Source organism: Astatotilapia calliptera, chromosome 15 (assembly GCF_964374335.1).
Source record: "Astatotilapia calliptera chromosome 15, fAstCal68.1, whole genome shotgun sequence".
In the NCBI taxonomy this organism is placed as follows: Eukaryota; Metazoa; Chordata; class Actinopteri; order Cichliformes; family Cichlidae; genus Astatotilapia; species Astatotilapia calliptera.
This window is the reverse complement of record NC_137436.1, coordinates 6,340,686-6,450,758: the sequence shown is the minus strand read 5'-3', so window position 1 is coordinate 6,450,758 and position 110,073 is coordinate 6,340,686. Positions and strand designations below refer to the sequence as shown.

Genomic DNA, 110,073 nt, shown 5'->3' with positions numbered 1-110,073 from the left:
AGAGGATCAGCAGTATCTGTACTTTAAACAACAAGTCGCATGTGGATGGGCCTTCAGCAGTAGATGTTGCTTTTCCCAGATTGTTTTGTTGTCATTGTTTTTAATCAGGGGTTGAGATCCTGATAACAAGCAGCTTGGCAGTTTCATCGGGAGTCCTGCTCTGATTGTGAATTTCATCAATACTGACACACCTCTACAAAACTATGTACTGCATATAGCCATCAGTATAAAGGCTCAGTAGCTGTAGTATTTCAATAGCTCATTAGTTTGTTGCCAGTTTTTCCAGTTACAGTTTAACCTTGTCTTAGTTGGAATATGCAGGGCGAGGTGGAAAATGCTGTGCTGTGTTTTTATCTTCTTTGCTATAATTTGGCCTTGAGCTTGAACCAAGTGAAAACAAAGCTCTATATTAGCTTCCTAAGATGTTTATCAACACATAGATTTCAATCAGTACAATCAGATGTCAGGTACCAGAATTTTAAACATTTTTTCTTATCACAGGGGCGTAGTATGAAAACATTAATGTTGGTTAGGGTGTCATATGGAGATAATTGGTCACAGTATCAAACTGTGGTTAGACAGGTTTCTTATCCTAATCCTAGTCTTGTCCTGGTATGAAATGCTTGAAATATTTCAAATTTTTTGCAGGAAGGCTTAAGTGGGACTTTGTGTAGAGTGCAGAAGAATGAAAAACCCAAACAAGTCCAACGTGTTTCCATTTGAGGAAACAATGTGTCATCTTAGATAAATGCATTTAGTTAAGGACAGTAGTCATCTTTGCAAAACATGGCTATGTTTTTCAAGCTTTCACACTTGGCTAGCAATATTAAAAGAGCTTCTCTCATCCCACATGAAGTCAGAGGTGACACTGGTGATAAAAGAGTAGGTGCTGCCCTCTTGTGGTGTGTAAGTAATCTGCAAAATGGGAGCAGACTTAGGCTGTAAAGAGTACATACACTGCTCAAAAAGTAAAAAATACAAAATGAAAGGAACACTTTTTAATCAGAGTATAGCATCAGGTCAGTTAAACCTCTGAGATATTGATTTGATCAGTTAAGTAAGAAAGGGATTTTTAATCAGTTTCTGATGCTTTGGTATAAATTATATTTACAACAGGTGCACTAGAGTGGCAAAAATGAGACATTTTTCCCTGACTGTTTTTTTAATCACTAGTTTTGCATTTGGCTAGGGTCAGTGTCACTACTGGTAGCATAAGGTGATACCTGAACCCTACAGAGCTTCCACAGGTAGTCTAACCCCTCCAGGATGCCACATCAATACGTACCACTGCCAGAAGGTTTGCTGTGTCCCCCAGGATATTCTTAAGAGCGTGGAGGAGGTTCTAGGAGACAGGCAGTTACTCTAGGAGAGCTGGACAGGGCCATAGAACACCCTTAACCCATCAGCAGGACTGATATCTGCTCCTTTTGTGCAAGGATGAGTCGAAGAGTCCAGGTATTGTGTTTTGCGTGTTCTCTCGTGGATAAAATATGGGTTTGTGAGATTTACAAATCAATGCATTCTGTATTTATTTACATTTTACACAGTGCCACAGCTTTTTAATGATTGGGGTTGTAACAACTTTAAAATTGGGATAATGCAGGTGATATGACATGGAACATAGACCCACGAGAAACATGGCACTGCACAAGAGTATGACAATTGCTTTGTATAATCGTTCACTCTTGTAAATTTCTGTCTTTGAAAAAGTTTAGGACATTTCAAAAGTCAAGTAAAGCTGTCAGCAAAATGTGAAACAACGATTATGACTTTATGTTCAAAATGTCTATATTTTGTTGAAGAGATAACAGCTGTAGCATAACTAGGACTAGGCTGTACTTTTGTGTAATACCACTTTGTACCACAAGATGATGCAGTGAGACAGTGTAAGGTTTATTAAATGTAAATTGTGTAAAATCTTGCCTTGCAGTAAACTGAATTTTTTCATTTTTATTTTTTAACCTCTCACTGCTGTAGGACAAAATACTTCACCGCTGTCCATCTGTAGTGAGTGTAGGCTGTCCGCATTCTGTTAACCTCAGCGGGTGTCCATATCATTCTGTTTGGGAGGCTTTAAACTTTGTGAATTGAGTCCAGCACGAGTTGATGAGTCAGTGAAGCTCACTTCTCTCTAGTGATAGCGATACTGAGGTGAGTAATTAAGGATATCCTGAACTTTTCTGTCATTAAGCGCTGTTGCTAGCTGCTGTTAGCCGGCGTTAGCTAAACTTTCCTAACATTGTTGGACTTGGTGTATTACCTCTCACACGATGTGAGGGAAAGTTTGAGTTTTAGGACACTCAAGCCTAACATTAGCTGACAAGATGTTAGCTTATAGCCAAGTATTGTTGTTTAGGTCGCATGTCTGATCTGCTGACAGTAAGTAAATATGACAATAGCGGGAATAGTTTTCATGTTTTAGAGCCTTGACTTCACTTCAGGAAATTAGGCTTGAGGCGAGGAGGAAGAACGCATGAGTTTGTTGGGAGACGTAAATACAAGATGTATATTTGTTTGTTTGTATATTTATGAGTACAAACAAACAAATTTATGAGTACAATATTCTAGGTGATCGTGGCTCAAGAGTTGGCAGTTCGTCTTGTAATCAGAAGGTTGCTGGTTCGAGCCCCGGCTCCGACAGTCGGTCGTTGTGTCCTTGGGCAAGACACTTCACCCGTTGCCTACTGGTGGTAGTCAGAGGGCCCGGTGGCGCCAGTGTCTGGCAGCCTCGCCTCTGTCAGTGCGCCCCAGGGCAGTTGTGGCTCCAATGTAGCTTGCCATCACATGTGTGTGAATGGGTGGACTAAGTGAAGCGCTATACAAATACAGGCCATTTTCTATTAAATAAACTCAAAAAATGACTGTGTCATTAAGAACACTAAATTATTTACAACAGTGACTTGAGAAAAGGCAAAACCACAAGGAAATTAAAAGTGGGGTTAAAAATAAATACCAAAATAGCAGCAGGCATTTTTAAAAAATTCAGCACGTCCATTCATAACAAGCTGGTTAGCCCTCACGTGAAAAAGCTAAACATCACTTTAACGATCATTTGTAGATAATTTAAGTAGCTGATATTCTTCTGGGTAGCTTTATATATAATACTAAAGCATAATTTACTGGTAGATTCATATTTTATATTACCATTTACTTATGCAAAAGGATTAGTTGCTACAGCTTTAAGATAAATAAAGCAGAGTACAAAGTGCAAAAATATATAATTCGCTGCTGTGCTGTGGCACACCTGTGCCCAGATGTGAGGTATGTTTCCTCTATGTGATTAAACAAGTGCAAACACAGAGCTGAAACTATAGACTGTAGCTTGGTGACACTTGAAGAACAAGTTTCTAAATAAACAAGTGTTTTATTGCTGCTGATAAGCTAATGATGGGCGACTCTGCAGAGAAAGCTCTCTCTGTATGTTTCAGGCATTCCCATACTACTTCCCATCAATGTACATATATATTTTAACATAACTTTCTGTTTATGGCTTCCCGCTCTTTATTGATCTGTAGATGAAGTTGTTTGTCTTTTCGAAGTTTTTTTTTTCTCTCTCTTCCTTCCTCGACTGACACCTGATCCTGGAGTTTAGAGTTACCACACACAAACACAATAAGAGGCAGGGTGAGGGAGTGAGAGAGTTAAAGGCTGACTTTACATAACAGCAAATAGGTGTGAATGGATAAAGAAGTATTTGTTCAGTGTTAAGGTATTTGCTGAAGATAGAGCAAGAGAAGTAGACTTATTCAGGGAAGTCTGCAGTCCACTCAATCCTCGCCTATCAGCTGTTTGTCAGGTAAAATCCATCTCAGTGTTTTTGCCTAATGTGGGTGTACTGTCCTGTCTTAGCATGTGTTTAGCATAGAAGCTGTACATCTCTTCAGCTTGTAGACTGCAGGCAACAGAGGTGCATAGACAGCATACCACTTAGCTTAGAGAAGTTTCACTGACTGTGAAAACGAGAAATGGTTTGCAGTGAATCAGGGGTATTGTAGGGGGGTGTTTTAGTGTATTTCTGTTAAATGTGATTGTGTTTCCCCTTCTATGCTTGGCAATCTTCAGGACTGATACAGGTATTATATTCCCCTTGTGCATGTTTTATTTGCCATTTGTGTTGCCATGGATGAAACCTTTTAAAATTCGAAAAATCACCCCTGAGAAGTTTTCATAGACATTACAGAACAAAAGACACATTTGACAGCTTTTATAATATTTACATATCATAGTATCATAAACTAAGTGTTGTTCCTACTCTTCAACTGATGATTGAGAAGGATTTTTGAAATGATTAAAATATATGGCATCACATTCAGCAACGGTAGCATGCAATAGTCTTGAGCCACCCCTCATTTCTTTATATTTTGCTTCCAAGGAGCCGGTAATAGTTCTCCAGGCTTTCTGATGGTCTTTCAAAGGTTTTCATTGGTTGCTTTACTACTAATTTTTTAATTTTCTGTCTGGTCCTTGTACCTTACCATTATCAGAGGCTTGAGTTTTTTCTTTTGTTTGTTAAGCCACTTAACTCTGGCCTGTGAATCAAGCATAACATTCAATTCAAGTGTAAAAAAACATCTAACTTAGGGGATCAAACAGTTTTGCAGCATTACTCAAATCTTGGTATATCTACGCATGGTGTGCAGCGTGCCCTTAAAAAATCGGAGGAAATTGGCAGGCCTAAAAACTATCTGAAAGTCCTTTCCTTGGGAAATAGGAAAGAAATACAGCAAAGCCCTGACACAGAACCTGAGTGATGTAGCTGGCCCCTTAAATGATCCATCGACTGTTCACTGAAACCTGAAATGGTCCCAGTGGAAGGGTGGCTTTCAAGAACCCGTTTCTACGGAAGGCAACGGAGAGAAAAAGCTGGTATGGCAAATTAAACAAGAACTGGTGTGAAAGTTCTGATAGAGTGATGAATCTAAATTTCACATTTTTAGTTCAAACTGTTTTTCATATGTAGAGGAGGTTAGGAGAGAGGTATAGCAATGAGTGTCCCTAGCCAACTGTAGAATCCGGTGGAGTCTATATTGTAGTTTGGACTGCATTTTAGTCAGTGGTGTTGGGGATCTTGTCAAAACTGATGGAATTATAAACACAGAGAAGTACTTTTAGATTTTGGTGTGCCATACAAAACCATCTGTACAACGTCTGATTGTCCACAGCTTCATTTTCCAGCAGGACAGCTGAATCTCAAACACACTGCTAATGCAGTAAAAACATACCTGGATAGAAAAACACACATTGCAGCACTATCAGTTATGGATTGGCCTCCCCAGCACCCGGACATCAGCGTTATTGAAGCAGTCTGAAATCATCTGCATGGTGAACAGAACAAACAGCAGTCAACATCCAAAGAAGAGCTTTGAATTTCCTGTTGAAAACTATTCCAGAAAACTACTAAAAGAGATGAGAAAAAAGCTTGTCTAAGACCTACTGTTATGAAGAATAAAGCTGGTCATACAAAATATGGACTTTGGACATTTCAGGATTGTATAAGCTGTTTTTGATTTGTATACTGCATTTCCATTTGTTTTTGCACTTTTCCATAAATTGTAGCAAAATTTCAAGTAAAGTATAAAGAAATGAGATGTGGCATCTCAAATGAGATGAAAACATCTCAGGATGTTTTAACTAGTGTAAACTGATATTAGATCATAAAGATCTTGTATTTAAAAAAAATCTTGGACTGAATTTCATGGGGGGTGGATTAAAAGAAAAAGCAAGCTTTTTTTGTCTTTACAGTTGTTGCTGATGATAATTACATGAACATCATTAGTCTGAAAGGATGCACCAATCATTAAATAATACTTAGCAAGCTTTTTTCCCCTAATAAAGATAGGGGGCTGATTAGTTTCTAAAGGTTACAGAGATAAATGTTTCTCAGTTTAGGATTTGAGGATGACAGGCTCATAGCTGGCTCGTCCTCATATGAGGGTACAGACCTGCAGGGCAAAAGTTGATCTAGTGGGCAATGTTTTACTATCCAGATGGCTGTGTCAGAGTAATTCTCCTTAGAAGGGCTCGCCACTAATCCTCCAGAGAATCTGCACTGGCTTGATCTCGTGTTTGTATGTGAAACCAAACAGCTAGCCTACTGTAGCTCCCTGGCTGTGAAAATGCTGAAGTTCTCATTGTAAATGCCGTTGTATTGTGTAAATTGGAGCGCAAGTTATAGGTTTACTGGGAGGACACAGCTATCCACACTGTGAGCCTTTCTAAGGAGCAGAAAGCAAAGAGTCCACAGCTTTGCTGGGTGCTCACCATGCACTGAGAGGTTTCTGTAGGACAGAACAGGAAGGGATGAGATAATCAACAGAAGAGAGAGTGCTAGGAGAGAGAGAGAGAGAGAGAGAGAGAGAGAGAGATACAGGCACCATAGATTGAGTCAGGCTGATTAGGTGCAGATTCAAGTCATAAGATTGTCTTAATCTCAATGCTGGATCTATTTCTGCAACATGGGACCTTTGACAATCAGGTACACTTTTCAAGCTTTTAATATGCCTTCAGGGCTATAGAAAACCTAACTGCTGTTTACTGTAGTTTTTCTTATTGCGATCTTAGTCTTAATGGTGAGCCACACAAATTTGAATGTCTTAGAAGCAAGAAAAACGTTGACATTAAACTACACAGAGACAAAACCAGCCTTTTAGTAGTCTGTTACAGGGCCGTGAGATAAAAAAGGTTGAACACTTTAGGCACAAATGAAGGTGACTTTAACAGAGTGTGAGTAATTGTTGCGTTGTCGATGCTGTGAGGGGATGGGCTGTGTATGGTCTTTTTTCCCCATGGCTGGTCTGGATGACTCATAGGTGCAAAGGAATCAGCTGTGTCACCTTCACTGATGAGCAGACTCAATGAAACAGGGTTGTGTAAAAACCTAGTTTACCTATGCATATAAAAGCATGAACTCATTTTCTTTTTTTTTTAAGTGCATCCATGTGCAAATGTAGTGGATGTAGCTCATAAAATAAACATGTGGCTGTGATGTGAAATAATGCACGGGCTTTAAAGAAGTTTCTGATGCACTGAACTTCTCTGTGTTTCATCGTACATGCTCCTCTGGACTGCTTTGCTGCTGGATCAATGCTGCTTTGCCCATGGTGAGTCCACTGAAGCACACACTCCACTCGCCTCTCAGTTACCTAACTGGGAAATCCAGTCATCTTTTCCAGTTGAGAGAGTTTATGTCACACTATTTTCACCAGTTACTAATATTTCAATCATTCAGCTTTATCTTTTAGTTGTTTAAAATCTGCTATAAATCACTGCTGTCTTTGTGTGGCTGTTTACTCCTCTTTTTGTAGATGTCAAATCTGCATGCTGCCTTACTCTATAAGCCAATTACTTGAGCTTTGTTAATCTGGGTGTGCGCATTGGTGTTTATTTACGGGTGTGTTTAGCAGCAGCCGTGCTTCACATTATGCAATGACCCCCCCCCCCCCCCCTCCCCATGAATTGGAAATAAACTGCTTATGAAAGTGAAATGGAGGCTAAAAACTAATGCGCTTGATGTCACTTCTGTAGGATGGGTTAGAAATCACGAGGAACTGTAATTAGAAATAAACTAAGCAAACCCCAAGGCTAAGCATGTTAATAATAAATGCATAACTTAAAAATATAGTCTGTATAAATAGTTTGCCACAGAAAAACATGTCTTGACCAACTCACATGCAAAATTTTAGAAACAATATTGAACCCGTATTGCATCATCTTATTCTTTTGGCTGCTCCCTTCAGGGGTTGCCAAAGTGGATAGTCTCCCTCCATCATACCTCTCTCTAGCATCCTCTTCTGCCACACCAACCCTCTGCATGTCCTCTATCACTACTTCTATGAACCTACTCTGAGGTCTTCTTCTTTTTCTCCTGCCCGACAGCTCCATCATCGATATATTTTGTCCAACATATACCACCATCACCAAACTATACATCATAGCAGGTCACACTATTCCTTTGTAAACTTTCTCTTTTACTCTTGCTGCTATTCTTTTGTCACAAATCACCCCTGAGACTGATCTCCACCCACTCCACTCTCTTTCTCCCCTCTCGTGCACTGTCTTGTTGCTTTGCATGGTTGACTCAAGGTCTTTAAACTCATCTGCCTTCACTACCACTACTACTTGTATCTGCAGGTTTTTCCTGTGTCCTTGAGGTGTGACTACTCATATGTGCTCCACATGTAGTTAAGTCAAAAATATGCATTACTGGACTTTACAGAGGTCTGTGCATTTTCCTGTTACTTTATGGCATTTGGCAAAAAACAAAGTATATTTTCAACTCAAATAAATTAAACCACAATAAAAAAACAGTTAAAATCATTGGCTGACTAAATCTTTATTTACATTTTATTAACTGTTTAAAACTGTTTTATTTTCACATATTAAGCTAAAATTCGTCCACTCTTCAATGTCAAGTCTAAATAAAATTAAACCAGTCCCCAAAAAGAAGTAAAAAATATCATTAACATTTGCGTCCTCGAGAGGGCGCTACTCCGCTACATTTGTACTACCATATCCGCACTGAACGTCCCACTGACGCTAAAAGACAATACGTGCGACCAATCACATATCAAGATCTAATACAGTAATGGCTCTAAGCCAATGGGAGCTTGCGAAAAGATGTTTTTCACTGTATGGGGCGGGCCTTAGTGGATGATGGATACGTCTGCTTTGAGCCCTCGCCAAATCTTCGGTGTGGACTGTAGTTGAGATTTTTGGAGGCTGAGGTAGTGGGACATTCGCTATTTTTTGGAGGAGAACAGAGCACGAGTCCACATTTGGGAAAGTCTCCTCATACGCATCGTTGGAGATTAACAACAGGTAACGAATAATTTGGCCTCTTTTAAATCACGTGATTTCTACATCAGCTACTGCAGATGATTCATCGCGTTTTGGGGGTATTTTGTACGTAATATATCGGTAGCGTACTTAACCTGCGCAAGTACCTATTGTAACCAGACGTAGTTGTTCTAACAAGGCAGAACAAACACCGCGTTTGTTACTGAAAGGTGTTATTTAGAGTTCTGGTCATACCTTCGCTGTGAGGCGCTTCATGGCGCCTATCTCCTTCCATATTATCCCTGTTATCACCTAAGCTACCTTCATGCCCCTTGCTCCTCGCGCGCGGATGTGTTTAGGTAGTTAGCATCAAAGATTTTGTGAAGCAGGTAAAAACCTGCCTAGCTTACATTGATTATCTAAATGAATAGACCGAGTTTCCTTACTCGTGGTAGCTGCATTGGGTTTTAGTTAGGTGAATGCTACCGCTGAGGTAACGGTAACTTCACATTAACGGTTGGTTCGTCTAAACACGCCATGGTAATCGTTGACTATTCAAACATCCGGCTCCGTTTTTGCGGGACAATACGTGTAGCTCCTTCCTGCCGCTAAGTTAACAAGTAGTATACGGAGATTTAAAAACACCACGCTGTTCAGAGTGAGTATGCAATTACATTTTCTTTCTATTTTTCTCCAGTCATTTGGCTGTGCTGACATGTGCTTTTAAAACCGTTTTCAAATAACTGGTATTTGTTTGATATAGTTTCGTGTTCGTGACTGGTTCACAAAGCTGTCTGGGAAACGCAGTCCACGTTGTTTGTTTACTGCATTTCAAAGAGGTTTTTAACCAGGGGTTTTAAACATAAGGCCCGGGGCCAGAATTGGCGCGGCAACTACTCCAAGCCGGTCGTTTGGACAGCTTTGGAAAATGTGTAGGTGGGGATAAATTTTGAACTTCATCAGGCTAAATACCCTCCTAGTGGTCATTTAAACAACTTTAAAATACTTAAGTAAAAGATAAACAAAAAAAGTTCACGTTTTTTCACAATCCACTGTGGAATTTTTTTTTTTAAATAAATAATTAAATTATTTAAATTAATTACAGGACACTGGACATTTAGTTACCAGTTAACTTTTTGTGCAGTTTTACACATTTATTTCTTACAGTTTAGACTCAAAGAGATGTGTTGAAAGACTTCTTTCATTTACTACATGTAGAAAAACTGAGAGGTACTGTTGAAATTCCACTTTCATTACTTTTAATTTCAATAACCTTATATGGCCCAGTTAATATAAAGTGAGTATGTTGCACATGATGTAAAATGAGCTTGACGTCTCTGGTTTAGGCTATGTTGGCTTGACAAAATACAATTGTTGCTCTCATGACCAGGATATTAAAGAAGAAGTGCTATTGGTTTAGTAACATAAATCTGTCTACATGCAGAACAGTACTTGTGTTTCTTATTTGCTTTCTAGACAACACCGTAGAATCTGTGCTTTGACGTATGGGAAGGACGTAGCTACTTTACAGACAAATGCAGGCAGACTGGAAAGAGCCAAGATTGTGCTGACTTGTAAAAACTCGGTGGCAACTAGCAAACGTATCTGTTCATGTCTGTGTGTTCAGTGCCACTGTTAACATTAATGAAGTATGCTGCTTTTCTAGAAGTTATTCTTTAAATGTCTCCTTTTGATCATAAAACACATCCAATATATCCACGGCTATCTGTGTTTGATGTTTCGAAGTACCACAACTTTGAGCAATACACACTGACTAATATTAGGACATCTAGCCATGTACTTGGGTTCCTAAGTGTCACTCTTAAATCTAATCATACGCCATAGTATGTGATGTCAAGTACCCATGACCTTAATCAGCGCCACTCCGCTTGTGGTGTTCTGCTCTCTATGTGAAAGGAAGGTAGGTCAGATAGTAATGAAGGACATCAGGACAGAGATAAAGTCATGGACAGTAGATAGTCCCAGGCTGTGCCCCTAATGCATACACTGGGATCAAAGGCCTAACTATTGTTGTTTCTAAAAGTAAATCAGTTTATTTCCCAGGCTGCAACAGTTGTTGTACTTCCATGTAGCTGTGAAGTTTTTTTCATTCAGTGCAAAGATTTTTTGTAGGCTAGAGAAGACTTTGAGGACTTTAGAGCACAGCAGGCCAATTCTGCCCTTTCATAAATATTAGTGTGGTGACATACCACTTTAGATTCTCAATAGATTCAGGCCTGCCTAGTTGTAGCTGTTGTTGGCTAAACAGATGGATGCAGTGTCATTGCGCTCACAAGCTAACATAATGGTGGAGGTGGGAAGCTGTTGATGTGATTCTTATTTCTCAGTGTGGTGTAGGCCATAGTAAGTGTAGTCAGTGATAGCCCTGCTCGAGAGGTAGGTACATTCAAAACAACCAACCACTAACTTTTTCTTGTGGGTCTCTCAAACATCACTCGTTAGTTATTTATTTTGACACTCACCAAAGACATTTTGACCTTCCGCAAAATGAAATTTACCAGAATGGAGATAAATTTTTTTTTTTTACCAGTTTGTTTTAAAGTGCGTTGTAATTGAACAAAGCTTAAAATGCATTTTTGTTTATCAGACGTTTCTATAACTATTGATATGCAGATCAATCATTCTTTGTGCCTGTTTCCAGCCCCCAAAAAAACCTTGTGCAGGGCAGTATGAGGATCTTTTAATTTCATTTATTTATTTATTTTAATTTGGAAAAGGGGACCTGATTATACTTTAACATATTGATACATATCCATGTGGGTTGCGTGCAGAACAACCAGCATGTCTGGCTTTTCTTCGGTTATTTAAAAAAAACAAAAAACCCTATGTGTGGACTCTGATGATGCCGCACCTCATTTGACTTGGCATGAGTGTTTATTCTAATATCATGAACAGAACGTAGATTTTCCAGTAATGTCGTTTCCGTTGCTATGTATCTCTGTTTGAAAACAAAGAGCTTGTTCAGTCCTCATGCACACAGCTACTGTACATTAACAAGAAGAGTTTTTGGAGCTACCTATCAGCTGAAGATTTTCTTATGAGACAGCTGTGTTCTTAGAATTAAATGCAGTTTCTGAGCTTCTGTTCTCAAATTAAGAACGGACACCTATACAATTTAATCCAACCTAGTACAACATCAAAAAAGCAACTGAGGAAATAAAATATTATTGTATTTGGTGATGCATGTTGTTTTGCTTTGCAGGTGTTTAGGTTATTGTTGTGTAGCAGCACATGTTGCGCACTTAGAGGCAAGTATAACGTTTCAGTTTTTAAAGCTTTCATGATTAGCAGCCACAAAGCCACATTTTAATGGGATTGTGCAGTGGAACATATATTAGTCCACATTCAGTATAAATTTTGGTGCAGACAGGAAGGACAATGTTTTGTAAGCTGTAAAGGGAAGCCCAGAGGCAAGCGTGTCTGTTTCTGGGGTGTGTTTTTTCCTGTCAGGCTCCTCGCTGCGTGTATAGTTTTATCTATAATCATCGGTGCCATGTTCATTGTCAGGCTCTCAGGATGTGCAGAACAGTGGCAGCTCTGTCAAACCCACTAATGAGAAGCCTTAATTGGTTGTTCTGGTGGGAGAATCTGCTCATTAGATCTAGCTGGAACTTAACTCTGAGCTTGCTGGAGTGCAGAGTGCAGAAACCTTGCATTTCCTTTGGCTTTTGTTTTTGATTGTGTTTTTTTAGCTGCTTCCGCAACCCCTGTGAATATCTGTATTGTGCATTCTGTGTCAGTTTACACCCCTAAAACCTATTTAACTGACCCACATTGACATCAGTTAGTACTAGCCCACTTCAGTATTAGATGCATTAGATCTGGTAGCAAATATAATAAACTGTACACATTATCGATCCCCTACTGTTATCAGTTGCTTGCTAGCACCTCTCTAATAAGCAATCTTACTCTTCACTTAGGATGGGTGTACACAAGACTCAGGGGAAGTAAGCATTTTTTAGATAGTCACTGCAAGTTGAAAGGCGTAATGAAGGAACACTGACACATGTAGTGAGGAAGTAAGAGTCAAACACAAGAGGAGAAAGAGGGTGAGAGTGCCAGAGAGAGTGAAAGATATTGCTTAACCATTCGGAAAGGCTATGGGAACATCCATGTGTGTGTGTGTTTGTGTGCTTATGTGTGTTTTCATCCTGACCCTGTGGGTTCAACAGAACTCGTCACATCAACTCAGACGCACACAGATAATCCTGCTGTCCTTCATCAGTTTGAATGAGTTGTGCCGTGTTGTTTTTATAAAGTAGCATATATTGGGGGGGGGGCCTTCACACATCCAGGTGACTGCAATTTTCTTACCCATTTTCCAGTGAATGAAAGTAGTTACTATAACCACAAAGCACACTCTGAGGCTTTCATCTTCTTCATGAGTGTAATGACATTTGGGGCAGTCACAACAGTTATTAAGGTGAACATATTGTACAGTGTGGCAGTCAGCCTCCACAGGCAGGTATTATCCTCTGTAGCTTTCACAGCCAGCAGGCACCACAGGACTCCGATTCACACAGAGAAGATCACAGAGGCACGGATGAATGGAAACTGTAATGCAGTGTTCAGCTTATTACCGCCACGGAGACGGTGAGTAGAGCAGTGTGCGGAAGGGGAATGAGGGATGGAGAAGTAAAGGGCGTGTTTGAAGGAGAGGGCAAAATGGAAGAGGGTAAGGTGAAGTCGTTTTTTTGAGGTTTAGCCATCTAAATGTCAAAAACGTCACATTTTCTTTTCTTAAATGCAAGCGTCCCTTGTAGTAGAATGGGACGCCCTTGTGTTGAAGGGCAACATCAGAGAAGAAAAAAGAAAGGGCAAACTGCCTTCCCTGGCAAGTGTCAAGCTCTGAAAGAAATGATAAAATAAAAACAGAAAGAGAGCGTGGGCCTGTGGATCTGGCCCAGAGCCAGACATAGTTAAAAAGAGATTAATCAGCAGAGGGTCACATTCTCAGAGAGAGGCTGAACAGACCAGAGGCAGTGGCTTCATCTTTTGAAAGCCACAGTTTGGGTCACAACACAAGACCGTCTTGGCACTGAGAGTATCAGCTAGAAAAGGCTGGTAATATTATGTTCTTGATACTGATATCATATCTTGCGGCATATCCTCAGGATTGCTTCCTGAAACTTGACAGTTGAAACTTGAAGCTGTTTTCAGGTTAATCTTCTCAGGGATCACTTCCATCATCTGTAGTTAGGTACTCTAAAAATCTATTCAATGAAAAAGTATAAAAGGCAAGCAAAGTAGCATAATGCATGATGACCTAGGGCTGTGTAAATAATCTGAACATGGATTAAAGAGTACTGTTATATTAATCATCAAATGTTCATTTGTTTATTTCTGTGAGTGCAGCCACACTAACTTGTTCTCATTAGCAGCCACTGACATGCTCTGGAGTTTGTAAAACATTTTGGAAAGAGCGTATTGAACCCATTGACTGTGAATTTGTGGGAAACTAACAGAAAGTAGGGTCAGTAGTTTTTCTCATTAGCCAGAAGTATTTGTGACAGAGTGTGGTAGTAAGGAGCTCAGAAACTGGCAACGAACAAAAGTCAAACATAATACCCAGTTTGTACATAAATATTCAGGTAATGAGACTTCTAAAGTCTTAATCAAAGTTATTGATACTTTGCTGTTTAAATTGAATCTGCCATTTTTCTTTCGGGATCTTAATAATCAAGACTTATCTTGACGGATGTACATGGTGAGGACTAGTTGACAATGTCTGTTTGTGTGCATCTTTGTGACGTCAGCACCTACTTTTTCTGCTAGCTATGTGCCTGCAGTCAAGTTTCTGTATACAACTTCACTAACTTCAGCATGACTAACTTCACTAGCAAGTATCTCTGCTCTCATTAGTGATGTACCTGTCATATTTGCCATGTACGAAAGAGTCTTGTTTTAGTTGCCAGCCTTGACTCTAGTTGCCCCCACCCTATATGTTTAAAAGTGAAATAGTACTGGGTCCACTCTAGTAATACAGCCTAGTATATTTATACATGAACAGTATATTTATACATGAACCTGACCCATTCAGATGTTGTTAATGTGGGATCTGTGGTCCTATGCTGGTGTACATTTGTGTAGGTCTTTGGCTATGCAAACTGAAGGACTATGGGTATCCAGCCATGTGTGGTGGGAATGCTGATTGGTTGAAAAGTTTGTTTGAACAGGAAAGAATGATGTTGGAGTTCACCGCATAGAAGGGGGCGGAGACAGCATGAGAAGCACAGACAGTTGTTTTTACCATTTGAATTTGCATCACGACAAAGAAGTTCATTGACTTTTATGACTTCTTTGTTCTGTTTGGCAGGGGCTTCACCATGACTGTAGAAAATATGGATGACCTCATAGGTTACCAAAAGTGAAGCCAAAACATGTCAACTGCCTCTGGTTGTTTGGCTATAGTATCGGTCATGACCCCCGACTCCTACGTGTTAGCTAGCAGGTCCTGCAATTGTGTGGTTTCACTGTTGTACAGGAAAGGAAGTGGAGCCTTGTTGTCAATCATCTATACAGTCAGTGGGGCTAAGTTAAAGGACCAATAACAGTGCAAACACATGTTTAGAGTGTTTAGAATATCCCACTGTACTGGATGTTTTACACGATTTTGACACCGTCCCCCTGGTGACAGTACACTACTACAACATACAGATGATGGTCCACAAAGGAGGCTTAATGGAAAAGATGTCTGAAAGTGGCGTCAGAAATTCATAAATACATGTTGTTTCAAACTTTGTTGCACTTGCTTTTCTGCTAGCTACCTGCCTGAAGTGAAGTTTCTTTATACAAGACACCATCCATAAATTCTGGAAGACAGCTTATTACTATAGTCCTCAAATCTGACGCATGTAAATCCTAATGGAGTTTTAATCTTTAAATCTTCTTTAAAATGACATATTACCCACTTTTCATAGTCTTGGGGATAAGTGTTTTTTTTAAAGCCCATAATATGACCCTCTTATAAAGAAAGAAACAGAGGTCCTTTTTGACATGTAGCCTTTGTGTCATACTGTACTAGCAATGACTGCCAAAATATTACTGTAAGGGAAACAAACTTCTGTATGACATAACACAGACACACATGAATGTACGGATGTTTTGCTCTGAGTAATTTCCTGTTTTGTTTTTTTGTTTTTTGTAATTTTTTGTAGATTTGTGGCAGTTTCTGATGAAAGTAGGATACGTTAAACAGGTACTCAGGGAGATGTGTAACCAAAAATGCAAATTAAAAGATAGAGGTATGGGAGATTGGTTGGAGGGGGAATCGGGAAGAGAGTTACTTCCTGTTTCCTGGTTGGAGGTCAGAGGTCACTGATCTGAGATTTAGCTGAAATAAAATGACTAAATAATCTGCGGGGTTATGTCATTTGCTTGGACAATAAGAGATGGTCACATAAAGATGTGTGACTATGTGTCTTCACTTTAAAGGCAACACGGCCTTGCAGTAATTGAGAAAATGGCACAATGTTCTGAAATTGAGGACATCTTGCAGTGTTCACAAAAGGGATGGCTAATTTTAGATTTCAGGGTTAAGGTTAGTAGTTACGAAATGAATGGCAGGGAGCTGTGATGGTGGTGTGTGCTCATGTTGCAGTGGTCTGAATGCTCACTGTAGCATGAATGGAGAACATGCTGATTACTCCTGACGAGGGCTGCTGATTCTTTTACTTGTCGGTCACTCTGTGGATAATTGTCTTTCCTAATGCACACAATAGTCTTTTTAGTCTATAAGTGATCATAAAATACAAAAAACCCTCTCATCACAGTCCAAAAACTGCTTATTTTATCTGAGCAACTCAGTAAAACTATGCTCTTATTAGTATGTGAAGAATAAAAATCGGCAAACATATGTAACCAGTATGTGTGCCAAACAGACTAAATGGTTGAGGCATGGCATGTTTTGGTAGTTTTCTGACAGACTGCAAGGCTTTTAGAGTCTTTCTAATCAATACTTGATGAGCCGTGCATCCTCTTTAGGCTCTGGCAGAAGACTAGGATGTGTTTCGCTCCATCTAAATCAGCTTGCCACACAAGGCGACCGTAACAAAGAGCCTTGATGACCATGAAGTCATTTGTTTTGCCAGAGCACCTGTTGTCACCACCCTCTATGGGATATACATTGCCATAGCAACACCATACCCACAGCTTGTTGAGCCGCGCAGTTTCACCGTGGGTTTCGCTCTCTTCATCTTTCACTCATTCTTTATCACCTTCCAGCTAATGCCTACCTTTTTCCTCTCTCCCTTTCCGTCTTTTTCACCCACCCCCCCCCCCTCTCTTACACACACAGTAAATTGTATCTCCTCTCATGTGCACTTGTGTGACCCACCCATACTTTCTCCCTTTGTCTCTCATTCACACAGACTGGGCACTTGCGCCTGACTGCTTTAATCGCTGAATAGGGGAGTTTAGCATTTCACAATAGCAGTTATGAGCTGACCCATTATTCTCACCCCCACACAGAAAGAGAGGCTCAACCCGGGAAGAGTAGATGCATGAAAAATACCATATAATATGATTAATTTATTGCATCGTTAGTCTGTGTTATGGCATTATTGCATAATTTTTGATATGTCATGATAATAAAGCAATAAATGAGACAATATTTTCATTAGTTAGTAGTTAAATAATGCCAAAAATGACAGCACAAAAGCCTTATATTCACAGGTTGCAGTTTCTAAATTGCTTAGGCAATGCTGCTTCAACCCCCGTATAGTAAAAGCATATTCCTGGTGTTTCTAAGCATTGTATAAAGAAAATATAATTTATACGTATGTAAATGAAACCCTCAAGTAAGTATTATTTGCAGGGGCATATAACATCCATAGACAGAGGTAATGGACTGAGAACTAGCACCTGTTGAAGAGTAGAGTTTAGTACATGAGACTTGACAGTAATGATATAGTGACTAAAGTAATGACATAGTATTGGTCACTTAAGAATTACCCAGGAGGTGAATTTTCATTTGTTAAGCTCAAACCAAAAGCAAAAAGGCATCAAGGAACAATTGTGTCAATGCCTGTGTTTATTTCAAGCCAGTGAGGTTGACATCAGGTGTAGTTGAAGAGAAAGAGAGTTGGGTGAAGGGATGACTGACAGACCGGCAGGGAGACTGACAGACACACAAACATAAACAGGGATTATCCTCTGTGTAATCCCCAGTTTGAGGGTCAGAGTGCAGTGTACAGAAACAGGCATGTTCTGAATTTTCACACCAGCAGTATGTGTGTACATCTGTGTGAGGGTGTGTCAGAGCGCAGTAGTCATCACACACTCAAAGCTCGTGTATCTATTAGAGATGCTGAGAGTATGTTTTTACATATGTGTAAGAATCTGCTTTGTGTGTTTGTGTATGCATGTGTCACTGGATGGCAGATTGACAAATCATACAAGAGAACGGCAGAGATTAGAATTGTGTATCTGCTTGGTTATTTCAAAACAGGGCTCTGTAACTATCAGCTGTTCGGCTGTGGCGGAATAGTTTGGAAAGCTTTTAGCTTGTTTGGATGACTCGGAGCGATCTGCAACTTTTTAATTCAATAGGCACAACTGCATGCAGTTCCGTTGATTTCCAGCACTGTGTGTTTTGGACTCCATTTGACTCTGTCAGAAACAAGCTTCGCTGCTCAGTGAAATGCTTGAAAACATTTCTCAGTGCACAGCAAGACAACGGAGTGAACCACTCATTGACTCAAACAATGAAACAATGCAGCTTTGACATGAAGGTAGTCATTTTGCATCTATGTAAACAAGTTTTACATGTAGATAACACCTCTGAAGAGTTTGTAGGTTTTGTAGCAGCATTGTGTCTAGAAAAACCCAGCTCAGCATTTGAATGATTGTTCTGATATTTTTTTTATTGACATTCATGGTGCCAGTGTGATGTATCCCACCTACTAACAGGCCACCAACAGGCCAAATTAAAAAATTATTCACTGAATTATCTCTACTTAATTATCTTATGAAGCAGCTAGAATATATGGTGCACTCACCATATTTTAATATACGTTGTTGCTCTCATAAAAGCTCCTCCTTGGTATAATTTGCAGTGTTTCTGAGTTCAAATAGACATAAGAAGAATGTTTTTGCCCCTTTCGCCTGGCAGCTGTGACAATCATTCAGCTGGTACACATGAAATGGACATTGTAGTATTCAAGAATTCAGTGTGAGAACAAATCAAGAAACGGGCCCTTTGTTCATCCAGCACTACAGCAGCTGATAAGGGGAAAGCTGGAGGTTTGTCCTCTGTGCTGTGACAAAGTCCTCTGCAGTAGAAAAAAACCTTTGACGGTCAACAGATGCTGCAGACTTCAAGGTAGTATTTAGCTAGCTAGTTTTGGCTAAATGAGGAATCTGGTTCTCACTGACGTTCCACTATATGTGCGTATTTGGGTCCGCTGCCCAATAGTGCTGCACCCCTGCTTCCACCTCTAGAGACCAAATCTTTGAAGGTACTATCTGTGCTGCAGAAAATAAGTTTTCAAACACTTCAGGGATTTGCGCTCTTATGGGTGAAGGATCACCACTCTGGCAGCTTTTTCTGATTTCAGCTTTTAGGGTTTGTTTAATTCTGTTCAATAGGAAAAAAACTAAAACTTTTTGTCATCATAGTGACAGAAAGTTTATGGTTCTCAGGACCTCAAAACTAAACAGCTGTGATTATTATTTTCATTTTAAATTAAGTTTAGATTGATACCTTGATGAAACAGTAGGTCTCAGGGCAGTTATCCAGAATATTCAGTCAGCATGTTGAAGATCCTGCCAGGAGTGTTCTAGTAATCCAAAAAAGGATTAATAGGTATGAGTGGGGTTTTTTTTGTCTTTGCTTTTTTTAAAAATACAGAACTTTGTAACTTCCTGACATTCACCGAAATGAATGAAAATAATGCTAAGGATGCTATCAGGGCCTAGAAATGAGTTTGTGGAAAAACAGTATTTACTATTATCATTATTATTATTAGTGCCATGTATGGATTTTAACCTGCATGGGTAGAAGTTGGCTGCTGGTACTCCCTTTGCTAGCATTAGCTGACTTCTACCCTTTTAAGTTTTACTTTTACTTTTTAAATTTAAGTTAGTTAGATTGATAGCGAAATTGTGAACAACGACATCCCGATGTTCTATGTTCCCTATGTTAGATGCTTGCTGGATGACCCAATGACATTTGCTACCACTGGAGAGATGTTCATATCAGCAAATTGATCTAAAGTGAAGGCTTACTCTCTTTACTCATAGCTTTTTAGAAGCGTCGTGCACAGAGCTTCGTTCGCGTTGGCTGACTAAACCCGAAACACTCGCAACCATTTTACTTACTACATTTTCGTGTACTGCTTGCCGTCTTTCGTAGGTCACCGAGCTCGCTTGAATGTTCATTTTTGTACCATGCACGACAATATATGACCTCAGTTTCATGGTGGTATTAAAAATTATACGATCAAAAATTTTAAAGTCTGTAATTCAGTAATATTGCCTGACCATATAAGTCAAGTACAGTAATCACATGAAGAGGTGGAAAAGTCTTAAGTCAGTGTGTCAGTGTATCTGTTGCAAGTTGCAGTCTTCCTCATCTTTCAGAATCTGCCGAATCTGAGTAACTCTGCTTCATAGATGCATGCTTTGTGTTTTTCAGTGGTAGTATCATTGGAGGGTTGCTGTTGGTTCAGCGATGGTGGGAGTAGGGGGAGAAAAGTAGCTGTTGCGGTTGTTGTAGGTCCAGCATGAAATATCAGCTGCTAGTCTGATGTGCTATGAAACGGGTTTAGACACGGTCATAATCTCTATTGTCACGTAAGCTCCGTCCACTAATCTGTATTTTTGCTGTGGTAATCTCTTGTCTCCATGGGGATTTATTGTTGTAGAGCATGAATGCGGTTTCCATGGAAACCAGTTTGTCCTCTTTATTCTTTCAATTATGGCCCATAGAATCAGGAAGCGGGGTATGTTTTTATATTAGATTGAGGCTTGTCATATCTACTTTAGCAGATGAAAGTTAACAGAAATGTGTAGGCACTAGGTCGACGCTCTCTTTTCTCTCTTGTTGTACAGTTTAGCACCCACGCCTGTTTCAGCCTGTTGTAAATTTTTATCTCTTGGCCACAGTCCAGGCCAGGAAGTTGTCGTTACTATGATGACAACCCTAAAACCCAGTCAGACAGCAATAAAGTTGTAAGTGGAGAAGAATGTGTGTGTGTGTGAGTGTGTGAGACTCATGTGACAGCAGTCTAGTGTTTAAAAAGTGAGAACACTAACTCCCTACATGTGCGCATGGGTAATTTGGTAGAAGCAGGTAACGTAGGAGCATTTTCCTTGGAGATGTCGCCAGCATTAACTACTCTTTTTTTTTTTTCCTTTTTCTTTGTATTGTATATAAAATGAAGCTGGAAGGTTTGGCATTCTAAGCACACAAAGTAAAGGCTTAGTGTTTTAGTGTTTCAACAAAAGATTTTCAATATGAAAGCGAGAGAAAGACATTTTTTTTTCATGGTTTTTAAAATGTCATTGTTGGAAAGGAAGATGCTTAATTTCCTTTAGTGATAAACACTGTGAAGGAAGGAAGTGAAAGATTGTGAATTGATTGAAAGTACAACTTTGTATGAGCTTTTAGGCATGGTTTTCATGCCAAAAGATGTGAACAACAGTGTTGTGAAAATGCAGTTTTCATGCTAATGTCCATTAGTAATCCAGCATAGTAGGCATGTCTGTGAGATTGTTCGCTCTCCCTCTCTCTTTCCTTTTTGGATCCTTCTTCAGCCTATCTCCATTGCTGCTCTTTTCTCACACACTTTTCTTGACTATCTCCACCCCCTACCTTCCCATGCTCTCTCATTTTCTGCCCTCATTTCTCTGAGCAATCGTCCCGGGGGAAGCAGAGCTCTGAGGGAAAGAGAGGAGAGGATGTAGGAGAGAAAATGGCAATGACATTTTGTAGGGCAGGCATTTGCTAAGAGGTGGGAAGGGAAAGGAAAACGAATAGAAGAACAGAGGCAGAAAAAGTAAAAGAAAGTGCAAACAGAGGGTAAACAGAACGTCAGAAGAAGGAAGAGAGTTGCAGGGGGGGAAAGAAGGCAACAGAAACAACAGTAGGTAAGGTCATTAGTTCGTCAGTTAATTCAGCCATTCAGTCAACCGTTCATCTGTAAAATGAGAGGTGTAACAAGCTGAGTGAGGATTTTTATTATTGGCAGATTTCTACTGCTTTGATGGTCTTGTGCAGATCAATTAATTGAAGGAAGGTCACATTAAAGAGATGAGGCTGAATAAAATCAGAAAACCATATTTCTCTCAAGTGTGCAGCTGGCAGTGCTGTGTCTGAGTTTGTGTTTACAATGAATCTGCAGGCTATTTGTGCCTTTTTAGACATCTGGGTTATTTGAACGCTACTAATTGGCTGTGAAATAGGATGAAATGTACCACAGCACCCAAGCATTACAGTACATGCCTCTAGACAAATTCTGCATGAAAATCTCCTTGATGAAGCAACAAAACACATCTTCTGATGATTGCTTATACAGGAGTTTATGACTCAGAGTGTTTAACCCATATTTGACCCCGTTTATAAGAAACTTGGTCACAGTTTCCTGCCATAAACTGTCAAGTGCGTATATATGTCTGTGTATTTGAAGCGAGATTGTAATGTCACTGGTGTTTTTATATGGACTGTGGGAAGAGGAGAGAAACAGGAGGAGTGTAGAGGGAGATAATACGAGTGGGTGATTTTGGGGGGGGGGGGGGATTGAAAGGGGCCCCAGGAAGAGAGGAGAGAGATGAGTGCAGAGATTTAGTGAAAAAGAGAAAGAGGCACCCTGGACTGGAGAGCAGAAGAGAGAGTTGTGAAGAGGGTGAGTTAGATAGTTGTGAGAGAGGTAGAACAAGGTTGCTGGTGTTAAACAGTTGCGGATAAGGAGGGCAAGTTTAAAGCAGGCCTAAGTGGCCGTGACGAAGCTCCACTCTAATGCCAGCTCACACAAACGCACACTTAGAGCTGGCCCATTGAGAAACAATGTTTCAAATGAGTATGAACTGCAGTTGGTCTGTAGTAACAGAGCTGTTGTGATGACTGACATAGTGGAAAAAATAGATCTGTTGCCTCTCAAAATTGGTTTAAAGTCTCTTCGTGTCTGTGTGGTACAGAGTTATTTGGTTGTTTGGTTTGCATTGTACGCTGGTCGTATTTTTTTTTTCTTTTCTGCCGTCATAGTTTAGTCTAGTGAGACTGACCATGTTATTTTAAATGACGACCGACTCTAAAATAGACTTTTCCAGTAGATGCTACTCGTTGCATCTGAAACTACATCCAAATAAATGTTATAAGTAATACTTAATGTTATAACTCAATGCGAGTCTTAGAATCCAAGTCTTGTCACTTTAGTCGTCTTAGCACAAAGCCCAGGCAGTTATTTTAGATTGAAAATTTCCTGAATCTCCGGCTCCCTCATATCCCAAAATTGCTCTGTTGGAATAATATCTGGTGACTGTGGAGGCCATGTGAGTACAGAGAACTCAATGTCATGTTCATGAAACCAGTGTGAAATTGGTGATGATAGCAATTATTATTATTATTAGCGAGATTGTTGGTTTGTGTGGAGCTATTATCCTGGTTGCTAGGTTTAAAAATGGTGGTTGAGATTTTGTTTGTGTAGGAGCGTCTTTCGTGACTCATCAAGTAATCCCACTGACGGGCCAGTTAGTGGCTCAGATCACATGGTGCTCCGGTGGAGTAGGTACTAAAAAGCACCTGGTACCAGGAACTTCCACCTAATGGAAAATCTAAAAGTCAAGTCAAACCAATTAGGTGCTTGTAAAATATTCCCCACAACACTATATCATCACTGCCAGTCTGAACCGACGCAAAGATGGGATGGATCCATACTTTCATGTTGTTTGCGCCAGTTTCTGAACCTACAACTCAAATAGTGCAGTAGAGATGGAGACTGAACAGACAGGAAACATTATATGTTGTCCAATTTTGGTGAGCCCATGTGAGTTGTAGCGCAAATTTCCTGTTATTCCTTGACAGGAGTCGCACCTGGTGTGTTCTTCTGCTGCTCTATCCCATCTGCTTCGAAGTTCGATGTGTTGTGTATTCAGAGATGCTTGTTTGCATACCCTGGTGGTAATTTAAGTGGTAATTGGAGTTACCGTTGCCTTCCTATCAGCTTGAAGCAGATGTAACATTCTCCTCTGACCTCTGATATCAACATGACCTTTTCACCTACAATACCACCCCCCCTTCTTTTTTTAAATCTATGACAATTCTCTGTAAACCATAGAAATAGTTGTGTGAGAAAGTCCCAGTAGATTAGCAGTTTGTGAAATATTTAAACCACTTCAATCACCGTTCTTACCCATTCTGATGCTCCTGATGCTCACCTTGAACTTCAGCTGATAGTGTCTGTATGCCTAAATTTACTGCCATGTGAGTAGCTGATTAGAAATTTGTGTTTATCAGCGCTTAAACTGACTTATCTTATTGTGTACTTGTTAGAGTTAGTTTTTTTTTTTAAATAAAACAAATAGTCAAAATTTAGTAAGTTATCTGTCTAAAAAATAAAACAGCTTTGTGAGAGGATTGGAAGAAAACATCAAAGCATAACTTGTTCATTAGGTCATCTGTGTATTATTTTTGTGTAAAATCCATCTCATAAATGTACTTCACCACTGGAGAAGTCAAACACATGGATGTGGAGATGAGTCCCACTTATCAACAAATGATAATATAAAAAAAAAATCACTTTTGTTGTGTAATGTCAGCATTTTAAAAGAACATTTTTTTTAAAAAATCTTTTGTTCACCTGTCTGCACAGGAACATAGTGTCTATATCCTTTCTGATGTTTGCATGCTACACATACACCTCCTTCTCCCTTCCCTACCTCATTAGCCGATCATGCGTAAGGAGACCTGTTCTATTTTTACTCCCGCCCCCTCCCTACACACCACTGGTGCTGGGTGGGTGGGTGTGCGTGTATGCACGTCCTCTCTTATTGAAGGTGGCAAGGCAGAAAAAAGAAAGACGGAGAGCGGGTAAGATGGTCACAAAATAAAATGCAGACGATGTAATGAATAATAGAATCATAGGAATGAGGCCAGGAAAGCCTAGTCTGGGTGATGGAGAAAATAGGCTGGGAAAGATTCGAACAACTGAAAGCACAGTGAATGATGATGACTTTGTAGTGCTTGATTTATGGTTAGCTTTTAGCCTGAAGCTACTAGATTAAAGGAAGCTGTGTGTGCAGCCAGGTAGGCACCCTGTGTGGATGGATTTCCACATTCCTGACCTTAACATGTCCTTACTGTTTGTGTCATCGCCACATAGTGTTATTAACAAAATTTGCGTCACCGCAAATGAAAGTGTCTGTTTTGTGATAGGGTGTGTGTGGACAGGCTGCCAAAGATATTTGGGTTGACGAGTGTGTGTGCTGACTAGGGCTGCCACAAACGATTATTTTGATAGTCGACTAGTCACCGATTATTTTTGCGATTAGTCGACTAATCAGATCATCATCCATTAGCTTACAGCTTTAAGTGTTTAAGGTCTGTGCTAACTAAAAATAAAGACAAGATGATAGTTTATTAAATTTTAATGAAATTTGCAGATTGTTTCGGTGAAGTTTAATAAACTCCTTGCTTTCTAAAATATAACAGGACACTGGAGTATATTCTGGAGCATCTCACACTTCTGATAATCAGCTGTCTGCTTGACGTTTATTCAGCTGTGTAAAAACTATAACTTTAATCTCAGCCAAACCGATTTACTCAGGAACAAATAAAATACTAAAAAAAAAAAGCCAAACAATAACATTTTAAGTTATCTAAGTGACTCATATATATTTAACCTGAGTAGCGAAAGATGGCGGTGGGTTTGAAAACGATTTGCGGGGAGTCCGGTGTTCTCACGGCGCTAGTGAGCCTAGCCCCCGGCTCGCTAACGAGCTAGTGGGTAACAGATGTCTCCGAAAACGTCGGAGCGCTTTTGAAAATATGTGGTGTCCTGATAAACTGAGCCGATATTTGAGGTTTACACAGCTACATTCTCGGCTGAAAACATGTTAAACGTTTATTTTGTGACCCAGAAAGAATAATAAGAGTAACATTAAAACTAACTAGCTGCTGCCATTGTTGGAAACTGCGCTGGGCCGCGCTATGAATTCTGGGACACAGCTGCTTCTTCTTCTTCTTCGGGGTTTAACGGTAGCTGACATCCTTGTACATGCAATGCTGCCATCTTCTGTTTCAGTCCGTTATTACACTCTTAAATCCTGCCACTTATTCCTGCGTCTTTTGTGATCGTACAAAGTTTCAAACGACGCGTCGACTATTAAATCAGTCGTCGACGATTTTGATAGTCGACGTAATCGTGACTAGTCGACAAATCGTGGCAGCCCTAGTGCTGACCACAGCTGCAGGGTAAAACCAGTGATTCACATTACAAGCGATTGAGAAATTCGTCCTCTTTCTCTTTCTGTGTGTGTGTGTGTGCGTGTGTTTGTGTGATTGTTTGTAACCAGCTGTTGACCCAGATGAAACTTATTGTGTTGCATAATGACTTCCCAAACCTTCGTGTTTTTCTTTACTTGTGTAAAAACACAGTTGATGTCATTCATTAGCAGCTGTGAGCCAAAATTGGCTAACTTATACGAGCCTTTTTATTTCCTATGACATGTTTACAGACATAAGAGCTTTCTATTTTGTTTTATAGTCTGTTTTACCTCCAGTGTAGAAGAAGCACAGATCCCTCTCAAAGGAAAAAGAAACACAGAACCATGTGGCTCATTTATAAATGACGAAAATGTTGCATGCCATGAAAAATTGATATTCTTGCCCAAATAAGTGGTTGAATTCGGTCAGGTTATTCAGAATTTTTCAGTAATGTACAAAATTTGTATAATGCAAGGCATAACCAGTAAGCTAAAACTAAAGATCTATTTATTGTGTAAGTATCTGTTTAATGTGTTGCTTTTAAAACTTTAACTCAACGCTCTTTCATCGTTGTCACTTTTGCTGCAGGTTGATTTGTCACCATGACAACAGAAGCGGGCTCTGAGACGGAGGTGAAGGAGAAAGCTGAGGAGTCAGCCGCTGAGCCCGACCAATCGGAGAAGGCCACGGAAGATTCCCAGGAAGTAGCAAACGCTGAAGTAGAGGAGAAGGAAAGAGCAAAGGTGAAGGAAAAAGAGGGGAAGGAAGGCAAAGGAATATCTCGATACCTGCCAACATGGCTTAAGAAGCAGAAGTCTCAAAGCCAGGTGAAACTGGGTTCACACTGTTGTTATGTTATATTGTCACAACTCTGTAGGGAATTTTACTTAAATTATTTAGCAACAATCGTTTTTCAGGCTCATTTTAACTGCTGGTGCATTAATGAACTTTTATGTTAGATTTAAATTTTATTTGGATTTATTTGGGTTTTTTGCTAAGACCTCCCCAACGAAGGAGGACCCCCCTACAGAGGAACCTGTTAGCGAGGTGACACAGGAAGAGGAAGGGCCTACCCCAGAAGTGAACGGTCACGCTGAGGAAGTGGAAGAGAAGGAGGAAGTCAAGTCTGAGCAAGTGAAGGAAAAAGAAGCAGAAACTCATTCCAACGCCAGTGCAGACACTGAGGTACTGCTCACGGGTTCACTACAACACTACATAGCATATGCTTTAAAGTAGAGTCAGAAAACAAGATATCTAGTACTGTCAGGTTATAATGGTGATTTCAGAAAAAGAAATATAAACATCCCTTAAAAAATGGTTAAGCTTATTTTTACTTCTTTTTAAACTATGCCTGCTTCCTCCAAAATCTCATTCTGTCAGATGAAAAGCTCAATAACACTCAGATATCTATATAGCATGCAAACTGAAGAAAAGATGAAAAATCCTTGATTATGTCCAAAGGAACATAATCTGTCTGTCACCACTTCTACATCTGACTAATACGTGTTTTCTGCCAAGTCAGTAATGGTTTCAACACAGTTCCACCAGAGGTGGAAATAACCATGATACAATATTATCACAGCACTTCACTCGTGATATGATATTATTGTGATTTTTAACATTTTGATATATGGTTGATAGAGAGGTAGCTTTGTCAGGCCAAGTTTCCCCAGTGTCGGATGGTTTTTCAGTTGGACCGATTTAATGTCAGTTTGCTCGACTAATGTTATCTCAGGATGGTGATGCATGAGATGAGTATTACCAGAGTTTTTTACTTTATTTAATTAAATATTGATATTTGTTATTCCTGTATCGGTATTCTGTATGGATTTTTTCCACTAAAAAACAATGGTGCTAAAAATCTGGTATGAGCTCTCCGTTCTTTACAGCTCTACATCAGCTCATTGGCACAGTGTCAGTGGAAACAAAGTTTAGGTAACATATTATATTCAGACTTTTAGTATCAACCTTGTTTTATGTCAGAGAAGGAGACCTATGAAATGGGAGTAAAAGTATCCTGCAGCAGTTGCGTCGCTAATAACAGAATACATGTCTGTACCAGGGAATTGTGTGTACTTTACCTGATGGGCTGAGTGAATGGCTTTGCATTTCAGTCTCCTTATGCCTGTGGTAAATAAATTAAAAATCAGTATAGTCATTTACAAACCCTCATGGAAACACTAGACAGACTACAAGGCCAGTGTCAGTATTATTGTACCCTGTAACATATTCTTTAGCGGTCAGAGTGATTAAAGTTCCCCAACAGCATTCTGCTTTTGTTAACCAGCCACATATTGTGGTAAACACAGATGGTAAGAAACCCAACAATGAGATGTGATATTTTCTACAATGTTCAGACAGTGTTGATGTGTATTGACAGTTTACAGCAAACTGCTTAAAAATGCCGTTAAATTACCAGAGCAACAAAGAAACACTGGAGCATACACACACACACAAACTCCTTTCTCCCTTGTGCACATGCACACACATGGACTCTTGCATCCACTGATCACATTAAGCCACCCAGGCCCACCCAGTGACATCAACATTTCAGTGATCAAGCCAAAAGAAACGCCTGCCTTTTCTATGAGCAAATTCAGACTAGAGGGGGAATTACACACGGAAAGGAAAGTTTGGTCTCAACAAGTAATGAAGATATTCTTATGTTTTTAAGAAGATTGCAAGTTTATTTATTTATTTCTTGCAAACCCTGTTAGCCTGCCAAGGAAGAGAAGGTGGAAGAGAGTGCAGAGAAAAGTCCAGAAGAGACCAAGGAGACAACAGAGGGAGAAGGAGCAGAGGAGGAGACGAAGGAGAAGGAGGGAGCAGTGGAGGCTGAAGGGGAGGCAGGAGAAGGCCAGACCTCCATTTTCCAGTCTCCTCTTCGTCTGGTGAGAAAGAACAAGATGAAGTTGGTGGTGTGTCACGTGACCCTGCTGGATGGGACTGACTTCACCTGCGAGGTGGAGGTAAGACTGTGATAAAATTCATAGAGCAATACAACCACAGTGTAAAACATGGCTAGTGTAACCATGTGAGATCAAGATAGTATGTTATGGCTCCAAATATAGTGTTTCCACTTTAATATTCTAAAGGTTTGCCTGTCATGGTACAAGAGTTCTCACACTTTTCTATATCTATCAGCAGTTTCTTGCTTCCTTTGAATACTGTCCTTCGAAATGTAGTTTGTTTCTGTGATGTAAGGAGGTTCCTCCAGTTGTTGACAGAGCAGGTCGACACATTGTCCATCTCATGTTCTTATGCGCGTCACGTGAGTGCCAGTTTGTCAATGATGTAATCGCTAATAGGATGTAAGATCTAGTGTGTGTGCACGTCAGTGTGTGCCTGTGCATTTGAGTATTTAACTTCCTTACTCAGTGTGCAGTAATGGCAGAAGCACCAACTCACATTGTTCAGGGCGTAGTTCAGAAGGATAAATGCATCGCAAAGCAGAGCGAGCTGCAGGGGCTTGCCTGGGGACTAAAACACATGCACGTACGCACACACTCCCACCAGATTATGGGGTCTCACAGATTAGTTTTCGGCATCTGTTCCTTCCTAACAAGCACGTGTCTTAGACCCCCTACGCGCACAGTTGGACATATTCATTACAGATACATCACACGTGCATCAGCCTTATAGTGTTTCTGTTGGGTAAGAGAGGAGTTTTTTGTATTTTGCTAGTTTTTAATACTAAAAATGATGGTTAATAACATGTTCACCCAAAGACATGCACATTTTTTAGCTGTTCCTCTCCTCACATTCACACACTCTCTCACATTCAGCGGGAAGCTGCTCAGAATAGCCACTGTGCAGAACCACCGGAGCTGTTAACGCTTAAATCTTTGGTTCAACGACCCCTGAACAGAGCGCTGACCATTTCCCTTGCCAACATTTTCCCATTTGGCTTGAGGGCTTTTGTCGGTAGCCTCCGTGTGGCAAACCTGCATCCTAATCTACAGTATGGCAACGCCCAGCAGCGTGCCAGTGAGAGAGTGCGCTTGTTTGAATAGAAGCTGCTTTGTTTCACAAGAGATAACGCTGATATGGCAACTAACTGCTATTGTCCTATAATGCACGCGCACACACATACGCACTCACACACATATCCATCCATGCCTCCCTCTACATGCTGGCATAGTTAGGATCGCGAGAGGGAGAGATGCACAATGCATTCCAGAGATTAAATTTTCTGTTTTGCCCAGCAGGGCCTCCAACACACACACACACACACACACACACACACACACACACACACACACACACACACACACACACACACACTCTCTCTCCCTGTCCATTCTTCCATCATCCATCTGTCCTATTTATTAACCCCTGGCATCAAATTCATCCCTGAGTAATAACTTAATGCATATTTTATTGGTTGTAGACCACTGAATAAAAACTCTAGCGAGACATTTTCTGACTTTGTTGAGGGTTTCAAAGAGGGAGTCTTAGTGTCACGTGGGCTTAATGCCGATTCTAAGAATTTTACTTAATGTTGGTTTCAGCAGGATTTTAGCATCACGTGGTTTGTAGTGTTTCATAGCATTTCATTAGGTACAGATGTTTCAGTTTTTAACACTGAGTTAGAAATATGTTTGAGCAGCAAGAAACAAACAGGTAATTCATCTTCTTTTAAATGACTGTGGCTCTAATCCCATTTACATAAACTAAATACATAATCTATACGACTGCCTGTTGATATTTCAGTTGACCTCAGCCAGTGCCTTGCTTGAAGGCACTCTGGTGTAGACTCAGGGACTCTAAAAGGCCACGTTCTCAGATTTGCGTGTGCGTTGCGCATGTGTTTGACGGAGTCTAGGAAAATACCGCAGATGTTTTCAGCCGTCCCAGAACAAGAAGAAAAATGCACTCTTTCATCCCCTTCCTTTCACTCTCACCACGCTCCCTGCCCAGTCTATATGTCTCTCTGCTGAATAGCACTCAGTCTGTGCACCAGTGTTACACTGAGGCTGACTAACTGAAAAGAAACAAGCGTTATTTGATTATTTCATTCTTTCCCATCATTTTTCCCCAGCTGTCCACCCTCTTTCTGTCTGACCTTTTGTCTGCTTAAAGGTTGCGTGTGTGTGTGTGTGTGCGTGCATGCGTGCGTGCACGCTTGCGCATGCAAGCATGGATGTGTGCTAAATGTCATTGTCATAGCTGAGTCTGGAGGATTTTATCGCTAACAGTTTTTTTTTTTTAAAAACTTTTAAAGGAATGTGTGGTCCAGATGGCGAGACTGAGAGAGAGCGTGTAAACCAATAATGAAACAGAAGAAAATGAAACACAAGGAAAAGAGAGACTCTGAGAGTGAGAGAGCTGTGGACAGGAATTTTACAAGTGTCTCATTTTGCCATAGTGAAAAGGTTATGAACTTAATCAGGGGTCCCGTGTGGTTCCAGGAATATTTCATAAGCTTAAAGCTTGATGTTTGAAACATTTTGGGGAAGAAGCTGGAAATATTAGAGTGGTTTATAATATTGTTTTAATAACAGCAGTTATAATAATAAAATAAATATAATGTTTTGTTTCTTTGCAGAAACGTGCCAAGGGTCAGTACTTATTCTTTAAGGTGTGTGAGCACCTTAATCTACTGGAAAAAGACTACTTTGGCCTGACGTACAAGGATAACCATGACCAGAAGGTTTGTATCCATAGACACACATACTCAGGGTGTAACAAATAAGTTAATAATGTCCTCATGAAGAAACCGCAGACATGGATGCTTTGATATTGTGTAGTATATATGGCAGAAGGTAACAGTCTTCTTTTTCTCTTTCCTTGTTCCCTTCTCATTCTAGTGTTGGTTGGACCCCACTAAAGAAATTAAAAGACAGATACGCAGTAAGTAGAACTTTTTTTTTTTTTTCAGGACGCTGACATAAAGACACTTAAGTCCGTCCGTCCATCCGTGCATCTCTTTCGCTCTGCCTTAATGACACAAGATGGCTTTGGTTGTTAGAAAAACAAGCATCTTTGTTATCATGTCAGCCAAAAGGCAATGAATAAAATATTGAGCTAGTAAAATGGGACAAGTGTCCACATATCAAAAGAAAAACAAACTGCATCACAATTAAGTCAAACAAAGGCACCAGAGATATTTGAGACCAAACAGCAGCAGTCTGGCACCCTGGCAGAGGTTACCAGGGTGTGATCGCTCTACTTTATTATTTATTGACCTCTTTATTGACTGTTGTTCATTTATCAAAGGGGGCTGAGGTGTTGGATCTCATCTTTTGTTGACTGACAGCCATTAAGGGTGTGGTATGGAGCAGTGAAGGGTATAAAGCTTTGTTTTATAATTGCATGCATGCAGTATGTCTGTGATAGTGGACAATATGCCCTATTTGTGACAGCATCTATAGTTTAATGAGAAGCTTAACGACAAACTGGAGATGAGCTCATCAAGTCACAGCTTCTGTAGTTTGTCATTGCATTTTTTTTCAGTTAAAAGAACTTTCATTTGGTGTTATTTCCTTGTTAGTTAATTTTTTAGATACAGTTTTGTACTAGCATTTCTCTATCACAGTGGTTCTTAACCTGGGTTCGATCGAACCCTAGGGGTTCGGTGAGTCGGTCTCAGGGGTTCGGCAGAGCCTCCACCGTAACATGCACGGCTCATTTTGTGCACCAATAAAAAACATATCTATGTCTTGAATTTGAAAAAAATCACATTTTATTTTTCACTAAAGAGGGGTTCAGTGAATGCGCATATGAAACTGGTGGGGTTCGGTACCTCCAACAAGGTTAAGAACCACTGCTCTATCATATCCACCTAAATCTAACATTTAAAGTTGACATTGATTTGTAATTGGTTTTACTGGGGTGGTGGACAACGAAGTAATGCCAGGTCAACATTTTTCTTGGTCATTCAGTAGTAATGCCTTGGGGGTGATGAAAGCAACCAAGTAAAGGGCATATAAAATCTATTTATTGTGGCACATTGCTTGCCATAATTGAGTATTACTAAGTATTGCAGATTGAGTAATACTCAGTCCTCGTGCAGCATTTTAATGGACCTAGACACTGCTGTTTCATATTGTCATGCCGGTTGGATCAGTCGACACAGTCACATGGACTGATTCAGAGTGCGATTCTGTAATTCTGAAAGTCACAAATGTTTGAAAATCTTCACTTCTTTTTGGTTGCTGTCCATTTCTTACTTCTCCTTTTTACACTATAACCAAAACAGGCTTTAACACACTGTCGTAAACTTGAATTTGCACTTTTAAGAGTGAGAACATATCATTTAGGCACATAAAATGTTTTTAATTAGTGCATGTTAGGTAGTTATGTCTGGGTGTGTTCAAGTGTGTGTGGCTGTCGCTCGTGGATGAGCGCTGTGCATCTGGCTGTGTGCTCAGTTTCTCCCGCTGTCTACGGATGTTTATGGCCAGAGAGAGAGACCGTACATGTGGGCTGATGTTCATTTGAGTTACTCATATTGCCTGTGTGCGTACACAACACCACGCAAATGACAGGGTTGGCACAACTCTGCTCTAAACTGCTTGGAGTTTATACTCAGCTGTGACTCTGTTTCACTGCATGCTGGGGTGGGATCTAAACATTGTAACTGAACCCTTTTCTGTTTTGTTTTGTTTCTTAAACGTGTTCTTGAAATATTTTTAAATGTTGCTATCTCTGCAGTCCTTGTGACAAAAAGTTAAACTACATTCTTACAAATTTCTGAAGAATTAAATGGTCATCTCTTAATGCTTGTCAGTAACCCTAAATAGGAAGCTTGACGTTACACTCAACATATGAAGAGGGTGTTTCCTACGGTACAGGTTATTTTAACAATATGGGTGTTGTGTGGGTGTGCATGGTTTTTAGGGCTGACACTGTAGAGAGAGAAAATGAGATAGTATAAGGTTACTAGAGTAAAGTAAAACATGATACAGTGCATGTAATAGAAAATGCTACAGAAAGTGCAGATAGATTTACAAAGGAGAAAAAGGAAAAACAGGGAAATTCATTTTACTCCAAGTGGCTGAGGCATCGTGTGCATTAATGTGTCTCAGCCAATAAAAACACAGCTTCGTCCCCCCATAAATATGAAGCTGGCTAGAATCAGATGTCTAAAGTAAAAAGATTTCCATTGCAACAGATACCACAAATAGAAAACCAGAAGTAAAACTTTCAGTCCTTAAGTTTTGGATTAGGACTTTTGAGAATTAAACGGTTTCACTGTGAGAAATAATGAGAAGATTTCTTTTTTTCTTCTTTTCAGTTTTGACATCAGTGTTGCAAAATATCAAGCAGAGAGCGCTACTCTGGATAAAATCCAGTCAGTAAACTCGTCCCATTTGTGTGGCTGTTGATACTTGGCAGCTTTCAGATTTTGTCCAAAATCAAATATACAGTTTTGGATGCCTCAGTCTGGTGATATTGTTTGCCATCTTAGTACGTTTGGAGCCAGTTCAGTTAATGCAATGAGAATTGCATTAGCTTACACTAATAAATTGGCTGGTGAGTGTAGATGATAAGCAGGTGGCCTCAGGTAGATAAGAAAGTTAAAATCAATGTTCTGGTTCTCTTGTTACTCCCACATAAGCGTCACTGGAATTTAAGCAAAGGAAAAATTAGTTTTCCCTTTTATAATAATTTTAAAGAAATGGTTTGCATAAGAAAAACTGAGCACAAGTTGACTGCTGGAGGATAAAATGGTCAGAGAACACCTTTAAAGCGCTCAGTGCTGCCAAAAAAATTTCTCTTACGTCGATGGACCTTTGAGGAGGAAATGTTTTTACACTGATGTGCGACTTTTCCAGATGGCGCGATCTTTTCTAATCTGTAAAAATAAAAAGAGATGACTGGAGACAAATTAGAACTGAAATTAAATTTGTGTGCTTCAACAGAAAACCACAGTATGACAAGGTGATGGATGTGTTAGTGGTCGTGATTAGGTCTTTGTTTATGATCAGTGAATCAGCATTTCAGTTTGATATTTGGTGAAGCTAAGAAAATAGGTTATATAAAAAATTCTCATTTTCTAGCTTTACTACATAATGATCTCTCTGTCTGTCTTTCTACAGGTAACAACTGGCAGTTTGCATTCAACGTCAAGTTCTACCCTCCTGACCCATCCCTCCTCACTGAAGACATTACAAGGTATACACACACACACATCAGGGTCTAACACCCAGTGTTTCCTTTAAATTTATTACTTTTTATTTGTATTGAACATAAAAAAAAAAAAGTAGCATAATTATTACTGTTTCTGGGCTCAGAGTGGGTGCCAAAAATAATAATATTTTGGGTTGACCTTCAGACATTTAGGGGATGACTTATGTCTGTCCTTAGTTTTAGTTTGATTAACTCATGTTGGGATGCTTCTTGAGGGGCATGAACATGCAAAGTGAAATAGAAAGCACAGGATAGCAACTAGCACCAACACCACAATCCAGCACACTATCACACATAACTAAAATGACACATCACAAATGGGGGGAAAAGGCAGCTCTGGTATCAAAGCACTTATCTGGCCACATATCAAATAAGAGCAAAGTAGAAAATTGAACCAAAATACAAAAAATTTAGGCCCTACTATCAAGGCCAAAAAAAGTTGGCTTTGTGCATGTTATTTCTTTTTGCATTTATACATAGGCACACACGCACAGAGGCATGCTTCAAGCACACAGCATTTAGACAGAGGTTTGTGTCTAATGGAGCGGACCGCTTCTCTGATGGTTGCACTTAAAGGCTAAACAAGGACACACTCACACTGCTGTTGACCTGCTGCAAAAAAGTCCTAAATGTTCTTCGGCTCTGTAAGTCTGCAAATTTATAAGGAGCTCCTGTTAAGTTTTAACAGTCAGATTGCTAATCAGTGCAGTCCACTAGTTGTATTCCACAGGATTTTCCACAGACTGTATCCAATACCTATTTTCTATTCATTAATTATCTAATTAGCCATATTAGAATGGAAAAATGCAGTATTGTCCTGGGACATTATATTGACCTAGTTAACAGGGAACTGTGTAACTCAATGACTGAGCTTTAAGCCTCCCTGTCAGCAAGTGTCCATCCTGCTTAAAGTGACTTTGAAAGACATTTTCAATAGGCAGAATAACACCTTTGGGTCTTTGGGTTGTTTGAAGTGACGTTTCATTAGATAATGGATTCATGACCAGAGGGTTAATCCAGGGGACAGCTTACACTGTTTAAATCCACACGGCTGCTAGACAAGTCAGTAACTGCAAATATAAACATTATGATAGATAAGTATAACAGCAGTTGTGCAAACATCAAAGAAATTTAATCCATACCAGAGGATCTTATTCTCAGGCTTAAAAGAAGCACGGATGTCTTTAATATTTATTGTGAACAATAGAAGTGCTTCCACTTCAAAGGAAACTAAAGAAAAAGCTTTGAACAAGTTTTGTTCTTGTTTATACTTGACTTGGTTTCAACTTGTAATCCGTCCTTGTTTGCCCCCTTTCTTCTTTTGTAGGTACCTTTTGTGTCTGCAGCTCCGTGAAGATGTGGCTTCTGGACGGCTGCCTTGCTCATTTGTAACTCACGCTCTGCTGGGCTCATACACGTTGCAGGTACAGCATGTGTAATTATGTACTTGGATGCTGTGTATTTATTTATCTGCGTTTACATGCACAAGTGTGTGATGTGCAGCCGGTGGATACGTAACTGTCTTTTTTGGAAAAAGCCAATTCGTACATAAGTTCTTTTTCTTTTTTTGTTCTTCTTCTTTTTTTTTTTTTTTAACAGGCAGAAATTGGCGACTATGAACCTGACCAGCCTCGCCCTCTGGACTTCATTAGTCAGTTGACCTTCGCACCAAATCAGAACAAAGAAATGGAGGAGAAGATTCTTGAGCTCTACAAGTCCCACAGGTCAGTTAGGAAGTTCTTTTGAGTGTATTGTATATGAGTTTTATGTGTCTCCAGCTGTGCTTTAAAAAAAAAAAAAAAAAATTTCCTGTTTATATTTGCACAACTGGACATCACACCGATTTGTACAAGGGAGCTTCCGTTGCGTAGCGTAGAGCAGTTTTACAGTGTCTGTCATGTAAAAGTGATAATAATCCACTTGAGGGTAATCGAAATAAGACCTTATACCAGCTGATTAGAAACAGGGGTTATCTAAACCTAACAAGAGTAAGTAGCAGCAGTAGAAGTTTGATAACATAGTCAGATTGTAGGCTCATGTTATCTGTCCTCATTACATCACAACATTTTTAATAGAGTAGAAAGAGATGCGCAAAGCACTTTACCATTCCAACACAACACGCTGACTTTTAGGCAGCCTGTAGACGATTGACTGTTACTTCATTAGAAAGATTTCCAGCTTAAATTAAATTATCTTGTGGTTTGAAGTAGTGTTTTTTTTTTTCCTGTTTTACAATGTTAGAGTAAAATTTATGCTCAGTGTGTCTGAACTGCTACAGTGGAGGGCTGGTAAGGATAAGAACCGATTTTCATATTCAAACATTTCACATACGCAATAAAGAACTTTGTAGTGTAGCTATTGGAAGGCATTAAGAGACTATTTTCATGAACAAAGACTTCTACATTTGTACGTTCGATTTGAGCCTTAACGGTACATTTAAACGGTACAACGGTACATTTAAGTTAAAATTAGAATTAAAAAAAAAATACTTGCTATAATACCATTTAAGCAGAAAATGATCACTATATAGAAATATGAGCATTTTGAATTAACTGAGCCTTTTCTTTGCTTTTCAGGGGAATGACACCAGCACAGGCTGACACCCAGTTTCTTGAAAGTGCCAAGAAACTGTCCATGTATGGCGTGGACCTGCACCACGCTAAGGTATGAATAAATGAATGAACCCTGTCCTCTCCATTGTTGTCAACATCTGTGGCTGAGCAGATTCTTTGATGTAGGGAGAGGGTGTGTGTGTGTGTGTGTGTGTGTGTGTGTGTGTGTGTGTGTGTGTGTGTGTGTGTGTGTGTGTCAGCTGTGCAAACACTCGGGGAGGCCATTACCATGGGAACAGCCAGTGTTTCTCACTGGGATAGCAGGTCATCAGTGTACTGCGTGCATGTTTTCATGTTTGTCTCAGTATGTTTGTGTGTCTTTATGCAGTATAGGCAGAAAAATGAGAGTCTTATAGATAGAAAGGAAGGATGAGAGATTGAGAAGGGAAAATAAATGGAGAACAGAAATAAGGCCAGAGTGAGATGGGGACAAATACTTGAAAGGGGCATGCTCCACTTTTTGCAACACAGAGAACCAAGGCAAAGATAGAAAAGCAGAGAGAGCCTTTAAAATGCGGAAAATCTTTTTTCCTTTTTTATTTATTTTTTTTATGGCATACCAAAGATGTGGGAATTCAGGGAGTTGATCTATTTCTGTCCTGTGCCATTAATTTGTTGCACAAGTCTCAGAATCCCCAGGGCCCACAAAGGAACTGTTTCAAATACTGGATGTCAAAACATTTTAAAAGCACAAATGTAACACACACTGAGTAATAGTATTTCAGGGAATTCATTATTTTAGCTGCGAAAAGGAAAAGATGGACACTAAAGAGAGATGCATTTGATTCGATTCCACCTTGTTCAACTTTTTTTTTTTCATTACAAATTATTCTTTTCAGCAGAATTTTCAGCTTCTTGGCCTGTTTTCAGCGGAATTTTCAGTTTTTTCATCTCCTTTTTGCAGAAAGTTTAACAAGTTCACCTCTTTTCAGCACAATTTTCAGCTTTTTCACCTCTTTTCAGTTACCTGACAACCAGTTTGGCTCAGTGAGATGAGTAGCAGCCTTGAGACCAGGAGGCCCGAGTTCACCCAGCTCACGGCAACATTTCCTTTCAGCAGACAGTTCAACCTTTTCACCTCTTTTCAGCACAAATTTTAGCTTCTTCACCCCTTTACAGCAGAATTTATGGCTTTTCACCTCTTTTCAGCAAAAAATTCTGCTTCAACTGTTCTCAGCATGATTTTCAGTTTCTTCACCTCCTTTCAGCACATAGTTTTACTTCTGCTGTTTTCAGCAGATTCCACTACAAGGCATTCACACTGCATTTTCGCAGGAAATGCAACTTTTACTAGTTTTCTTTAACATTCCCTCTGTCAGTGTAACCAGCCAAAATATTTGAATGTAGCTGCAGCGCAAGGTCAGAGATCGATGAGCAGCTAATAGCATGGCAAGGCCATGTGATGTTTGTGTGCATGTGTCCTGATAAAACTGTCCATTATCCGCATATTGCATTCTCCATTAGTACAACAGATTTTTCCTGTGTTACTTCACTACTGTAATCAATACCATTAGCAGATGGTCTGGGAGCCTTAAAAGCTTTGTCAGTGTGTTAGTCTGCCAGCCAAATGCGTTACAGTTGTAATGAGTGTCACTGTTTGTGTGTGTGGTGATGGTGACCTTAAACAGTCTAATCAATCCATGCACAGTATGATCTGGCTTGGATAAATAGATGGTGTTTACAACAAATAATTAATCAAATTAATATATGTTATGCACATTTGTATCCTCACAGGATTCAGAGGGTGTGGACATCATGCTTGGTGTGTGTGCCAACGGACTCTTAGTCTATAAAGACAGGCTTCGGATAAATCGCTTTGCTTGGCCCAAAATACTCAAGATTTCATACAAGAGGAACAACTTCTACATTAAAATCAGACCAGGAGAGGTATGTATGCACACACGAATTAGGTTTACCTAAGCTATTTATTTTATCAATGTGCCCTTTTTACTGTTAAGAAAACGTTTTTTTTCTCACTGATATTGTGCTTGATAGACGGAGCAGTTTGAGAGTACAGTGGGATTCAAACTCGAGAATCACCGAGCTGCCAAAAGGCTGTGGAAAGTCTGTGTGGAGAATCACAGTTTCTTCAGGTAGACTGATGCATCCATACTGCCTCTGGAGTCACTTGTGTTATTTTTCTTGAAAAAAAGCTGTGCATCTTCCCAGGAAGTCTGTGAAGAAAGCGTATCTCAAAGTGCGTATTTGTTGCCTTAGACACAGCAGAAACATCCATATAGATAAGCCTGATGCCCGTGTTTGCTTTGCGTGTGTGCACATTTGTATGTTGTGTTTGTAGAGATGCCTGAGTATTTCTTTCATATCCTGTTCAAGGAGGAGTTGCCTGGAAGCATTTTGCTTTCCTTACCCATAGACTTATAAATGTGATGATCAGTGTTTCATTGCAAAATAAATTAATCTGAATAAGCTTTAAAAGTCATGTTTCTCTCCAGTACCACCTCATCTCTCTCCATCTCTCTTTTTGTCACTAGGTTAAATGCACCAGAGCCTCCTACCAAGGCCCGCTTTTTGACTCTGGGCTCAAAGTTTCGTTACAGCGGGCGAACTCAGGCCCAAACCCGCATGGCCAGTTCCCTCATAGACCGACCGGCGCCCAGCTTTGAACGCACGTCTTCAAAACGCATCAGCCGCAGTTTGGATGGAGGTAACAGACATGAATGCAACTGAAAGTGAGGCATATTTGATATTTCAGCTTCATTCTGAACTACGTCGAATGAATGGACAGATGGAAGGAATGAGGGGCAGATGGAAGTAGGGTCATGGATTTAGGCATTGCGCAGGGTCGTGTGCATGTCTGTGTTTGTACTGATGGTAAATGCTCGATGCCTGACCAGATACAGGAAATAGCTGGAGCATATGTTTCCTGTCACACAGTGAGAGACAGAGAGGGAGAAAGAAAGAGCTGAAAAGAATAAATGTTCTGTGGATCAAAAGTATGAAAACTTACAACAGAACAGCAGAGTGAAGAGAAAAACGCCAATTGTTCGCATTTTGTCAGCACAAAAGTTGTCATTAACATCAGATTTATAAATAACTGTAGTAGATCATCTCATGTAGAACGGTAATAAAACCAGCGTGTTCTCTATGTCTATAGAACTGTGATGTGGTTTTGGCTTTACCTTCTTTGCCTACACATTTGTTTTGTTCTGCTTTGTTATGGAGGGGTTCAAGATTCCCAGATTCCAATTCATGCAACTGTGCACCCCTGTTTAACATGTGGTTATACTGTTAGCTGATATCGCCCCCTGCTGGGTACATTATTCTACTGCAACTTGATGTTTTATACTTGAGTTTATTTTGGTGCATTTACTCTACTACACGTTTTTGATTTTATTAAATTTTTTTAATAAAAGAAAGCTTTTTAATAAAGCTTTTATTATTTTATTTTTTTAGCAATTATTTACTTGTTATAGTTATGCAAGTTTTCAATAAGTAAATAACTGTGATTGCCGTTTCTTTTGTTTCTGATCGCGTAGCACCAATGATCAGCATAACTGAGGCTGGCAGAGAATCAGCTGAGAATGGACGCGAGCCTCACCTGGAGCTCCACTCTGACTCAAAGGTGTGTTCATAAATCAGATGTAGCATTTGCAGGTACAAGAACAGAAATACGAGATAAAAATAGAATGTGTGTAGCTCAGTTCTATTTTTTTTTTTTTTTTTTTTGGTTGTTTTTTTTAATTTATACCAGTGAGTCTATGTTGTCCCATGGAAACGGTCTGTTATATCAAATAGAAATACAGTATGTACTGAGAGCTATAAATCCAGAGACAGTTTCTGCTGTTTCTTGTTACTGTTGTAAGATAGCAGTGTTTGCTTGCTTTATGTTTCTGTGAAACGATGAATATGTGTATTTTCTTTTCTGGGTTTGCAAAACTGTGACACTAGAAGTTAATCATGTGTAAACATAACCATTTACGCATCACTGTTGATAATTTGTGGCGAGTCTCCTCCACTCTGTATGTGTGTCTGATGACGATGACTTCTTAACCGTGGCAGGTGAACAAAGTCTGTTATTTCTACTCTACATGTCCCCCGCTACTCATTTCATATGCAAGTGGGTTCGATCAATTAAAGTCGAGAGTTGGGCCTTTTTCAACGGTTTTCACTGGAATCTACAGCTACAAATTCAAATAGATTTTTCTTTGTCCATTTAGTGATCAGGAATAAGTGACTACTGAGACACTGCGATATCAACCTTATCTAAGGCCAGAGGACAGCTATTAATTTGCCTCCACAAAATGTGAATGTATACAGGAGTGGTAGAGGTACATAAACCAACAAAACGAAGAAAGCCTCATGTCTTCAGTCTCATATTTTTAATGGTTTTCTTATCAACTACAACAAGTCTTAACAGAGCAGCTTTTCAAGTAGTCCAGCATTTTGCTCTATTGGCCTAACTGCTGTCCTCTACTGAGGAGCTGTGTCCCTCTTATTCATAGTGCTCACTACTAACTTGAGCCCGTCTCTGAACAATAGATGAGTATACACAGATTACTGCTGTGTGCTGCTGTGCATGCCTCCTGTTCCAGCTCCCTTTCCTCACTCCCTCCCGTCTCCTCCTTACCCTCGCTCACATCCCAGCACTCTGGACTTGGCACCTGTCTTGGCCCTTTTAGTGGTGACACACCCTGTTGATACTTTTTCTGCCAGCACCTGTGCCTACTGTTTTCTGCACCTATGCTCTACCCTGCTATGTTCACTTGTAAGCGATTGTGGCGTGTTGTTCACTGACTAATGTTTTGTCTCTTTCCCTCTCTCTTTTTTCTTTCACACACTCCCTTTTTAAAAATTTTATTTCTTTATTTTGCCGTTCTCACACCTCTCTTGCATGTTGCCACTTGTTGCTGCCATTTTATGAAATCTGAATAATTTTAATTTTTGCACTCGATTATTTTGATTTGTCATTTAATTTTCATTTCTTCATGGCTTGCTCCTTCACTTTGCGGGTGTGTGCATTCGCCGTTGTTTGATCTCACCCATCTATCCACTCTCTGGCTCTCTTGTCATATTGTGCCCTCTCTCATTTCCTGCTTTTTCTTCCTCTCCTCTTGTGTCTTCCTTTAATTCTTCCCTCTCCATCAGTCAATCTTCATGTTCCCCCTCTCCTTCTCCTCATCATCCTCACTCTCATCCATCCCACCCTCCCTCGACTCCATCTCCGAGCTTGACCACGTCCTTTCAGATATCTCCGAAGATGAAGATCGTATCGACGACGTGGACTCGGCACACACGCTGTGGACCCTCCCCTCAAACACCCTGTCCTTCTTCACTGATCAGCAGTTAGCAGATCTTGAGCAGCTCGCACAAAACCCATCATCCTCCCAAACATGCTCCTCAGAGATTTTGAAATCTGTGGAGAGCTGCCAGGCTCAAACCAGAGCAACAGCTGGACTGCTAAACTGGCGAAGCTGGTTCTCTCTGAAGGGTGTGGTTAAATACGTTTCTTTTGTGTTTGGCTTCCTCTCCGTTTCAGGAAATGGAAACATGTGTCTGGCCACAGGTGCATTTTCAAGATTAATGAAGAAACTGCACCTTTTTTCTCCTGCTTTGTTCATGATGATGTTTAAGTGGGTTCCAAAATTAAATATTTGCACCATCACTGCCTGGAATTATAGAGTCTCCAATATGATTATGTCCAAATTAGATCAAATCCTTAACATTTTGACATTTAGATGGACTCATTTGGTAGCATTTCTTATCCAGCATCTTCCTCCAAAGATCAGTAATACAGTTGCTGCTTTATGTTCTCGTCCAGCTCAATTGAGTTTACCCAACATATCTTCTCTCCATCCATCAATACTCTCAACCATTGCTTCCCTCTCCTCTCTCCCTGCTCGCCCCTTTTCTTTTCCATCTTGCGGCTCTCTCCCTGCCTTCTCTTGCTCTAACCTCATTGCATCTGTACACCGCTACCTCCTGAATCCCTCCCCTCTGTTTCTGCCTTGCCTGTTAGTCGTCTTCCTCCTGGCAGTGATGCTGACAGCAAGCCAGTCTGTAGTCTTAGCCCTGATTTTAGCCACACCCCTCGGTCTGACCCTGTGCTACTTGGAGAAAGTTGTCTCCAGTCAAAGAAAAACCGCTTTGCCAGTGTTTCTCGATGACGGGCCCGATGATCAGTCTGAGAATCAGTTGAGCTCTGTTTTCAACAGGCAGGCTTCTCCTCTCACACCAACACACACGCCTCCTCGCATCAGGCACCGCACTAATACAGAGGCCACCTGGATGCAAGAGATGTGTGATCCAGCTGCATAAAAGCAACATGTATACACCTCCTGGTCCATATTCCACTCCCTCACTTTGTGTTTGACCTCTTTTTGAATGCATATGATGTCTGTCACCTCCTTTTGTTCATTTCCCCCACCAGCACTTCCTCTAGCTGATATATTTTTTTTTCTACCTCTTAATTCCTTACCGTGCAAACCCCAGTGTATTGTTTGAAGAAACAGAGTAGAATAAGATTAAATTAAGAGTTAGAACAGTGAGAAGACATTAAAAATGTATAGCACAGAGACAAATATGTACATTGCCAATATAGAGAAAAGGTCACTTTATTAAGAGTTTAAAATAATGTACAGAAATTGAGAGGAGAGCAGAGAGACTAAAAAAAAGGCAATGGTAATGATTAGTGATGTTCAGATCATTGTCAGAGTAGTTGCAATTAGAGGTTATTAATTGTAGAGCTCTGTTGTGGTTGCTCTGTGTAATATAAAACTGCTTAATGTCCCTCTAATCAGATGTGGTGACGTAATTATATAAATTACATAAGTGCACTTTTAAGGCAGTATCGATTATTTTTAAAAGTTATTTTCAGTTGTGTAGTTCTGCATAGAAAGGGTGATGCTGAGTAACTAATAGTTGATCACATGTTAGAATTGTACATACAGTTGCCTCCAGATGCCTATAGCACCTGCAGCTTATTGCGTTTGTGTATAATATGTAATAAACATTAAGACTAAACAGTGTTACACCTGCCCTGATCCCTGACGTTCAGCACTCTGTCCTCTACCTCTCTGCACTGATCAAGTCATTTTAGACAAAACTCTTCTAGTGTTTCTGTAGTACCCATCCTGTAAACCTTTAACAGTTTCACTATTTTGGACTTTGAACTCATTATGCAGCTAAGTATAAACGTAAAGCTGTAAATATAAGGCTGCCTTTCAGTCATATGATAGAAGTATACACACACTGTAAGCAGTTAGTAGCACCTTCTGTCTCCAGATCTTGACCACCTCAGCATCCTTTCCTGTTACTGTTCCAATGGGTTTGGTGCTAAGGTCACATGACCAGCAGTACTCCCTAACACTAAAGGTTGCTGTGGAAGAAAATAGCTTTTCCCATCATCCATTTCACTCTTTTCTTTCTTCGTGCCCTTGCCTCCTTCATTTTGTCCTGACTACCATCACCATGACTACGACACTGAAGGTTACGGTGGTGGACGTAAGCCCTGGCGATGCAGAGGCCATGCCCTCCCAGGTCTGTAAGGCCTGTCTTTACCCAGCATGCTTTGCAAATATTAAAGAGATCAGAATAAATTGACATTATGCAGCTAAGAACTAGTGTGAAGTGTTTATAACATTGGTTTTATGTTGCAATGGAGCAAACCTGTCCTTATTGTCTCCTCGACTTTACCTCACCAGCACTCACCTGGATCCAGTGAACTTGGCCCCCCTCAGGTTCATTCATCTTATTGGTTATTTGGTTGTGCATTGGCCTGTGGCCCGTGTGGGTTGGTTTACTGGTTGGGTTTATTCTTTTCCCAGGGTGAAGTTGCCCTGACTTGAATCTATGGAGGTAGTTTGGGGTTTCTTTTTTAAACAAGAACCAAATCTGGAATTTTATAACCTTAAAAAAAAGTTATTGACTCATGTTGCAATAATTTAAATTTATACCTCATGCTCTACATTTGAATTCCAGATTGGGTTTGACTCTTAAAAATAGATCTGGGCACTTTCACCCAACTGTTTTCACTTTCAGATGCTCTGCTGTGGCTTACAGTTTCAGTCTGGTTTCTGGTTTGCACCTGAGGTTCTTTTCGTTATTTTTGAGTTTTCCTGAAAGCGCAGTGTGGTTTTGATGGTTTGTGTGAACATCTGTTGGTGTTTTGACTGCTTTGGATTTTGCATGTTTACCATGGGTACGAGTATCAACAACTGTGACATTCATGTGGAATACCAAAATGAAAACATTTGTGCTTGTACCCATCATCCAACGTTCACCCGAGACATTTGGGACATTTTTGGTGTCAACATCTCACTTTTTTTTGGTTATATGTAATTTTTTTTGTTGTTTTCATTCTGTTAGTTTTGTTTTATTTTATTTGTGCACTGAATTTTCACCATACATTTATTAATTTCTTTTGAATTAATTATTATTTTTTTCATTGTGTGCTGTATGTCTGCCTTCCAGAGTTCGTTGAGAGTGCATGGGGACAATATTTATGTGAGGCACAGTAATTTAATGTTGGAGGTTGGTACTGGTATTGTCCGATGGCTGATAATGAGACCTACATGTTTCTGTGTATTCTGACGCCATCAGATCTACAACTATACTGTACAAGACTGCTGCCCTCTCGCACTCTCAGGCTCTGCGTGCATGCCCGCATGTGTTTGTGTGTGTGTATGTTTGTTAATCAACTCTGTACTCAGGTCCAACATCAACAGTTATGATCTTGGAAAGTTGAAAACATTTCAGTGCTAGTTGTCCTCATTCACATGGCAGCTCCTTTGAACAGCTCAACTTGGAAATTTCACTGTTTTTGTGATAAAACACAAATGTCACCTAAACAAGAACCCAATCAACATTTCTACATGTGGAAAAACTCACAAGTCATCACCTAATTTGTCCCAATTCAACTCAGATATTTGGCATCTTTCAGCTTGATAATGTAGTTTCCACAGCTCTTGAGTTTGTGGGGTCTCTGTTTTACAAAAAAAGAGCTCGCTTTCTTTATCTGTCAGCAGTGGATGCTAAAACAAGCTACAAGAAACCGCATGACTGATCACACATTTCATACAATAGTTGTAGTTTTGTGCAGTTTTTGTCCTTTCATTTTCTCGTTGTTAGTTTCAGATTTGGTCTTTTAAATTTCTGTAATATTAGTCGGAATGTTAAAAATTATATTGCATTAGAAACAACACTTTGTGTTGGTAGTTAACTCAGTCTTAATAAAATATTTGGTCCTTATGATGTTTGAGTTGGAAACCTTTGCCACATGAAGAAAGACTTTTAAATAAATACATATTTTTAACATTTGTATTACATAATAAATTTTTTTGTTTTATTTCACTCACTTAGCTGTTGTAATGTAATGTTACTGTTGCAATGGCCAAATATTTAATTTTTTGTCTGGTCACTGAGTCCTGGGACAACACAATGAGAAAATGAGCTTTAAATGCACTACTGAGATTGTTTACAACATTTAGCCGTTATTTGATTCTCAGTAGTCCTCAACAGTTTGAATTAATCTAGCCAAGTATTATGTGATGGTTATGTTTGTAGCCAATGTTGTCTGAGGGATAGAGATGAGATTAAGGGTGTTCCTGACAGATATAATCCCCAACTAAACACTAAAAAGATTTGCGTATGTGCACAACAGCAACATCAGCCTCTTTAGACCTTTATTCTTCTCCTTGCTCCTTGGAATTAGTTGAAGTTGTGTCAGAAACCTCAGTTTTGTATCTGCACAACAGTACAGCAGAAATGGGCTCTTGCAGAAAATTTCCTTGACTGAGTGTTCACAATGGCTTCTCTGTGAATTGGACTAATGGTGACTTAAATGCATGCTCTGTGCATGTTGATTGCAGTTTTTTAAATTTTATCTTGTTGTATTCTGGATTCTCGATTGGTCAGAAGTTTGATTATTGCCAGGCAGCTGTGTCTAACCTGACTAATCCAGCCTCCCTAACACACATGAGGAGCTTTCTTCCTGTTTTCTGGTGATTGGCTGCCAAAAAGTCAAGTGATCTGTGGTGTGATAACATACTAAAACAACAAAACCTGTGTGTGAAGCATGGGGCTGATAGTGATCCGTTGCACTAGAGTAGTCTACACACTAATCAGTGTTAGCTGAAATGTTAAACGTGGTTAGAGCAGACTGAACAAGTATTTTTCTCCTCAGTATGTTGTGCCAGTGTCTCTGTGTTGGATTAAATCCTGCAGCCTTCTCAGTACATTAAGAAAATTTGTCTAATTTATCTCAATTTCATGAAATGTCTCCATGCTTGTGTGAATGAGATGAGGAACAGATGGAGGCAGACCTGGTGGAAAAGATACCTGATGTGTAACAAAACAACTATTACTAATGACATTAAAGTCAAATGGAAAAGTGAAAACTAATACTAAACTAAACAAATAAACTAATAATAAGTAAGCAGTCAGATAGGAATAAAGGGTAAGGGAGAGGCAGACTAGCACTACCAGCTCCATGCTCTGCAGATGCCATTCCTGGTCTGTTTTAAGGGAAAAGTCCTTACAAGATGGTGGGCCTTGTTTCACTGCAGCTTGCTGTAATTCATAAGTAATCAGCCGTCATGCACCAATTGTGAAACAACTCCCGTAAATCAGTATTTTCAGTGATTATCAAAAGACAACTTAGCTGTTTAAATGTCTTATAGGTCTTTTTTTACACTACATTTCAACCTGTCGCAGATTTGATGTGACAGAATTTGCTGATAGTGTGATACAGTCAAATGATCAAAATCACCGATATTGGCTGATATGTGGGTGCATCGCTAGTGATAAGTCATGTATATGATTTCAAGGCTTTTTAAACAATGCTGCAGTGAAGCACGGCGTCCATCTTGTTTCCCTTCATATTGACAGACTAATGTTCCTGTGACCACAATTTTTCCCTCCCCGTCCCTTTCTCCTTTTATCCTTCCCCATTTCTCCTTCACTATCCCCCTCCTTCTTTTCCTTCCTTCCTTTTCCCATCATTTTTCTGTCTCTTGATCTTGCTCTCCCTTTTTTTAAACTCTCCTTCTACTCTGGCTTTTACTTCCTCTTTTCCTCTTTACTTTACTCACATCTCTTACATCCCATGTTTCCCACCTTTCTGATCTTTCATCACTCACATTCATGTCATTCACTCTCTGCCTGCCTCCTACCTCCCCTTCCCCTTATACCTATCCTTTCCTCCCCCTCCCCATTAGGACCATGATAAGACCCAAGAAGAGGTTCTGAAACACCAAGCTAGCATTAGCCAGCTAAAACGCTCCTTTATGGAAGCTCCACCTTCCTCTCCTCCTCAGCCCAACCAGTGGGAGAAACGGCTCACCTCCTCTCCTGCTACGATACGTTTGCAACAGCAACAAGTGGTACGTCTGTCTGGATGTTTTTGTCACTGCAAGACACATGAACTGCAGATAGTTTAGTCTACAACAATAGTGCAGGCGATGGAGCGTTATGCAGAGGATTTCAGTTGTGTCTTTTGCTGTAGAAACACAACATTGCAGTCCCTGTAGTAAAAAAAATGTTTTGACCTTTTTTTCTAATTCAAAGTTTTCTTCTTTTTGTTTTGGAGTGCAGTCTGTATCACTACACCCACTGCTTTCTTTTTATCGCTTATATTTGAATGTTTTTTTTGGAGTGTGCCAACTTTATGGCAGCAGATTTTTAATCTGCACTCTGTTACTTGGTGCCGTGGTGGTGTTTCCACAGTGTGTTCATTATAGCTCATCCATCACTTAACAATAATTTCTGGGTTTTCCTTTGAAGAAAACTGACCAAACATCAATAACTGTTCATTCCCTCCCAGCAGGACTGATGTTACGTTGGAGTTTTGACAGCACATGGGTTTCTACTTCATTTCAGTTCTACTCAAAACCAATTTTCTGATTTCTGTCTGTTTCTAGTTTACTCTGTAATAGTGGTGTAACAATTCTTGAAATCCACAGATTTGTGCATACTTTGCACTTTTGGATCCCCATTAGCTGACATCATGAAAGAGTAGTAACTTCTTTCTCTTCTTTTGGCTTTTCTCAGGTTATCCTATTTAAGATCTTATCTTCTAATATACACTTTGAATAGGTCTTAGCATCCACAGGTTTACACACTTTACTAAGAGTGTTGCTCAACAGCTGTTTCCCATCCTATATTTACACATCCTTATAACAGCAATGCAAAAACTGCTGTTACACATGCCAAAACAGTCCTTTACTGTGAAGTTTGGCTAATATACACACAGGAAGCAGCTACTAGCTTAGCTACTCCTGTGGCTATCATAAGAAGTGACTTCTAGAACTGTTACACCTCTACTATGTAATCATAAAGCATTTCTTTGTACATCTGTATGCTTTTGAGGATGATTTCTCTTCTTTTGGCTTTTCTCCTATATAAGATCTTATCGTCTGTCTCATTTGTTCATGCTTCTGTGTGTCTTCTCTCTGTCCTTTTTATTGTGTGTTGCTATAGAGTCTTGCAGAGGAGATAGCGTCAGTTCTTTTCAGTAGACACACTGACATTGGACTTGATTCAACTGCTAAGGCTGCCTGCATTTTTCCTGAACCACCACTAGATGCTGTTAAAACTACAAGTTCAGCTGCTACTTCTTCTTCCGCTGCTGTCTGCAGTTTTTCTGCACCACAAAGGCCTCTTGCAACCCTATCTACCGCCCTCTCTGCCACTGAGGTGCTTTTGCTACTACCAAGCATTTAGGAGTCGCTTTACTTTAATTCAAAAACATAAACTACTCAGGATTGTTGGTTAAAGGGGAAGTTAATACCACAATCAAATATACATGTTTTTTCTAGGCTGTAGTGCTGTTTACTTCGTCTTGGCTGTGAAGATTTCTGCCCTCTTGAATATAATAGATCAACTGCACTTGGCTTGAGCTGCTCAACACACCAAAATTGTAATAATGACACATTTACTCACCTGGATGTGAACTCTATGAGCCATTTTCTTTGTACCAAACTACACCTGCCAACCAAAGCAAGGTAGATGCTTCCTTCTGCACAGTGATATGGCTAGATAAAACTACAATCTAGAAGAAATACATGTATTTTTGATTTTAGGGTCACCTGTACCTTTAACCAATCGTCTTTCTGTTTAACTTGAGAGTAAACTGACGTTTTGTAATTCTTCAGGTATCTAAGGATGCCTGCCAGATGCGTTTACAAACCAAAGGGGTTTAAGATGCCCATAATGCCTGCTGTAGATGCCGGATGAATGGTAGCGATAATTAGTTTGTGACGGCTCCATTCATCCCAAAAGAACGGGCACACAATGACCATAATGCATTTAATCTAAACCTACTCATCTATGAATGGGTGCATGGCTTTGTTTTTTAACATTTATTTTTCATATTTTATTTTGCTAGTGATTGTAAATATGTGTGAATTTAATGCTAATGTACTAATCTGCTCCGTTTTAGGATCTGTGCTTAAAAAATAAATATATTAAAAGCAGCAGGTATTGAAGCAGCAGCTTTCGTAATGTAAAAAGAAAAGCTGAAATGGCAGCCAAATAATGTGCTTGGTTAGTGGCTTTTTTAACAGGAGCTTTTAAAACTACACAAAAAGGTTTTCAAGTGAGGACTGAATCCATTATGATGTATTTTCGTGGTCGTCTCAAAGACACTGCTGACTTCAATACCACGCTTCTTTTGCCTTTTTATGTATTTGAAGATAACCTTTTTTATTTATTGATGTGGTATTCTCTTTAATCCATCTTTCATCTTTTTGTTTTACCTTTTCTTTTTGGTTCTTTTATCCCGTCTCTTTTCCCTGCTTCAGGGAACCTTATGCTTTATGGGGGTTGCATGAAAAAACAGTCCACCAGGCACAGAATAAGAGACAATAAAAGTGAGGGGGATTGGGCACAAATAACAAAGGCAGCCCATTCCCACATGCCGTGATAACAGACATCTTAATACTGCTAACATTGATGGTGTGTGATTAATAATGTCATGCTAACTTCTCTGTCACGCAGGTGAGTGTGCCCCAAACAGAAGCAGCAACAGCTGATAACACGATCTCTGATACCAAAGAACCCGCAAAGGTGGTCCTGACCTTCTTCTATTAATTCCTCCAACCCTACATTCATGACAATTTTTATCCATTACTTTCTTCATGCCTTCATTCATTTTCCACTTGCAGCTTAAATTTTCTGTTCCTGCTACACCCTTCATTATCTGTCCTCCCTTTCTTGTCTCTTTGTCAACAGTTCTTCATCTTCTTCTGTTGGTGTTACTTTATTATCTTTTAACTGAGCTTAATTTTTTCCCATTTGTGTTCAATGATCATTTTATTCTTTTGTTTTCTTGTCTCCATGCGTTTGTTGTTGTGGTGTGTGTGTGCGCATGTGTGTTTGCGCACTTCATTGTGTTTGTGTCTGTGAACCGGGTGTACATGCGTGCTTGTGTGTGTGTGTGTGTGTGTGTGTGTGTGTGTGTGTGTGTGTGTGTGTGTGTAGACAACCGAGGTTGAAATCGAGGAGACTGTTGTCATCCAAGAGATTTCCAGAGCTCCCAAACCTGGACTTGTCACGGTTGCAGCCAGTACCCCCGCTGCTCCTTCTGCAGAGCAGGAAATGAGGGAACAGGAAGTGGAAGTTCAAGAGGAAGCGGTGGTAGTTGAGGAAGCAAAGCCGAGGAAGGAAGAGAGCATTTCATCTGAGAGCGAGAGTGAAGAAGAAGCAGAGTACCATCCATATCTCCCTGTGTCCATCTCTCACACACAAATACCTGAGGAGAAGGAAGAGGAAGAAGAGCAGGAGAAGCAAGAGGAAGATAAGATGCCAGAGCTACAGGTGTTGGCTTCAGATGCTTCTTCTCTTCCAGCTGAAGTCATCCAGCCTGCAGAAGAAACCCGTCGAGAAGAAGTGGAGTCCAAGAAGGAGGACGACACAGAGACAGAGAAGACAACAAATGCCGAGGAAGAGAAAGAAGTTGAGCGTGAGACTGAGGAGAGCACAGATGATCCGATGGTGACGCCCGATGAAGCTCCTAACGGCCTCACCCTGCCTGAAGAGGGTGTGACTGTAATGGATGCTCGTGCAGAAGAAGAGGAGGAGCCTAAAATGAACGGAGAGCCCTCGCTCACTGAAGCAGAGCCGCTGCCACAGGTTATTTGTTGCTCTGAGGTAAAGTCTTCACTGGGCCGACTGCGGAGCTTCCCCGGGCTTTGATCCCTCTCCTGCCAACTATAGAAACACCCACTTTTTTCCTTCCCTGCTTTTGAGAGCGCCGGTTTCCTTCCTGCTTGTGTGAATATTTAAGCCCCATGTACATCCTCACACTCATCTTCATCCTATGAAAATTAAAGCTTTATATTAGTATGCTCAAAACTGCCGAAACCAAGGAGCAGTGCTTTAAAGTTACAATTCACCACCATTGTTTTGGTGTTCATATTAATTCACCTACATGAATATTTTCAGTCTTTATTTTAATTTACATAAACATACATTTGACTTTCTTTCATATCTGCTGTTGTCAGATACCATTCATACCATTATCATGTCCCACGCAGTGTGGTGTGTTGCTACTGTTTTTTTTAGTGTTGTGAAGTAAATGGGGCCTAAGTGGGAAATGCATGGTGCTGTTAGGTGTGTTTTTGTTTTGTTTTGTTTTTCTTTTTGCTTTGCATGCTGCATTTTGATATGTGCGTATCCTCCGCGTGTTTGGCAGTGATGCTCCTCTTTCTGTTTAATTGGCGTGTTGTGGTCATCACAGAGACAGTGTTGTGGAAATCATCATTGCCAACCACTCATCTTTGTACCTTGTTTACATTATAGTAGCTCTTTGAGTCCCGCTTGTCATATTGGCTCATTTTTTTATGCACGTTGGTACAGTGCTAGGCTGCATGTGAACGCCAAAGATATCTCCATAGTTGTCCTTTGCCATAGCTCTTTTTATTACATTGCATTGCAGATGTTGTCTTACTTGTGTTTCTCATGGTTTTGTCTGCATGGCTTTTGGAGCTCTTGCTTCTGTGCATGAGTTTTGCTGCAGTGGCTCACATGTGCTGTTTACATCTACATGTACTGGTGTTTCCTGCGCAAAAATATTTTCAAAATGATTATGATAGAAGATGATTTTGAAGACAGATTTGTCAACTGCATAGATAAAAATTAATTTTTTTCCCCATGTCTGCCTCAGGTTTAATATATTAACTCTCTTCCCTCCCCCCACTCCTCACTCCTCTCTCTGCTCCCTCCCCAGCCGCCTGTGGTAAAGACAGAAATGGTGACTATATCAGACACGTTTGCAGCCCAGAAAACCGAGATAGCCACTAAAGAAGTGCCCATCGTACATACGGAAACCAAGACCATCACATACGAGGCTGCGCAGGTGCAAACACGAGAGAGAAAAAAAACGGAGAAGCTTGTTTAGTTTTTCCCCATGTGTGTCACCATCCGTGGTTCATATTGTTTGTGTGAAATATTTAGGCCGATCGTTGCTACGTCAGCATTCTCCATGTTCCAAAGTGCTTCCTTTCTAGCTACAGTGCATGACGCCATCTTTTCATTCTGCTCCTACAGGAAACGTGTTTTATTTATTTATTTCTTTTAAACATCAGCTAATGATCTCTTTTTGTCTCTCTCAGTTGGATGGTAATGGTGATGGTGAGCCTGGAGTGTTGATGACTGCTCAGACAATCACCTCTGAATCTTTGTGTACTACAACAACCACACATATTACCAAGGTACGAACAGACACACACCCTAAAACACACACACGTTCATTTCTGTTGAGCCTGTGTCTTTGTGACATAGGGGACATAATTTCATTATGCTATCTTAATTTAAATGCTGTACTGCAGCCATTTGCAAACTTCCCAATTTGAAATGTGGTGATCTTTTGTTGCAGACGCTAAAGGGCGGTCTATCAGAGACGAGGATTGAAAAACGCATCGTCATTACTGGAGACTGTGACATCGACCACGACCAGGTCAGTTTTCAGGGATGCAGCCTTTCCCCTCTGCTTTGCCTCGTGTTCCAACAACTGGGCTCATGGGGTCTTTTCTTCCCACCAAACGTGGATGGTGTGAAAGTCTCTAAAAGAGTCATCTTAGATAAATAAACCACATCCAAGTCCAAACTTGGCAGCTTTAAATTTAAGATCCTTGTTCTGCAGATTGACTCATAAGGAAATAATTTTCTCTCATTTAGAAGATTTAAGAGAATAGATGGGTTTCTGGGACATGTCAATCATGTTACTTGCAGTCTTAATGCTACGTTTTATTTTTGAATCACTTATTTGACACACGCCATCAGATCCACCCATATTCCACTCATTGTTGGAATCTGCTGCTGTGACTTCTTCACCACATCTTTTCATGTATAAAATGTTGGCATACTGCTTTTTTTTTTCCTCCTGCAGTGACTAATTTCACATACTATGTTTTTCTGTGATTGTCACATTTCCTCAGTGACAATCAGAGTACAGTAAAATACACACTGCACAGAGGAGATCACATCTCAGTTAGTCCAGTCCAGATGTATGAAAATTAACCTTTGTAAATACTTTAAACTAGCTTCCTAAAGACCCCAGCAAAAATAATTGATCCATTCTGCCAGCCTTAATTTGAGCCATCTCTTAATTATCAATTATGCAATTTTTGTGCACTGTTTGCCAGATTCAGATACTTAAAAAGCAATACTAAAAAGTCTCATTGTCCATATTGGGGTGTAGCGATACAGGTACTTAGGCAGCGCAACATTTATTGAGAGTGGTTGCTAGCAGGTTGCCACAGTCTCCAGTAGATAACATGGAAAACTCCAGAGAGATCTTTTCACCTGTGTGAATAGCTTCATGGGAATTCATGTCAAACTGCATGTAGCCCTGAAATGTTTGGGACGGTAAATGTCTCTTTCATCTCTTTGCATGCTCGTCTTTTTGTTTAAGTTGCCTGTCTGGTTTAATTCGCTGGATTTACACAAAAACAACAGATTTGGATATCACTGAGATGGGTTTTATTTGAGTGAATTCTTCTTCTAAATGCATTTTACTTGATCCGAAGAAGTAAAATGTCACACTGACCGTAAATCCAGCACATATGTCTTTTTCTGTTTGCTTCTTCTTTTATTTTTCATTTAACTCCACCATTTCCCCCCCTCCTTCCCCCTCCACTGCCTGCTGTGCTCGGTGCTTCCACCATGTGGTTGCCCATCGGTACTGCAGGCACTGGCCCAGGCCATTAAGGAGGCCAAAGAGCAACATCCTGACATGTCTGTTACCAGAGTGGTGGTTCATAAAGAAACTGAGCTGGCTGAGGAGGATTGACTGAACTCAGGTAATGATAAAAATAGTAGCTTATCATCATCATCATCATCATCATCATCATCATTATCATTATTATTATTATTATTATTATTATTATTATTATTATTATTATTATTATTATTAATCTTTTTATATTTGATAGGGAAAGGTTTATTTGGCGGTGCATGTGGAGAAGCTGCTAAAGAAACCAGCTGCCATCACACATGCTGCAACAGTTGAAAAGAGAAAAAGGGAAAAGGAGGCATTAGATTTTGGAAGGAGTACAAGGAGAACATTTTGATTAGGAAACCAGTGTCGTTTCATCATCGCAGTCCCCCAGGCTGATTACTCCCCCACCCCCCACCCCCTCTCTTTTTCCCCAGAGCTGAAGGGCCCGTCATGACTGTTTTTTCTTTGTCGAACGACCTTCATCACCCACGACGATCAGCCTTGACTGACGGGAGAGGAGGAGGAGGAGAAGAAGAGGAGCTTAAAGAACAGGGAGAGAAGGGTTTGACAAATGGACCGAAGTTGCCATTCTCTTCCTTTCTTATTGTCTGTGGTGCGATCTAAATCCCTCACTGCAAAACCAAGAAAAAGAAAAAAAAATCTCTCATTGTTTCTGAGGGAACAAAAAGAACCACTTTGTTAGCATAACAATTGTAGCTTTTTTTTTTTTTTTTTTTTAGTTGTGCTTTTTCTGTAACTGTTTTATAAACAGATGATAGCATGTTTGTCCTCTATCACAAAGATGAAACTAGGGATGCACTGATAACCAATCTGGATGAAACTGTATCCTGCATTGATCATTTTGTACCAGTACTGATGACCTTCAGCTAATGTTTCTTACAATAACAGCACGCTGAGATGCTCAAGTAGAGAAAGCTTTTTATCATAACAGTGAGGTTATGCACCTGTACTTGGGTTCCGGTGCATTGGCATAGAAAGGTAACTTGTTAAATTACAGCTCCCCCTCTTGCTTCATGGTGATGTAAATGGAGAGTAATATAATAGTTTATAAGGAACATGAAGGAAACAGGGTGTCACAACTTGGTCTGCTCTTTTTTTTTTTTTTTTAATTAGTATAACACACTCACTCTCACATATTCACAGGTGAATGGTAGAAACGTTGCACCTCACATTATCACTTCTACTTCCTGATCATTAGAGAAGAGCGGGAGCTGTAACTTCAACATCTGCAGGAGAGTCATCCAGGTCTTTTGGTTCTGTTATTTCTTTTTTTTTTTCCCTGTATAGTTATTATTCATCCACATTCCTTGTGTGTGACTAGCAGCCGAGTGAGTGCATTTTCAGTTCAATTCACTTTTTTTGCTAAACTGGAAGAAGAGACGGGTTTTGAACATTTTAAATAGGGTCGGCGAGCTTCAGCAGTAGTTCGAAAATGTAGGTGGAATAAATTCCATCAATTTTACAGTTTTAAATTTTTTTTAAGCTAAACTGAAGGTGGATTTGAACTGAAAATGACAACTTCTGCACAGTAAAAATGAAGGTTATCAATGGGAGCAGCTTTTCACTCCCCAGGCTCGTCCACTGTACGACACTAACCATTCCCGCTGGGCCTGAGGGGGAGCGAGGGAGACATAAACTGACTTTGGATTGGGAGACCGGAGCTGTAAAGTGAAGGATAATTGGGAGATTGCCCGATAAGTACCAGGGAATAAAAGAGAATTTGAATAATAATGCATGTTTTCTTGTATCCCACAGTGAAGTATTTTAATATTCTGAAGGCTTAATGCATAATGCAAAATTAACACTGCTATTTAAATTATTCAGAATGAGTTTTGTGCTCCAACTAGCACAGGTACCAAAATGAGGATGACTTGAAAGCAGCTCAGACTCAAATTAATGCAGCCTGCTAACTGCCAAGGAGCCCGTTTGCCGCCGTAGTTCAGCTCAGTTCATCGCCGGCTTCTTTTCATACCTGCTTGATATGATAGAGTATGGGATTAAATTCAGCATGTCTTCACGCAGTTTAATCTTCCAGGAGTCTCGAGTGAGTCTAGGTAGGACGCTACCACGTCAATTGGTTTGAGAGCGTGTGGACTATCTCTGCTCATACAGCGCGTCGGGCTGCTTTGTAACTGTTTCACTACAGCTAAACGTTTCTCTGCATGTTCTTTTTGTTTTTATTTTGGTTACATTTCATTCAGCCGATTTCCACGTTGTTCACCACAAAAAAACCGCAACGCTCTGAATCTGTCACCACACTTCAAACTGAGGCAAAAAAAAACAAAAGTTACAACGCACCAGCCAAAATGCAGTTTAAAGGGAAGTGTATCAGAGGGTTTGAAGTGCTCTTGAAACCCCCTAAATGGAAACTCATTATGTTTTATTCATTTTCTGTCCTTTTACTCTGCAAAAAACAAAAAAAGAAAGTGAACTAAATTGTAGCTTTGTGTAAATATTGGGGGCATTAAATGTGCTAGGTGCTTGGTCTCGTGGATTTATTTTGACGCGCATTTTTAGCATAAGCAGCAAAAAGGCAAAGTCATGTTCTCCTGAAATTTAGCTGATTGTAAGTGAAGAAGTGCCACTGATTTAGTATAATAAACATTCCACCTTAGACTGGTCTGGATTAATCTACGTCTCCCTCTTTGACTGGACGTGTTTTAAATGGGAGACAAAAGGATATTTTATTTCATTTTTAGAAATAAAAAAGGAAGAAAAAACTGCTAATCAGCTTTTTAACTTGATGAGTAATCACTGCCCAATTTGACCCATTTTAAAACTTTTGTAGTTAAGCGTGCTCATCAAACTGAGAGCTGAAGCTTTTTTAAAATCAGGAAACGCAGGTCTGAGCTCTACTATGCAGTTAAATGACATTCCACGAGGGGGAAGCTTTAACCTCGAACCCTCTTGTAAAGAGACAAAGCAGCAGAAAAGCATTTTTTTTTTCTTTATAAAAATGTAAACCGTGCAACACTAGGCAGCTTTGGAAGCTTTTGATGTTCCAAAAAACAAACAAAAAGAAAAAAAGCCTTTGGTAATATCACAGTGACCACATTTGTAGATTTTTCTTTTTCATAATTTCTCATCTTTTCTCTGTGATCTAGTTGTTTAAAGGTGGGATTTCTTGTTCCCCCTCCATTTTGCATATTTGTAAAATTGTTGCAGTGTCGTTGTTTTTTTTGAAAACCACTACAAATGGAAATCTCTGCCACTGTTTTCCTTTTTGTACGTTTAGCCCCAGCTTTAACCGCTTTTCCGGGTTCTTCTGGGCTCTCTTAGCCAATCACATGAGCTTTGAGGCTGCGGAATCGGATTTTCCCAAATGTGTCATGTTACGTTAGGTTACACCAAGAAAAGTTTTACCAACCTCTACGCCTGTGAATCCACATCAGAGAACGTTAAATCCACATGGTGTCATAGCAGGTTATAATTGGAGGATCCTCTGAACACTTAAATCTCAGGCTTTGTTTCACACTCTGGAGAAACGGGAAACCAGCACAGTTTTTATATTTTATTAATAAAATAAAACTCACACAAACAAAGGAAACTTTACAGAAACTCATTTTGGAAAACCTACCAACTGCCTCATTGCTCTCTGTTAGCTAACCAGTGATCACCAGTAGGGTTTTTTCTGTCTAGCAGCTTAAATGTCTTGTATCTCCCCCCACACAGCCACTCCTCCCCCCTGTGTAACACTGTTTAAATAAAGGATTGTTATACTCGCTTCATTTCCTCATTCATTTCCTTGGAAGTGTGATTGAAAATGTGTGCAGCATATTTATTAGACATAATACCTAAAACTTAAATCCATGTGTAAATTATGCTTTTTAATTCATGTCAGTCGGGTGAGGCAGACGACGTCGGTGTCTTCAATGTCCAGCATGATGTGGCCCCTCAGGAGAGAGCACATAGTGTCATATACAGAGGGTGTTCCTTCATTTGTGTTAAAATGTGTCCGTTCATGACTGTCAGGCGCAGAAATGAGATCCAGCATTTCTTCTGTGCCGTCCTCTGTGGACATGCCTGTGGGTGGCGCTGATGGAGCTTCTGTCCTGCGCTAGCTTCAACAGATCAGCGTCAGCTGTGGATGAAAGATTAGAGATGAAGACTAAAAACAGAAGAAAACTGGAATGTTATGAGCTCTGTGTAATATTTTAGTCTTTTTAACATTTACTATTGTAACTAGAATGAAGTTTAATTTTGTTATTTATACAATATTTTATATAAGTTTTATATATACACTTTGAATTAATTTAGACATTATTTTCATCAGTTGAAATCTTGGTGCCACAGGCTTGTCATTTCAGTTCTGCGTGGGGCGATGGTGTTGGTTAACAGAATGGCCCAGGGGAAAAAGCTGTTAGTGAGTCTGGAGGTGTGGGACCTGATTGACCCAAGGCACCGACCAGAGGGCAGTGGGGCAAACGGGTGGTGGGTGGGGTGCAAATGGTCACCTGTGATGACCCTAGTTGTCAGCTGACCCTTCTCACCCTGGACACAGTCTGTTTGACCTGCTCCCCTCAGGCAGGAGGCTCCGGTCCATTCGCACCAGAACCTCTCGCCATAAGAACAGTTTCTTCCCCTCTGCTGTTGGACACATGAACAATAACCATATGACTGTCCCCGCCACTAACACATGACCCTACGCTGTGTCACTGCATCATTTCATGTTTGGCACTGATCACCACCTGCACTCATGTATATATCTTTCTACGTAGCACTCATAATTCTTATTCTCATGTATATATCTCATGTATATCTCATGCACATATCTTTCTACATAGCACTTTTAATTCTTATTCTTACTTTTATTTTTTTTTCATGTCTATTTAAGTGCTATTTATGACACTATGTTTGCACTGAAGCACCGCAGCAATTTCCTAATGTTGTAAACCTCAACATCTGGCAATAAACCCCATTCTGATTCTGATTCTGATTCTGATTCTTGAGACTGGAGGATTTAAGGATAGCCTCCAGGGGTGGCAGAGGGTAGTAGATGATTTTTCTGGGCAGTGCTAATTTACACTGCACAGCCTTTTTTCCCTCAGTTATCAACTGAGTACCAAACACCCAGGCAGTATAGGAGAGCACGCTCTCCATTCAAGCAAGGTAGAAGGCTGGCAGCAGCTTGTGGTCCAGGTTGTTCTTCCTGAGGACATGGAGGAAGTGCAGCCACTGTTGGCCCTTCCTTACTAGAACATTGGTGTTGTGGGTCCAGGTGAGACCAGTGGAGATGTGGGTGCCCAGAAACCTGAAGGTGGAGACATATTCCACCTGTTCTCCATTGACCATCTCCAATGAGATGGGAGTGGAGCTCTCTGCGCCTCTATTACGAGTTCTTTTGTTTTAGGGACTGCCTGCTGTGCTCGGTGCTGCCACTGTGTGGTTGCCCAGCACCAGGCAAGTACTTAGGTATAGTAGGCTCTGCTTAAAAAATGCTCAGTTGGTGTTAAGAGGCCCCAAACTGTGCCATGAAAATATCCCCTACATCATTATAGCACCAGCAGCAGCCTAAACTGCTGGTACAGTCTGATGTGCTGTGTGTTCAGAGATGCTCTTCTGCATACCTTGGTTGTAACCAGTGGCTATTTGAGTTTATGTTGCTTGAAGAAGTCTGACCAGTCTTCTGTAACATCAACAAGGCATTTTCACCAAGGAAACTGACGCTCACTGCCACTTTCCTTTTTTTGTTTTTATCTTTTAGCAATGCTGGTACCTTGTGTGGTACCAGATGCAGGCTTTTGAACTGAGTGCGTATAACAATTCGGCACTCAACAATTCACCTCTTTATGCAGTGTCCATGTTTTCCAAAAAGAATTTCAAACTTTGACCACAGAACAGTTTTCCACTCTGTCTCAGTCCAGCGTTCATGTTCACGTATGGCTTCGTCTTTGCACAATAAAGCTTTAACCTGCATGTGTGGATGGCACAGTATTCACAGACAGTGATTACAGGAAGTGTTCCTGAGCCCATGAAGTAGTTTCCGTGCCAGAATCATGTCTGTTTTTAACACCGTGATGGCAATTAACCTAATTAGTTGCTAAATGTTCCTCTGGCTTTTTCTTTTACTTTTCCAGCCTTTTGTTGCACTTTCCCCAACTTTGACACACATTACTGCCATTAAATTCAAAATGAGCTAATATTTTTCATCAAATAGTAAAATGTCTGTAAAACTCTTTCTACTGTTGTGATTTGCCATCTAGAACACAGACCCAGATTTGTTTCTCACCAACATAAATAGAAGCTTTGTGTAATTTGAGCACCACTGACAAACAGTATGCGTTTGATTACCTGTAAATGATTGTAATTAGCATGCGAATAAACAGCAGACAATGTAAAATCACAAAAAATTGCACACTTTCTTGCTTTGATGCCCAATCACGCCCAGCAGTCATTCCCACATGATTGTCTTTTAAAAACGGGTCACAAAAGAGTCAGATTTTCTCAAAAAGCAGCTGGAGTTCCCCATGATTGATTTTTCTACACATGAATAATCTTTTTATTAATATATCCACTTTGAACCAGAGCAGATGGTGAAAGCACAGCCATGATCATAACAGGATGTGTGTACACGTCTATGTTTTACGGCCGCACAAAGAACAAATGGGTCCGATTTAGCCGGCAAAAGCAACACCTGTGCACACATATAGATGAAGGAAAAGGCATGTTTCCAGGTTTTTCATGTGTTGAGTAATCTAAAGCCTGTGGCAGTCCTCTCTCACTACGCATCCACAAAAACCAGGCCAGTGTAACTAATTGTCAGAGTGTAGTTTAGTTTGGGTTCTTTGTTGTTTACCTGTGGGTCACGTGAGTTGTAATATACTGTTCAAATAATACTGTGAGTGAGTATGAGAAATGCCCACCCTGTCTGAGTTTCCAACTGAGGAGGATGATCAGTGCTAGCAGCAGCAGAGAGACAGACAGGAAGAGCATCAGTCCAAACAGCCACACTGGAAAAAAGCTGCCTGCATCACTGTTTGACATCGTGATGCTTCCCTGCAGGAACAGAGCCAGATCAGCCCAGGGGGAAGTCAGCACAGCCATGTTAGTCCTGTGAAGCAACAGAAACGGGGAGAACATCAGGTCTGCTGTGGCGATATGATCACAGAACACATCAACGCGAGTACTTTAATGTGTCGGACCGACAACAGCTAAGTTTTAGGTTAAATAACAAATAAGTAACAGTAGTGCTGACGACTTTTCTTTCAGTTAAAGCCCAAAATCTCTTTGGTCTGCAGCTGCTTTTGTAGTATGAAGCATTTACTGTACAAGAAACGTACACTAGCAAGTACCAGCTTAACCCCCCACACCTAGTGTATCATATTTGATACATGAGTTTTTGAGACTAACCCCTCTGAAAAAAATAAATAAATAAATTTAGTAATAAATATTTTGCCAAAACAAAACCCAACAACAAATATGATATAAATTAAAACTCAAATATGTGAATTGGCCACCTCTCCCTGAGCCTGGGAGTTTTTCCTTCCCACTGTCGCCAAAGTGCTTGCTCATAGGGGATCATGTGATTGTTGGGGGTTTCTTTGTTTTATTATTGTAGGGTCTACCTTGCAATATAAAGAAAATAAAATTCAAATAAAATTGAATTGAAAATAGAACTTTATTTTCAGAATTACAATTGCCTGGCAATTATTTCATGGTTCAGGCTTTAAAGGGTTAATAAAAGCAGACTATTTTTAGTAGCCAAGCGTGTGTATGCCAATCAAAGGTTGGAATAAACACCAGACATCAAATAAGAAACGTGTTCCAAATTTCTTTTAAATCGATTTCTCAGTACAACCATTCTGTGTGTAGTTTTCGCTTCTGGTTGATTGGTTTTAGTTAAGGGTGGAACTGAATAAACTTGTATACATTCTCAAACCAATGATCTTAGAACATACACAACCAGAGTAGCTGTCCCTTTGGATCAGATTCAGAATAAACTGTATTGTCATTGCACCGTATGGTTAAAAACTACAACACAACAAAAAGGGACATATCGGGGAACGTCTTTGATCAGCATTTAATCCTGATAGGTTTTCTTTTGAACTTGCCTAGGACATGCTGTGTGCTCATCAGAGGCAACCGCAATCAATGACCATTGCACAGCTGCAGGCTGTACTCATCCAGGAATGGACATCTGGACACTACACAGATGGGTGATTGCTTAAATATGTATTTCTATATGATTAGAAGTGTAAACTGTGACAATGCAACACTCCAGACTTGCAGCAATGTTGCTTCCATGCTTGGTGTTAAAGCCTCTATAGTCTAAATTATGGATAATCCTTTGCAGTCATGACATTTATATATTTTGTGTTTCAAACACTGGTTTTGATACAAAGTTTAGAATGATATTTATTTAAAATAATAATTCCCTGCAGGTTCAGCTAACCTTGCTGAAACTTGAATCATAGTTTTCATCCCTTTCAAGCGGCCTTGTCGGTCTCAGTGCAGGTTATGAAATGATAACTGTAACATGTAATCTATTGTTCGAGTTCCTTCGCACGTGTTTTCCCTCATTCACATGAACATGTGCTTTTATGGATTCACTTGTGTCCATGTACACACAGTGCATTTGGAAAATATTCACACTGCAGAGTTGTTACTTTTTTAAAACAAAGTATCGAGGGAAGGCTGCGACAGCTTATGTACACGTTATAAAGTTGTTTGATTTTTAACAAAATTGCAGTTTAAAGCTATGTTTTCCCACTTTCTCATTATGGGGTGAAATAAAAAATAAATCTGTTTTGGAAGAAGGCTGTATGATGACAAAATGTGGTCATGTGAGGTGCTGTGAGTACTTTCCAGATGCGCTCTGAGTGGCATGTTCCCAAAAGCTTTGTATTAGGAACAAGACTGTTTGATCTCGGTCATGGTTTAGACTAAAATACAAAAGTTCACGGCAGTTTCACCACTTTTTTTCTTGGTTGCCTGGGTTACGTGTCCCCTCAGAGGAGCGTTGAAAACATGCACGATGCAAGCAAGAAATGTACTTCCACTTAAAGTACAGTTCATACAGTTCATGTCCACGGACAAATAGCTTGCACATTTGTGACTGTTTCACTCTTTGGCCATGAAACCTTGTGCTCATTTTGTCCATACGAACGTGTACAGTCAGTACAGATAAAGCAGGATCACCTATACAAAACATGAATCACACTCACAGTTATCATTAACACTACAACCAAATCTACTTACGGTTTTTAGGCCCCCAGTAATGCAGCTTTGAAGGCCTTTAGGTGGAAATGACCTACAGATGTTCTCCAGAGATTAATGAGTTTTGTCCTTGCTGACGTTAAGCTGTCTTTTAAAGAAATCAGTCAGTTGCTCCTGACGCCGCTGAGATTATGCAGGAAAAATAAATCTCGTGTTTTTATTTCCACAGTGAGAAAATGAGCTAAAAGAAGTCCAGTTCTTTGTTTCTTCTTTTTAGTGTGTTTGCTTCCTGTGTTTCTCTGTCCCCGACTCACTTTGATTGGGAGAAACAGCACTGCTGTTGACAATGTGAACTTTGTTCTGTTTCAACAGTCGAACCGTGTGATTAGTAAGATTAGTTTTACTGGACCGTGTGTGTGTGTGTGTGTGTGTGTGTGTGTGTGTGTTTAGTAAGAGGATTGGTGCATGTTACTGTATGCACTGGTGTCCTTAAACCGTTTGAATCTGGGAAATAATTTACATGTTATGCTTCTGTGCTTGTTTGTGTGCACTGTGGCTTTCTGCAGTGTTGATCATTGAACCTTAGACCTTTGTGCTTACTGCGTCATAAAAGAAAACCTCACAACACATGCAGTTTTTCAGCTGTTCTCTCAACTCTTTTGCCTTTCTCTGCTTTCAAACACTCTCTGCACCAACAAACACTGATGCCGTTTTGGTTGATGGCATCACTGATTAGTTTCAAACACAACTGATAACCGTAATCTGGACGATATCACTACAACATATCCATCCATCCATTCTCTTTAGCTTATCCTTATAAAGATTGTGGTGGTGGAGCGTCTCAAACAGGCTCTAGTGCTGGTGAGCACGGGGCCCACTAGAGGATGTTGGGTCCTCAGGCCACCCTCATGGAGTCTGTTTCTGATGGTTGCTCAGAGACTTTCACACCAGTGGCCTGCTGACCATGCCACTAAATCACAAAGAATGCAGTACTGAATCAGACAGTTTGCATTAAAATGCAGAGATACATGGCATGCATATGCAATCTGTGTAGGTTCTCTGTCATCCAGGTCATGGTAGTCTAAGGATCTTGAAAATAAACTAGCTGGACTTCTTTAAATTTCGTGAAGATGTTTCATCTTTTATTTTATCTAGCTACTTAGACATATACAATATATCTCCGTAATCAGTCACAGGCACAAGTTTGTTTTTTTTCTTGGCTCACAGGTCACACCACACTCACCACAAACTTTATTGGGTACACCTATTCAGGTGCTCGATCACACAAATATATAATCAGCCAGTCACATGGCAGCAACCCAATGTATTTAGGAATGTAGACATGGTCAAAAAAACACTGAAGTTCAAACTGAGCAACAAATTGGGGGAAGAAAGGTGATTTTGTTTAGTCTGACACGGTTCTGCCACATGGTTGGTGCCAGACAGATTGGTCTGACTGCTGATCTACAGGGATTGCCCCACACAAATATCTCTAGGATTTACAGAGAACTGTCTGAAAAAAAAAAGATCCAGTTATTGGCAGCTTCCTGTGTCAAAATACCTTGTTGGTGTCAGAGGATAGATGGCTTTGAGCTGATAGGAAGGGAACAGTAACTCAAATAACCACTCATTACAACCAAGGTCTGCAGAAGAGCACGTGTGATAGTACAAAACATTATACCTTGCAGCAGATGAGCTATTGCAGCAGACGACCACACTGGCTACACTCAACTTCTCAGCCAAGAACAGGAAACTGAGGCTATAACTCATCCAGTCTCAACAAAATTGGATAATTCAAGATTGTCCATGTTACTTAGCTTAGTTAGTTTCTTGAACATGATCCAATAGAGCACCTTTGGGATGTGGTGGAATGGAGGGAGCTCTTGTAGGGTGTTCATGGTCTGTAGTCGTCTGTATCCATAGTGGTCGAAGAAACAAAGAGTGGTGAACCAGTGACAGGGTCATGGAGCGAAGTTGGCCCCTGTGGTCCAATCTAACAGGTGAGCTACTGTAACTCAAATTGCCTAAGAAGGTAATGCTGGATCTGATAGAAAGGCAAGAAAATACACAGTGCATCACTGTTTGTTGCTGTTTGGGCACCAACACAATATTAGGCAGGTGGTCATAATGTTATGCTGAGTGATGTATCCTTGCTTGTATGTGACAAAGTTTAAGTATCTTTGTCCTTTTTGCAGTTTGACATTCTGCTTCCAGTCTCCCCATCAAACATTTAAACAGAACATTGCTTTCAGGCTTTTGGGTGAAATCACAGACACAATCTGGCTACAGCCAGTAAGAACTCAGGTTAACTGTGTGATGCTGCCATCAACATCAATATAACTTATTAAGTTTGTTTGAAAGAAGGGTGGAGGCTGTGGCGTCTTTGAAGGTTGTATAGCGTTCTGTTTTTTTCTGGTAGTTTGATGCATGTATCATGCATGGATGTATACATGCATGTTTAATTAAATTAGGCAAATGAAAAAAACAAATGGAAAAACAAACAAACAAAAAAAAAAGAACGCAAAAGTTACATTCATTATTTAGATATGGCTGATAAAACATTAATGTGGCTCTTGTGAGAAGAGGAATTGAAACTAATCTGTTGAAAAATCTCCTGAAAGCAGCCATAACCCTGGCTAAACATTTCCTCCCTCGACACGCAGGAGGAATTTTGGCCCATTTTGCCATTTCCTCTGGACTGAGACAAGCAACAGAAAAGAAGAAAAAGAAGGGTTGTTTTTTTCCCAGCACCACTGTTGCTGCCAAACTAACCAGCCCTTCAGTCAGTCTTGTTTCTTTGTGATTGTCTCTTATTTTCTCGTGTGCTGCTGCTGACAAAGTGAGCGTAGATAAAATTCTGAAATGAAAGAAAATGCGCACAAGCAACAAACAAGACCAAACTCGATTAACAAAATGTAATCAGCAGAAACTGGCTGGGAGCTGCCAGAAATGTGGCTTCTGCAATGGGTCGGGATTTTGGGACAGCAGTGATCCTGAGGCTGTCTCAGGAACACATTATCAACACTCTGGGTGTTTCTCCACTGTTACAGCCCTAGCTGGGCCTCCTGATACTGCCCTTGTGTGGGCTTGGTGTTTTTCTCTGCCTCCTCCTCTCTTGCTCCACCCCTCTGTCTCTCTCTTGCTCTTCTCTCTCCCCAGGACACAGCTGCTGCTCATTGGACTCATTTACCACCTGAGCCCAGTCGGCAATCATCCTCTCTGAGGTCATATAAGCTGGGGATGAGCTGTGAGCAGTGTGGGGTGTTCTTGGTGTGTAGTTATCCTGCCTGAAGTGTGGAGTTGTGGAAATAGTATAGCTGCTTTACGTGAGTAGTGTGGGCTTGTGGGCCTCGGCAGCAGTAAAGCTAGCTGCTAGTGATGGGCAGATGAAGCTTCATGAAGCACTGAAGCTTTTCATCCAATTGGTTCACTCCAGCACAAAGCTTCTTGAAGCTTCATTTGCTCTAGTAGGACACCTACTGGACATAAAAATATTAGTTGGCATGAATTTGAAGAGTGTGGCCTTTTGCACACAGCTTGTAAATGTCAACAACAAAAGGAGTGTGTAAAACATGTATATTGTAGTGATGGCAGTATACTGTGTATATTTATACTGGCAGTATGGAAAATGATTATTTGGAAATGCTTAAAATGGAAATGATCATTTACTGTGAGGTGAGGTGTAGTTGGGGTGTGGACAGTAGTTGTGCTTTTGTAACACTGAGGTATGGACAGCTACACACTGAGCCTCAGTCCTGCCTGTTCACATTTTATTCTGTAATAACTAAATTTTCACTGCTTTTACGTCCTTTTTAGTGGGGAGAACATAGCTAGGATTAATGATTTAACAAATCTTTTAAATCCTTTGTCCTCCACAATGCTAAATGGCTCAATCACCATGCTAACCAGGTCTTCATCTATTTGAGATTGTTCTCCTGAGGAAAGACAATAAAGACAAAGCACAAATATAAATATCACACACGTAACTTATAACAGCTGTATAATATTGTTATATCATTTAGTAACATTACTGCATGCTATATTATCATGGCATTTGATGGCTCACCTGGTCCTGCTCCATAATCGGTGTTCCCCTTATTCTCATGCGAAGCTCTGTAGTGCCTAAGCATGGATGAGGTGTTGTTGTTATATCCCAGCTCCCTGGCACATAGCAAACACTTCACCTTGTACAAAAGTAAAGCCGCTTAACATAAATTGTATTGCACCATCAGTATTATGAAAATACATCTTCTGTAGAAATTTACATACCTTGTTGGGAGGAATAAAATCAAAATGTTCCCACACAGGGGAGGACATCCTCCTCTTCTTAGCTGGCTCCATTCTCTCCTGACTTTCTCTCCTCACTCTCATAAACCTCCAAACTGTCTCCAAACTCTCACTAACCGCAACTCTCCATCAAACACCTACATTTTGAATGAAGTCTGAGGGGTTTATATCGCTGTCATATCTCGCGGCAAAGTTCGAACCACTTCATGAACCAGTCACGTGGTACAGCCGGGCGGCGAGGCTTCGGACGTCATCATTTTCAGCTCCTCCCATAAATGAAGCAAGCCTCGATACGCGCATCGCAGAAACGCCCCCTCCATTACTCGACACAAGCTTCGAAGCCTCGATACAGAACGTCACATCACTACTAGCTGCTGCTAGTGATAGGGTGAGCTTGTGGGCCCCTGGAAGTGCCTCCTTGTGGTGTGGAGTTTGTTTGGTTGTTGTGTTCTTTGTTGTTGCAACCTTTTTTCCCATTTTCCAAGTGTTATTGGTAAAACGGCGTTGCCGGCTCTTTATGTTATGATTATCTATAATAAAGACTATTTTATTTACTAAAAACACCTGTCTGTTTTCCTTTCATTCTGTTCTGGACTCATTTGTTACTGGTCCCCTCACTCGCATGCCCAGACCCCTTCGGGGGGACGTAACATTCACATTTTTATTTCTGCCTACTTTGAAGTCAACCTTCAGCAAAGTGTGTTTTTGTTACCAACATTCACAGAAAAAAGAGGAATCCTGCCTCACCTCTTTGTCTGATTGCTGCTGTAGGTATGAGGCAGCATCCACTTTGATGAGTGGAGTTGGATGTGTGCATCTGTTTGTGTGGGCGGAAGATCATGTTTGTGTCGTCAGCACTGTGGGAACGGATCCTGTGTTTCATTGATTGTACAGTGAGATGAATCCAAGTCATCTCTCCCCGTCTGCCACATTGTGCTAAGGCCAAGTGGAGGGAAACAGCAAAAAGAACAACACACATAAACATCATTTGAGTTCACCATGATGTGTAAAACATTACAATTTGAAATCTGCAATATCTTTTCCTAAGTTTTTCTGAGTGTTATGTAACATGCTTGCTTGTGTGGAAAGATCTTTTAGTGGACGCGCAGCTTACTACATGGCCAGTGTTTATTGGTTTACCTTGATTTAGGTCCCACAGAGGTCACCTTCTCAAGGGAGACCTAGCCAAGGCAGCAGAAACACAAACTCCAAACATAATAAAAATACAAACAACTTAAAATGCAGAGCATACAACATGACATGCAATATGCATATATCCAAAACAAAAAACCTCTGATCTTTTTGCAGTGTTTTATGTCCAAGGTGCTTAATAAGAAAATCTGTCAACACCCTGGGCACATTAAAAGCAACCATTTGGAGGAGCGTTGCTGGTAACTGTTCAAGCTGATACAGAGAAAGTTACTGAGAAAAACTGTAAGTTAATCCAGTATTGTTTTATAGATTAAAAAATCCAAAACAAAACAAACGCCCATCAGGAGGTAAAGAGAGGAGTCATGAGTCAGAGATTTTGTTGCTGTAACAAAACATAGAGATGCATGACAAACTGAATAAAGATGTCAGGCATATACAGCATATTATCATAATCGATGCCAGGAGAACAATAACTCCCACAGTTTTTTTCCCCTTGGCATTAAAACGAAAGTAAGATTTAAACCTTGAGGCTGAATTGAGCACAAAAACAGATATTATTGCTGCTTTTGGCAATGATGTTTTGAAATTTGAAAAAAAAAAAAAGTACAATTAATCATTGTACCTTATCATCAGTGTCTCTTTTCTGTTGCAGTTCCAGGAGATCAGCCAAATGATCAATGTAGTTGCATTTAGTGTGGGAAAGCAAGGAAATCAGTGCTTGCCCTTTGAAATCTAAAAGCAGACATCAGTTAAACCCTTCAAAAGTGAACCGATCTTACAATATTGCACATCCCCCACTTGTTTACTTCCTTCCAGTGAATTACTGCCTTGCTGTGCCTGTTGTCTCTGGAAGCTAGTTTGACTCTGAGCCTTGGGATATATAGTTTCTCCTCCCTTGTCCATGACCAAGAATGGGTTAATACTGACTATAATAATCACTAATGGTAAGTTGCTGGTCATTATTCATCAATCTTCCGCTCAAGTATTCATTCAGTTAAATAAATGCATTAAAAAAAGAGAAAGGTGGTAAATATTTAATGTCCAACATTGTAATGATATTTTACTTTAAATGACCTCTACTGTCTATGAATCCATTACAGTAATTTAATGCCATCGATTTTCTACATTCATTTTCCCCACCAATTAGTTTACATCACTAAATATAATGTATTTTCATAAGAGCAAAGTTCAACTCTGTCTGGAGTATTCAAAATTCAAAACACTTTAAACATATCATATTTGAACCGAGCTGCTAAGGTTCAGCTCAACTATGGAGTGGAGTTGGTTTTATTTAGGTGTAACACACAACAATCTGTTTCTAGCAGATAATGGCTTGCCTGATTACATTCCATTATTAAAATCAAAGTAAACTTTATTGTCATCTCTGCTACATAAAGTAGAGTATATAGAGAGATGAGACGAGGAGGCTCCAGTTCCATTCAGTGCAAAAGACAACAATAAATATAAGAAGAGTAAGAAATAAATATACATTTTAAGACTAAGGGAAAAGTAAAAGGTATAAATATATACTTTAAATTAAAGGTAAAAGGATCAATAACAATCTAAATTTACAATTTACAGTTGAATGATTTAAAGTGACCTTGAAGTGGTTTAAAATGACCAGCGTAGCAGCGTCACAGTTTACTGTTTATTATGAAAGGACACAGTTCAGACCACTTAAAGTTACCGAGCGAGGTCTTAGACTGCATGAAAGTCATCAAGTCTCTGCAGAGTTGCAAACCTCCTCTGGCATTAACATCAGCACCAAAACTGTGAGCTGGGAGCTTCGTGGCGTGGGTTTACATGGCTGAGCAGCTTTTGTAGGTGGCCCACTAGATCTGCCCATATGGGGTAGTTTAGTATGCCATATCTGTTATAAAAGGATAGAAGGATGGACCCACATGCTGAGCACTGAAAAGTTTTTATGGGTTTATCTTCAGCTTAGGGAATGAGAAACAGGTTAGGACGGACGGACGGACGGACGGACGGACGGAAGGAACAGACTGCGGGCAAGCATGTTACCTGGCTGATGCAAGGATTTTTTGATAACTGAGTCTGTGCTTCACTCTTAAATACTCTGCTTCCAGAGCTACTGATGAGTTGCAGGTGAGTTGACGAGCTGAATGCCGACAGGTGAGTGACTGACTGAGTGGCAGGGAAACCACGAAGGAGCCACCTTGGAAAAAAAGTAAATGACAAAGCGGGAAAGAGAGCAAACTAATGATTGGCTTCACAGTGTTCATCTTTTATATACAGTCTAAAGTTGATCTGCATTTAAGTGTAGTGAAAACCTTCATGAGCCATAATGTTGTTGTTATAAATTGACTGAGATGACAGGACATAACATGTCATATTTAAATAATCCTGTATTTATATGATCTCACGTTGGTAGTGATATTCGTGCTGTTTAACATTCATGTGAATTTGTGCTAACAAGCTCCAGTCTGGCTGTCATTACAGACCTAGTGTGTGTGTGTGTGTGTGTGTGTGTGTGTGTGTGTGTGTGTGTGTGTGTGTGTGTGTGTGTGTGTGTGTGTGAGAGAGAGAGCGAGGGTGTTCACATGCTGAGGGATGAGCCTGGAGCACAGAGTGATGATGATGATAAAAAGGAACTGGAAGGAAAAGACTAACATCTTAACATGTTTTTTTCTGGACACTATTGACATATTAGTGCCCATTTGAGCATAAAGGCCTTTGAGTGTCCGTGTGTGTTTGTGTACATATCATGGCTTCAATAAACCAGCTCCAACTTTCTCACCCTTGTTTTTGTTCTAGTTGTCATGGCAACCTCTTGGCCTTTTTAGCATAAGTTACATCGGGGGTCTCCGATGATGCTCATCGCCATAGTTACTGGGGCTTTGTTAATGAGATTCAAAGCTTCGGGCATTATGTAAGATGTGTGACATTTACCTCTGATTACTCAGCTGCAGTGTGTATTCACTAATATATCGATGTGTATTGACGCACACAAAGAAGGGAGGAAATAACACCAACCTCACTGATTTCAAATATCAACAGTAGTGCGGCTGCCAGGAAAAGCCTCATGGGCTTGAGATGGATTTAGGCTTCTGCATCAAGGTGTTACGGCGCTCTCTTTATGTGAACCCCTCCGGCACAGGAATTGATTTGCAGCGTGGCACAGGATTTAACTTGGCGACTGTCATATTACCACAATATTTAAATTTCAAATCATACTACCAAGTAAGGAGTAAGGAACAGATTACTGAGCCTCTGACTTCTGAGTTCACGAATGACTTAACAGCACAAATGTGTCACTGAGAGATTTTTGCAGTGCTTTTTGTCTGATTGTGTCTTTGGGGGCACTGCTGATGAGCATTTTTTTTTTTTTTTTGCATCAACATGATGCAATGCCTTGGTTTGTCAGCTTTCTGACTAAGCTAAAAAAGACCTCCCTGACAGTTATTTTGACACATACTCGACATATTTTTCTGAGTCACACTGCATATTATTTTCAAAGATTAATTTAAGTATATCTTTATGGGATCTCCACTGGCATTATTCACATTTTTGAGAACACACAAGCCACCTCCACAGTCCAGTCTCAGTATTTGTGGCTTTTCGCTTGTTGCCTCAGTATCGCCGACAAACTGTGATTACAGTTTTGAGGCAGTGAACATCAGTTCCTGTGGAGCTGCAGAGGATTAAATTGCGTTGTGTATTAAAGACGCTGTTATGGAGGTGAAGCAAGGAAATGAACTGAGTGCAGTTTTCTTGTTGCCGACCATAAAACTGCACCGCGCTTTCACAAAGCGATATGTTTATGTAAAGACAAATTAAAAGTAAACTCTGAATACCTGACCCATTTAGTAAGGAGATCCAGTAACTCTGTCATGCAGTGGTTGGGATTTTAGAACACCTTATTAAACCCTGTCACCTGTACCCTGATTTTATTATTTTGCATCGTGTCCTTCTGGTTGCAGACACTGTTATAACTTCCTTCCTTCTTTGATAAGAAAAATCCCCCAAATTACATCACCAAGCACTGTGGAGACAGCCGTTCATCAAAGCCCTTCTTTGATCTGTTTCAATTTTGGTGTAGCTCCACTTTGTTATTTTCTTGCACTGATCAAACAGCTTTCCCATCCCGAACTTGATTATCCATGTTTTAGCGATGGAAACAGATGAAATCACATCGCTCAAATCATCCAGGCGTCGTACCTGCCAGAGTGGAACATACATAGTCGGAGACTGTTACAACTTTGAGTCATGCAAGCTGAGCAGTCACCACTTTAGAAATACAGTGTAACAAAATCCAAAATACAAGCTCAGCCATTAGTTCGATGTTTACAACAATAATATTTGCTTTTACTGAAATGTCCGAGGGGGAGATTAATTCATGTCCAGTACCACAACACCGCTCACTACGACCTTGGTAACACCTCATGCACTGTATGCATGTACCTAATGGAGTCACCAGGGAGTGTACATTTGTTGTTTTTATTTAAATCTCACACCGTACTGTACACAGTCTGCTTTGCCTCTGGTTATTGATGACTGTTTTTCAGCCGAGTGTGAAAGAAGAAAAGAGCAGAGGCGAGCGGAGCAGGGTTTCGGAATTGAAAAGAGTAAAAGAAAATTGAGGCGAGTCAGCAGCAGTCAGACAAATAAAAAATAGTAAGAGCAAAGTCATGCAGGGTGATGGTTTTTCCGACAAATAACAGATACTGCAGCTATTTCTGCCAACGTGCACACACACACACCTACAGTCCAGGTCATTTCATTACTGCTCGGTCGCTCTTTTTTTTTTTTGATGCTTCAATGTAATGGTGGCATGAAGGTATATTTCATAAGGTATATTTCTGGCATGAAGGTATATTTCATAAGAATTAGTCTGCAGTTGGACAGACAGGTCCAAGGGAAATGCAAAAAAGAAGAACACGCTGAAAATTATTTCTTTTTTTTTTAATATGGCAATGACCAGTAATGGGAAAGAGGATTGAGGAAGTGTGTCCAGAGAGATTAGATGTGCAGCACAGACTAATAGCAAGAAGAAAAAAACCAAGAGGCGATGGTGGGTGGAAGTGTGAGACAGAGTGAGAGGAAGAAGTGATGGAAGTGAAAGAAGATGAAATGAACGACATGGAGAGAATATTTGGCATTTTATCTTCTGCTAATTTAATTTATTGCTTTGTCAGGCAGAGACGCTGAGAGACAAACACACAGTCATGGGGTGGGGGAACGAGAGAGAGACAGAAAACTGATGGAGGTAATTAATGTATTTATTAGGCTGTTTTTTAAAAAGGGAAGTGATTGACAAGAGGAGAGACAGGAGGAGGAGTCAGAACAGGCTGGACCAGACAGCGAGGAAAGACTGGGAATGCGAGTGTTAGAGAGACTCGGTGGGTGGATGCAGGAGAGATGTGATGAAATAGACCCAAGGGAAAAAGAATTGGAGGAGGTAGGGGTGAGAGAAAACAATTGGAAGTGAGGAAAGTAGACTAGAGAGGAGGAGATGAGGCTGAGAGTGTACTTTCATACATCTTTTTAGTTTAGGGGAGCTCATTTAGATTGAATTAAAAGTGAGGAGAGAACAAAGGTGAGGACAGAGAGTAATAAAACAGAAGGAAAGCTCAAGAGAGGCTGACACCAACGACGGAAGCAGGAAGAGAAAACCATTGTATCAGCTAATCCTCACTACTGTTGATAATTTAGCATCAGGAGCAGCTTGAAAGTAACTAGTGTCCTTTATTATATTTACATGCACAAACATGGAGGCGGTGACGCTCCTTATCAGCTCATTACCATTGTATTTCAACACACAAACACAAAAACACCTCAGAGCTGAGATTAAGTTAGAACTTCATATTTCCGACTTAATCCTATAACCTTCACTTCGTAGACACAGAGCTGCAGCCTTCTAATCGCTGTGATTAATTACAGTTGTGGCGCAGATGTTACGGGAGGTCTGTTAAGAGAGCCTCCATGCAAAAAGAATAGGAATTCTAGTGAGGACCAGCAACAAACCACCACGCACACACTGCAATGGGTTACACAAAATTTATTCGTTCTTCCTCTAGGCAAACTACCGGCTGAAGACAACCCCGGCCAGGGATCCAAAGCCCAAAGACCACCGCGGTCCGAGTTCTTCGCCTAGTTACAAACAGGGGAGAGAGGGTCACTGCACGAACACGCAACCAACCGTATCAATCCTGCAGCTCCATAAAACAGGTTTGCCACCCACCTTTTCAGGCTTTAACTTTGTTCGAGGCTGGGTCTCCACATTACCTCCCGGCAGTTAAACTTCCCCGAGCTGGTCCAGTTCTTCTTATCGGGGCGCAGGAGGTCTCCAGTCTAGTGCTCGTTTTCCTCTTTTCCAATACGTCCTTTTTTCCCAGCACGTCCTCTCTTTTCCAACACGTCCTCTCTTTTCCAGCACGTCCTCTCTTTTCCAGCACGTCCTCTCACAGCTCCATAGGAATACGTCCTCCTTTCCACATCCTCCGTTTCGTTAAAAGCAAAAACCAGGCCAGGCTAAAAAAATCCTTTCTATTAAAAATGCGCACACTTTGTCCTGGATCTCCGGGGCTCTCCTGCTTCACCGAGGTCCTACTAAAAACAACAACAACACTTCCTGCTTCCTCTCCCCTTTATAAAGAGGAACTCCAATCAGCCGCTCCCTGTATTCAACTCCGCCTCACTGGCAGCTAGGCTAGAGTAAAATCTCCCCTCCCACACAGGTGCAACAACCGTAAATAAACACAAAAACATGCAATTAATCCAAAACAAACTCAAAAACAAAACCAACAAAACTTAAGGGGGGGGGGTTTTCTCTCCGTCCTTTCCCACCATGCTATACTCCGTAACACCCACCCCAACTTTTTCCTAGCCCGTCCTCGGGCACTCTACTAAGTATATCGAGGTGGGGGCTTCCCGAGATTTTCACGGGCCGATCTCCTTAAACCCTCCTGAGTTGCAGGGGCGGACTTGTTGGAGGACGGATAGTGACCTGGCCCTGGCATCTGCTGTGCCATACTCCATAGAAGTAACCACTGGTCTGAGGCTGTCGCTATATCATGCGCAGCTGCCGTTCCTGGTTCTAAGGCGCCACCTCCTGTTTTATCATTGACGGAAGGCAAGAAAGTACATATGCACAGGCGATTACGATGGACCACTCTAACAGGCCCATCTTTACCTTCTGGCCGAACTCTGTAGACTGGGTTCATAGGGTTTGGCTGGCCAACTACAATTTGGATCTCTTCCTCCCAGTGTGCTGCCAGTTTACCCTGTCCGTCCCTTCTTGTCGTATGGACTAAAACCCTTTCCCCCGGGAGCAATGGTGCTGCCCTAGCCCCAACATCATACCTGTCCTTCATCCGGCCTGCAGCCTTCTGGCTGCTCTTTTCCACCATCTGGTATGCCAGCCTCAAGCGCTCATGATGTCTCCTCACCCACTCCTGCGTCGTGGTTGACTCCATGGGTCTCTTCGTCCCCATAAACAGCTCGCCTGGCAGACGAGCATTCCATCCAAACATCAGGTAATGGGGGGTGTAACCTGTAGACGCATGGACAGAGTTATTATAAGCCTGGAGCAGTTCGGGCAAACATTGTACCCACCGAGTCCGCCTCTCTTCCTCTAGGGTGGACAGCATATTTATTAATGTCTGATTGAAACGCTCACAGGCCCCATTTCCCTGAGGATGATAGGCAGTAGTTCGACTTTTCTGACAATTATAATACTGACAGAGCTCCTTTATGAGGGCGGACTCGAAATTAGCCCCTTGATCCGAGTGCAGTTGTTCTGGGCATCCAATTGGCTGAATAATATGTCTCAACAACATCTTCGCTGTAGTTGCAGCGGTCTGGTCCCTGGTAGGTATTGCCCAAGCATACTTTGTAAACAAATCAGTGGCGACCAAAATGTACTGGTATGAGTCTGCCGGTCTACCTAATGTCAGGAAATCAACTGCCACGGTTTGGAGAGGTGCGTGTGTAAGAACAGGGCTAAGTGGGGCCCGACCGTCACCACGACCTTTATGACGTACACACCGTTCACAGGATGTTGTCCAGTCCCGCACTCTCTTCTCCATTTGAAGCCAATAAAAACTACGGCGCAGCATCGAAAGTGTCTTTGCCACCCCCAAATGACCATTCCTTTCATGGAAAGCCTTCCATGTTGGTTGCTGTTCCTCCAAAGGAACAAGGATTTGGTAGTACGCCTCACAGGTGTTGGAATCCACCCCCCTGCGGACCAGAACACCCTCCAACAACTCCAGCCGTGACCATTGTTTCATGTAGTTTAAGACTGCAGTAGGCTCCTGGCGTCTTTCCTCCCCAGATGGCATCTTTCCTCGGGCCATGTAGTATCTCACTCTATACAACGTGGGGTCCTGCTCTTGTAAGCCTTGCCAGCATCCTGGATCCCAATCGATGTTCACAGCCTGAACCCATGCTTTTTCGTCCACACTCTGTGGAGGCACCAAATCCTGGGGTTGCACCTGCAATGGCATTCTAGACAGAACATCAGCATTCACATTTTCCTGGCCAGGCCGATACTTAATATCAAATTGATAATTTGCGAGCTGGGCTACCCACCGTTGTTCCACTGCGCCCACTTTTGCAGTCGATAAATGGACCAATGGATTATTATCAGTATAAACTGTGAACAGAGACCCCCATAGATAATCTTTAAATTTCTCAGTCACCGCCCACTTCAAAGCGAGCAGCTCCAGTTTAAAGGAGCTATAGTTTGCATCATCCCTTTCGGCGGGTGCTAAGCTTCTGCTAGCATAGGCTATCACACATTCCTTCCCATCTTGTACTTGAGACAGTACTGCACCAAGGCCCACTTTACTGGCATCCGTATAAAGCCGGAAGGGTAATCTGAAATCAGCAAAAGCTAAAATAGGAGCCTCGAGCAATTTCTGCTTCAGAAGATCAAAGGACTGCTGACAATCCTCATCCCAATTTATGGGGATATTCTGTTTTTTATTCTTCGGTACTCCCACTAGCAGCGAGTTAAGAGGCCTAGCAACACCCGCAAACCCTGCAATGAACCGCCGATAATAACCGGCAAAGCCCAAGAAGGAACGCACCTGATGAATAGTCTGCGGGGCCGGCCACTTCTGTACAGCGGCAATCTTATCAGGGTCCGGAGCCACACCCTCACTGTTCACCAGGTGACCCAGGAACTTCACCTGTTGCTGGAAAAGAACACATTTATCAGGTCGCAACTTCAGCCCATAGCTCTTCAATCTTGCAAACACTGCCTGCAGATGTTCTAGGTGGCTGTCGAAATCCGGTGAATATACTATCACATCATCCAGATAGACAAAAGCGGACTCTGTGATTTGACTTCCCAAACAACTCTGCATCAACCTTTGAAATGTTGCTGGAGCATTACACAATCCAAAAGGCATTCTTTCAAACTCATACAAGCCAAAAGGAGTACAAAATGCAGTTTTTTCCCTGTCAGCTTCAGAAACTTTCACTTGCCAATACCCACTTGCTAGATCAAGGGTGGAGTAGTATTTTGATTTAGTCAGCATCGTCAAGGTCTCTTCAATTCTAGGTAATGGATGGGCGTCTTTATGTGTCACTGCATTCAACTTGCGGTAATCCACACAAAATCTCAATTCCCCATTCTTTTTCCTTACCAGGACAATGGGTGCTGCCCAGGGACTTGTACTCTCTCGCACCACCCCTGATCGAATCATATTATTCAGCAATTCTCGCACTTCCTGATACATTTTAGGGGGGATTGGCCTATACCGCTCTCTAATAGGAGGTGCCATACCTGTCAGAATAGAGTGCGTAATTACATCTGTGTGGCCATAATCCTCTTCGTCGGCAGCAAACACATCGCCCCACTTCCTCAAGAGACCATTTAACTTTTCCTGCTCCTCCATAGATAGATTCGACCGCCCTTGTGTCATAACTTCAATGTGAGGAGCTTTACCAGATGGTTCCGAGCTCACCTGGGATACGCCCACTTCAACGATGCCTGGCCTGGTTTGCTCAAACGTGACTTCAAAAGGTTCCTGAATGTCGACATTTTCCGTGGAGAATGTAGCCAGGGCCTCATAACGTCGTAACGTAATAGGAAAAGGATTGAGATTCCTTACTTTGATAGGGACCCGGCCTCTATAGACAGTTCCTAGCGATCGAGCAACGGCAACTGTACTAGGCCCTTCCAATGGCTCCACCAAGATACATTGTCCTTTCCTCAGTGTCTGTGGGGCCCTAGCCCAAATCACCTGCTCACTGTGTTCAGGGATCTTCACCGGGTGGCGGTAAGCGGGTCGCAGGGTCCCTACTTGTGGTACGGGGACAGCTGCCTGAATTCTTTGACAGTCCTGAAAAGCAGATGCCCACGCTTGTTGAGCGTCTACAGTCGAGCCAACAGGCCAGGTCTGGGTCTGCGCCTGAGGTTTCAAAAAAAACACATCCCAACATGGAACGATGATGTTCATACCTAATATAGGTAATGCATTAGAATTATTGGGGTCGTCCTTTGAAATCACAATTCCCATATCTTTTAGGGTAATGTCTCCCACCTGTACTTCAGCTAACACATAGCCCACGTAAGGAATAGCCAATCCATTCGCGGCCTTCAGCTTTAGCCAATTAAGATCACTCTCTTTCCCCGGCTCCTGTTCACCAAACAATCTCCTAAAACAGGCTTGTGGCATTAATGTTACATTAGACCCAGTATCCAGCAAAAATGTCACTTCTTTACCATCAATGAATACTTCTACTTGACGGCATGCCCCTAAAAATTGAGGGTGGTTTAACTGAATTGGACCACTATCATCCTTTCCAATCACCTGGCCCATAGCGACTGGATTTACTCGTTTAAAGCCATCTGAGATGAAGTGCCCCGACACTCTCTTGCCATGTGTCCACTAACTCCACACCTACTACAAATAGGCTGCCCATGCTCATCCCACTTGTGCCGTGGTCGCTCCACTAACCGTGGGGTTTGCCTTGTCACCGGGGGTGGCTCGGACACTTCAACACCTCCCCTATATTGAGGGGAACTAAGGTTCCACCTTTCTCGCTCACCTCTAGGAGCTGAAAACGTCCGTGGCATTGGTGCTGGTCGGACAAATTCCCTCAGCTCCTCCTGAAGAGTATTTTTGAGATCCATAATTTGCTCCTTCATTTCTGCAAGGATCTCCACTTTAAACTTATCTCTCCAATTCAGAGTATCCTGCCACTTTAAATCCCCTCTTACTACAGCACAAGCGGAGTCCTCATGTACGCCATACAGCGCATCCGCTTCCAATTGCAGAGCCTCTTTACGCACCTGTTCAAATGAGAGGTCAGGATCGTGCCTTAATAAACGCCGCAGATCACGCTGTATCTCACCCTCCCTAAGACCCAAGACAAACTGATCACGCAGGTGCAGGTCAGCCCGCCGAAACCCTTGTGGCTCTTTTGTCTGCAGGCGATGGCCCAACTCCCTTAAGCGTAACGTGAACTTTCTAATAGGCTCTTCTGTCCTTTGTCTACATTCATAAAACATGGCACGCAGGGTACCCACGGCTGTTTTGTCCCCATACAGTTCTTTAAGCTGAAGAAAGATTTTATCTGGCGTATCCCGCTCCGCTTGTTCCAGAATAAGAATTTCACGTCGTGATTCTCCTCCTAATGCACTCAATACAAAATCACATTGCTGTTCTATCGACCACTTTTGAGCACGGAGCATTGCGCTAATTTGACTCTCCCAATCTTCATAATTCGTATTAAGCCCACAAAATTTTGGTACCCAGGGCGCACCGATAAAAAATGGTGACGCCATATTCCTGGTTTCAGATAACTCATCCGCCATATTAATCAGTCTAAGGCAGGTAGGTTTGTATACTGGTCACAAATCCTGTCGACAAACGCCAAATGTTACGGGAGGTCTGTTAAGAGAGCCTCCATGCAAAAAGAATAGGAATTCTAGTGAGGACCAGCAACAAACCACCACGCACACACTGCAATGGGTTACACAAAATTTATTCGTTCTTCCTCTAGGCAAACTACCGGCTGAAGACAACCCCGGCCAGGGATCCAAAGCCCAAAGACCACCGCGGTCCGAGTTCTTCGCCTAGTTACAAACAGGGGAGAGAGGGTCACTGCACGAACACGCAACCAACCGTATCAATCCTGCAGCTCCATAAAACAGGTTTGCCACCCACCTTTTCAGGCTTTAACTTTGTTCGAGGCTGGGTCTCCACATTACCTCCCGGCAGTTAAACTTCCCCGAGCTGGTCCAGTTCTTCTTATCGGGGCGCAGGAGGTCTCCAGTCTAGTGCTCGTTTTCCTCTTTTCCAATACGTCCTTTTTTCCCAGCACGTCCTCTCTTTTCCAACACGTCCTCTCTTTTCCAGCACGTCCTCTCTTTTCCAGCACGTCCTCTCACAGCTCCATAGGAATACGTCCTCCTTTCCACATCCTCCGTTTCGTTAAAAGCAAAAACCAGGCCAGGCTAAAAAAATCCTTTCTATTAAAAATGCGCACACTTTGTCCTGGATCTCCGGGGCTCTCCTGCTTCACCGAGGTCCTACTAAAAACAACAACAACACTTCCTGCTTCCTCTCCCCTTTATAAAGAGGAACTCCAATCAGCCGCTCCCTGTATTCAACTCCGCCTCACTGGCAGCTAGGCTAGAGTAAAATCTCCCCTCCCACACAGGTGCAACAACCGTAAATAAACACAAAAACATGCAATTAATCCAAAACAAACTCAAAAACAAAACCAACAAAACTTAAGGGGGGGGGGGGGGGGGGGGGTTTCTCTCCGTCCTTTCCCACCATGCTATACTCCGTAACACCGATAAACGGATATAATATACCAGCTGGAAATGTGAAACAAAGGAAATATTGCCTCCGGGAGAGATGTGGAGGAGATATGTGTGTGTCTTAAATGGATCAACATGAGCTGATATGAGAAACTTCCCAATTGTGCTGCTGATCCATTGTTCCGTGTCCCTTCGATTGCTGAATTTATAAAAGTATTTTTACTGTATGAATAAGTATTAATGGCTCCTTTGTCACGTAAAGGTAACATGTATTACTCATTACTCGTTACCTTTTTTAATAGTAATACAGGACGTTCTGTTGAATGACCGGGATGTAACGTAATTATTAGTTAAGAATATAAACTTACAAGCTGCAGTTCCAAACACCAACACAAATCTCTATCCTAATAAGGACACAAATAGATATTTATTTTAGTACTTACTTATGAATACAACGTGAACGTGAAATGAGACTTTAAAACTATCTCCATGGTGATGCTACTTAAAATCATGAACAGATAGAAACAGGCTGGAACCTGACCACCCAACACTGCCTTTGTTATCTGATGAAGTTCAGGCTCTGGCTGCTGGGCTGGGGTCTGCATACACTCAGCTTTAACATCACTCTGGGTTCTTTGCTTACTTTGTGTTAGCATGCTGTCTCTGCAGGTGCTTGCAATAAAGTTGTGTCATTAGTATAATGCAGCTGCTTTCATCCTGAATGGAGTTTGCACTTTAACCATTCCTCTCTTGTCTTTTTCTGTATGAAAAATAAAAGTCATGGTCATGCTTTAGACAGCTTCACCATTTTCCTCCTTCCGCGCACAAACCAAAATCAGCTGACTGTAGCACAACCTTTGTAACGTGAGCAACACATTATTGTAACTGTACAGGGATTAGTTGTGTTACAGTTACAGTTACTGCAACTGTAAGTCTGCTAACGTCTGCTTGAGTCAAACTATGTGGTCAGTATTTTAATGGTGAGTTGCTGAGAAAGCTGAAGTACAGATTAGTTTTAATAAACGTTTTAGCTGATGAAAGGTGAACCTAATCTGATGGGCTGGGTTTAAGAATCTGATCAGGTGTCCTTAGTTAGCCACTGGGCAATCATGTACCTCCGTGTAATCCGAACATCCGCCGATACATTGTTGCACCACTACAGAGGCCTGTAATATGAAGGAGGTAACTTCAGGATAAACCCTTGGTTTTCAGTATCACAGTGGCGTTTCATTCTTACTGGGGTACATTGCCATGGTAACTCATGCTGCAGACCTATCCTGCTCCAGAGAAGGGTATGTTTGAGATTTTCATTAAAAGATATGAAAACACTGCCTTCTGACCAATCAGTTCTCTGGAAAATGGCATCACCATCCTTAGAAAATCCCCTGACCTCAGTGCTGAGAAAGTACCGTAATAAGGTTTTAAGTGCATCTAAAATGTTTTTTCTTTCCTGAAATAGCAATGAACATAGATTCTTAAACACAACTTTATTCCTTGATCTTGGTCCGCGGCCACAAATAACTGCAACGTGTTTATTGTTACATAAGGATTAAAAAATTATTTCAAAACAGGAAATATATCTGTGCTTGTGAACCTTATGTTAAATTTGCATGTAGACTAAGCCTGGTGTTGAATTTTGTTTTTATATTGATTTTTTCACTTGCTTTCAGACTGTGAAACACCGGCATGGCTGCTGCTGAAAGAAGGCGTTGTGAGCTAAACATTAATTTAATGAAATAAGGATTGCAATCTATGAGATTGCCTTGTTTGTAAATCATAGTGCTGTTATAGATAAGTGTCACAGTTGACACCCCTTTCATAAACTGTACGCATGAAGCTAGATTTAGGGAAACCCTGGCCTGACTTCTCATGGTTTCCTAAATTTATAAAGTTATTCTTTTCATATATTAAGTGGCAGCATGTGGAGAGTAATTGCAGGAGAACAAAGTTGTGCATAAATGGGTGTGTGTGCCCCTGTGAGACTTGAAGGTTAACAAGGCATTTAGGTGTAAAGCAAAACGACTCGTGCTGCTTGCCAGAAACAAAGAAACAATAAGCTGCATTAAGGATTGCAGTAACTTTGATATTTTTTTCTGACACAGCCACATTGACTGCCAAGAAGCCAAGAAGGCTCTTTATGGAGGAGAGGGAGGACACGGGTGAGACAGTGAGAGAAAAAACTTTTACTTACAAATTTTATGTAATATGCACGAACATTAATTCACCTCAGACAGCGAGAGAGCAGAGGTGCGTTGTAATTGAATTCTGTTGTATTAGTTACTCTGACATTTGAGTCTGCTGTACATTTATGCACACGCAGTGGGGCAGGAAGTGGATATACTGACTGAGAAGCGTGAGGGGGGTGGATGGAAACAGAAATACATAGACAAAGAGAGGATATGTGTGAGAGAGATTAAAAGGATGGACTAAAAGGTTATCTCATCCCCCTGATGATGCTCTTGTACTGAGTGGGGTCATTGAACCTCAGACAAAAGGGGCGAGGGGTATTATGGGAGAGGAGGGAAGAGTTTCCCAGCTGAAGTGAGGAAGTTACAATGGTAGCAAGGAGAGATAAAGAGGGTGAGGAAAATGGAAATGGGTTTAGCGCGCCACTGTTTCAGTTTCACTTTCATTTGTTTCCCTGTCTCTTCTTATCCACCATTTGAGTCCCTGTTGTCCTTTCACCCCCTGCCTGTTTTACACTATGTTCATATTTGAAATTCATTTTATGCAACAACCACTGCAGGCGAGAACAGCTAGGAGGGCTGTGGAGCAATGGTTAGCACTGACTCGCAGCTTGTGGTGGATTGGCAATTTGTCCAGCATGACTTTGTCTTTGACACCATGTAAGCTTTTCTACGTTGAAGACTCAGTAACAAGATGTTGGATAACGAGTTATGGATGATGTGGCAGCTATGCTTCCTTATTTTTTGTCATGCTATTAAACATGGTTAAAGTTTAAAACAAAAACTCTGGCTTCATACTGAATTACACACTTAGTTTCAGACAGTTTAATTATTCCTGGATCTGTATGATGTCAGTGAGAGTGGATATCTTTCATGTAGTCATCTCAGGGACACAGCTACGGGAAAGACCACAGAAGCCCGACCAGCCTATTGTTAAAAGCCTGCTTACAAGAGGCAGCCAATCAGAAGATTGTTGGCTTAAAGGGACGGGGGAGAGAGCTAAAATGTCTTGACAAAGAGACTGGATCAAGGCCCTGGAAAAGATAAATATGGATTATTCTGGACTATGAATTATGCAAAGCTAGTGTACGGGAGGAAGATGGGAAATGTGGAGTTAGACATTAACATAACAGGCCCACTCTAAGATCAGTATGCTTACATGATCACAGCGATGATCGTGCTTTAAAGAAGAGTTTATTGTTGTGTACAGCAAAATCAGGGTTCACAGACACCAGGAGAGAAGAAAAAGCTGGCATAAACAGGATGGAGCCATTTGAATCACTCCTGAACATATAACTTCCATCCATCCATCCATCCATTTTCTACTGTTTATCTGGGTTCGAGTTGTGGGATGTAGCAATCTGAGCAGAAGCTCAATAGTTGTCAGCACATTTAATTAAAAACCAAAAATGTTAGCAGCTGACAGAAAGAGGCAAAAAGAGAGATTACTAAAATCATCAGGATCCATCCTCACCTAAACTATTTCAGGGGCAGGTTTAGATAATAATAGACAAAAGGTCTGTCTGTAGTGTCATGCATGTTTTAGCTGCTAAAATATAACTTATATGCAGTGGAGATGGGTAGGTTGATAGATAACGTCAGGCAGGAATCTTCCATGCACTATGATGTTTGCAGATGACACTGTGGTGAGTTAGGGAGCAGGTGGAAGACAGCCTGGAGAGTTGGAGGTATGCACTGGAGAGAAAGTGAATGAAAGTCTGTTTAAGTAAGAGAGAAAAGATGTGTGTGAATGAGAGAGAGAGATAGGTGAAAAGTTGAAGTTGCAAGGAGAACATGTAATAATGGTTGATGAGTTTAAATATCCGGGATTATCCAGAGATCAAAGCAACAGAAAGTGCACAAGAGAGGTTAAGAAATGAGTGGAGGGAGGGTTGATAGGGTGGAGATGAGTACCTGGGGAGGTCTATGAATGAAAGAGAAAACAGCAAAAGTGAAAGGGAAGGTTTATAAGACAGTACAGAGACTTGCTATGATGTGAGATTTTTATTGGGAGTGACCAGAATGAACTGGATTGGAAATGAGGACATCAGAGAGACAGTCAGGTTCAGTGATTTGGAGACAAAGTGAGAGAGGCAAGGTAGAGATGGTTTGGATGTGTACAAGAAAGAGATGGTGGATAATTTGGGAAAATGATGTTGAAGATGGAGCTGCCGACAGAAGGAAAAAAGGAAGACTACAAAGGGGGTTTATAGATTTAATGAAGGAGGACATGAAGAGGATTGGTGTGACAGAAGAAGATAAGAAAAAGGTGAAATGAAAGCAGATGATCTGCTGTAATGATCTTATAAAGGAAGAAGATAAAAAACAAGAAGAAGTTTAAAGAAAAGTGCAAAAGACATGTGTGGACAAACATGAGTCTCTGTAGCTCATACATTCTGGAACTACCCAAACATTTCAAGCTTTTGGACTAATTCATACTAATTCAACATTTGAGACCTTTTCTGAGGTTCTTTAGAAGCAGATTATTTTGGACCTGGTCCTGGCCCTATTTGGGGTAAAAGCAGCCACACAAAAATTGTCAAACAATCAGTACATGTTGGTCTGATTTGTGTTAATGCTGGCGCGATGACTCATTTTGTTGAACTGGAAACAAAAGAAACCACCAGCTCATCGAGTGAATAAACCACTTACAGAAAAGATCAAATTCTCATCAAGAAGAAATAAAATTGATTCATTTTATGCAAGATGGGAACCCTTTATTGATTATTATAATAGATCCAAGTCAGGAAAGACTCCTATCTACAGTGGGACATCTTCGTTTCCTTTCTTCCTCCTTGTCATTTCATGTTTGAGTTGCTATATTTCACCAAAAATAAATGAATAAATACAAAACATTAAAACATTATGGGAGTCTACTATTGTACATTAAGTATCATGAAACTTTGCACATGTAAGGGCCATAAACAGATGTTAACAGATGTTCCTGTTTGAACTTATTTGGATGTTAAACAGATGAGTTATGTTGTTATTGTTTTAGTAATGATGTCTTTTAATCATAGGATGAAATCATGTTTGTTGATACTATGGTAAGACATATGTTTCTCTGCTGAGGTCCACGACGTGCTGAGACGATGAGGCCAACGAGTGAAATATCAACAACTTTCCACGCACGCATTATTTTAATGAATCGCGGCTTCTTTGAAAGCGTACAACCGCTCTTTTTGCGTGTACGCGTCATTACTCCTCTCATTGCTTACATCCCCTTGGTATCGTTAAGTCAGTATAAACCAGGTGGTTTTCCAAGTAGCTGTCTCTGATTTCTCTTTGGAAACGTGCGTGAAATGTGGCTTTGTGTAGCTGTAACTGCAAACACTTAAATGATGAAGCATCCGGTGAACCACTGTGGTTGAATTTAAACCATATTGTGCAAGTTCAAAAACACACACGCACCTCAGTTGTCCTTCATTTTTTCCCCTCTTTTTTTTTGAAAACGGATTTCTTACGTTTAACCTTTGAAATGGAAAGCTTTGGAAACATCCCCCTAATGAAGGTACCCCTTTAAGAATAAATTGAGGATTAAACAGAGGATCACAGTGTCTCTAATCCTCTGTTTCAGTTATTACTAATTTGGGAGAGGATTTACAGAGGGGTGCTAGAGGATTTTTAGGAATAAAGGAGATGAGAGAGAAGGAAGGACGCTTAAATGCAGAGACCAGAGAAGCAGACGGAGTGGGAAGATGAAGCGGGTGAAAAGGAGAGCAGCAAAAACAAGGAAGCTCTTCTTTGAACGTTGTGATCATCTGTGAAGATGAAAGGCCAAGATGATGTATAAGTAACAAGGTAGAGCGACAGATATGAGAATGGAGAATCTGTTATGAGTCTCATCTGAGTTTAGCATGTTAGCATATTAACTCTCTAATCTAAGCTACTGAAAACATTACAGCAGTGAATATATGTCATCTACTATTGTTTAGCACAGCCTCACACAGCATCCAGCATGGCTATAAACTCCTTGTCTTGTTACAAATTTCAGTCTGGTGAAAATGGATCATATGTGGATCACTAAGATGCATGTTTTTGTATGTTAAAATTTCACCATTAATTGTTTGGGTCAATAATATGAATTCAGTTATTCCCTTTATCTGTGTCTGAGAAATCTGACCCCTATGAAACACTATAATTCAGCAACAGTTTGCCCAAAGCTGCGAAACCAACGCAAAATGATTTCCCTCGTTTTGGTGGGGAGATTTTTAAATGCAGTATGTATCAAGTTTCTTCTTCCCTTCAATAATTTGTCTTTGTCTGCACAAACCTTTACTTTTACTAAAAAGTAAACGTTTTTTAAACACAAGTTGATTAAGGTCATGAGATGACATGTTAGTACCTAGCAGTTAACACAATGGTCTAAAATATCTGTTACCTGGCAACCCTGTAAAAGTTGGGTAACAGGGTTGCCAGTGCGTTTCAGGGTTTAGGCCTATTGTCATAGATTATACATACATTGTTTTTAATTAAAAACATTAACTATTATTATTATTATCATCATCATAATTTGTAGTATTATCATTATACAAAAAGTATATGGTAAACTATCCAAAAGCACACTTGCATAGTATTAAATAAAAGCGTGTGATTCACATGATACGTTTAGAAAGGATTGATGGAGCTGATATAAACACCATTATATTGTCTAGGCACCGTAGAGATTCTACTGAATAGATAAATCCATTCATACTAGACTTTCCTACCTCATTAAGGAGCATTTGCTTTCAACATCATCTGTATTACCTTAAGCAATACTTGTATCAATGAAACAGCGATTTTGATATAAGTCAGATGCTTTGAAAGGATGGGTTCCTGCTGATATTTGCGTAATTTGATCCACAAAAAAATGCTTGAAAACCACAGAGCGCTCATTTAAATCGTTACATTCACCCGTAGTGCTCTGTACACTATTAAACAAAGTGTTTTATGTTTTAGGGAGATGAGGTTATCCTTTACTGAGAAGCGACACCAGATCTTGATTCTGAGCACGAAGAGGAAATAAAATGTGTTTATCTTAAATAAAGGTTTCTTTTTTTCCGCCTAGCGACTCTGTTACCTGTTATCTTTGTGTCATGATTCTTTAAAAAATATTAGCTCAACTGCAGTGAATAATGTTGTATTTCTTGAGAGGGAAGTGTCAGATAAAGGTGTTGAACGTCACTGTAATGTTGATTTTTTTTTGTTGAAGAAATATCCAGCATGATGATATCAGCCCACAGAAAATCTATTGCTGGGCTCAGATGTCTTATTTTAAAAGCAGTTAGACAGAAAACCTCCAAGCCCCTTATGAATAGACCAAAGAACGTTCAAAAAACATACTTTTTAAAATATGTATTTCATGTATTTCACAAAATCATGACGTCACCATTTGTTTTCATTTAAACGTTTAAAAAAATCATTTACCATTATAGCTTAAGCTCAGCCATAAATTGAGTTCTCTCGTTATTGGGACATGTTTTATGAATTTTTATTTTTATTTTTTTACTTTGGTTGATGTGAAATGTAGCCCTAATGACGGAATCACATATGCTTCATCTTGGATTTTCAAATTGAGCCATATGTTTAATGAAATTGGATTGTAATGGTGAACATACTTCATACTTCAAATAATTTACCTTCAGTTAATGTATTTTAAATACGCTGTCTTCTTTTTTTTTTTTGCTGTTGGTGAGTAAAAATATGGAGAAAAAGAACAAAATGATCAACAGACATTTTTTAACAAGAGATTTTAAGTTTTAAAGTTTGCTGTACTGAGCATGCTTATGGTTGGTTTCTACTCGCTATTCTCACCTTTGCGATGCTCATCAAAAGCAGATTTAGGTCAATTAATCAAAAAATATAACGCATCCCACATTACGTGTTAGTTTTCTGTATGAACATTGCCTGGCTGGGTACAAATGTACAACTATGTTGGTTTTTATCACCATTTCAATGAGTCAGTGCAGAAGCTCAGATTTTACAGATTATACATGGAAAATGATGACACTTTCTGGAAAGAAAGTGTATACTTTTGACCCTGTGTACATTAGAGAAAATCCATGATAAATGATCAAATTCAAATTTGTGCATCTAATCCTTGTTTTTATTCACTAAAGATGTTTGCTATACTAATTAACTCAATTCAGTTCAGTTTTATTTATATAATGTCCAATCACAACAAGAGTTGCCTCGAGGTGCTTTATATTGTAAGGTAAAGATCATCCATCCATCCATCCATCCATCCATCTTCATCCGCTTTATCCGAGGCCGGGTCGTGGGGGCAGCAGCCCAAGCAAAGAGGCCCAGACCTCCCTCTCCCCAGCCACCTCCTCCAGCTTAACCGGGGGAACACCAAGACGTTCCCAGGCCAGCCGAGAGATATAATCTCTCCAGCGTGTCCTGGGTCTGCCCCGGGGCCTCCTCCCGGTGGGACATGCCTGGAACACCTCACCCAGGAGGCGCCCAGGGGGCATCCTTGTCAGATGCCCGAACAGGTAAAGACCCCACAGAAAAAACCCCAACAATCATATGCCCTCTTTTGGTGACAGCGGGAACTAAAACCCCCCTTTTACAAGGAAAAAACGTCTGGCAGAAGCACACTCAGGGAAGGGCCGCCATCTGCCACAATGGGTTGAGGTGAGGGGAGGAAGATAGGACGCAATCATTCCACCCTGGAAAACAGTTCAAAGAAACTGGATTTCAGTTGCGATTATACTTTGCATGTCCGTGAATCCACAAGGGTCTGCTGGTGTCTGCTTGGTTCTGAGTGGTGTCTAAGTCATTAGACAATGAGCACAAGAGTCTGTGTGGAAATGCCTGCTAATTATTGAAATTGTTCAGACTTGTCTCAGATATTTCATAATACGCTGCATCAACTGTGCAGCAGATTTCAAAGAAGTATAACAGCAATGTCATTTGTCCGTTACCTTGTTTCCACAGTAACATTCAGGGTAGTACTTTTTTAATTGTTATCGTCATTGCCTCAGCTTGCTGCTATCACTACGTTTCTTTATAGTGGTTATTAATAATAGTGTGTTGTTGTAACCTCACTCTATTTGTGCAAAGTGCTTTCTCTATTCTCACATGTAATTTTATTGTGATCATTTTGCTCACGGCTGTCTTATGTACAAATCAAGTTATCCTTCGTGATCGTGTGCATTGCATGTTCACTCATTTTCCTGTTATTGCTTTTAATGAAAAGCCAGCAGAGGCAGGAAAAGAAGCAGAACAAGATCGAATAATGAGTCAGCTTAAGGGAGGATTATAGAGTCGAGTTCATTAAAAAAAAGAAAATTTGGATTTATGTCTTTGTGAAATATTTTAATATAAGTGTCATATCTATTTTTTTTAAATTAATAAGCAAGTAAATGAATAGAAATAACATTTTTAACACAAATGACATTTAATCTAACGATTAATGTGCACTTTTCTCTGCGCAAACACAGAATATTTTGTTTTCACTCTCAGTTTGGTTACGAACCCCCTCTCCCTCCAGTATATTTAAATATTCAGGAGGTGAATACATTTTCTACATTTCAAGTCCAGTCAGAGGAGCATATTGCAGAGACAGAACATACGTCTGATTACTATACCAACCAGTGAATATACATGTGTTTCAAAGTTGTGCTGGCTGGAACAAATATGTAATACTAACGTAACAAAAATCATTCATTTTTGGTCCTATTTTGTCTCACTGACAAGCAGCAGTTTTAAGAATGTCTTATGTACACATGTGTGAACAGTTTTTTTAAACTGATCCACAGTCTGTAGATTTAACAGCCCCTTTCTACCTCAGAGTACTATTAGCATCTGTGTATCTATCTGAATGTCTTCACATCTGTATGGAACCTTGGCAAATTTTTGTTATAATTTGAGACAAAGGGTGGTGTGGCAGTATGCTGATTGAAAATGGTACACCTGGGCTGTTGATCCTGCCAGTTAGAGCAATTTTCCTCGCCAAAACCCTGCACGTGCTTTTATTCCTGCTGTTGTATTTTAAGACATGATGTGATTTGAACTTGGATGTTGTCCTTGGATGAACTTAACCTGGATTGGCTGAGCTGACAGGAGGCTTACACCCAGAATCAAAGACTTGATCCTGCTGCGTGTGTATATGTCAGTTTCTCTTTTTATTCCTCTCTCCCAAACACACACACACACACACACACACACACACACACACACACACACACACAGAGCGCAGCTTTTAAGTTCTTTGTAGGTTGACGTGTGTATAATTCATAACTCAAAGTGGAATCGTGTGTGTTTATCAGAGAGAGACATGCAGACAAGAAAGGGGAAAAAGGTTGATGTTAGCATGTTTGTATGCATCACACACGAGGAGTGAAGTACTTTTTCTTTTTATATTGACCTTTTATGTCTTTCCAACTGTTCTTTTTTTTGCGTGTTTTTGTTTTTTACTTTGCAGGTAAATGCACTTTATCTACTTTATTGTCGATTAAGACAGTCATACCCACATAAGCTGTGACATAATTATCAACATTTCTCAACAGTGTTGTGTGGAGAGATCGCTAAATCTATCTGAATTCTATATTAATAATTTATCAAGGAAAATGCACTACAGATATGTCTGTGAAGGTTCTCAGTCATCCAGGTCATCGTAGTCTAAGGAGCTTGGAAAGAAAAGCGTCTGGACTTCTTTGAGTTTCTTGAAGACGTTTCACCTCTCATCCGAGAAGCTTCTTCAGTTCTGGTGCTTACGGGAAAGTATCAGTAATTACATTACTGATACTTTCCCGTAAGCACTATTTTTTTTCAGTAGTAATCCTTTACTTTACTCGTTACTTGAAAAAGTAATCGGTTTACAGTAACGCGTTACTTCTGATCTCTGCTCCTAATTCTCCTCCATCAATTATGCCAAGTTGTCCAAATCCTGAAGTAGTAAATCAGCCCCAGGCCATCACACTATCACCACCATGACTGTTGGTATGAGATTATCTTTATCAAAGGGTGTGTATTAGTTTTATACCAGACATAACGGGACTCAAACCTTCCAAAAAGTTCAGCTTTTGTCTCATCAGACCACAGAATATTTTCCCAAAAGTCTTGGGGATCATCAAGATGTTTTTTTGGTAAATGTGAGACGAGCCTTATGTGTTGTTTTTGGTCAGCAGTGGTTTTCTCCTTGTTCTCTAACATAGAAGACATTTTTTCCTTCTTATTGTTAAATTATGACCTTAACTGAGGCAAGTGAGGCCTGCAGTTATTTAGTTGTTGTTCTGGGTTCTTCTGTGACCTCCTGGATTAGTCGTTGATGTGCTCTTGGAGTAATTTGGGTAGAGTGGCCACTCCAGAGAAGCTTTACCGCTGCTCCAATTTGTGGATAATGGCTTTAACTGAGGTTCGCTGAAGTCGGCAAACCTTAAAATTGGCCCTTTAACCCTTTCTAGAGCGACAGATGTCAGTGATTTTGTTTCTCGGGTGTTTCTTGATTCAACAGATCTGGCAGTAATCAGGCCACCATGTGGCTACTGAAGTTGAACTCAACTTTCCAATAATGTGGTTAATCACAGTCAATTCATGATTTTACAGTGCGGGCAAATACTTTTTCACGCAGTGTCAGGATGGTTTGCATAGCCTTTTTTTCCCGAATAAATGAAACCATCATTTAAAAACTGCATTTTGTATATATTTATGTTATCTTTGTCTAATATTAGAGTTTGTTAATGATATGAAAGATTTAACTGGGACAAAAATACAAAAAGACTAAACGTAAACAGGAAGGGGGTAAATAGTTTTTCACAGGACTATATGCGCTTTGATTGATCCTCTTTGTGACTTTGTGCAAAGGCTTTTTCTTTAAGAGTTTTTCCAGTCTAATAGATCATCCTGTTTTCATGCAATCAACAGCGCTGGTGTCCCAAAGTATGCACAAGGTGTCCTTTGGTGTCAGTAAGATAAGATAAGATCAAACTTTATTAATCCGTCGGGTGGGTTCCTCTGGGAAATTCGGTTTCCAAAAGCACAGCACCAACAGAAGTTACAGTTACAGAATATTATATACACACACACACACACACACACACACACACACACACACACACACACACACACACACACACACACACACACATAAATACAGAGACATATATAAATAAAATATACAAAGGGGATAAATAGAATAAATAGGAATAAAAATAAAAATACAAGTGAATTGCACATCTCAAGTATGGAGTCAATTGCACCATTAACTATTAACAAAAGTATTGCACAAAAGGTATTGCACAGTGAGGTGCAGAGGCACTACAGCTTAGTTGTTCCCCCCTCCTTTGTCCTCCTGTCTCCCCTCCCTCTCCCCTCCAGAGAGGAGTTAAACAGTTTGATGGCGTGTGGGACAAAGGAGTTTTTAAGTCTGTTAGTTCTTGTCTTGGAGAGAAGCAACCGGTCACTGAACAGACTCTTCTGGTTGTTAATGGCCGTGTGCAGAGGATGCCCAGCATTGTTCATAATGTCCAGCAGCTTTTTTAGTGTCCTTTTCTCTGCCACTGTCACCAGAGTGTCCAGCTTCATGCCGACCACAGAGCTAGCCTTCCTGATCAGTTTCTCCAGCCTGGATGAGTCCTTCTTTGCTGTGCTGCTCCCCCAGCACACCACAGCATAGAAAAGTACTCCAGCAACCACTGACTGGTAAAACATCCTCAGGAGCTTCCTGCAGATGTTAAAAGACCTCAGCCTCCTGAGGAAGTACAGTCGGCTTTGGGCTTTTTTATACAGGTGCTCTGTGTTGCATGACCAGTCCAGTTTATTGTCCACCCACAGCCCGAGGTACTTGTACTTGTTGACCACCTCCACCTCCTCCCCCTCTATCTGAACCGGCAGTGGACCTTCTCTGGACCTCCCGAACCAGTTCCTTAGTCTTTGAGGTGTTGAGTTGCAGGTGGTTTGTGTGACTCCATGCGACAAAGTTCCTCACCAGACTTCTGTACTCCTCTTCCTGATCATCCCAGATACACCCCATGATGGCTGTGTCGTCTGCAAACTTCTGAATATGGCATAATTCAGAGTTGTAGCAGAAGTCAGAGGTGTACAGGGTGAAGAGAAGAGGGGACAGCACAGTTCCCTGTGGTGCTCCTGTGCTGCTGACCACAGTGTCAGACGTGATGTCCTTCAGCCTGACGTATTGTGGTCTGTCGGTGAGGTAGTCGGAGATCCAAGCCACCAGGCAGGGGTCCACCTCCATCCTGTTCAGTTTTTCCTGAAGCATACAGGGCCGGATGGTATTAAAGGCACTGGAAAAGTCAAGAAACAGGATCCTGACCGTGCCTTTTCCCCCATCCAGGTGTGAGTGGGCTCTATGCAGGAGGTACAGGATGGCATCCTCCACTCCGACATCCGCCTTGTATGCAAACTGTAGTGGGTCCTGGGCATGTTGTACCTGTGGTCGGAGGAGGTTGAGGAAGAGCCGCTCTAGAGTCTTCATAAGATGTGACGTCAGTGCCACCGGTCGGAAGTCATTCAGCTCATTGGGCCGGTTCCTTTTGGGGACCGGGACGATGTAGGATGTCTTCCATAGGGCGGGCACTCTCCCCAGTCGCAGACTGAGATTGAAGACAGTAGAGGATTTGTGACAATAAGAGAAGGGTTGGTGAAGTGAAAAGTACATCTTGTAACCCAAGCCATGTTCCTTCCATGTAGACTTGGTTATAGAGACTTTTTGGCCTCTTATAAACACACTGTTATCTCTTGGGGTCCAATACTGCTGCAAACAGTGTGTCAAGACCCTGAAGCTCCAGGACCTTTTGTACATATCTCTGTCACGACAGCGGCATTTGACAAAAAAAACATACTCATAACCGTGAGGCAAGGATGCATTTGAAAGATTGCATTTACTGCTATATCGTGCACAAACCGTTATGTAACATTTTCCCCATTGCATTTGTCTCCATGTTAAACATGTGTTTTGTATTTTGGTTTTAATGTCACATCTGCCTCTAGTATTATTGCCCTCTCATGGTTCTGTTGTTGTTTTGTCGGTTATCACGGATTCCACCTCTCACTGTAAACACTTAACATGCCATTGTGTGTGATTTTTAGTAATTTTGTCCTGTAGATAAGTGGTAACTGTGGCAACTAAACGACTACAGAGAACACACCGGCGTACATGCAGCGTGCACCGTGCCTGTGTATATGAGGCATATCTTACAAAGCCAATTGTTGCTTTCAACAACAGTGGACATTTCTGTTAACTGTTAGAGCCAATTGTCGTAATGGTAATATGTGTGTGTGTGTGTGTGCGCACGCACAGTATCTGCAGCATCATTGTCCCAAGTGAAGCAATTATCCCAGACAACTGGAAACAATACTGATCTCTCCTCTGTCTCTATCTCTGACAAATTGAGACAATTTGTATCCAATTTCTGTTTGTACAAAGACAAACGTAGTTTTGGTCCTCCAGCTATCCTAAATCATATCACATATGCATTATTCATATTTCCACACATAATAGAAACAAGATTGTCACGCTCTAATCACAAAATATTACATTTCTCTGTGATCTTTTGAGGAAAGAAACGACACCATATGAGCTCACCCACCTCTTACTTTCTAACTTTGGTCAAAAGAGGGTAACAGTGTTTTATTGTAGCAGTGTGCACATTTCTAACAAGTGGAAGATCCCTGCTTCGTTTCCAGGAGGAGACACAAATCCCATGGCGACTGTGTCAGAAAAGGTCCTCCTGGTGTAAAAATCTGCAGAGCAAATCGAACATGCAGAGCTGCTATGGTGACCCTTTGAACACAGTTCAACCCATTAACTGCATATTCATGCATATTTATGTTTAAAGGTGAGATTTTCTTAGGTCTGCATTCTTCCCTGAGAGAAAAGTCAAACTTACTACAGATTACTCATCTGATTTGTGACCTTAATAGACACATTCCTGGTGAGTGTAGTTTCTCAGTTGTTAGTTGAATAAAACACCATTTTTGTTTTATAAGCATGGCCCATTTGGAAAAAAAGAGAAAACAAATAAATGAGGCTGTGCTGACTTTGGTTGTTTTGTATTTTGTATTGTTGTATGTGCATGCTCATGTTCCTATCCATGACTTGCCAGTCGAGGAAATTCTAAACACCTGATCAGACATCCAGTATAGAAGAAGGAAGATCAGGAGCTTCAGAAACACTACAGATGCTTTTTTTGCATGTTGAAGGTGAATTAATTTAGCAGCAGATTTCTTGGAAATTCTTCAATCTGTTTGATGAGTATAAACATAGGAAGGACACCATCATCATCATAGGGATTGTGTTTTTTTAAGCTGCAAACTCTACCAGGAATTCTTCAAGCTCTTCCAACATCATTTTTCTACTTTGATCTATTTCTCATCTGTAGGCTATAACTCATACACGATTGATTACTTCATTCTCCCTTTTTTAAACTTTCAGGTTTTTTTTAACTTTAGCTGAAACTTCTTGGACAACAGTGTGAACTCGCCAATACTGTAATATAGTAAGTAGGTTGAATGCAGTAACTTGAATGGTCACATGACGCTGTTTTTATGTGCATGCTCATGTTCCTATCCATGTCTTGGCAGTCGAGGAAATTAGAAACACCCTGATCAGACACCCAGTATAGAAGAAGGAAGATCAGGAGCTTCAGAAACACTACAGATGCTTTTTTGCATGTTGAAGGGGAATTAATTTAGCAGCAGATTTCTTGGAAATTCTTCAATCGTAGTTATTTAAACAAAACCATTTAAATATCTATAAAACCAATATGGACTAAAGGTCAATAATAGGTTGTTTCAAAAGCATCTATCAGGAGAACTCCACAACTCCATGATTGTTAACAGTGTGCGATGTTCACCCAACTCACAGCAGATTTTTGGTTGTGGTTATTTATGCCAATTTCTCAACCCACCATCAGCATGTGAGAACAGAAACCAGGATTCATTAGTCAGCATGGACCTTCAGTCATCTGACTGTGATGGTCATTTTTTTGTTGTTGTCTCATTACTGCATTTTATTCCGTGCTTGGTCTTCTGTTGCGTTCCATCTGCTTCAGTGTTGGAAGAGCTGTTTGCTCTGAGTTGCAAGCATGAAGCAATACATGAAACACAAACTGTAAATGTCCTGTATATCATGCTAAGTCGTTAAAGTACAAAGCAGGTTACAGCTGTTTATGAATATAATTATCAATACACAAAGCATGAAAGCTCACCAAATGTTTGATGAGTATAAACATAGGAAGGACACCATCATCATCATAGGGATTGTGTTTTTTTAAGGTTTTATTTTTTTATATTGGTTCACCAGGGTTTTATTGAACTCTGCAAACTCTACCAGGAATTCTTCAAGCTCTTCCAACATCATTTTTCTACTTTGATCTATTTCTCATCTGTAGGCTATAACTCATACACGATTGATTACTTCATTCTCCCTTTTTTAAACTTTCAGTTTTTTTTTAAACTTTAGCTGAAACTTCTTGGACAACAGTGTGAACTCGCCAACACTGTAATATAGTAAGTAGGTTGAATGCAGAGTGAATGCAATGTCTAAGTATCAGAAAGTGCAGTGACTTGAATGGTCACATGATGCTGACTCCAAAAGCAAGTAAATCTCTGGAAAGTTAAAATAACTTCACTTTGCAACATATTTATAGCCACAAATATAGACAAAAACCCTATTTCGATCCACTGATTACATGTTTGACGCTTAGCACAGCTAATAGGTAGATGGCCTATACTTAGCGCTGTGTGCCCTGAATGCACACTGTATACTTAGCGCTGTGTGCCCTGAATGCACACACAGCCACAATTGCACTGTTTGTATTTCCTGTGGCCAATTTAGCAGCTCTGTAACAAGGTACATGACTGATAACTACAATTAGGCGAGTAGTAAGAACAGACAAACGAGGACAATAGCTGGCATTAGAACGGAGGGGAATGTGGGGCCAGAAAGAGAGAAGTGCATAGAAGAATATAGAAAGAAGCAAAAATGATGAATGAAGGAAATAAGAGAAACAGCGAGGGGGCTGCAGTGGGGAAGATGCTGGAGAGAGGGAATAGCAATTAAGATAGAGAAAGAGAGAGAGAAAGCTGGAAGAGGAGAAAACAAGAGGAGCATCAGGAGGAGGGGGTGTGAGAGCCCCGAGGCTGTTCCTTTCAGTAGCACTAATTTAATCGCCTCGTTAAGACAGATGTGGGTTGCTTCCTCTTGATTGGTTGATTAGGCAGATCAAGCCTGGAAAGAAAGGAAATACAGGGGTTTCACAGTGTAAGCACGCACACACTGACCTCTGCACACATATTCACTTCCACATAAACGTATGAATGTGTGTGCATTTTTGTAAAAGCGTAAGTCAGTATAGGATGGTCTCATACATGCTCATGAATGCATGTGTAAAAGTACTTTTAACAGCCTCATTCACAGACATGTATGCTTACACACAGATTAGCTCATTCATGCATCCACTGTAGGTTATTAATGAGAACAGAGACTGCAAATCCTCCTGCAACAGCTGGGCGTCCCTGTGTGTGTGTGTGTGTGTGTGTGTGTGTGTGTGTGTGTGTGTGTGTGTGTGTGTGTGTGTGTGTGTGTGTGTGTGTGTGTGTTTTGCATGCAGTGTACACTAACAGTACACTGCATGTCTTATGTAGACGTAGAGGTGAGCATTGCGTGGCAAAGCTTTTAGTTTGCTGACTTGTAAGAGTCATTCCAGTCCCTCATGGAGACCACAAACATTCACACAAAGAACAAAACACACACACTCACAAGAACGGTTAGTTATGTGACCTCTCTGTTAGTCCACCCACACTGGCTCACTCTATACCCATGGATGTGTCCATTACAAACCTTCACAAAGCATTAATTTCCCATGAGTCTCTTTCTCTCTGCTCCTTGTGTCCACTACTGTTCATCGACTTCAGACACTTAAAAAGCGAGTCCAATCAAATATATTGCGCTGTATCCCTCATTACCCATTTAATATTCGTACTGATGTTTGATTGATTAAAACTGAAATGTGAGTACAAGCTACTTCAGGGAAACCTCATTAAAAGAAATACACTGTACCTAAACATTTATGTTTAGCAGGAAAACCTGACGTGATTATCTCAAAATGTCATGTAATGATATCACATCCTGTTGTTTGGAATAAGAGACAGCAGACGGGACTATCCAGAGCAACAAATAACTGAGATAGTGGCACTTGGGCAGATTTATCTATTTCTCTCATTTGTACCATTATAGTCTCAAAGGTTTTCTCATTAGTGGCTCTCTCCACCTGCCTGTCTGAGTAGCACTCACTCAAGAGTGTGTGAAATATTACCACACTCAGGCCCTTAGTCAACAGCTTATGTTGGAGCTCTCTGCTAGTTTCTGCTGTCATGTCCATGGAAAGGAGAGAGAGTACAGCGAGAACGGAGGACAGCGGTGGAAAGCAGGGGATCAGAGACATACAGTAGAGGCAGAAGGCGGGAAGTGGAGGGAGTATGGGAGAATACAAGAACAGGGGAGGGAGAAGGAGTAATTGAAAGGCAGGTAGGAAGAGAGGAGAAGCGATGGTGAAGGTGGCGGGTGAGTGTGGGGGAAATGAGGAGGTAAGAAACAGGAAACCACAAGAGAGAGAAGAAACAGATGGGAGGAGAACTAGAAAGGCAGAGACTGTATTTAGAAAGTAATATGATACAGATGCAAAGCCCACTAGTGACTCACCTGGTATTGGCACAGTGTGTGTGTGTGTGTGTGTGTGTGTGTGTGTGTGCGTGCGTGCGTGCGTGCGTGCGTGCGTGCGTGCGTGCGTGTGTGCGTGTTCTCTCTAATGAGCTTTGCTGCAGAGGCATCAAAGTATTTTTAGATATCCTTATATCACTGTCAAATTAATTTGATTCTCGGGCATAGCTGATGTGTAGATGTGGACCATACACAGCTGTTTGTCTTTGTCTCACTCCAGAGGTATTGTTGAGTCCTGATGCACAGTTTAGTTTAAATGTTTTACTGAAAGCAACAACATGTGACTGAATTTTTGGTTCTTAGCATTTGCACAGGAAACGACTTCCTTCCCTCCCGGTACCAACCAACACGTGTTTATTTGGGTTGAAAAGGTGAATAGAAAACTAATACTAAGCAGTAAAAAACATCATTTTCAATCCAAGAAAATCAGATTTTGAAGATATTATGCTGGATTTTGATTAATAATCATGAGCATGCTAATAGAGTAGGTTATTTTACTCTTTAGCTCATCTGCTTTCAGAAAAATGCACCAATCGTCACCAAAGGTGAGCGTAACCTTGGTAGTTATTCACGCTGACACAGAATGACAGCAGCTATAAATATGCTATATGGACAAAAGTATTGGGCCACACCTCCAAATCTTTAAATTCAAGTGTTGCCAGTCCCATTGCCACAGGTGTAAAAAACAAACAAACCAAACAAAACATGCACTTAGCCCTACACTGAGGTCGAGTGCTGAGTGCTGAGGTGCATTAACATCAAAAAAGTATATGGTTCAGCATTTTTAGGTATATAGATTTTTCTTAAACGTCTTAACTAATATTCTTCTTTGATCATTTCTTTATGTACATGAAGTATCTTGGGCCACATTTTCAAATAGTCACAATATTATTTTTCATTTATTGTGATGCGGTGCCAGAGTGGAAGCTTTGGGAGGATTCCCAGTGGGCCGCTTGCTGGACCAGTGGTAAACAAAAAAAGACTAATTCATTAAATGTGACAATTAACACATTAGAGAAGAGAAGTGTTAAGAGTTGACTTTCTCCATTTTCTACAGCTGGAACACCACAGCGTCTTCATGGCAAAATGCCAAATATTTTCTGTAACGATATAGGTAAATGTCAGCCAATCATATGCCTTACAGACTCACACAAGCTGAGAAATGACATTAACAAGCTCCAAAGTAACACCGCTGTAACGTAGTTCCTCTTAGTTTTAATCTTGCATAAGTTAGACATCATGTACGTGTCACTGGGAGCTTTTTTATAAAGCTTTCTTGGTCCAAGATACATAAAATATACATGTTGTGGGTTTTCTTTGTACCCGAAATCCTCCTGAATGATGAACAACCCTCCACCAAAACGAACTGCATTTAGCTCCCTTCATTGTGACACATAAAAAAGCAAAATGTCATAAACCCTTTCTAACTTTAGACGCTAAAACAACATGTGAGGATGAAGCTGGAAAGGTCAAAGCCAGTTTTAGAAGTTGAAAGCCATAATGCTGCTATTAGTAAATTTTGATCTCTGCTGCAGTAAAGAGGGGTGCGCACCCCTGCAGCTTTTCAGAACAGCTCCTCTTGAGACTTTTGGCTTACCAAAGCAGCACTGGAACAGATATGGGAATAAGGGGGCTTGTCTCTGCCTATATTTAGAATGCATTTCTTTCATTTATTTATAAAGTGTACTTCATCGCTTTACTCTGTCAGCTGTGCTTCGACACATTCAGGTCAAGCACACGTAAACCTTTCAGGCCTTACCTGATCTGCCTGTCATCACTGTGGGACAGTACAGGAGCCTATTGGATCGAGCCACAGGATTAAAACTCTATTTAACTCTTATAATTTATATTTTGGCTTCATTAAATGACTGGTTGTTGGGGGGTTATTATGTTTTTATAAAAAGCTCAGTTTGCGTTCATTTCTGTGAGTGAGTTTACTCCTCAGGCAGGGGTCCAGAGCACATCTTGGGCTGCTATGGCAACAAGGCTGGCACCCCTACTGCTGCTTCGTGGCAAGCGCACAAACCCACAGATAGACGCACAAACACACACTAGCACACTGGAACTATAGCCACAAGGCTCTTTCAATGACACGCGGCAGGGAAACTCCGTTTTCTGCCTAATTACTCGGGATTCAGCGCAAAGGGATCGGGAACAACTGGAAGAGGCTTCAGCGTGATATAATGACAACACGCAGTGAGGTTTCTTTAAACACCGTGACAGCCACCAAAACATGTGGCTGTATTTAGGGAAGGAACTGGCCTTTGATATTCTTCAAACACATAAAGGCACCGTTATAAAGCTGCATCTGAAAGTGAAAATCTGCAACATCCGGTTTAGGATTTTGTCTGGATAAAAAAAACAATTTAAAAAAAAGTCCTTTGCTTCTTTTTAACCTTATAAAAAAAAATCCAGTCCGGCATTCACCGCTCCAGAAACCAACATGCTTCTGAACGGATGAGTCACTTCCATTACTAATTCAGCATGGCTCATCCCAATACACGATGCGTTGCTATTATCCGTGACAGCTGTGTTAACGCTGTTCACCCTCCTGGCAGCCGTTCCTACTCTGCTAATCTGCAAACCATTCAATTTACCCTCCAGATGTGTCGTGGTAATTAGTCTGTTTATTAGATGATTATGTCAGTAAACTGCCCACATCACTGCTGTTGTTGCTGGTAAAAACACAAGGGAGTAGCACTGAGCGCACATGCTGCTAATGTCTGATTTTTAATGCAATAAAATACACAGAAACGCACCCAAATTAAGCCCTGTTGAAATGGGGTTAATCTGTTGACGTGGATACATGTGAATAAAGCAGATTAAGTAATTGATGATCTGTATGTGTTTGTGCAGCCCTATCTGCACGTTAGTTCCACATTGATACCTTTATTACAGAGTTATACCTTCTGTCAATCACTGTTCAAGCGAACATGACAAAGAAAAAGAGATTAATATGTTTTACTTCCTTGTCTGTACTTTTTTTGAAGTATGAACTTCAGTTCTATTTGCCTCCACTCTGTCATTTGTGCAGCTTTGGTGGCTTTTTTTTTTCAGTTTTTTATTCCGTGTATTGCAAAATGCCATTGCTGCTCTGGGGACCTTGGAAAGTTTACAGACGGGTCTGAAAGTACAGAGTGACAGAATATGACTAACAATGTGTTAATCTTTCAGTGCTTTCAGACCATAGCGCATATAAGCTCAGTCTTTTATACATATTAATCCTTAAAAATATAGGTATAGCCATGCCCTCAGTTCATTTTTAGTAGCTTCAAGTTGTTTTGTGCAGATATTGAGGAATGAGATGCAAGAATGTGGACCTGAATCTGATGAGATTGACAAAATGAGAGTGCATTTACCCTGAATACATGGGACAAACGTTAAAGGGTCTTAAGAAACCATGGAGAACGTGCTACCTGTAACAACATTCAGCATGACCGGTTTGGTGGTGGGTCAGTAATGATGTGGGGAGGCATATCCATAGAGGGCACACACACCTCTACAAGCCCGGCAGAGGTCACACTGGGGCCAAACAAACTCGTGAGTACCATTTTGAGTTTCTACAATGAAAATGGACTAGCCCATCGCTTCATTTTGACACTTTTCAAGCTATCTTTGAGTTCTGTAGGTTGCAAATTTCCATTTCTATCCTTTCATTCCATTCTTAACAGATCACCCCAGTTGATATCAGTATAGTATAAATATAGATCTGTTTCATTGTTTGAGTTCTGATGTGTTTTCATAGTGTTCCTTTCATTGTTTTGAACAGTATATATTGATACTCGTGAAGTCTAGTACAGTTATTGTTCAGCCTGCACTATAATAGCCACCCATCAATCCACCCATTCATTCTCTTCCACTTATCTAATTTAGGAGGGCTGGAGCTTATCCCAGCTGCCATTAGGCGAGAGGCAGGGCTACACCAATGTTTTTGATCTGGGTTTATTTCATTATGCATCAGTAACCATGCAGCTACTCAAGAAATTACTTAAGTTCAGTCCAGCAATTGAAGTAAACTGCTGCAAAGTAAGCAAAGCTATAGCAGTACATAAATCGACTGAAACGTTGAAAGGCTGGGAGATTAAAAGCCCGAGCTCCTCAGCAAGCTGAAGTGTGTGGCACAGCCGAGGAGGTGAGAAGGCGCGAGCTGTCTCGCTCCGTAACACATCAGCTGCACAGCTGATGAGGGATCGCACGTGTGCCCTGCTGTGGTTGATCACAGTTACACACACAGGAAAAAAAAGGTATTTGGCCACACGAGCTGTTGATGCACTAAGGATTTATTTCTCTATCTATGTGAAACAGTTGGAGCACTTCTTGAGCAACTTTCACCAGTCAACCATCTGGCTTAAGGGGCAAGGTAAGTGTTGCTGTTAGCAACTAAAACACATTTAGTGGAAGTTTGATTTACCTGTGTGCCACTACGTTGACACCACTTTCGGAGAAACATGACTTGATTTTTCCTTGGTTTTTTTTGTTATTTAAACCGTAAGGTAAGGAGGGACATGCAGGTCTAAATATTAGGGATAGTTACTGGACCACAGTCTTACAAAGCCAGTATGTGACCTAACTGGCTATATCTACGCTACGTTGTGTCCTTGGGCAAGACACTTCACCCGTTGCCTACTGGTGGTGGTCAGAGGGCCCGGTGGCGCCAGTGTCCGGCAGCCTCGCCTCTGTCAGTGCGCCCCAGGGTGGCTGTGGCTACAATGTAGCTTACCATCACCAGTGTGTGAATGTGTGCGTGAATGGGTGGATGACTGGATATGTAAAGCGCTTTGGGGTCCTTAGGGACTAGTAAAAGCGCTATATAAATACAGGCCATTTACCATTTACCATTTACCATTTACGCTGAAACAGCCAAGTGCCCCGAGGTGTATCAACTCAACTCAGTGGACAAAAACAGAAATTGCAAAATAATCTAATAGTGCCTGATCGAAATAGGATGACATTTAGATATTTACCAATATTTGGTGATACTTTTTTGTCTTTCAGATACACGAAATTGAAACATATTTCCTTAACATTTGTTATATGTAGGTGTTTATTTACTTATTTGTTTGTTTATGCTCTTCCCAACTCTTCTAGGAGCAGCTGATTGTGTTTGTGGCTTCCAAACCTGTGTTGCCAAAAGGGAAATTGCAAAGTGCCCTCAGGGTGACAAACTATGTTTAAGTTTTAGTTATAAATGTCAATACTGATAGTACAGCAAAAAGTTAATATAGTGGTCGCCCCATGATCGGAAGGCCAGGGGTTCGAATCCACTGAACGGCTACCCTGAGGTACCCCCGAGCAAGGTACTGTCCCAACATACTGCTCCCCGGGTGCTGGATTGGTGGCAGCCCACTGCTTCACTGAGTAAATGGGTTAAATGCAGAGGACTCATTTCCCTAAGGGGATTAATAAAAGTATACATTATATTACGTTGTTAGTGGTTAAATTTTTAAAATAGTTAGATAACATGATAAACAAGAAGCACTTCAAGAATGCAGACCTCTGCCAATGCAGCTGACTCTCTGTGTGAATTACCTTTTTAAGGAATAGTATCACTGTTTTTTGTATACACTGATTTTGTACCCCATGCCAACATGTTCTCATTAAACATACTTTATAGTGCAGTAAAAACAAGCACAAAGGGCAGGATTTTGTTATTTGCCCTGTTGAATCCATTTTAACATACCTGACACAGTTTTGAGTATAATTATTTTGTATGAAATGTGCAGCATTTATTTCATTTTTTAAAAATGAAAAAAAGTCTTTAAATGCTTAGTAATGAATATCAAATGATATATTAAATATTTTAGCTTATTTATAATATTTTCTTAGTTTAGTAAATTATTCAAGAACATTGTAAATGTATTCAAATTGCTATGTATTTAAACTTCAAAATTCATAATAAAATTAATCAACTATTCTCAAATAGTATCCCAAGACAACTTTTTCTTGACAAATCAGTCTATTGACCTTGAAGGAGAGGTCAGAGGTCACGTGTGTCATGATATTTTAAATCTCACAATATTTTTTACATGTTGACAATATATCAGTTTCTAAGTTATAAGGCTTTTTGTCTATTTTTGACCGATAAATTATTACGTTGACCTTGAAGACCTCGGTGGATATGAGTCAAATTTTAATGGATTGTTAACATGACCCCACTCTACACCCCTACAAGTTTTATTAGAATTAATTCTAAACCTTTCGAGGTATTGTGTTTACAAACAGGCTGACACAGGCATCTGCTACCAAAAACATAAGCTATAATGAAACGTTCGCTAAAATGAAAGGAGAAAGAAGGGTATTATTGACTGAAATTGCAAGCTACTAGTTGTGAATAAACAGCTGAGGCATTTATTAAACATAATTGATGAATGTTATTTAAATGCTAAGCATGCACAATAACCTGAACTTTGTTCAGGTTCAGTTTAAAATGAGCTCAAATGACATTATTAGAATGTAGTAAGTTGTACCGACAAATGGTTTCTTGAGTCCATCTGATCAGATTTTGGTACAGGCAGCGAACCCACAACAAGATGCTTAGCTTAGATTTAGCTTTAGTTGACTTTTTGACGTATTTGGGCTAAAATGACATCGTCATCATCCTTCTGCTTTTGAATTCCATTGTAAATGCACATTTGCGTGTGCTCATGTGTCTGCGTGCTTTGCTTGATGCATTTTAGAAAAAATATGTTTGCATGCTCTGATGTAAATAGTCCTTGGTCCTTGCGAGGGTGTTGCGCAAGTTTGTGTGTGTTATCCCACAGAGCCACAGACTGATAATTGGTGATGACTCATCCAGACCTTTGTTTGTTATTTTGCATGCAGCGAAGGAGAAGGAGTGAGTGAAAGAGGCAGAGAATGGAAATTAGAGGTATATTTGGACAGCTTAAGTGAGGGGGGGGGGTCAGATGGTATGTTGGTGCACGGTGTGTGTGCACGTGTGTTTGTGTGCTGGCCTAAGCGACGTTTTTGCCTCCCACAATCCATGAAAAAGGCGACAGAAGAGCTATTATGTGTAAATCCATGCATAATTGGAATTGCTTTAAACACATCCAATAGGACAAAACAGATATCAGTAAAAATACAGTTTATTTAGTGAAGCTAAAATTCGACATTGACCCATAGACTGTGGGGGACCATTAAAGCTCTCTGAAAAGATTTCTGCACTTTTAAAAGGGGTTCCTCTTTAACACTCATACAGTATGTGGCACTGAGTGGGAGGGTACATCATGTTAGATCTCAAAATAAGGTGTGTTACTCATTACACACATTACAAGTTTCCTAAAGAGATTTACACAAGTGTTCAGAAGGATCAGAGGTCACTAACAAACCAAAACCATTGAACAATATGAATGCAAATTCATGTAAACTCAATTAGATATCCAAGAACAGGAATTCCTCAAAACAAACCATCATAAAAATGTGATCAAATAAAAGGAAACAACACTTGAATGATACAGATCTCTGGTTTTATAAAGACAGCACAAGATAAATAAATGTGGGTTCAATTGTTCTAATACCGAGAACTATTTTTTATACAGGTTCAAACATTTATTCAATAATAAATCAGATACAGAAAGAGTCAAATTGTCTCTGTTATCCTAATTAGAGATTTTTAGATATAGACAAACATTAACTTATTTTTGATTGTTGATCAGAAATAACTAATGGTTGTTATAAGTATACCTTCTGTTTTGACTGAAAAAAATACTGTGGC

General features: G+C 40.6%; 1 protein-coding gene and 2 long non-coding RNA genes across 28 annotated transcripts; 1 reads left to right on the top strand and 2 right to left on the bottom strand.

The window, feature by feature from the left end:
• The first annotated feature begins 8,625 nt into the window (after positions 1–8,625).
• On the top strand, positions 8,626–57,285 carry epb41l2 (erythrocyte membrane protein band 4.1 like 2). Of its 26 annotated transcripts, none has more exons than XM_026193835.2 (26): positions 8,626–8,817; positions 26,807–26,961; positions 27,218–27,403; positions 28,936–29,187; positions 31,767–31,871; positions 32,029–32,071; positions 35,263–35,338; positions 36,681–36,777; positions 36,953–37,077; positions 37,930–38,017; positions 39,700–39,852; positions 39,961–40,058; positions 40,458–40,630; positions 41,463–41,548; positions 45,412–45,462; positions 45,627–45,662; positions 46,396–46,455; positions 49,140–49,304; positions 50,401–50,616; positions 51,919–51,987; positions 52,402–53,070; positions 54,149–54,277; positions 54,534–54,632; positions 54,797–54,877; positions 56,111–56,222; positions 56,575–57,285. In XM_026193835.2, the coding sequence occupies exons 2-25, from the start codon at positions 26,821–26,823 to the stop codon at positions 56,210–56,212; spliced, it is 3,300 nt and encodes a 1,099-aa protein (XP_026049620.1). In that variant the 5' UTR covers positions 8,626–8,817; positions 26,807–26,820; the 3' UTR covers positions 56,213–56,222; positions 56,575–57,285. The 26 variants fall into 26 exon arrangements, with proteins under 26 accessions (XP_026049620.1, XP_026049615.1, XP_026049616.1 ...); XM_026193830.2 differs by having other exon boundaries at positions 26,807–27,045; XM_026193831.2 differs by lacking the exon at positions 56,575–57,285 and adding an exon at positions 56,355–56,493 and having other exon boundaries at positions 26,807–27,045.
• Positions 57,286–59,660: 2,375 nt separating this feature from the next.
• Positions 59,661–65,684, bottom strand: LOC113037128 (uncharacterized). The gene is made up of 3 exons (XR_003274585.2): positions 65,360–65,684; positions 63,025–63,212; positions 59,661–60,242 (listed from the first exon to the last, which is right to left on the bottom strand). It is a non-coding gene; the product is annotated as an uncharacterized LOC113037128 (long non-coding RNA).
• A 17,017-nt stretch (positions 65,685–82,701) lies between these two features.
• LOC145420519 (uncharacterized) lies at positions 82,702–83,281 on the bottom strand. Its single transcript, XR_013901842.1, has 2 exons — positions 82,900–83,281; positions 82,702–82,808 (listed from the first exon to the last, which is right to left on the bottom strand). It is a non-coding gene; the product is annotated as an uncharacterized LOC145420519 (long non-coding RNA).
• Between the last annotated feature and the right edge of the window lie 26,792 nt (positions 83,282–110,073).

Excerpts from the sequence above, each read along its gene's own strand:
- epb41l2 (XM_026193830.2), top strand. The coding sequence starts at position 26,821 with ATGACAACAGAAGCGGGCTCTGAGACGGAGGTGAAGGAGAAAGCTGAG. Across the intron at positions 50,617-51,918 it reads CCGCCCTCTCTGCCACTGAG|GTGAGTGTGCCCCAAACAGA; the intron begins GTGCTTTTGCTA and ends TCTGTCACGCAG. Across the intron at positions 53,071-54,148 it reads AGGTTATTTGTTGCTCTGAG|CCGCCTGTGGTAAAGACAGA; the intron begins GTAAAGTCTTCA and ends CTCCCTCCCCAG.